Source organism: Mustelus asterias, chromosome 21 (assembly GCF_964213995.1).
Source record: "Mustelus asterias chromosome 21, sMusAst1.hap1.1, whole genome shotgun sequence".
In the NCBI taxonomy this organism is placed as follows: domain Eukaryota; kingdom Metazoa; phylum Chordata; class Chondrichthyes; order Carcharhiniformes; family Triakidae; genus Mustelus; species Mustelus asterias.
In genome coordinates this window covers 20410235-20554413 of record NC_135821.1, presented here as the reverse complement: position 1 = coordinate 20554413, position 144179 = coordinate 20410235, and the positions used below count along the sequence as shown (strand labels likewise).

The following is a 144179-nucleotide window of genomic DNA, read 5'->3' as shown; positions in this document are numbered from 1 at the left end:
CACTCCTCGGGGAACCTCCTGTAAATACTGACACACTCCCCGGGGAACCCCCTGTAAATACTGACACACTCCTCGGGGAACCCCCTGTAAATACTGACACACTCCCTGGGGATTCCCTGGAAATACTGACACACTCCCCTGGAAATACTGACACACTCCCCTGGAAATACTGACACACTTCCCGGGGACCCCCTGTAAATACTGACACACTCCCCGGGGACCCCCTGTAAATACTGACACACTCCCCGGAGACCCCCTGTAAATACTGACACACTCCCTGGGGATCCCCTGGAAATACTGACACACTCCCCTGGAAATACTGACACACTCCCCGGGGATCCCCTGTAAATACTGACACACTCCCCTGGAAATACTGACACACTCCCCGGGGACCCCCCGGTAAATACTGACACACTCCCCGAGATCCCCTGTAAATACTGACACACTCCCCGGGGACCCCCCTGTAAATACTGACACGCTCCCCGGGGAACCCCCTGTAAATACTGACACACTCCCCGAGATCCCCTGTAAATACTGACACACTCCCCGGGGACCCCCCTGTAAATACTGACACGCTCCCCGGGGACCCCCCTGTAAATACTGACACACTTCCCGGGGACCCCCTGTAAATACTGACACACTCCCCGGGGACCCCCCTGTAAATACTGACACACTCCCCGGGGACCTCCCCTGTCAATGGGATTAGCTTAATGGTAAAAACTGGGCAGCATGGGGGCACGGTAGCACAATGGTTAGCACTGCTGCTTCACAGCTCCAGGGACCTGGGTTCGATTCCCGGCTCGGGTCACTGTCTGTGTGGAGTTTGCACATTCTCCTCGTGTCTCTCCTTTTTTTGGCCTTTACTTTTGCAGTTGTATTTTAAGTTTAAAGTGAAAACTGGAAGTGGGCTGCTAAGGAGTCTGGGAAGGGTTTTTTAAGCGCGGGAAGTATAAAAGGTAGGCTGCAGTATACAGCGGGCAGCGTCGGGAGCAGGCAGGGGAGTGTGTGGGAAGCAGAGTGTGAGCTATAAGGCTTTGGCTCACAGGGTTCAGGCAGAAAGGGCGAGCAGGGGTGAGTTTAAATTCATTTTTGCTGTTTCTACCTGGTACTGGCAAGGTATCGAGAGGGGATGGGTGTGCAGGCAGTGCTATGTTCCTCTTGCACTATGTTTGAGGTGAGGGACGACGACAGTGTCCCTGCTGATTACACCTGTGGGAAGTGCACCCATCTGCAGCTCCTCCAAAACCGTGTTAGGGAACTGGAGCTGGAGTTGGATGAACGTAGGATCATTAGGGATGCAGAGGTGGCCATAGACAGAAGCTTTAGGGATACAGTTACTCCGAGGAATGAAAACAGATGGGTGACGGTGAGAGGGGCTGGCAGGAAGCAGTCCGTGCAGGGATCCCCGGTGGTCGTTCCCCTTAGCAACAAGTATTCCGCTTTGGATACGGTTGAGGGGGATGACATACCAGTGGTGAGCCGCAGTGAGAGGATCTCCAGCACTGTGTCCGTCTCTGTGGCTCGGGAGGGTAAGGGGCAGAGCGGGAGGGCAATAGTAATTGGGGACTCGTTAGTTAGAGGGATAGATAGGAGGTTCTGTGGCAGCAAAAGAGACTCACGGATGGTATGTTGCCTACCGGATGCCAAGGTCCGTGACGTCTCAGACCGTGTTTTCCGGATTCTGAAGGGGGAGGGGAAACAGTCACAAGTCGTGGTACACATTGGTACCAATGACATAGGTAAGAGAAGGGACGGGGATTTAAAGCAGGAATTTCTGGAGCTGGGCTGGAAGCTGAGAGCCAAGACAAAAAATGTGGTCATCTCTGGTACGTTGCCGGTGCCACGTGATAGCGAGTTGAGGAACAGGGAGAGAGTGCAGTTAAACATGTGGTTGCAGGGATGGTGTAGGAGGGAGGGTTTCAGATACGTGGATAATTGGAACACATTCTGGGGAAGGTGGGACCTGTACAAACAGGACGGGGTGCACCTGAACCAGAGGGGCACCAATATCCTAGGAGGGAAATTTGTTACGGCTCTTCAGGGGGGTTTAAACTAATTTGTCAGGGGAGTGGGAAAAGGAGTTGTATTCCAGAAGTCAGTGAGGGTGGTGAGGTATTGGGGAAGGTATCAGGGTCAAGGGTGGGTACCGGTAGACAGGAAGGTGGGTTGAAGTGTGTCTACTTCAATGCAAGGAGCATCCGGAACAAGGTAGATGAACTTGGGGTGTGGATTGGTACTTGGGACTACGATGTTGTGGCCATTACGGAGACGTGGGTAGAACAAGGACAGGAATGGTTGTTGGACGTTCCGGGGTATAGATGTTTCACTAAGTGTAGGGAAGCTGGTAAAAGAGGTGGAGGAGTGGCATTGTTAATCAAGGATAGTTTAACGGCTGCGGAAAGGCACTTCGAGGGGGATCTGCACACTGAGGTAATATGGGCTGAGGTTAGAAATAGGAAAGGAGCGGTCACGTTGTTAGGAGTTTACTATAGGCCCCCAAATCGTAATAGAGATGTGGAGGAAGAAATTGCTAAGCAGATTATGGATATGTGTAGGGGTCACAGGGTAGTTGTCATGGGGGACTTTAACTTTCCAAATATTGATTGGAACCTTTGTAGGTCAAATAGTTCGGATGGGGCAGTTTTTGTGCAGTGTGTACAGGAGGGTTTCCTGACACAATATGTGGATAGGCCGACAAGAGGTGAGGCCACATTGGATTTGGTACTGGGAAATGAACCGGGCCAAGTGTTAGATTTGGTTGTGGGAGAGCACTTTGGAGATAGTGACCACAATTTGGTGTCTTTTGTTATTGCAATGGAGAGAGATAGGGCCGTACGGCATGGCAAGGTTTACAATTGGGGGAGAGGTAATTATGATGCGATTAGGCAAGAATTAGGGGGCATAAGTTGGGAACAGAAACTGTCAGGGAAAGGAACTAATGAAAAGTGGAACTTTTTCAAGGAACAAATACTGGATGTTCTTGATAGGTATGTCCCTGTCAGGCAGGGAGGAAATGGCCGAGTGAGGGAACCATGGTTCACGAAAGAGGTGGAATGTCTTGTGAAAAGGAAGAGGGAAGCTTATGTAGGGATGAGGAAACAAGGTTCAGATGGCTCGATTGAGGGTTACAAGTTAGCAAGGAATGAGCTGAAAAAGGGGCTTAGGAGAGCTAGGAGGGGACACGAGAAGTCCTTGGCGTGTCGGATCAAGGAAAACCCCAAGGCTTTTTACTCTTATGTGAGGAATAAAAGAATGACCAGGGTGAGGTTAGGGCCGGTCAAGGACAGTAGTGGGAATTTGTGTATGGATTCAGTAGAGATAGGCGAGGTGATGAATGAATACGTTTCGTCAGTGTTCACCAAGGAGAGGGGCCATGTTTTTGAGGAAGAGAAGGTGTTACAGGCTAATAGGCTGGAGGAAATAGATGTTCGGAGGGAGGATGTCCTGGCAGTTTTGAATAAACTGAAGGTCGATAAGTCCCCTGGGCCTGATGAAATGTATCCTAGGATTCTTTGGGAGGCAAGGGATGAGATTGCAGAGCCTTTGGCTTTGATCTTTGGGTCCTCGATCTCCACGGGGATGGTGCCAGAGGACTGGAGAATGGCGAATGTTGTTCCTCTGTTTAAGAAAGGGAATAGAAATGACCCTGGTAATTATAGACCGGTTAGTCTTACTTCGGTGGTTGGTAAATTGATGGAAAAGGTCCTTAGAGATGGGATTTACGACCATTTAGAAAGATGCGGATTGATCCGGGATAGTCAGCATGGATTCGTGAAGGGCAAGTCGTGCCTCACAAATTTGATAGAATTTTTTGAGGAGGTAACTAAGTGTGTTGATGAAGGTAGGGCAGTTGATGTCATATACATGGATTTTAGTAAGGCGTTTGATAAGGTCCCCCATGGTCGGCTTATGATGAAAGTGAGGAGGTGTGGGATAGAGGGAAAGTTGGCCGATTGGATAGGTAACTGGCTGTCTGATCGAAGACAGAGGGTGGTGGTCGATGGAAAATTTTCGGATTGGAGGCAGGTTGCTAGCGGAGTGCCGCAGGGATCAGTGCTTGGTCCTCTGCTCTTTGTGATTTTTATTAATGACTTAGAGGAGGGGGCTGAAGGGTGGATCAGTAAATTTGCTGATGACACCAAGATTGGTGGAGTAGTGAATGAGGTGGAGGGCTGTTGTAGGCTGCAAAGAGACATAGATAGGATGCAAAGCTGGGCTGAAAAATGGCAAATGGAGTTTAATCCTGATAAATGTGAGGTGATCCATTTTGGTAGGACTAATTTAAATGTGGATTACAGGGTCAAAGGTAGGGTTCTGAAGACTGTGGAGGAACAGAGAGATCTTGGGGTTCATATCCACAGATCTCTAAAGGTTGCCACTCAAGTGGATAGAGCTGTGAAGAAGGCCTATAGTGTGTTAGCTTTTATTAACAGGGGGTTGGAGTTTAAGAGCTGTGGGGTTATGCTGCAACTGTACAGGACCTTGGTGAGACCACATTTGGAGTATTGTGTGCAGTTCTGGTCACCTCACTATAGGAAGGATGTGGAAGCGCTGGAAAGAGTGCAGAGGAGATTTACCAGGATGCTGCCTGGTTTGGAGGGTAGGTCTTATGAGGAAAGGTTGCGGGAGCTAGGGCTGTTCTCTCTGGAGCGGAGGAGGCTGAGGGGAGACTTAATAGAGGTTTATAAAATGATGAAGGGGATAGATAGAGTGAACGTTCAAAGACTATTTCCTCGGATGGATGGAGCTATTACAAGGGGGCATAACTATAGGGTTCGTGGTGGGAGATACAGGAAGGATATCAGAGGTAGGTTCTTTACGCAGAGAGTGGTTGTGGTGTGGAATGGACTGCCTGCAGTGATAGTGGAGTCAGACACTTTAGGAACATTTAAGCGGTTATTGGATAGGCACATGGAGCACACCAGGATGATAGGGAGTGGGATAGCCTGATCTTGGTTTCAGATAAAGCTCGGCACAACATCGTGGGCCGAAGGGCCTGTTCTGTGCTGTACTGTTCTATGTTCTATGTTCTATGTCTGCGTGGGTTTCCTCCGGGTGCTCCGGTTTCCTCCCACAGTCCAAAGATGTGTGGGTTCGGTTGATTGGCCATGATAAATTGCCCCTTAGAGTCCTGGGATGCGTAGGTTAGAGGGATTAGCGGGTAAATATGTAGGGATATGGGGGTAGGGCCTGGGTGGGATTGTGGTCGGTGCAGACTGGATGGGCCGAATGGCCTCTTTCTGTACTGTAGGGTTTCTATGATTCTATGAATATGATAGAATTTACCCTGTAGTTTGAGAGGGAGAAGCTGGAATCAGATGTAACGGTATTACAATTAAATATAGGTAACTAATAGTGGGAGGAGTTGGCCAGAGTTGATTGGAAAGGGAGTCTCGCAGGGAAGACAGTGGAACAACAATGGCAGGAGTTTTTGAGTTATTCGGGAGGCACAACAGAAATTCATCCCAAGGAGGAGGAAACATGCTGAGGGGAGGATGAGGCATCCATGGCTGACGAGGGAAGTCAAGGACAGCTTAAAAGCAAAAGAAAAAGCAAAGTGGCGAGGATTAGTGGGAAGCCCGAGGATTGGGAAGCCTTTAAAAGCGAGCAGAGGACAACTAAAAAAGCAATAAGGGGGGCAGAAGATGAAATATGAGTGTAAGATAGCTCGTAATATAAATGAAGAGTTTTTTCAAGATATAAAAGGTAAGAGAGAGGCAAAAATAGCCACTGGACCACTGGAAAATGAGGCTGGAGAAGTAATAATAGGAAACAAAGCATTGGCAGAGGAATTGAATAGTTACTTTGCATCAGTCTTCACAGTGGAAGATACCAGTGGGATGCCAGAGCTCCAGGAGAGTCGGGGGCACAGGTGAGTGTAGTGGCCATCACTAAGGAGAAGGTTCTGGGGAAACTGGAAGGTCTGAAAGTGGATAAATCGCCTGGGCCGGATGGACTACACCCCAGGGTTCTTAAAGAGATAGCTGTGGAAATTGTGCAGGCATTGGTGGTGATCTTTCAGGAATCACTGGAGGCAGGGAGGGTCATGATGTGGAGATGCCGGCATTGGACTGGGGTAAACACAGTAAGAAGTTTAACAACACCAGGTTAAAGTCCAACAGGTTTATTTGGTAGCAAAAGCCACACAAGCCTTCGGAGCTCCAAGCCCCTTCTTCAGGTGAGTGGGAATTCTGTTCACAAACAGGGCATATAAAGACACAAACTCAATTTACATGAATAATAGTTGGAATGCGAATACTTACAGCTAATCAAGTCTTTAAGAAACAAAACAACGTGAGTGGAGAGAGCATCAAGACAGGCTAAAAAGATGCGTATTGTCTCCAGACAAGACAGCCAGTGAAACTCTGCAGGTCCAGGCAACTGTGGGGGTTACAGATAGTGTGACATGAACCCAATATCCCGATTGAGGCCGTCCTCGTGTGTGCGGAACTTGGCTATCAGTTTCTGCTCATATCATATGATACGCTGCAGGAAAGGATGTCCCGAGGCATGGTACATTGGGGAAACTATGCAGACGCTGCGACAACGGATGAATGAACACCGCTCGACAATCACCAGGCAAGACTGTTCTCTTCCTGTTGGGGAGCACTTCAGCGGTCACGGGCATTCGGCCTCTGATATTCGGGTAAGCGTTCTCCAAGGCGGCCTTCACGACACACGACGGCGCAGAATCGCTGAGCAGAAACTGATAGCCAAGTTCCGCACACACGAGGACGGCCTCAACCGGGATATTGGGTTCATGTCACACTATCTGTAACCCCCACAGTTGCCTGGACCTGCAGAGTTTCACTGGCTGTCTTGTCTGGAGACAATACACATCTTTTTAGCCTGTCTTGATGCTCTCTCCACTCCCGTTGTGGAAAATGTGGAAAAGTGTGAGGTTATGCACTTTGGAAGGAGGAATGGAGGCATAGACTATTTTCTAAATGGGAAAATGCTTAGGAAATGGGAAACACAAAGGCACTTGGGAGTCCTTGTTCAAGATTCTCTTAAGGTTAACGTGCAGGTTCAGTTGGCAGTTAGGGAGGCAAATGCAATGTTAGCATTCATGTCGAGAGGGCTAGAATACAAGAACAGGGATGTACTTCTGAGGCTGTGTAAGGCTCTGGTCAGACCCCATTTGGAGTATTGTGAGCAGTTTTGGGCCCCGTATCTAAGGAAGGATGTGCTGGCCTTGGAAAGGGTCCAGAGGAGGTTCACAAGAATGATCCCTGGAATGAAGAACTTGTCGTATGAGGAACGGTTGAGGACTCTGGGTCTGTACTTGTTGGAGTTTAGAAGGACGAGGGGGGATCTTATTGAAACTTACAGGATACTGCAAGGCCTGGATAGGGTGGACATGGAGAGGATGTTTCCACTAGTGGGAAAAACTAGTACCAGAGGGCACAACCTCAGGCTGAAGGGACGATCCTTTAAAACAGAGATGAGGAGGAATTTCTTCAGCCAGAGAGTGGTGAATCTGAGGAACTCTTTGCCGCAGAAGGCTGTGGAGACCAGGTCATTGAGTGTCTTTAAGACAGAGATAGATAGGTTCTTGATTAATAAGGGGATCAGGGGTTATGGGGAAAAGACAGAAGAATGGGGATGAGAAAAATATCAGCCACGATTGAATGGCAGAGCAGACTCGATGGGTCGAGTGGCCTCATTCTGCTCCTATGTCTTATGGGCTGAAGAGGGTCGGTTTCCATGCTGTAAATCTCTATGACTCTATGCTGTTAGAGAGGGAGTTCCAGGATTCTGACCCAGCGACAGTGACCGATATATTTCCAAGTCAGGATGGTGAGTGACTTGGAGGGGAACTTCCAGCTGGTGGTGTTCCCAGGTATCTGCTGCCCTTGTCCTTCTAGATAGTAGTGTGGTGAACCATCGTTGGTTCCCACGAGATAGTACTGAGCCAGGGTCTGGCCAGTACTACAAGTATGTATATATGTTGCTGTTGGGGTTAGGGATGGGTTGTTCTACTTGTTGCTGTTGGGGTTAGGGTTGGGCTGTTACACCTTGTATTATAGTTATTGTGGTACATCCCAGTCGGGCTCCGCCTCCTGGGAGAGGTATAAAGGTCACTGCTCTGTCTGGGACCCCTCAGTCTGGGATCGTGTATATAATTAGTAGCTTCGTTGTAACAGCAAATAAAAGCCTTTATTTCCTGAGCATCTCAAGCCTCGTGTGTGATAACGCGCATCAAGTAGTGGTCGTGGGTTTGGAAGGTGCTGTTAAAGGAGTCTTGGTGAGTTGCTGCAGTGCATCTTGTTAATGGTACACACTGCTGCGACTGAGCAACGGTGGTGGAGGGAGTGAATGTTTGTAGATGTGGTGCCAATCAAGCTTGTCCTGGATGGTGTTGAGCTTCTTGAGTGTTGTTGGAGCTGCAGCCATCCCGGCAAGTGGGGAGCATTCTATCACACTCCTGACTTGTTCCTTGTAGATGGTGGACAGGCTTTGGGGAGTCAGGACGTGAGTTACAGGATTCCAAGTCTCAGACCTGCTCTTGTAGCCACAGTATTTATTTGGCTGGGTCCAGTTCAGTTTCTGGTCAACGGTGACTTCAGGATGACTTGGTTTGTAGTCCCTCGAATATCGAAGATTAGTGAGTGATGAAACTGGAATGTGTAAGCTGAGTATAGGATTTGATGGGTTAGATTGAAGCTAGTTCCTGTTGTGTAGTCCGGAACATTGGGGTGGAAATATATAATTAACCAGGTGGTTGAAGGGGTGAGGTCAGGAAGCATTTTTTCACACCAAGGTGGAGGTGGAAATCTGGAAAACTCTTTCCCCAAAAGGTTGTTGTGGTTGGAGCGAGGGGTGAAGGGGGGGGGAGGGGACAAAAGGGGGAGGTGGTAAGGGGGGTTGACAAAGTGCCAACGCTGAATTTGAAAGACGCCGGTTCGGGAAGGACACTGAGGGTTACAGAACCACAGCAGGCAGATGGAATGAAAGGGTCAGTTCCAGAATTCAGTTAGATCGAGGGGCTGAATGGCCTCTTCCCATGATTCCCTTGGACAGAGTGCAGAGCCGATTTTCTGGAATGTTGTCGGAGATTGAGGATCAAGTGGAGAATCTCGGATTGTTCTCCTCGGAACGGGGGAGTTGAAGAGAAGATAGTGGTTGTGAGGGGATTTCACAGAGCGAGAATTGGCGGCGGGGGGGGCGGGGGGGGGGGGGGGGGGGGCGGCAGGGTGGTGGTTACCACCGTCAGGAAGGTCAGAGGAGACAGATTAAAAATGTTTGACAAAAGAGCCAGTGGGAAGTTTTACTCAAACTCTGCTTCATGGGCAGCTAATGGAGGCAGCAAGGGGAAGCAATGGTCTAGTGGTATTATCACGAGTCTATTAATCCAGAAACTCAGCTAATGTTCTGGGAACCCGGGTTCGAATCCCGTCACGGCAGATGGTGGAATTTGAATTCAATACAAAAAATATCTGGAATTAAGAATCTACTGATGACCATGAAACCATTGTCGATTGTCGGAAAACCCACCTGGTTCACTAATGTCCCTTTAGGGAAGGAAATCTGCCATCCTTACCCGGTCTGGCCTACATGTGACTCCAGAGCCACAGCATTGTTGTTGACCCTAACTGCCCTCGGGCAACTAGGAATGGGCAATAAATGCTGGCCCAGCCAGCGACGCCCATGTCTCACGAATGAATAAAAACCTACCTACCAGAGATAAAACCCATCATGAGGTCCTTGCTGTTGGTGGAGGCGTGACCTTTGACCCAGATTCCCTTCAAGGCGTTGAAGGTGTAGAAGTAGACAAAGTTGGAGCAGCAGAGGCTGGAGATGACAGAAAGCCAGCTACGATACACCGCCAATCTGGAACCAAATGTGATTTGATTTATTATTGCCACATGTATTCACGTACAGTGAAAAGTATTGTTTCTTGCGCGCTATACAGACAAAGCATACCGTTCATAGAGAAGGAAAGGAGAGGGTGCAGAATGTAGTGTTACAGTCAGAGCTAGGGGTGTAGAGAAAGATCAACGTAATGCGAGGTAGGTCCATTCAAAAAGTCTGATGGCAGGAGGGAAGAAGCTGTTCTTGAGCCGGTTGGTACGTGACCTCAGACTTTTGTATTTTTTTCCCCGATGGAAGAAGGTGGAAGAGAGAATGTCCGGGGTGCGTGGGGTCCTTAATTATGCTGGCTGCTTTACCGAGGCAGCAGGAAGTGTAGACAGAGTTAATGGATGGGAGGCTGGTTTGCGTGATGGATTGGGCTACATTCACCTTTTGTAGTTCCTTGCAGTCTCGGGCAGAGCAGGAGCCCATACCAAGCTGTGATACAACCAGAAAGGATGCTTTCTATGGTGCATCTGTAAACGTTGGTGAGAGTCGTAGCTGACATGCCAAATTTCCTTAGTCTTCTGAGAAAGTAGAGGCGTTGGTGCGGCTTTCTTAACTATAGTGTCAGCGTGGGGGAGACCAGGACAGGTTGTTGGTGATCTGGACACCTAAAAACGCGACCCTTTCTACTTCGACTCTTTCTACTTCGTCCCTATTGATGTAGACAGGGGCATGTTCTCCTTTACGCTTCCTGAAGTCAATGACAATCTCCTTCATGAGATTGTCAAGGAGAGAAGGTCATGGAGCCAGTGTTGATATTTACGTAGACAGCGCCAGGAAGTGGTCACTGGAATACAAGGGTGGGGGGGTACAAGATATTCTATTAGAGAGTTGGTGCAGACTCGATGGGCCAAATGGCCCCTTCTGCACTGTCGGGGTTCTTTCCAAGCCGTGCATTATCCAACCCAGCCACTAGAGGAGCTACTGAGCTTCCACTCGGCTCTTGGGGCAACATCGTTCGGGAAATATATGCAAATGTATGCAAACGATAGCCCTGTTTACACTCACACTCCCTTCTCACGGATGATCTTTGCCAGGACGAAGGGGGCTGATTCCGACTTCATCTTCTCATCGACTGCAACAAGAGGGGGGGGGCGGGGGGGACACAGACAGACAGAGAGAGAGATGGGGCACAAAGAGGGACAGAGAGAGAGAGTGAGATAGATGGGGGGACAGAGAGGGAGAGAGAGAGGGGGGGACAGGGACAGAGAGAGAGGGGGGGACAGGGACAGAGAGAGAGAGAGAGGGGGGGGGAACAGGGACAAAGAGAGGGGTGGACAGAGAGGGGGGGAAACCAGAGGAGGGGGGGGAAACCAGAGGAGGGAGGGAAAACCAGAGGAGGGGGGGGGAACCAGAGGAGGGGGGGGGAACCAGAGGAGGGGGGGGCGATACCAGAGGATGGGGGAAAATCAGAGGAGGTGGGGGGGGGAAACCAGAGGAGGGGGGGGAAACCAGAGGAGGCGGGGGGGAAACCAGGGGAGGGGGGAAACCAGAGGAGGGGGGGAACCAGAGGAGGGGGGGGGAACCAGAGGAGGGGGGGGCGAAACCAGAGGAGGGGGGGGAAACCAGAGGAGGGGGGGGGGACCAGAGGGGGGGAAACCAGAGGAGGCGGGGGGGAAACCAGAGGAGGGGTGGGGAAACCAGAGGAGGGGTGGGAAAACCAGAGGAGGGGGCGGGAACCAGAGGAGGGGGGGGAAACCAGAGGAGGGGGGGAAACCAGAGGAGGGGGGGAAACCAGAGGATGGGGGGGGGAAACCAGAGGAGGGGGGGAACCAGAGGAGGGGGGAACCAGAGGAGGGGGGAAACCAGAGGAGGGGGGGGAACCAGAGGAGGGGGGGAACCAGAAGAGGTGGGGGGGAAACCAGAGATGGGGGGGAAAGCAGAGGAGGCGGGGGGGAAACCAGAGGAGGGGGGGAAACCAGAGGAGGGGAAGGAAACCAGAGGAGGGGGGGGGGAACCAGAGGAGGGGGGGGCGAAACCAGAGGAGGGGGGGGAACCAGAGGAGGGGGGGAAACCAGAGGAGGCGGGGGGAAACCAGAGGAGGGGGGGAAACCAGAGGAGGGGGGGAAACCAGAGGAGGGGGGGGAAACCAGAGGAGGGGGGGCGAAACCAGAGGAGGGGGGGAAACCAGAGGAGGGGGGGGAACCAGAGGAGGGGGGGGAAACCAGAGGAGGCGGGGGGAAACCAGAGGAGGCGGGGGGAAACCAGAGGAGGGGGGGAAACCAGAGGAGGGGGGGAACCAGAGGAGGGGGGGGGAAACCAGAGGAGGGGGGGGAAACCAGAGGAGGGGGGGGAAACCAGAGGATGGGGGGGGAAACCAGAGGAGGGGGGGGGAAACCAGAGGAGGGGGGGGGAAACCAGAGGAGGGGGGGGAACCAGAGGAGGGGGGAAAACCAGAGGAGGGGGCGGAACCAGAGGAGGGGGGGGGGAACCAGAGGAGGAGGGGGGAAACCAGAGGAGGGGGGGGAACCAGTGGAGGGGGGGTAAAACCAGTGTAGGGGGGGAAACCAGAGGAAGGGGGGCGGGAACCAGAGGAGGGGGGGAGAACCAGAGGAGGGGGGGAGAACCAGAGGAGGGGGGGGAACCAGTGGAGGGAGGGGGAACCAGTGGAGGGGGGGGAACCAGAGGAGGGGGGGGGAACCAGAGGAGGGGGGGGAACCAGAGAGGGGGGGAAACCAGAGGAGGCGGGGAAACAGGGAGGGGGGAAACAGAAAGTATCAGAAACAGAGAATTCAGCACTATCAATTTTCTTGTCTGAAAACACCGACTCTTGGTGCAGGGAGTGGGGGATACAGAGCGTGTTCTGCCCCACCCCCCGCCTCAGTCACATGGCCATTCCTCGATCTTCCAGCCTGAGGCAGGCCATTCAGTCCATCCGGTTCCTGCCAGTGTTTATGTCCCACACCAGCCCCCTCTTCAGTACATTCCTCTGCCCCCTCCTCCCCTGCACCTGCCCCTGCCCCCCTTCTGCCCACGCCTGCCCCCTTCTCCCCACGCTTGCCCCCTTCTCCCCTGCGCCTGCCCCCTTCTCCCCGCGCCGGCCCCCTTCTCCCCGCGCCTGCCCCCCTTCTCCCCGCGCCTGCCCCCCTTCTCCCCGCACCTGCCCCCCTTCTCCCCGCGCCTGCCCCCTTCTCCCCGCGCCTGCCCCCTTCTCCCCGCGCCTGCCCCCTTTTCCCCGCGCCTGCCCCCTTCTCCCCGCGCCTGCCCCCCTTCTCCCCACGCCTGCCCCCCTTCTCCCCGCGCCTGCCCCCCTTCTCCCCGCGCCTGCCCCCCTTCTCCCCGCGCCTGCCCCCTTTCTCCCCGTGCCTGCCCCCCTTCTCCCCGCTCCTGTTTTCATAGTTAGTACTGCGGCCGAGTTAAAACTGTCTTTTGTTCTATGATATAAAGCAGATTGTTCTCCTGACCACACGCTCAACAATCCTTTTATTGTTTCAAATTACCACAAAGGGTGAGCTGGACAGGCGTGGGGAGAAGGGGGGCAGGCGCGGGGAGAAGATGGCAGGCGCAGGGGAGAAGGGGACAGGCGCGGGCAGAAGGGGGCAGGCGCGGGGAGAAGGGGGCAGGCGCAGGGGAGAAGGGGGCAGGCGCGGGCAGAAGGGGGCAGGCGCAGGGGAGAAGGGGGGCAGGCGCGGGGAGAAGGGGGGCAGGCGCGGGAGAAGGGGGCAGGCGCGGGGAGAAGGGGGCAGGCGCAGGGGAGAAGGGGGCAGGCGCGGGCAGAAGGGGGCAGGCGCGGGGAGAAGGGGGCAGGCGCGGGGAGAAGGGGGCAGGCGCGGGGAGAAGGGGGCAGGCGCGGGGAGAAGGGGGCAGGCGCGGGGAGAAGGGGGCAGGCGCGGGGAGAAGGGGGCAGGCGCGGGGAGAAGGGGGGCAGGCGCGGGGAGAAGGGGGGCAGGCGCGGGGAGAAGGGGGCAGGCGCGGGGAGAAGGGGGGCAGGCGCGGGGAGAAGGGGGGCAGGCGCGGGGAGAAAGGGGGCAGGCGCGGGGAGAAGGGGGGCAGGCGCGGGGAGAAGGGGGGCAGGCGTGGGGAGAAGGGGGGCAGGCGCGGGGAGAAGGGGGCAGGCGCGGGGAAAAGGGGGCAGGCGCGGGGAGAAGGGGGCAGGCGCGGGGAGAAGGGGGCAGGCGCGGGGAGAAGGGGGGCAGGTGCGGGGAGAAGGGGGGCAGGCGCGGGGAGAAGGGGGGCAGGCGCGGGGAGAAGGGGGCAGGCGCGGGGAGAAGGGGGGCAGGCGCGGGGAGAAGGGGGGCAGGCACGGGGAGAAGGGGGGCAGGCACGGGGAGAAAGGGGGCAGGCGCGGGGAGAAGGGGGGCAGGCGCGGGGAAAAGGGGGCAGGCGCGGGGAGAAGGGGGGCAGGCGCGGGGAGAAGGGGGGCAGGCGCGGGGAAAAGGGGGCAGGCGCGGGGAGAGCACTCTGGCAGACTGTAAAGCCCATCAAAACCCGCACATGCTCAGAACCCTTAACAGACACCATTAAAACAACCACATCGGAGAAAAGGCTGTAGTGCGGGACTTTCCCGCCACACTCGACCTCAAACCGGAAAATCCTGCCGGAGGTCAACGGACCTCGGCATGGTCCGACCCCCCTCCCGTTCACTACGATTCCCGTGGCGGGCAGGACAGGAAAATTCCCCCATAGAGTCGTACAGCGCAGGAAAGGCCCTTCAGCCCATTGAAGAACATTCTATACTCAAAATGCCACTCTGTGACACCCTTAAATGTATCTGTGTTATTTTACCCCAATGACTCGCTCTGGTAGCAAGTTCCACATTCTAAACGCTTCTGAATTTATTAGCAAGCATCTGATAATCATGAGCCCTGATGTTGGGCTGCTACAGAACTGGAAGCATCTTCTCTCTGTAAACCCCCTTTATAATTTTAATTATCTCGATCAGTTCATTCTGCTGTCTTTTCCATTCCAAAGATGTGCAGGTCAGGTGGATTGGCCATGCTACATTAGTGGGTGGCACAGTGGTTAGCACTGCTGCCTCACAGCACCAGGGACCCAAGTTCAATTCCCAGCTTGGGTCACTGTCTGTGCGGAGTCTGCGCGTTCTCCCCGTGTCTGCGTGGGTTTCCTCCGGGTGCTCCGGTTTCCTCCCACAGTCCAAAAGACGTGTGGGTTAGGTGGATTGGCCAGGCTAATTTGCCCCCTTAGTGTCAGGGGGATTAGCAGGGTAAATACATGGGGTTATGGGGATGGGGCTTGGGTTCAGGCTTGATGGGCTGAATGGCCTCCTTCTGCACTGTAGGGATTCTATGATTCTAATTGTCCCTTGGTGTCCAAAGATGTGTAGGTTAGATGCATTAGTCATGGGAAATGTGGGGGTTATGGTGATAGGGCGGGGAAGATGGCCTGGGTAAGATACTCTCTGTCAGAGTTGATGCAGACTTGATGGGCCAAATGGCCTCTTCCGCGCCGTCTCCCCTTGAAATCTCGTGAGGGCTGACAGCCGAAACAGATTCTTACCTTGAAGCCTGAGGCGGGCCGTGTCTAGTGGATAGAATACGGTCATTGCTGTCACACCTCCCTGGAGAATAAACAAACACCAGATAGGAGTGAAGGTACAGACTCTAAACACTGGGATCCTGTCATGGTGAGTGTGGGGAGGTTAGCACTCACCAGTGGACACTCCCAGTGTGATACTGAGAGAATGCTGCACTGCCAGAGGTGCCATACTCGGAGGGAGGGGGGGGGGGGGGGGGGGGGGGTGGGGGGCGGGAGACGTCTGCTGTCTCAGGTGGATGTGAAAGATCCCAGGGCAGTAATCTGAACAGGGGCCGGGGCTTCAGAGCATCAGATCTCCCCAGGCTCCTGCCCCATCACTCAGTCCTGGTATCGTTGCTGTAAATCCTTCCTGCACCTTCTCTTGAACCTTCACCCAGAACCGTGTGCAGTGCTCCCGGCGTGATTTGAACAACCAAGAGCTAGAAATAACGGGTATTTGGTTATTCCAGCAGTGGGATCTTGCTGTGCGCAAATTTGGTGCCACTTTTCGGACATTACAATGGTGACAACAATTCTGAAAGTATTTCTTTAGCTGCAATGGGACACAAGGAAACAGCTCACAGCAACATTCCCTTATAAACGCTCAACTATAAAATTCCAGTCACATTATCCAAGACAAAACTGCCGTCACTATAAGGAGGCACACCTCATCACCTCACAAACTCGCCCCCACTCTGCTGTGGAAATCCAATTGGATATCTGATTCAAGTTCCACACACTCCCAGCCCACAGCTGTTTTCATCAGCTGGTCTCACTCACACAGCCAGCTATAAATCTTCTCCTGAAATATTTGTTTTACAAAGAAACATAGAAGATAGGAGCAGGAGGAGGCCATTCGGCCCTTCGAGGCTGCTGCACCATTCATCACGGTCATGGCTGATCGTCCAACTCAATAACCTAATCCTGCTTTCTCCCCATAACCTTTAATCCCATTCACCCCAAGTGCTGTATCCAGCCGCCTCTTGAATGCATTCAATGTTTTGGCATCAACTACTTCCTGTGGGAATGAATTCCACAGGCTCACCACTCTTTGGGTGAAGAAATGTCTCCTCATCTCCATCCTAAATGGTCTACCCTGAATCCTCAGACTGTGACCCCTGGTTCTGGACTCCCCCATCATCAGGAACATCCTCCCTGCATCTACCCTGTCGAGTCCTGTTAGAATTTTATAAGTCTCTATGGGATTCCCCCCTCATTCGTCTGAACTCCAGCGAAAACAAAGAACAAAGAACAAAGAACAGTACAGCACAGGAAACAGGCCTTTCGGCCCTCCAAGCCTGTGCCGCTCCTTGGTCCAACTAGACCAATCGTTTGTATCCCTCCATTCCCAGGCTGCTCATGTGACTATCCAGGTAAGTCTTAAACGATGTCAGCGTGTCTGCCTCCACCACCCTACTTGGCAGCGCATTCCAGGCCCCCACCCCCCTCTGTGTAAAAAACGTCCCTCTGATGTCTGAGTTATACTTCACCCCTCTCACCTTGAGCCCGTGATCCCTCGTGATCGTCACCTCCGACCTGGGAAAAAGCTTCCCACTGTTCACCCTATCTATACCCTTCATAATCTTGTATACCTCTATTAGATCTCCCCTCATTCTCCGTCTCTCCAAGGAGAACAACCCCAGTCTACCCAATCTCTCCTCATAGCTAAGACCCTCCATACCAGGCAACATCCTGGTAAACCTTCTCTGCACTCTCTCCAATGCCTCCACGTCCTTCTGGTAGTGCGGCGACCAGAACTGGACGCAGTACTCCAAATGTGGCCTAACCAGCGTTCTATACAGCTGCATCATCAGACTCCAGCTTTTATACTCTATACCCCGTCCTATAAAGGCAAGCATACCATATGCCTTCTTCACCACCTTCTCCACCTGTGTTGCCACCTTCAAGGATTTGTGGACTTGCACACCTAGGTCCCTCTGTGTTTCTATACTCCTGATGACTCTGCCATTTATTGTATAACTCCTCCCTACATTATTTCTTCCAAAATGCATCACTTCGCATTTATCCGGATTAAATTCCATCTGCCACCTCTCCGCCCAATTTTCCAGCCTATCTATATCCTGCTGTATTGCCCGACAATGCTCTTCGCTATCCGCAATTCCAGCCATCTTCGTGTCATCCGCAAACTTGCTGATTACACCAGTTACACCTTCTTCCAAGTCATTTATATATATCACAAATAGCAGAGGTCCTAGTACAGAGCCCTGCGGAACACCACTGGTCACAGACCTCCAGCCGGAAAAAGACCCTTCGACCACTACCCTCTGTCTCCTATGGCCAAGCCAGTTCTCCACCCATCTAGCCACTTCTCCTTGTATCCCATGAGCCTTAACCTTCTTAACCAACCTGCCATGTGGGACTTTGTCAAATGCCTTACTGAAATCCATATAGACGACATCCACGGCCCTTCCTTCATCAACCGTTTTTGTCACTTCCTCAAAAAACTCCACCAAATTTGTAAGGCACGACCTCCCTCTTACAAAACCATGCTGTCTGTCACTAATGAGATTGTTCCGTTCTAAATGCAAATACATCCTGTCTCTAAGAATCCTCTCCAACAACTTCCCTACCACGGACGTCAAGCTCACCGGCCTATAATTTCCTGGGTTATCCCTGCTACCCTTCTTAAACAACGGGACCACATTCGCTATCCTCCAATCCTCAGGGACCTCACCCGTGTCCAAAGAAGCGACAAAGATTTCCGTCAGAGGCACAGCAATTTCACCTCTCGTCTCCCTGAGCAGTCGAGGATAGATGCCATCAGGCCCTGGGGCTTTGTCAGTTTTAATGTTCCCTAAAAAACCTAACACTTCCTCTCTTGTAATGGAGATTTTCTCTAACGGGTCAACACCTCCCTCCGAGACACTCCCGGTTAACACGCCCCTCTCCTTCGTGAATACCGATGCAAAGTATTCATTTAGGATCTCCCCTATTCCCTTGGGTTCTAAGCATAATTCCCCTCCTTTGTCCCTGAGAGGTCCGATTTTCTCCCTGACAACTCTTTTGTTCCGAACGTATGAATAGAATGCCTTAGGATTCTCCTTAATCCTGCCTGCCAAGAACATCTCGTGACCTCTTTTTGCCCTTCTAACTCCCCGTTTGAGATCTTTCCTACTCTCTCTGTATTCCTCCAGAGCTCCATCTGTTTTCAGTTGCCTGGACTTAACGTACGCCTCCCTTTTCATTTTAATCAGATCCTCAATTTCCCTGGTTATCCACGGCTCTCGAATCCTACCTTTCCTATCTTTCCTTTTTACAGGCACATGCCTATCCTGCAGCCTTATCAATAGTTCCTTAAATGACTCCCACATGCCAGACGCGGACTTACCCTCGAACATCCTCTCCCAATCAACATCCACCAATTCTTGCCTAATCCGGCTATAGTCAGCCTTCCCCCAATTTAGCACCCTGCCCGTAGGACAGCACTCATCCTTGTCCATTACTATCCTAAAGTTAACAGAGTTGTGGTCACTATTTGCCACATGTTCCCCTACCGAAACTTTGACGACCTGACCGGGCTCATTTCCTAGAACTAGGTCCAGTATAGCCCCCTCTCTAGTCGGGCTATCTACATACTGTTCCAAAGAACCTTCCAGTACGCATTTTACAAATTCCTCCCCGTCCGGTCCCCCAGCTCTAAGCACTTTCCAGTCTGTGCCAGGGAAATTAAAGTCCCCCACGACAACAACCCCATGTTTTCTGCACCTATCCAGAATCTCCTGACATATCCTTTCCTCCACTTCCCGTGGGCTGTTGGGTGGTCTGTAGTACACCCCCAGCATAGTGACTGCACCCTTCCTGTTTCTGAGTTCCACCCACAGCGACTCAGTACATGACCCCTCTAAGTTGTCTACCCTCTGCACCGCGGTAATATGCTCCTTAACTAATATCACTACTCCCCCACCTTTTTTAGCCCCTCCTCTGTCTCGCCTAAAACACTTATACCCCGGAATATTCAGCTGCCAGTCCTGTCCTTCTTTTAACCAAGTTTCCGTCACCGCAACCACATCCAAATTCCGCACAAGCATTAAGGCCCTAAGTTCGTCTGTTTTACCCGTTACACTCCTCGCATTGAAGCAGATGCACTCCAGACCTCCAGGCCCAGTCAGGTCCTCCTCCTCCAGAGTGCTCCTCTTCTTAGCTAGCCTTGCCCTGGCCCCCAGCTCGACCCCAGCCTCAGTATTTACTGACCTCCTGTTTTGTTCCCCACCCCCCTGCCACACTAGTTTAAATCCTGCCGAAACACTCTAGCAAAACTCCCAGCCAGGATATTTGCTCCCTTCCAGTTAAGGTGTAACCCATCCTTTCTGTACAGTTGCCATCCTGACTTGAAGACTTGAACAATCCTAACCTAGTCAATCTCTCCTCATACATCAGTCCCGCCATCCCCGGAATCAGCCAGGTAAACCTTCGCTGCACTCCCTCGAGAGCAAGAACATCCTTCCTCAGAAAAGGAGACCAAAACTGCACACAATACTCTAGGTGTGGCCTCACCAAGACCCTGTATAATTGCAACAACACATCCCTGCTCCTGTGCTCGAAACCTCTCGCAATGAAGACCAACATACCATTTGCCTTCTTTACCGCCTGCTACACCTGCATGCTTACCTTCAGCGACTGGTGCACAAGGACACCCAGATCCCTCTGCACACTCCTCTCTCCCATTCAGGTAGGTAGACATAAAACTCCATTGTCCTCAGAACTGTTCTGAACTCAACCTTTCCAAAATATTTAAAAAACTTTCATGTGGGTGGCACTGCTGCTTCACAGCTCCAAGGACCTGGGTTCAAATCCTGACTTGGGTCACTGTCTGTGTGAAGTTTGCACATTCTCCCCATGTCTGCGTGGGTTTCCTCCGGGTGCTCCGGTTTCCTCCCACAGTCCAAAGATGTGCGGGTTAGGTGCATTGACCATGCTAAATTGCCCCTTAGTGTCTTAACATGTGTAGGTTAGGGGGATTAGCTGTGGAAAATGCGCAGGGTTACGGGGATAGGACAGAGGGGTGGCCCTGGAGAAGATCCTCTTTCAGTGAGACAGTGCGGACTTGATGGGCTGAATAGCCTCCTTCTGCACTGCAGAGATTTGATGGTGGGGGCTTTCCTCGGTGTGCAGGGTGTTGCGGTCAGGGCCACAGGATTTCAGGTGGGTGGGTCAGTGCTCTTTGAGGCTCTGTCATTGGAGCTCAGTGAGCGTTACGGGAGGATTTACACAGCGGACATGAGCAGGTTGCCACACAGAGAAAACCAGTGACCCAGAAATAATCCCCGTGACTAGCCGGAGCGGAATATCTCGGGTGTGTGACAGCTGTTGATCCAGGAAGAACAGTATTGGCTCTGGTTGGGTAAACTCGGGCCAGTGGAGTAGAGAGAGGGAGGCAGCAACTCTCACCTAAAGAAAAGCTTCCAACCTGACAACTAATGCTGTCAGGACAGAGAGGGCGAGTCAGCCACAGGGCTCCCAGCACACGCAGTAACACCCACTCAGGCTCAGGTTAAATGACTTGAAATTCACCTTTACTATTTTCCAACATAGATTACCCGCCCCACCTCCCCCCCCCCCTCCACCAAGCTTTAGAAACACCACAGACTGTAGGTGGAGGTTATATTCCAGGGACAGAGTCTGGCCTTATAATCCAGAGACAGGGTGTGGGTTTATAATCCAGAGACAGGGTGTGGGTTTATAATCCAGAGACAGGGTGTGGGTTTATAATTTAGGGGCGGGGTCCGGGTTTATAATTTAGAGACAGGGTCTGGGTTTATAATCCAGGGACAGGGTGCAGCTGGAGTTGCCCCAGCCTGGCCCTGGGAGCAAGGGCAGGGTCTGGATTTATTGTCCAGGGATAGGATCTGGGTTTATAATGCAGGATCTGTATTTATGTTCCAGGTTTATTTGGTCGCAAAAGCCACACAAGCTTTTGGAGCCCCGAGCCACTTCTTCAGGTGAATGGGCTCGGGGCTCCAAAAGCTTGTGTAGCTTTTGCTACAAAATAATCCTGTTGAACTTTAACCTGGTGTTGTTAAACTTCTTACTGTGTTTACCCCAGTCCAACGCCAGCATCTCCACATCATTATTTTCCAGGGACAGGGTTCCGGTTGGTGTGGGTGCAGCTGGAGTTGCTCCAGCCTGGCTCTGGGAGCAGGGACAGGGTCTTAAAGATATCTTTAAGACCTGATTAGCTGTAAAGATTCGCATTCTGATCAGTATTCTGTAACTTGATTTTGTGTCTCTGTGCCCTGTTTGATGTGGAGATGCCGGCGTTGGACTGGGGTGAACACAGTAAGAGTTTTAACAACACCAGGTTCAAGTCCAACAGGTTTAGTTGGTAGCAAATACCATTAGCTTTTGGAGCGCTGCTCCTTGAGAGCAGATTTCCACTCCATCTGACGAAGGAGCAGCGCTCCGAAAGCTAATGGCATTTGCTACCAACTAAACCTGTTGGACTTTAACCTGGTGTTGTTAAAACTCTTTCTGGGAGCAGGGACAGGGTCTGGGTTTATATTCCAGGGACTGGGTGCAAGTTGGTGTGGGTGTAACTGGAGTTGCCCCAGCCTAGATCAGGGACAGGGTCTGGGTTTATAACCCAGGGACTGGATGCAGGTTGGTGTGGGTGCAGCTCTGGGGGCAGGGACAGGGTGTGGGTGTAACTGGAGTTGCCCCAGCCCGGATCAGGGACAGGGTCTGGGTGCAGGTTGGTGTGGGGGCAGCTCTGGGGACAGGGTCAGGGTCTGGGTTTATAATCCAGGGACTGGGAGCCCGGCTCCGGGAGCAGCACTTACCGCAGCCCCGGCCACAGCGTGGACCAGACTCTGATAGGAAAGGACCGGGGACCCCAGCTGCCCCCTCACCCTCTCCCCGCCTCTCAGCGCCTTTTCCCGGGTCCGGCAATCAGCTGGAGCCGCTCGGCCCGCACGATGGATACTCTCCCCTCCGCCGCCTGCTGATTGGCTGCTGCCTCGGATTGCTACAGTCCCCGCTCGCCGCTCATTGGACCAGAGCGGAGCCACGCCCCCGGAAGCAGTTGATTGGTTTGATGCTGCTTCCGGGTGCGCGTGATTGGCTGGTTCCCCTGTCAATAGCTCTGGGGAAAGGAACCTGATTGGCTTTGGGTTTCTGGTCCCGAGGACCACCAACCCCCAGGGTCCCGAACACCACCGACCCCGGGGTCCCGAACACCACCGACCCCCAGGGTCCCGAGGACCACCGACCCCCAGGGTCCCGAACACCACCGACCCCCAGGATCCCGAGCACCACCGACCCCGGGGTCCCGAACACCACCGACCCCCAGGGTCCCGAGGACCACCAACCCCCAGGGTACCGAACACCACCGGCCCCGGGGTCCCGAACACCACCGACCCTCGGGGTCCAGAACACCAGCGACCCCGGGGTCCAAAACAGCACCGACCCCGGGGTCCCGAACACCACCGACCCCAGGTCCCGAGGACCACTGACCCTGGGGTCCCGAACACCACTGATCCCGGGGTCCCGAACACCACCGACCCCAGGTCCCGAGGACCACTGACCCTGCGGTCCCGAACACCACTGATCCCGGGGTCCCGAACACCACTGACCCCGGGGTCCCGAGGACCACCGACCCTCGGGGTCCCGAACACCACCGACCACGGGGTCCCGAACACCACCGACCCCGGGGTCCCGAACACCACCGACCCCGGGGTCCCGAACACCACCGACCCCGGGGTCCCGAACACCACCGACCCCGGGGTCCCGAACACCACCGACCCCGGGGTCCCGAACACCACCGACCCCGGGGTCCCGAACACCACCGACCCCGGGGTCCCGAACACCACCGACCCCGGGGTCCCGAGCACCACCGACCCCGGGGTCCCGAGCACCACCGACCCCGAGGTCCCGAACACCACCGACCCCGGGGTCCCGAACACCACCGACCCCGGGGTCCCGAGGACCACTGACCCCGGGGTCCCGAACACCACCGACCCTGGGGTCCCAAGGACCACTGACCTTGGGGTCCTGAGCATCACCGACCCAGGGGTCCTGAGGACCACCAACCCCGGGGTCCCAAACACCACCGACCCCGGGTCCCGAGCATCACCGACCCCGGGGTCCCGAGGACCACCGACCCCGGGTCCCGAGGACCACCGACCCCGGGGTCCCGAACACAGCTGACCCCGGGGTCCCGAGGACCACTGAACCCGAGGTCCTGAGGACCACTGACCCCGAGGTCCTGAGGACCACTGACCACAGGGTTCCGAACACCACTGACCCCGGGGTCCCGAGCATCACCGACCCCGGGGTCCCAAGGACCGCCGACGTCGGGGTCCCGGGCACCGCCGACCCCGGGGTCCCAAGGGCCGCTGACCTGGGGGTCCCGAGCACCACTGACCCTGGGGTCCCACGGACCACCGACCCCGGGGTTCCGAGCATCACTGACCCCGGGGACCCGAGGACCACTGACCCCGGGGGACCGAGGACCACAGACCCCACGGCCCCGAGGACCACTGACCCCGGGGTCCCGAGCATCACCGACCCCAGGGCCCGAGGACCACCAACCCCGGGGTCCCGAGGAGCACCGACCCCGGTGTCCCGAGCATCACTGACCCCTTGGTCCTGAGTTCCATACCCTGATATCTTCCTTTGCTGTGTTTGTGACGGTGTTGCTGCCACTTGCTGGAGCTGTCAGCAATATTGTTTCAAACTCGCATTAACACATCTTCACATTTAATGTGAGGTAATGCTTTTTGGAAGGTCTAATACAGATGGGAAATACACAGTAAATGGCAGAACCCTTTGGAGTATTGATAGGCAGAGGGATTGGGTGTACAGGTACACAGTCACTGAAAGTGGCAACGCAGGTGGAGAAGGCAGTCAAGAAGGCATACGGCATGCTTGCCTTCATTGGCCAGGGCATTGAGTTTAAAAATTGGCAAGTCATGTTGCAGCTTTATAGAACCTTAGTTAGGCCGCACTTGGAATATAGTGTTCAACTCTGGTCGCCACACTACCAGAAGAATGTGGAGGCTTTGGAGAGGGTACAGAAAAGATTTACCAGGATGTTGCCTGGTATGGAGGGCATTAGAACATAGCACAGTACAGGCCCTTCGACCCTCGATGTTGTGCCGAGCTTTGTCCGAAACCAAGATCAAGCTATCCCACTCCCTATCATTCTGGTTTGCTCCATGTGCCTATCCAATAACCACTTGAAAGTTCCGAAAGTGTCCGACTCCACTATCACAGCAGGCAGTCCATTCCACACCCCAACCACTCTCTGAGTAAAGAACCTACCTCGGACATCCCTCCTATATCTCCCACCATGAACCTTATAGTTATGCCCCCTAGTAACAGCTACATTCACCCGAGGAAATAGACTCTGAACGTCCACTCTATCTATCCCCCTTATCATCTTATAAACCTCTATTAAGTCGCCTCTCATCCTCCTTCGCCCGAGCTCCCTCAACCTTTCCTCATAAGACCTACCCTCCAAACCAGGCAGCATCCTGGTAAATCTCCTCTGCACTCTCTTCCACATCCTTCTTATAGTGAGGTGACCAGAACTGCACACACTATTCCAAATGTGGTCTCACCAAGGTCCTGTACAGTTGCAGCATAACCCCACGGCTCTTAAACTCAAACCCCCTGTTAATAAACGCAAACACTCTATAGGCCTTCTTCACGGCTCTATCCACTTGAGTGGCAACCTTCAGAGATCTGTGGATATGAACCCCAAGATCTCTCTGTTCCTCCATATTCCTCAGAACCCTGCCGTTGACCCTGTAATCAGCATTCAAATTTGTCCTACCAAAATGAATCACCTCACACTTATCAGGGTTAAAATCCATCTGCCATTTTTCATTAATTTTTCATTAGCTATGAGGAGAGGTTGGAGAAACTTGGTTTGTTCTCACTGGAACGATGGAGGTTGAGGGGAGACCTGATAGAAGTCTACAAGATTATGAGAGGCATGGACAGAGTGGATAGTCAGAAGCTTTTTCCCAGGGTGGAAGAGTCAATTACTAGGGAGCATAGGTTTAAGGTGCGAGGGGCAAGGTTTAAAGGAGATGTACGAGGCAAGTGTTTACACTGAGGGTGTTGGTGCCTGGAACTCGCTGCCGGGATAGGTAGGTGGAAGCGGATACGATAGTGATTTTTGGGGGGCGTCTTGACAAATACATGACTAAGATGGGAATAGAGGGATATGGTCCCCGGAAGGGTAGGGGGTTTTAGTTCAGTTGGGCAGCATGGTCAGTGCAGGCTTGGAGGGCCAAAGGGCCTGTTCCTGTGCTGTAATTTTCTTTGTTCTTTGTAATCCTTCTCTGACTCTCCTGGCTTACCTCTGGTGAGAGGCTGGTGATATCTGTTAACAACCTGAGGACTCTCACAACGAACTGGATTCGATTTATTCCCACCTGGTTCCTTCCAAAGACTCGGTTGGCCGTTGGCCGGTTTCTCTCTCCCCGTTCTATGTCGTGTTTCGGAAATGTGCTTCCCTCAGTTGGGGTTTCACAGCCTGGATGGTCACCACCTCAGCCGAGTGGGACATCTATCTGCTGCTTTGTCCTCATTCCTGCCGGGGATCTTTTCTCCTCTTTCTGACCCCACCCCCTTCAGCCTCCAGCCCTCACATTAGCCAATGGTTTCCCATGCCCCCCCCCCCCCCCGCTCCCCGCCCCCACCGCCCTCCACACCATTCTCGATGCAAAGGAACAGAATCTGTCCAAAGAAGGAAGAAGTTACATTTATATAGCACCTTTCACAGCATCAGGACGTCCCAAAGCACTTGGAGGTAATTTTGAAGTGTAGTCGCTACGGTTGCTGCAGGAAACGCAGCGGCCAATCTGTGCAGAGCAAATTCTCACAAACCTCAGTGTGATAAATGAACAGAGTTGGTTGGGGGGGCGGGTGGGGGACGGGGGGGGAGAGGGGGGGGGGCGGTAAATGCTGCCCTTCAGGAAGCAGCCATGGCATTTTCCATCCATTTGGTATGGCCGAATGGGGCTTGGTCTAACATCTCATCCAGAAGATGGCATCTGTGACAGCGCAGCACTCCCTCAGCACTGCATCTTTGTGTTCGGGGTAACACGGTGGCACAGTGGTTAGCACTGCTGCCTCACAGCGCCAGGGACCTGGGTTTGATTCCCGGCTTGGGTCACTGTCTGTGTGGAGTTTGCACATTCTCCCCGTGTCTGCATGGGTTTCCTCCGGGTGTTCCAGTTTCCTCCCACAGTCCGAAGGACATGCTGGTTAGGTGCATTGGCCGTGCTAAATTCTTCCTCAGTGTACCCGAACAGGTGCCGGAGTGTGGTGACTCAGGGATTTCTACAGTAACTTCATTGCAGTGTTAATGTAAGCCTGACTTGTGACACTGATGAATAAACTTTAACTTTAACTGTGGACAGGGATTTGAACTTAGCTGGCCAAAGTCCAGAGTGCAGCCATTAACCTTTACCTGAATGAAACATGGAAACATAGAAACATGGAAAAACTACAGCACAAAACAGGCCCTTCAGCCCCACAAGTTGTACCGAACATATCCCTACCTTCTAGGCCTACCTATAACCCTCCATCCTATTCAGTCCCATGTACTCATCCAGGAGTCTCTTAAAAGACCCGATTGAGTTTGCCTCCACCACCACTGACGGCAACCGATTCCACTCGCCCACCACCCTCTGTGTGAAAAACTTCCCCCTTACATTTCCCCTGTACCTACCCCCCAGCACCTTAAACCTGTGTCCTCTCGTAGCAGCCATTTCCACCCTGGGAACAAGCCTCTGAGAGTCCACCTGATCTATGCCTCTCAACATCTTATATACCTCTATTAGGTCTCCTCTCATCCTACGTCTCTCCAAGGAGAAAAGACCGAGCTCCCTCAGCCTATCCTCATAAGGCATGCCACTCAATCCAGGCAACATCCTTGTAAATCTCCTCTGCACCTTTCAATCTTTTCCACATCCTTCCTGTAATGAGGTGACCAGAACTGAGCACAGTACTCCAAGTGGGGTCTGACGAGGGTCTTATATAGCTGCATCATTATCCCCGGACTCCTAAACTCAATCCCTCGATTGATAAAGGCCAGCACACCATACGCCTTCTTAACCACCTCCTCCACCTGCAGGACCGATTTTAGAGTCCTATGGACCCGGACCCCAAGGTCCTTCTGATCCTCTACAGTACTAAGAGTCTTTCCCTTTATATTGTACTCTTTCATCTCATTTGACCTGCCAAAATGGACCACTACGCATTTATCTGGGTTGAATAACTGCCACTTCTCCGCCCAGTCTTGCATCCTATCAATGTCTCTCTGTAACTTCTGACATCCCTCCAGACTATCCACAACCCCACCAACCTTCGTGTCGTCGGCAAATTTACCAACCCATCCTTCCAATTCCTCATCCAGGTCATTTATGAAAATGACAAACAGCAAGGGTCCCAGAGCAGATCCCTGGGGCACACCACTGGTGACCGACCTCCATTTAGAAAAAGACCCATCTATACACACTCTCTGCCTACTTTGGGCAATCACAGTAAGAGTTTTAACAACACCAGGTTAAAGTCCAACAGGTTTATTTGGTAGCAAATACCATTAGCTTTCGGAGCGCTGCTCCTTCATCAGATGGAGTGGAAATCTGCTCTCAAACAGGGCACAGAGACACAAAATCAAGTTACAGAATACTGATTAGAATGCAAATCTCTACAACCAACCAGGTCTTAAAGATACAGACAATGTGAGTGGAGGGAGCATTAAGCACAGGTTAAAGAGATGTGTATTGTCTCCAGACAGGACAGCCAGCAAGTCCAGGAGGCAAGCTGTGGGGGTTACTGATAGTGTGACATAAACCCAACATCCCGGTTTAGGCCGTCCTCATGTGTGCGGAACTTGGCTATCAGTTTCTGTTCAGCGACTCTGCGCTGTCGTGTGTCGTGAAGGCCGCCTTGGAGAACGCTTACCCAAAGATCAGAGGCTGAATGCCCGTGACCGCTGAAGTGCTCCCCCACAGGAAGAGAACAGTCTTGCCTGGTGATTGTCAAGCGGTGTTCATTCATCCGTTGCTGTAGCGTCTGCATGGTTTCCCCAATGTACGATGCCTTGGGACATCCTTTCCTGCAGCGTATCAGGTGGACAACGTTGGCCGAGTTGCAAGAGTAGGTACCGTGTACCTGGTAGATGGTGTTCTCACGTGAGATGATGGCATTTGTGTCGATGATCTGGCACATCTTGCAGAGGTGCACGACCTTTGGGCAAGCCAGTTCTGGATCCACAGGGCAGCAGCCCCTTGGATCCCATGCCCTCTCACTTTTTCTAGAAGCCTTGCATGGGGGACCTTATCGAACGCCTTGCTAAAATCCATATAAACCACATCTACCGCTTTCCCTTCGTCAATGTGTTTAATCACATTTTCGAAGAATGCTTCATGAATGCTTCATAATATGAATGCTTCATATTAATCTCACAGTGAGAACACTGCATTTCCATAGCTACCTGAGACTTGGCTCCCAGGGTTGGGCTTGGCCCACGGCAGCCCAGATTGGACAATCAGGAGCAGGCTAGCAGCACAGCTCATTCACAGCATTCGCCCACACTCTCTAACTGAGAACCAGTAACAGGAGAGACAGGCGCATTGAACTCTCGAACCCTGGCTCTCATCAAATCCAACAGTGTGACAAGAGAAAAGACAGAGTTTCTGGAGCGGGACTTGAACCCACAAACCTCTGACTCCAAGGAGGGATGGCCACTGCTCAGTGAACACACATCTGGAGGGCAAGGGTCACTGATAGAATGGTGACAGCACAGAGTGAGGTTATTCACCCTATCACCCTGGCTCTCTGAAGGAGCAATTTACAGAGTGCCACTCCCCACCCCCACCCCCATGTCCCTGTAGCTCTGTGAAATGTTTCATTTTAGACCATGATCGAATTCACTTCCGAAAGCTTCGGCTGCTCCTGTCTCCACCACACTCTCGGGCAGTGAGTTCCAGATCCTACTCACTAACTGCATGAGGAAGATTCCTGTCACACCACCATCGCTAACGGAGGAGAGATTCCCAAATTCCCATTCCTGAACTCCTGCACATTCCGAAAGATGTGCTGGTTAGGAGTGTGGCAACTAGGGGGAGTTTCACAGTAACTTCATTGCAGTGTTAATGTAAGCCTTACTTGTGACTAATAAACGAACTTTACTTTTACTTTACCCTACTCCAGCTGCAGTGATTCCTGCTTTCGACAAACCTTCCCACAACAATTCACAAAACTGTACTCCTGAAAAGAAATATCCTTTCCTTTAAGGTCAAGAAGGCGTACAGCCATCGGCCAGGGCATCAAGTATAAAAGTTGGCAAGTTATGTTACAGCTCTTAAAACTCTAGTTAGACCGTATTTGGAATATTGTGTGCAGTTCTGGTCGCCACACTACCAGAAGGACGTGGATGCTTTGGAGAGGGTGCACAGAAGGTTCACCAGGATGTTGCCTGGTCTCGAGGGTTTTAGGTATGAGGAAAGGTTGGATCAACTCGGATTATTTTCTCTGGAAAGACGGAGGCTGAGGGGTGACCCAATAGAGTTCTACAAAATTATGAGAGGCACAGATAGGGTGGATAGTCAGAGGCTTGTTCCCAGGGTAGAAGGGTCGACTACAAGGGGGCACAGGTTCAAGGTGAGAGGGGGAAAGTTTAAGGGAGATGTGTGGAGGAAGTTTTTCACGCAGAGAGTAGTGGGTGCCTGGAACTCGCTGCCTGTGGAGGTGATGGAAGCAGGCACATTAGCAACGTTCAAGGTGTATCTTGATAGACACATGACCGGAGGGCAAACAGGGGAATAGAAACCGCATATCGGCGCAGGCTTAGTGGGCCGAAGGGCCTGTTCCTGTGCTGTAATGTTATTTGTTCTCACATTTATATCAAAATAGAAAATTGTTGGGGTCTCGTCTCGTTTCAGAATATACCTTGGGGTTCTGACCCGGGACCCGAACAATAGTCAATTTGTAGTTTAGTGAAAAACACCCAATTTGCGCACAGCAAGCTCCCAGCAATATGATAATGACCAGATTTTGCGGTGCCGACTGTAGTATAGATATACTGGAGAGAGCTCTCTCACTGCTCTTCACAATAATGCCATGGGATATTTCACATCCAGCCCAGCAGACAGATGGGGCCTCAGGTTAACATTTTGAACCAAAGCTTGTGCAGCACCTCTGACAGCATCTCCGCGGTGTCCCGCTGTGTGATCCTGCACTTTGTGCACAGATCCCCAAGTGGGATTTGAACCCTCATCCTCCTGACTCAGAGGTGAGAGTGCTACCCACTGAGCCACAGATGACACAGTGCGTGACCTGCCAATGATACTCATTAAATCAGAATATGTGAGCTGCATAATATTGTGCTGACTTCTCACTGAATTCATAGAATCACCATGGAATCATAGAATCCCTACAGTGCAGATGGAGGCCTCTCGGCCCATTGAGTCTGCACCGACCACAATCTCACCCACACCTTATTCCCATAACCCCACATATTTACCCTGCTAATCCCCCTGACGTGAGGGTCAATTTACCAAGGCCAATCAACCAAACTCACACATCTTTGGACTGTGGGAGGAAACCGGAGCGCCCGGAGGAAACCCACGCAGACATGGGGAGAACGTGCGGACTCCACACAGACAGTGACCCAAGCCAGGAATCGAACCCGGGTCCCTGGCGCTGTGAGGCAGGAGTGGCTAACTACTGTGCTACCGTGCCGCCCCAATTCCTTCATCTCTTCATGTCTCCTCCCTCTCTTTTATACCCTGAGGAACACTCAAAGGACATTAATGATCCTGTCACCTTTATAACATCCTTTTCAGTCATCTCTTTGACCTGTCAGCACAGGATTGGTGTGTCGAAGGGCCTATTCCTGTGCTGCACTACTCGGTTACACACTTGCAGCCACCAGATTATTATTACTTATTTGTCACAAGTAGGCTTACATTAACACTGCAATGAAGTTACTGTGAAAATCCCTGAGTCGCCATACTCCAGCACCTGTTCAGGTACACTGAGGGAGAATTTAGCATGGCCAATGCACCTAACCAGCACGTCTTTCGGACTGTGGGAGGAAACCCACGCAGACACGGGGAGAACGTGCAGACTACGCACAGACAGTGACCCAAGCTGGGAATCGAACCCGGGTCCCTGGCGCTGTGAGGCAGCAGTGCTGACCGCTGTACTGCCCCATCAGGGTAATCTGGACAGAGACGGACCTGCACATGATGAGACACTGGGCATTATTGCTCAGGGACTATGGCAGGGGGCAAGGGTAGCATAGTTGCCAGTTTGCTGGAGGACATCAGATCTGCTGCTGAGGACTCAGGTGAGGTCTTCACTGGGCCAGGCTTCAGAAGAAGGCTGGTGGGTGTAAACATCCAAATGCTTGGAACAGGGGAATGTCTGCTAAAGAGCATGGAGGAGTCTGGCACCAACGTGGCACATGGTTTTGTGCAGAGCGTGACGGCAACACAAAATACATAGCTACCTTCAGCAACCGTGATGTCGCATCTGACTGCGGACATCTCAGCTGCTACTGCAATACATGTTGCATCTACCCAATGTCTGAATGCTGAAGGAGACATTCAGTGGGAAGCCTGCTCTGCATGGTCTCTGCTCAGTCTCCCAGTCGCGTTTAATGCCATGAGTCTTACAGTGGCATGGGGGGTGGGGGGGAGAGGCATGAAGAGGACCCTGGAAATTCACTTTTTCAAAGGTCCCTCATACACACTGGGATTTGTGACTCCTCTCAGACACTTTGAGCCACAGCTCGTTAAACCCTGGCCTGACTCTGTGAAAATTGCAGAGGACATGACTATCCCTGCAATGGAGTTGGCCAGGCCGGACACCGGCTTTCGACAGGACTGTAAAGGCACTCCCGGGAATCAAACAGGCCCAGGAACGGTCAGGAATCCTGGAATCGGGACCTGCCCACCATTTTTAAAGGGCTTCCGAGTCATCACGACTCAGTTGGAATTCAGCCTGTAGAATTGCAGCAACAATAGAAACATAGAAACATAGAAGATAGGAGCAGGAGGAGGCCATTCGGCCCTTCGAGCCTGCTCCGCCATTCATCACGATCATGGCTGATTGTCCAACTCAATAGCCTAATCCTGCTTTCCCCCCATAACCTTTAATCCCATTCACCCCAAGTGCTCTATCCAGCCGCCTCTTGAATACATTCAGTAGAGAAGGAATAATCCAGAGACTGAACAAGAAGCAGTTTTTCAGCTGTGGGAGGTAGCGGGTGGGGCGGCTGGAGGTCCAGAATGGCAACTCTGCCATTAAATCAACACTAAGAAAGTGATTAACATCACAACCTGCCAGTGAAAGCTGAAAGCTGCCAGTGGTCATTAGATTTTTAAAAAATTATTAGTGTCACAAGTAGGCTTACATTAACACTGCAATGAAGTTACTGTGAAATTCCCCTCTTTGCCACACTCCGGCGCCTGTTCGGGTACACTGAGGGAGAATTTAGCACAGCCAATGCACCCTAACCAGTACATCTTTTGGACTGTGGGAGGAAACCAGAGCACCCGGAGGAAACCCACACAGTCATGGGGAGAACATGCAGAGTCCACACAGATAGAGACCCAAGCTGGGAATTGGACCCAGGTCCCTGGCACTGTGAGGTGGCAGGGCTAACCACTGTGCCACCTCGCTGCCCCTAGATACTAATACCTTTACAAATATGGTGCCCTGCATTCTTCCCATTGCAAGTGTACACATGTCACTGACACCATCTTGGGAGTTTAAGAGGCCTCGTAAAGGCTGAATAATGGGCAGCACAGAGATCAGTTTTAACCACCCTCCCCAGAGCCACCCCACTCGTGTTTATAGTTTAACAACACAACACGTGGTACATTCAGCAACTGCACCAGGAGCAGAACCCAATTGGTCATTTCAAAATGTATCAAAGTGCAGTTTTGGGAAGAGAAATGATTACCGTAAGTTTCCGCCGACAGCCTCGATAGCACGACTCAGCTTGAAGGCACTGACTCCTGTAAAAGGATTTAATTCTTCAGTCAATCATACAGCCTAATGTTTAGCAGGAGCAGTAACTGAACCATGGTGAGGTGTGTATCCGCAGTTGTCAGGGTCAAGTTCATGGATTTGGAGTGCGCCATCCGGGGCACGGAATTACGACAGCGCTCACACAGAACGCTGGCCACACCTCATGGAGTTCAGTTCCAGGCACCCTCCCACAGACAGAACACCAGGTTATGGCGTTAGTCCAGGGCAATTCCCCAGGATGATACAGACCATGAGGGGATTGACGTTTGAAATTTGGCTTATTTTTGGGGGTGGCACAGTGGTTAGCACTGCTACCTCACAGCACCCGGGACCCGGGTTCGATTCCCGGCTTGGGCCACTGTCTGTGTGGCGTTTGCACATACTCCCCGTGTCTGTGTGGGTTTCCTCTGGGTGCTCCGGTTTCCTCCCACAGACCGAAAGACATGCTGGTTAGGGTGCATTGGCTGTGCTAAGTTCTCCCTCAGTGTACCCGAACAGGCACCGGAGTGTGGCGACTAGGGGATTTTCACAGTAACTCCATTGCAGTGTTAATGTAAGCCTACTTGTGACAATAATAAAGGATTGGAGGGAGCCCTTTTCAACCCTGACACTGGGGCTTATCTGGGGCCTTTGTACCAACACATCACAACAAAATAAATCACACAAGGTTGTGCTTTTTCTTTTACTTTGTGGGACCCGGGCGTCACTGGCTGCCAGCATTTATTGCCCGTCCCCAGCTGCCCTTTGGAGGGCAGTTGAGAGCCAACCACATTGCTGCGGCTCTGGAGTCACATGTAGGCCAGACCGGGTAAGGGCGACAGATTTCCTTCCCTAAAGGGACATTAGTGAACCAGATGGGTTTTTCCAACAATTGACGAGTTACAAGGAGAGGCTGGATAGACTGGGACTTTTTTCTCTGGAGCGTAGGTGACTTAGGGGTGATCTTATCGAGGTCTATAAAATAATGAGGGGCACAGATCAGCTAGATAGCCAATATCTTTTCCCAAAGGTAGGGGGGTCTAAAACTATAGGGCATAGATTTAAGGCAGTGGTTCCCAAAGGGTGCGGCGCGCCACACTGGTGCGGCGAGAGAGGATGGCAAGAGTGGTGGGAAAATTCAAGGACAATCAAAGAAACAGTTAAACATGGTTTAAACAAGCATTGTTTTATACTTTCTGGATGTCCCATGGTCATATTATAAAGTAGTTGTGTTCTATGTTATGAATCAAGCACTGCTAGGAGTTGTTATTTTTTTGAATGTATTTCTTATCAATAAAAAATTCGGTGTGGCGCGAGCAAATTTTTATTCCGAAAGTGCGGCCCAGTGAAAAAAGTTTGGGAACCACTGGTTTAAGGTGAGAGGGGAGAGATACAAAAGTGTCCAGAGGGGCAATTCTTTCACAGAGGGTGGTGAGTGTCTGGAACAAGCTGCCAGAGGTAGTAGTAGAGGCGGGTACAATTTTGTCTTTTAAAAAGCATTTAGACAGTTACATGGGTAAGATGGGTCGAGAGGGATATGGGCCAAATGCAAGCAATTGGGACGAGAGTCATAGAGGTTTACAGCATGGAAACAGGCCCTTCGGCCCAATTTGTCCATGCTGCCCTTTTTTTTAAAAAACCCCTAAGCTAATCCCAATTGCCTGCATTTGGCCCATATCCCTCTATACCCATCGTACCTATGTAACTGTCTAATGCTTTTTAAAAGATAAAATTGTACCTGCCTCTACTACTACCTCTGGCAGCTTGTTCCAGACACTCCACCCTCTGTGTGAAAAAATTGCTCCTCTGGACCCTTTTGTATCTCTCCCCTCTCACCTTAAACCCATGCCCTCTAGTTTTAGACTCCCCTACCTTTGGGAAAAGATATTGACTAACTAGCTGATCTGTGCCCCTCATTATTTTATAGACCTCTAATAAGATCACCTCTCAGCCTCCTTCGCCCCAGAGAAAAAAGTCCCAGTCTATCCAGCCTCTCCTTATAACTCAATCCATCAAGTCCCGGTAGCATCCTAGTCAATCTTTTCTGCACTCTTTCTAGTTTAATAATATCCTTTCTTTAATAGGGTGACCAGAATTGCACACAGTATTCCAAGTGTGGCCCGGCATGGACAAGTTGGGCCGAAGGGCCTGTTTCCATGCTGTAAACCTCTATGACTCTAGTTTCATGGTCATCAGTAGATTCTTAATTCCAGATTTTTTTTATTGAACTTATCTTGATAGACACATTAACAAACGGGGAATAGAGGGATATAAGCGGTTGGTTAGATCGGTAAAAGTGATTGGCGAAGGCTTGGAGGGCTGAAGGGCCTGTTCCTTTGCTGTACTGTTCTTTGTTGTTCAGTCCGATAACACCATGGAGGGGTCACGAGAGGGGGTGATGAGGTAGACTTGGATGTCATCAGCATATTGTGGAGCCTGGCATCATGTCTTCAGATGGTGTCACTGAGGGGCACCAAGTAATGGACAAGACTGGAAAAGGGACATGGAGGCAAATCTAACAGTAACACTTGCATCACCAGCACCAGTGACCATTCCCAATGAGAGAGAATCTCAGCTGCTTCCCTTGACATTTAAATATTACCATTGCTGAATGCTCCATTATTATCACGAGGGGGTCACTAATGACTAGAAACCTAACTGGACCAGCCACGTTCTGCATCTACAAAAGCAGGTCAGTCGCTGTGGCGATGAACTCAGCTCCCGATTCCTCAAAGCCTGTCACCATTCAGGACTCAAAGCAAGCCGCTTGACTGACACTCCATTGACTGGATCCACTACAGTTTGCCTATCGCTGCAACAGGTCCACAGCAGACGCCATCTCCCTGGCCCTGCACTCAACCCTGAAACACCGAGATAACAAGGACACCTATGTCAGACTCCTATTTATCGACTACAGCTCAGCCTCCGACACCATTATTCCTGCAAAACTCATCTCCAAACTTCGTGGCCTGGGCCTCGGCTCCTCCCTCTGTGACTGGATCCTGAACTTCCTACAACCCACAATCAGTAAGGATAGGCAATAACACCTCATCCACGATCATCCTCAACACCGGTGCCCCACAAGACTGTGTTCTCAGCCCCCTACTATACTCCTTATGCACCTATGACTGTGCGGACAAATTGTCCTCCAACTCGATTTTCAAATTTGCTGATGAAACCACCATAGTGGGTCGGATCTCAAACAATGACGAGACAGAGTACAGGAATGAGATAGAGAATCTGGTGAACTGGTGCGGCAACAATAATCTCTCCCTCAAAGTCAACAAAACGAAGGAGATTGTCATCGACTTCAGGAAGCATAAAGGAGAACATGCCCCTGTCTACATCAATGCGGATGAAGTAGAAAGAGTTGAGAGCTTCAAGTTTTTAGGTGTCCAGATCACCAACAACCTGTCCTGGTCCCCCCATGCCGACACTATAGTTAAGAAAGCCCCACCAACACCTCCACTTTCTCAGAAAACTAAGGAAATTTGGCATGTCAGCTACGACTCTCAGCAACTTTTACAGATGCACCACAGAAAGCATTCTTCCTGGTTGTATCACAGCTTGGTATGGCTTCTGCTCTGTCCAAGACCGCAAGAAACTACAAAGGGTTGTGAATGTAGCCCAGTCCATCATGCAAACCAGCCTCCCATCCATTGACTCCATCTACATTTCCCGCTGCCTTGGAAAAGCAGCCAGCATAATTAAGGACTCCACACGCCCCAGACATTCTCTCTTCCACCTTTATCCTTCGGGAAAATGATACAAAAGTCTGAGGTCACGTTCCAACCGACTCAAGAACAGCTTCTTCCCTGCTGCCATCAGACCTTTGAATGGACCTACCTTGCATTAAGTTGATCTTTCTCTACACCCTAGCTATGACTGTAACACTACATTCTGCACTTTCTCCTTTCCTTCTCTATGAACAGTATGCTTTGTCTGTATAGCGTGCAAAAAACAATACTTTTCACTGTATGCTAATAATGTGACAATAATAAGTTAAATCAAAATCAGCTCGGATAACAGCAGATACCCGGGAACATCACCACCTGCAAGTTCCCCTTCAAACCACACACCATCCAAACTTGCACTCTATCACCATTCCTTAACTGTCATTGGGTCAAACCCTGAAACTCCCTCCCGAACAGCACTTTAGGTGTACCTACATTACAGGGACTGCAGCGATTCAAGGAGGCAGCTCACCACCACCTTCTCAAGGGCAACTAGGGATGGGCAATAAATGCTAGTCTAGCCAGCGACACCCACATCCCATCAATAAATAAAAATGAATATGGTCGTTATTTTGTGCACAGATGTATCAGTGACCAATCGGTTTTATTTTGGAGTTGGCAGAGGGCGGACTGTTGGGTAGGACACTGAGAATATCACGCCTGACAATTAATTATGCGTTGTCAGAGAGCACGTCTGTATAAGTTTAAACACTGTGGTCCAAGCTCGGGGGCGGGGGCGGAATGGCCTCCCTCAGCACTGTAGGGATTCTACGACTCCAAGAAAAGCAGTCCAGGTTTTTGTGTGTGCTGTTGTCCAAAGCTAAAACAGGGGCACATAAACCTGTGTCAATTACTGCCCATCTTATTTAACATCCTTGATGCTTAATAAATCTCCATTTTTCTACAATTTGTCCCCTGCTGTTAACATCTTTGTCGCACTCAAAGTTCCTTACAGCAGTGGGTATGAATCATAGAAACCCTACAATGCAGAAGGAGGCCATTTGGCCCATTGAGTCAACCACAATCCCATCCAGGCCCTATCCCCGTAACCCCATGTATTTACCCTAGCCAATCCCCCTGAACTAAGGGACAATTTAGCATGGCCAATCCACCTAACCCACAGACCTTTGGACTGTAGGAGGAAACCCACGCAGACATGATGAGAATGTGCAAACTCCACACAGTAACCCTGGCCGGGAATTGAACCCGGGTCCCTGGTGCTGTGGGGCAGCAGTGCCAACCAGTGTACCACCGGGTGACTGTGTGTGAATCATAGATCTCGATGCTGCCCTGAAACCAGACAATGGTCAGAATTGATGTTCCATTGGGGGAATGACACCATTGACAATGCAGCATCCCCCTGGTATCGCCCTGCAGTGCCAGCCTAATGTGCCCAAACCCTGGAGCAGGGTTCTGTCAGCAGACTCCAGTCCCAAAGTGAGAGTGCGATAAATTAATACTGGCTGAGCCTGGAGAGAATCACCCCCTCCCTCAGATATGCCAGATAAATGCCACGATGGCACAGCGGTTAGCACTGCTGCCTCACAGTGCCAGGGACCCGAGTTCGATTCCCGGCTTGGGTCACTGTCTGTGTGGAGTTTGCACATTCTCCCCGTGTCTGCGTGGGTTTCCTTCGGGTGCTCCGGTTTCCTCCCACACTCCAAAGATGTATGGGGTAGGTGGATTGGCCGTGCTAAATTGCTCCTTAGTGTCAGGGGGACTAGCAGGGTAAATATGTGGGGTTATGGGGATAGGACCTGGGTGGGATTGTGGTCGGTGCAGACTCGATGGGCCGAATGGCCTCCTTCTGCACTGTAGGGGTTCTATGATTCTCATGATAATGGAGCTTCAGAATCACACTGGGCGGAGTTTGCCCCTCACTGTTGTGACACTGAATCCAGCTGCCGCTGGGTAAATCCCAATTTCCCAACAATAGCCGTATCAGAAAAACAGAAACAGATTCTCAAATATTTTACTTCAACAAAACAGTGAATTATTTTAACTTCTCGATATTATGAAGTCCTGACCCGTACACAACCGCTTCTTTAAACAGTTATCTTAGAAACATATAAATGGAAGATTTCCTCCTGGGAGCCAGACTCGTTGCTCGGGTATAATCACCAGCGGCTGCATGTCTTGTCCTCAATATAGGAGGTGAACATCATTCCTATGGAACGACAAGGAGGAAGCTGCAGAGGTGCTGCGAGGGAGCTGCAGGTGGTGCCGCGAGGGAGCTGCAGTGGTGCTGCGAGGGAGCTGCAGTGGTGCTGTGAGGGAGCTGCAGTGGTGCTGCGAGGGAGCTGCAGTGGTGCTGTGAGGGAGCTGCAGTGGTGCTGCGAGGGAGGTGCAGTGGTGCTGCGAGGGAGCTGTAGTGGTGCTGCGAGGGAGCTGCAGGCAGTGCCGTGAGGGAGCTGCAGAGGTGCTGCGAGGGAGCTGCAGTGGTGCTGAGAGGGAGCTGCAGTGGTGCTGTGAGGGAGCTGCAGTGGTGCTGCGAGGGAGCTGCAGTGGTGCTGTGAGGGAGCTGCAGTGGTGCTGCGAGGGAGCTGCAGTGGTGCTGCGAGGGAGCTGCAGTGGTGCTGCGAGGGAGCTGTAGGGGTGCTGTGAAGAAGCTGCGATGGGGCTCTGAGAGTGATGCTGTGGAACTCAAGGCAACTATGATGGAGCTCTGAGGAAGCTACAAAAAAATGTTTAGAGTATGGTTCAATTAAACACTGAGTGAGCAATGGTGGTGGTCTGGAGATGGTGATGTGGAATCTCAGGACTCTGAGGTCCGAGAGAGGAAGCAAATAAGAAAGGGCGGGATTTTACAGACTCACTCGTCCTGAAACCGTAAAATCCCACCCGAGGTCAACGGACCTATTCGCGTTCCGCCCCTCGCCCGCTCCGATTCCCGTGCCGGGCGGAACGGGAAAATTCCGGCCATAGAGTTTCGAGAAGAAAAACACACAGGAGCGGCAACAAAACAGGCAGGAAGTACCCAAAAAAAATCATCCCCAGTAAACTCTTTAATCTTGTCACTTATATAAAAATACAGACAGCCAAAATCAGGATTGAAGGTTGGTTAGCGTGCGAGGGAAATGCGAGAAGAGATGGTTTGTATTTGATTTGAACTTTTCACCTCAGAGCAACCCTAACTGCCTTCACCCAGAACAGGCTCGAGGGGCTGAATGGCCTGCCTCTGTTTCCAGCGAGAGATTACTGATCTGATACGGGAACTGTTCCCATCAAAGCGAGGTCCCAAAACCTCCTTATTACTTTGTACCGTTGTTAAAAAAAAATCATAGAATCCCTTCAGGGCAGAAAGAGGCCATTCGGCCCATCGAGTCTGCACTGACTACAATCCCACCCAAGCCCTATCCCCGTTACCCCACATATTTACCCTGCTAATCCCCCTGACACTAAGGCGCTATTTAGTGTGGCCAATCCACCCAGCCCGCACATGGATCTTGCATGTTTAGGTTAACCTTTGCAGCTCCGTGCTGCCTATTTCTCTCTCCACTCACTAGAACTACAAGTGTAAAGAGTGCAGCCAAGGGTCAGTATACTACCCTTGGGCGGTGCCAGCTGGTTGTTAACAGGTACCTTTCTGCCATAAGCAAGTCCGGGGCTTCCTCACCAACCCCCCGGTAAAAATAACAGGGAGGAAAATAATATTCAGACGTGGCAGTGACTTTCCCAGGACTGGGTTTTGTTGGATGTGAGTAGGTTACAGGTGGCCTGTAAAACACAAAGTATAAAATAAACTTGTGACAAATTCAACAGGTACAAAAATATCCCGGGGGCAGATTTCTGAGTTCCTTGTCAGCGAGGTGGCCTGTATATCCTGGAGGCCTCGGAAGGAGAGTCTGGGCTCTCCTCATTACGCAGATGGTCGGAATCACGGAGTCAGAGCAAGTCCTGGTTCTGTTATATTAGGATCAGAGCTGATTCGGATACTGGCTGCTCGCTGCGGTGGGGGGGGTTGGGGGTGGGGGGGCGGTGGGTTTGGGGACGGTGGGGTCACAGTTTGAAGGTTCCTGTGATGTTTTGATTCAGTTGGGAAGGCCAGTTGGGTCTTTTCCCCAGCTAAACCCGACACCCTCGTACACGACCCACAGCCCCCCCCCGCCCCGCCCCCAGGCCATGGCCTGAATTCCACCGCGGTCAGTTCTCAGCGAAGTGACCGGTGATGGCGTCGATCAGCTCCTGCTTCTTGCTGCCCCTCAGCCCGTACTGTTTACAGACCTCCTTGAGCACCGGCACGGTCAGCTTGCCCAGCGTCCCGCTCCGCAGGTATTGCCTGACCTCCTCCTTCCCCAGCGACACCTCCACGTTTGGCTTCTTCTCGGCTCCCCCGGCTGCGTCGCCTGATCACAGAGAACAGCAGTTCATTCTTCAGACAGTCACCGTGACAAATCTCCGAAGTACCGAAGACAAACAATGGCCCCACTCTTGAATATTCGGCTAATAAGAAACAGCACCGTGCAATTCCACTTCAGTTAATTATGGCTCGGGTCACTGTCTGTGCGGAGTCTGCACATTCTCCCCGTGTCTGCGTGGGTTTCCTCCGGGTGCTCCGGTTTCCTCCCACAGTCCGAAAGACATGCTGGTTAGATGCATTGGCCGTGCTAAATTCTCCCTCAGTGTACCTGAACAGGCGCCGGAGTGTGGCGACTAGGGGATTTTCACAGTAACTTCATTGCAGTGTTAATGTAAGTCTTACTTGCGACACTAATAAATAAACTTTACTTTTAAATTTACTTTACACCTGTTCATTGTTTATAAGGGACAGTAAAACAATCGTCATTCTGGAGGAGCGGGCATCGCTGGCATTTAGTTGCCATGAATAGGGCAGTTTTGTGTGGGACTTGCCAAGTTAATTCAGAGAACGTTCATCTGTCAGCCTCATTGGGACTGGAATCATCAGGAGGACAGGCTGGTAAAGACAGCAAGTTTAAAGTTTATTTATTAGTCACAAGTAAGGATTACATTAACACTGCAATGAAGTTACTGTGAAAATCCCCTAGTCGCCACACTCCAGCGCCTGTTCGGGTAACACTGAGGGAGAATTTAGCACGGCCAATGCACTCTAACCAGCACGTCTTTCGGACTGTGGGAGGAAACCGGAGTACCCGGAGGAAACCCACGCAGACACGGGGAGAACGTGCAGACTCTGCACAGAGAGTGACCCAAGTCAGGAATCGAACCCGGGTCCCTGGCGCTGTGAGGCAGCAGTGCTAACCACTGTGCCGCCGTGCCACCCCCTTCCATAATAGACATGAGCTCGGTCGTTGGATTTTTCTGACAATCTGACAGGCTTTGGGGTCACTTTTACCAGGAGCTACTTTATATTGATCAAGTTTTAAAAAAACAAACACGAGCTTAGAATTCTCAGACAGTCATGGTGGGCATTTGAACCCACATTTTCCCTCTGGATTTGAATACCGCTGCAAAAACAGGCGTGCTGTCGAAGCTTTTCATCTTGCACTCATCAGGACAGACACAAGAATGCCAAATTTCAAAGGGAGTAACAATTTATACTCCACGAAAAAAAGGGTGCTGATTGGTCAGCATATCGATTTTGATTGGTTGAGGTATTGCCATGGTGGGTGCGCCAGGGAACTATTGACCCCCCCTTCCCATGCTTCCATTTAATTAAAAAAGGCAGTGCCTGGACATGTTCCTTTTGCCTGTAGAGGACAGGTCCCTCCATATGAATACACGTAATTTCTAGCAGGCGTAAATGGGCCACATTACGAGCCCGACTGATAATAAAGGTTGGAAGGTTGCTTTGCCAAAAAGCAATGGGCAGGATCCCCATAAAATCTTTCCTCAGGAAATAACTAACAGGGAGGAACGATAAAGTGAATTCTGGAGGGCTGTGGCATACCTCACGGGCTGGTTTCTACAGAAGTGAATGCACCTTCAATATTCTAGCCACGTATCGGAATTCTTGGGCAGGGAGCACAAAGTTGAACTGAGTTCACAGGCATGAGGAATGATAAACTGCAGTGTTGAGTTAATAGTGCTTTGCTTAAGTCTAAAATACAATAAAGTATGTTTTTATTTGAAAAAGTTGAAATCTAGTTCTGTCAGGTAATTATGGTCAGTTAATTCTCTATAAATGTTCCTAACAGGGTTGTAATAAATTACAGCGGCCACTACACTTCACTGACTGTAGTGTTTTACAATGTCCTGAGGAAAGGCGCTAAAGAAATGCAATTCTTTGTTTCTTTTGGCGACCAGCTGGTTCAGTTCTGAGAGAATTGAGCAGAGATTTCCGTGTCCGTGTGGCTCACTTGTATCTCACGCGAAGCATTTACTGACACAATGTTTAATTTGCTCCCCTTGCCGCAGTACTCACTGAGCTTCCTCTTCTGTTGGCTCTTTGCACCTGGGTTATAGCCCGGGGGATAAACCAGCTCCAGGAACTCCTCTGCCAGCTGTCCGATTCTCCTGTCCATAACATCATTCTTTGGCACTGTGTGGGGAAAAGACGATTTCCCCTATTACGCTCCTCTATCAAAGTCATTTATTTGCACCTCTCCAGCTTCCTCTCCGCCCCCCCCCCCAGCCCCCCCCCCCCCCCCAGCATCCCCCCCTCTCCCCCCAGTTCCCCTCCCGCGGCTCTCCCTCTCCAGCCCCCCTTCTCCACCTCTCTACCTTTCCTCCTCCCCCACAGCACCCCATCGGCTCCCCATCTCCCCCCGGTTCCCTCTCTCTCCCCCAGCTCCCCCTCTCTCTCCCCCAGCTCCCCCTCTCTGCCCCCCAGCTCCCCCTCTCTGCCCCCCAGCTCCCCCTCTCTGCCCCCCAGCTCCCCCTCTCTGCCCCCCAGCTCCCCCTCTCTGCCCCCCAGCTCCCCCTCTCTGCCCCCCAGCTCCCCCTCTCTGCCCCCCAGCTCCCCCTCTCTGCCCCCCAGCTCCCCCACTGCCCCCCAGCTCCCCCTCTCTGCCCCCCAGCTCCCCCTCTCTGCCCCCCAGCTCCCCCTCTCTGCCCCCCAGCTCCCCCTCTCTGCCCCCCAGCTCCCCCTCTCTGCCCCCCAGCTCCCCCTCTCTGCCCCCAGCTCAGAATCACAGAATCCTCCAGTGCAGAAGAGGCCCTTCGGCCCATCAAATCTGCACTGATGCATGAAATGCCCTGACCTGCCCACCTAATCCCATTTACCAGCACTTGGCCCATAGCCTTGAATGTTATGACGTGCCAAGTGCTCATCCAGGTACTTTTTAAAGGATGTGAGGCATCCCGCCTCCACCACCCCCCCAGGCAGCGCATTCCAGACCCTCACCACCCTCTGGGGAAAAAACTTTTCCCTCAAATCCCCCCAAAACCTCCCACCCCTCACTTTTAACTTTTGTCCCCTCGTAACTGACCCTTCAACTAAGGGGAACAGCTGCTCCCCATCCACCCTGTCCATGTCCCTCATAATCTTGAACACCTCAATCAGGTCACCCCTCAGTCTTCTCCGCTCCAGAGAAAACAACCCCAAGCCAATCCAAACTCTCTTCATAACTTAAATGTTCCGTCCCAGGCAGCATCCTGGTGAATCTCCTCTCCACCCCCTCCAGTGTGTTCACGTCCTTCCTATAATGTGGCGACCAGAACTGCACACAGTGCTCCAACTGTGGCCTCACCAAAGTTCTATACAACTCCATCATGACCTCTCTGCTTTGTGATCTATACCCCGATTGATAAAGGCGAGTGTGCCATATGCCTTTTTCACCACCCTATTAACCTGCCTTTCCACCTTCAGAGATCTATGGACAAACACGCCAAGGTCCCCTTGTTCTTCGGAACTTCCCAGTGTCAGACCTTTCACAGTATACTTCCACCCTCTCCCCACCCCCACTCCCCATCTCCACCCTCAACTCCCCCCCTCTCCACCCCAATTCTCCATCCCCCCAAGCTCCCCCCTCCCAGCTCCCCCTCTCCAACCCTAGCTCCCCCTCTCTCCCTCCCCCTCCCCGCAGCTTCCCCTCTCCTCCTCCAGCTCCCTCTCCCCCCACAGCTCCCCCCTCTCTCCCCCCCCACAGCTCCCCCTCTCTCCCTCCCCCAGCACCCCCTCTCTCCCTCCCTCAGCCCCCCCTCTCTCCCTTCCCCAGCACCCCCTCTCTCCCTCCCCCAGCACCCCCTCTCCCTCCACCAGCACCCCCTCTCCCTCCACCAGCACCCCCTCTCCCTCCCCCAGCACCCCCTCTCTCTTCCCCAGCGCACCCCCTCTCCTCCCCCAGCACCCCCTCTCCCTCCCCCAGCACCCCCTCTCTCTACCCCAGCACCCCCTCTCTCTTCCCCAGCACCCCATCTCTCTTCCCCAGCAACCCCTCTCTCTTCCCCAGCAACCCCTCTCTCTTCCCCAGCAACCCCTCTCTCTTCCCCAGCACCCCCTCTCTCTTCCCCAGCACCCCCTCTCTCTTCCCCAGCACCCCCTCTCTCTTCCCCAGCACCCCCTCTCTCTTCCCCAGCACCCCCTCTCTCTTCCCCAGCACCCCCTCTCTCCCTCCCCCAGCCCCCCTCTCTCCCTTCCCCAGCAACCCCTCTCCCTCCCCCAGCACCCCCTCTCTCTCTTCCCCAGCACCCCCTCTCTCTTCCCCAGCACCCCCTCTCTCTTCCCCAGCACCCCCTCTCTCTTCCCCAGCACCCCCTCTCTCTTCCCCAGCACCCCCTCTCTCTTCCCCAGCACCCCCTCTCTCTTCCCCAGCACCCCCTCTCTCTTCCCCAGCACCCCCTCTCTCTTCCCCAGCACCCCCTCTCTCTTCCCCAGCGCCCCCTCTCTCTTCCCCAGCGCCCCCTCTCTCTTCCCCAGCGCCCCCTCTCTCTTCCCCAGCGCCCCCTCTCTCTTCCCCAGCGCCCCCTCTCTCTTCCCCAGCACCCCCTCTCTCTTCCCCAGCACCCCCTCTCTCTTCCCCAGCACCCCCTCTCTCTTCCCCAGCAACCCCTCTCTCTCCCCCAGCAACCCCTCTCTCTTCCCCAGCACCCCCTCTCTCTTCCCCAGCACCCCCTCTCTCTCGCCCCCAGCATCCCCTCTCTCTTCCCCAGCACCCCCTCTCTCTGTCCCCCACTCCCCTCAGCTGCCCTTCTCCAACACGGTAAGAAGTTTAACAACACCAGGTTAAAGTCCAACAAGTTTATTTGGTAGCAAATGCCACTAGCTTTCGGAGCGCTGCTCCTTCGTCAGCTGGAGCTCAACACCCCCAGCTCCCCCTCCCCGCCAGCTCTCCCTTTCCCTGCCAGCTCCCCCTCTCCCCCCAGCTCCCCCTCTCTCCCCACTATCTGCTCCTCCCCCCAGCTCTGCCCCCCCCTCCCCTGAGCTCTGCACCCCCCCACCCCCCGAGCTCCCTCTTATTAACAGTGGAGGAATAATACAGCAGCTGGTGTTTTTCCTTCAGCAAGTTTATTCTACATACAGCTCAGTACAGATACAAGCTCCTCTGATTCCCCCACAGTATCTGTTCCTGCTGTGTCCATTTATACTCTTTCAGAGGTTGAGTCAATAACCATCGCCTGTCTTCAATAAGGCAATTACTGTAATTGCCACAGTATGCATTTGCTGATACACTGACTCTCCTCTCCGCATCCCCCAGCTCCCCCACCCTAACCCCCCCCACTTTGCCATATTTCTCCCCTCTTCATGCCCCCAGCAACCCCTCTCTGCCCCCCAGGGAGCATTACAACTGGATTCAACAATTACCCAATATTCATACCCGCCCCGGGGCCCTGAATCCAATGGGAAATATTCCCGATATACTGCTCTGTTACAGACTACGTGTGAAAGCTGGGCTTTTTTAGTCTTTACAATCACTATCTTATCATAATCACTACATTCCTTATCATCATCAAGGACCCCACGCACCTCGGACATTCTCTCTTCCACCTTCTTCTGTCGGGAAAAAGTCTGAGGTCACGTACCAACCGACACAAGAACAGCTTCTTCCCTGCTGCTGTCAGACTTTTGAATGGACCGACCTCGCATTAAGTTGATCTTTCTCTACACCCTAGCTGTGACTGTAACACTACATTCTGCACTCTCTCCTTTCCTTCTCTATGAATGGTATGAACATAGAACATAGAAAGCCACAGCACAAACAGGCCCTTCGGCCCACAAGTTGCGCCGATCACATCCCCACCTCTAGGCCTATCTATAGCCCTCAATCCCATTAAATCCCATGTATGCTTTGTCTGTATAGTGCGCAAGAAACAATACTTTTCACTGTGTATTAATACATGTGACAATAATAAATCAAATCAAATTAATTCCTTTTGCTGCTGGGCAGTGGGTACGAGCTGTACAGCAGGATACTCACGTGTCAAATCTTCAACTTCTTCCGGTTCCTTCAAATCGAGGGCCAGTGCCTCCAGATTACGGAAATGCCGCTGAATAACCGGATTCTCAAAGCTCTCAGGCCTAATCCAGAGGGATGGAAATGGTCACCATTTTATTTTAAGGAGAATTTGCAGAAATTTCCTGTTCATCTGCACAGGGGAAATCATAGAAATCCTACAGTGCAGGAAGAGGCCATTCAGCCCATCGAGTCTGCACCAACAACAATCCCACCCCAGGTCCTATCCCCGTAACCCAATGTATTTACCCCGCTAGTCCCTCTAATCTACACATCTGGGTCACTGAGGGGCAATTTAGCACGGCCAATCCCGCACACCTTTCAGACTGTGGGAGGAACCCGGAAGAAACCCATGCCGACACGGGGAGAACGTGCAGACTCTCCGCACAGACAGTGATCCTCTAATGGCGCAGAAAGTATCGCTGGAACCTCTGACTGACCTGTATTTAAACCGGAGCTTCTGCACCACTGATTTCATCTTCTCGATCTGATCCTCGCTGGCCACTCGCTTCTCCGTAAAGCCGATCTTCCTGACATCGTCGGCGTAAGGCAAAAAAATCAGGTGGAATCCTGATGGGAAAACGACGGAAAGGTTTTGTTTGTACCAGGAATCGGTGAGCATTTCACACGCCCACTCTGCCCGACTCAGGAGTTGCGTTTGATGGGATGACCTGGGATGAACATTCGCGTTTTTGCAGAAATCAGGTCAAAGCTACGACTAGTAAAGTTTTAAAGTTTAAAATTTCAAAGTTTATTTTATCAGTGTCACAAGTAGGTTTACATTAACACTGCAATGAAGTTACTGTGAAAATCCCCGAGTCGCCACAAAACTGTTCGGGTACACTGAGGGAGAATTTAGCACGGCCAATCCACTCTAACCTGCACGTCTTTCAGACTATGGGAGGAAACCGGAGCACCCGGAGGAAACCCACGCAGACACGGGGAGAACGTGCAGACTCCGCACAGACAGTGACCCAAGCTGGAAATTGACCCAGGTCCCTGGGTGCGTGCGTGAGTGGTGATTGCAGCTCTGTGGGGTGTTTGGATTCTTTGTGTACTTTAATGCTTTTCAGACGTGACAGAAAACTGCGGTCCCCACATCCCTCGGAGGTGGATGTTAACGACCCTGTTTTGAAGAGCAGCAGGGGAGTTTTCCTTGGTGTCTCGGCCAGTATTCATCCCTCAATCAACATCGCTTAAAAAACTCTGCCTATCGTCAGGTTACTGTTCCCAGGGAGGAAACCACAAGTGAAGACCCACGTCTAAAATCACTGCACTGCCAATGTAATGCAGGACTACAGCGATGGTAAATGATTCATTGAATGACACTGCATAGAAGCCATTCAGCCCATCATGGCTATACTGGCTCTTTGAAAGAGCTTATCCAATGCGTCTCAAGAGCCTTCTCTTTCCCCCAGGCCTGCAATCTTTTCCCCTTTATATATTGGATCAATTTCCTCTCAGCAGTTATGATGTAATCTTCAATTTTCATCCACCCACTGTAACATGTATCCGCTATAACTCTGAACTATAGAAATCTGAAGTTAGTTCATCTGAGTCCAAGCCCAGGCTGTGGTGCTATCTTTCTCTTACGTTGATCTTTCCCTACACCCTCGCTGTGACTGTAACACTACGTTCTGCACACTCTCCTTTCCTTCTCTATGAACGGTATGTTTTGTCTGCATAGCGCGCAAGAAACAATACTTTTTACTGTATACTAATAAACGTGACAATAATAAATCAAATCAAATATCTGGTTTCAGTTCCTCTCTGCATTGGAGCTGCACACAATCAGCCAGGCTCCACTGTGTGCATATATGTGTGTGTACGTGCGGTGCGCGCATACGTGCGGTGCATGCGTGTACGTGCGGTGCGCACGTGTACGTGTGGTGCGTGCGTGCGTGTGGTGCGTGCGTACGTGTGTACGTGTGGTGCGTGTGTACGTGTGGTGCGTGTGTGTACGTGTGGTGCGTGTGTGTACGTGAGATGCGTGTAAATGTGTGCTATGTGTGTACGTGTGGTGTGTGTATGTGTGGTGTGTGTGTGCACATGTGGTGTGTGTATACACGTGGTATGTGGTGTGTGTGTGTGGGGAAGGTGAGTGGGGGTAGGTTAGGCAACAGCTACGATGCCCTCCATAGACAAATAGTGTGTGAATAATTATCATATGTGGTCAGGCAGAAAAGGTGCCGGAGATTCTGTGGCACTGGTGTGACCATAACTCAGTCAGAAAGGAGAGACAAATCAAGTGTACTCACCCAGTCAGTGAGCGATCCGAGAGAGACAGTGTCACTGACCTGGAGGGATGGTCTGCACTTTCTGATCATCCAGCGCCTCCTCCTGTGGGACCAACGCCACAAATCGGGGTGGGGTGTTCCTCCGGGGAGTGTAGCGGCAAACAGCATACACGTCCTTCTCCAGGCACTTGGTGAGCAGTGCGCTGAATAAAGTGGTGCTTCCTGTTGGGAATGTGAAACATAAACACAGCTCAGAACAATAAGCACCTGGCATCAGGGCTGGCCCAAAGGCTGCTGGAAAGGACCAGGGGGGCTGACCTCTCTGAGCTGCTTAGCAAGTGGCGACGATAAAGTCAAATTGTTACTTCATCCCCTATAACACGATAGAATTCTTCATCAAGGTGGACAGTCAGGTAGTTGATTTTGAGACTAGGGTCCTGAATCTTAATAAAGGAAACTACGATGAATATGAGGCACAAGTTGGCTTTGATAGATTGGGAAATGTTATTTAAGGGGACGATGGTGGATCGGCAACGGCAAACATTCAAAGAGCGATTATTTAATCCAGTCTGGCACAAAAATAAAACTGGAAAGGTGGCTAAACCAAGGCTTACAAGGGAAATTAGAGATAGTTAAAGGTCCAAGGGAGAGGCATACAAATGATCCAGAAAAACTGTAGACCTGAGGATTGGGACAGTTTATAATTCAGCAAAGGGACTAATTAATAAGGGGAAAATAGAGTACGAGAGTAAGCTCGCGGGGAACATAAACATTGACCGTAAAAGTTTCTATTAGGTGTGTGAGATGAAAAAGGATTGTTAACGACAAACTAGGTCCTTTACAGTCAGAAACAGGGGAATTTATAATGGGGAACAAAGAAATGGCTGACCAGCTAAATACATACTCTGGTTCTGTCTTCACAAAGGAGGACACAAATAACGTACCAGAAAAGTTGGGGAACACAGGGTCTAGGGAGAGGGAGGAACGGAAGGAAATTAATATTAGTAGAGAAATGGTGTTGGGGAAATTGAGATTGAAGGCTGATAAATCCCCAGGGCCCGATAATCTACACCCCGGAGTACTTAAGGAAATGGTCTGAGAAATAGTGGGTATATTGGTATTCATCTTCCAAGGTTCTATAGCCTTTGGGACAGTTCCTATGGATTGGAGGGTAGCTAATGTAATCCCACTATTTAAAAAGGGAGGCAGAGAGAGAACAGGGAATTATAGACCAGTCAGCCTGACGTCGGTAGTGGGGGAGGATTTAGTAGCAGAGCACTTGGTAAACAGCGGCTGGACAGGACAGAGTCAGATGAATTTACACGAGGGGAATCATGCTTGACAAATCTACTGGAATTCTTCAAGGATGTAACTAGTAGAGTTGATGAGGGGCAGCCAGTGGATGTGGTTTATTTGGACTTTCAGATAAGTCCCACATAAGAGATCAGTGTGTAAAATTAAAGTGCATGGGATTGGGTAGTGTATTGAGATGGATAGAAAACTGGTTGGCAGGCAGGAAACAAAGAGTAGGAAATAAACAGGTCTTTTTCCAAATGGCAGGCAGTGATTAGTGGGGTACCGCTGGGATCAGTGCTGGGGCCCCAGCTATTCACTACATATAAATTAATGATTTAGACGAGGGAACTAAATGTAATATCTCCAAATCTGCAGATGACACAAAGCTGGGTGAGCTGTGAGGAAGATGGAGAGATGCTTCAGTGTGATGTGGACAAGTTGAGTGAGTGGACAAATGAACAGCAGATGCAGTATAATTTGGAGAAATGTGAGGTTATCCACTTTGGGAGCAAAAACGGAAGGCAGATTACTCTCTGAAAGGCCATAAATTAGGAGAAAGGAATGTGAAATGAGACCTGGGTGTCCTCATGCACCAGTCGCTGAAGTTAAGCATTCAGGTGCAGCAGGCGGTGAAAAAGGCAAATGGAATGTTGGCCTTCATAGCGAGAGGATTTGAGTACGGGGCAGGGGTGTCTGGTTGCATATATATGGGGCCTTGGTGGGACCACACCTGGAATATTGTGTGCAGCTTTTGTCTCCTTATCTGAGGAAGGACGTTCTTGCTGTGGAGCGGAGGTTTACCAGGCTGATTCCTTGGATGGTGGGACTGACTCCCAAGGTTAGATTGAGTCAGTTATGATTATATTCACCAGAGTTTAGAAGAATGAGGGCGGGGGGGAATCTCATAGAAACCCGTGTCTGCGTGGGTTTCCTCCGGGGACTTCGGTTTCCTCCCATAATCCGAAAGACGTGCATTGGCCATGCTAAATTCTCCCTCGGTGTACCTAAACAGGCGCCAGAGTGTGGCAACTCAGGGATTTTCACAGTAACTTCATTGCAGTGTTCATGTAATTGTGACACAAATAAATAAACTTGAAATTCTAACAAGGCGAGACAATGTAGATGCAGGAAGGATGTTCCCCAATGGCGGGGGGTTGGGGCGGCGCACAGAACCAGGGATCACAATTTAAGAATACAGGCTAAACCATTTAGGACAGAGATGAGGAAAAATTTGCTACCACAGAAAGTAATTGAGGCCAAAATATTGAATGTTTTCAAGAAGCAGTTAGATATAGCACTTGGTTGGGGCGAAGAGGATCAAAAGATATGGGGGGGAAGATGGGAACAGAATATCGAGTTGGATGATCAGCCATGATCATAATGAATGATGGAGCAGATTCAAAGGGCTGAATGGCCTCCTCCTGCTCCTATTTTCTATGTTTCTAACCAGGGTAATAGGATTCATAGAATAGAATGGAATAGAATAGAAACCCTACAGTACAGAAAGAGGCCATTCGGCCCATCGAGTCTGCACCGACCACAATCCCACCCAGGCCCTACCCCCATATCCCTACATATTTACCCGCTAATCCCTCTAACCTACACATCTCAGGACACTAAGGGAAATTTTAGCATGGCCAATCAACCTAACCCGCACATCTTTGGACTGTGGGAGGAAACCGGAGCACCCGGAGGAAACCCACGCAGACACGAGGAGAATGTGCAAACTCCACACAGACAGTGACCCAAGCCGGGAATCGAACCCAGGTCCCTGGAGCTGTGAAGCAGCAGTGCTAACCACTGTGCTACCGTGCTGCCCACGATTCAGCATCTGACTCCTCGATTCAAAGTGTGAGAAATCTTTGGCGTGATCTATGATCCAGAGCAGTGGAGAGAACACATTAACGCCATTCAGTATGTAACCGCATGCTGTAATGAGAGGAAGTGGACCAGGTACAATGAGCTCAAATTCATCTTCTCATCTCTTAAGATATAAGAATGCTCAGGTAGCATCAAACAATCAGTGATACAGCTCCCAAGGATAGGGGATACTCTTCAGGGTATTCTAGGATAGTTATATTCTATACAGGGTATTTTGGGGTCGTGGTATTCTATTCAGGGTATTCTAGGGTAGAGGTATTCTATACATGGTATTCTAGGGTAGAGGTATTCTATACGCGGTATTCTAGGGTAGAGAGATTCTATACAGGGTAATCTAGGGTAGAAGTATTCTATACGGGGTATTTTAGGATAGAGGTATTTTAGATGGTGTATTCTAGGGTAGAGGTATTCCATATGGGATATTCTAGGGTAGAGGTATTCTATACGGGGTATTCTAGGGTAGAGGTATTCTATAAGGGGTATTCTCGGGTAGAGGGATTCTATTCAGGGTATTTTGGGATAGATGTATTCTATACATGGTATTCTAGGATAGAGGTATTCTATTCAGGGTATTTTAGGATGGACGTATTCTATACGGGGTATTCTAGGGTAGAGGTATTCTATATTGGGTATTCTGGGATAGAGGGATTCTATACGGGGTATTCTAGGGTAGAGGTATTCTATACGGGGTATTCTAGAGTAGAGGTATTCCATACAGGGTATTCTAGGGTAGAGGTATTCTATACGGGGCATTTTAGGATAGAGGTATTTTATATGGGGTATTCTAGGATAGATGTATTCTATACGGGGTATTCTAGGGTAGAGGTATTCTATACGGGGTATTCTAGGGTAGAGGTATTCTATACGGGGTATTCTAAGGTAGAGGGATTCTATTCAGGGTATTTTAGGATAGTGGTATCCTATACATGGTATTCTAGGATAGAGGTATTCTATTCAGGGTATTTTAGGATAGAAGGATTCTATACGGGGTATTCTAGGATAGAGGTATTCTATACGAGGTATTCTAGGGTAGAGGTATTCTATATGGGGTATTCTAGGATAGAGATATTCTAGACAGGGTATTTTAGGGTAGAGATATTCTATATGGCGTATCCTAGGATAGAGGTATTCTATACGGGGTATTTTAGGATAGAGGTATTCTAGACAGGGTATTCTAGGATAGAGGTATTCTATTCAGGGTATTTTAGGATAGTGGGATTCTAGACAGGGTATTCTAGGATAGAGGTATTCTATTCAGGGTATTTTAGGATAGAGGGATTCTAGACAGGGTATTCTCAGATAGAGGTATTCTATTCAGGGTATTCTAGGGTAGAGGGATTCTAGAGTAGGGGTATTCTAAACAGGGTATTTTAGGATAGTGGTATTCTATACAGGGTATTCTAGGGTAGGAGGATTCTAGAGGAGGGGTATTCTAAACAGGGTATTTTAGGATAGTGGTATTCTACACAGGGTATTCTAGGGTAGAGGGATTCTAGAGGAGGGGTATTCTATCCGATAACATATTTGCATCTGCTCTGTATTACGGCTGCATTGTAAATATATAAAATGTCACTCTCTCTCTCTCCAGTAGGATTCCTTCATGCTGGAACATTAGCTCCTAACGTTTTAACACTTCTCGCTGCCACTGCAGGGTTTCCCATCATTATCTGCATGAATCTGTCTTGTGAACCATCAGCTAACTGAGGAGAAGGGGGATGAAGTTTGGACCCTGTGCTCTATAAATACCCTGGGTAGAGCCATGCCCACTTGGCCAAAGGGCAGCAGTGACAGCGGCTGAGGGTTACCTGTTATCAGCATCTCATCTGGGTAAATGAACTGTGGGGGTCTGATGTGGTGGTGCTTCTTTAAGAGTGACAATGGCTTGAAACCAATGAGAACCAAGCCTGGGCCATCAAATCTCTTCAATTCCTCGGTTTCCTCTTTCTCCAGAACAATCTGCCTCTGTCCATAAACCTGGGAACCAAAAAGAACAAGAACAGGCTTAAATTATATGAAAGAGCAACATCTTTCGAGGTACTCGCCCGCTGACCCTCCCAAAGCCTGTCCACCATCTACAAGGCACAAGTCAGGAGTGATGGAGTACTCTCCACTTGTAGCTCCAGCAACACTCATGAAGCTTGACACCATCCAGGACAAAACAGCCCGCTTGACTGGCACTCCTTCTACAAGCATTCACTTCCTCCACCACGGACACATTGGCAGCCGTGTGTACCATCGATAAGATGCACTGCAGGAACTGACCAAGGTTCCTTCAATAGCTCCTTCCAAACCCACAACTACTTCCATCTAGAAGGGCCAGGGCAGCAGATACCTGGGAACACCATCACCTACAAGTTTCCCTCCAAGCCACTCACTATCCTGACTTGGAAATATATTGGCTGTTCCTTCACTGTCGCTTGGTCAAAATCCCTGAACTCCCTCCCTAACAGCACAGTGGGTGTACCTACACCACATGCACTGTAGCGTTTCAAGAAGGAAGCTCACAACCACCTTCTCAAGGGCAACTAGGGATCGGCAATCATAGAATCCCTGCAGTGCAGAAGGAGGCCATTCAGCCCATTGAGTTTGTACCGACCACAATCCCACCCAGCTCCTATCCCTGTAGTCCCATGTATCTATCCTGATAGTGCCCCTGACAATAAGGAGCAATTATTCATGGCCAATCAACCTAACCCGCACATCTTTGGAGTGTGGGAGGAAACCGGAGCACCCGGAGGAAACCCACGCAGACACGGGGAGAACGTGCAGACTCCATACAGACAGTGACCCAAGCCGGGAATCGAACCCGGGTCCCTGGCGCTGTGAGGCACCAGTGCTAACCGCTGTGCCGCCCTAACGGTCCTCTTCTGGATTAGGTCACACTGTGTGATATGAGTGATCACCGTCATGAGTAACACAGCCTCTGTGTTATTTTGTTAAATAACACAGAGGCTCAAGCACGCTCTGTTCATTCGGCTGGACATATTTTGTGGAATAATCCATCAATATAGATGGTCATGTAACCACATCAAGCAGATAAACTCAATGAAGTGAAAGCAAAATACTATGGACGCTGGAAATCTGAAATAAAAACAGAGAATGCTGGAAAAGCTCAGCAGGTGCACGGAGAGAGAAGCAGAGTTAACATTTCGGGTCCGTATGCCTCTTCTTCAAAGAGCTAATCCAGTGAAGGTCTGACTGAAAAATGGAAAGTTAATCTCGGTATAAAAAGAGCAAAGGGATGGAAGCCTCTTCCCACTGGCTGTCTGGATTACGATGGTACAAAATATTCAGGACATTGGAAGAAGGGTGATGTGTATCCCAGAAACGGGGCGGCACGGTGACACAGTGGTTAGCACTGCTGCTTCACAGCGCCAGGGACGCGAGTTCGATTCCCGGCTTGGGTCACTGTCTGTGTGGAGTCAGCACGTTCTCCCTCGTGTCTGCGTGGGTTTCCTCCGGGTGCTCCGGTTTCCTCCCACAGTCCGAAAGACGTGCTGGTTAGGGTGCATTGGCCATGCTAAATTCTCCCTCAGTGTTACCCGAACAGGCGCCGGAGTGTGGCGACTAGGGGATTTTCACAGTAACTTCACTGCAGTGTTAATGTAAGCCTCACTTGTGACACTAATAAATAAACTTTTAACTTTAAACAGGTAACCAGTTAAAGACAGAGCAGAAAATAAATGATACCTCATACCGATCCTTATTTTAAAATAAAAAAGCAAGTTACAGGGAGGGAATCAGTTTGTGGAAGAAAGGGATGGAGAGAGTCAAATGTAAGTAGAAAGATTCCTACATTACAGCAGTGGCTAAACTTCGAAACCAATGCTGAACAAGGAGACAGGTTGTCGAAGTTTTTTGTCTTGCACTCACCAGGACAAACCCCAGAAGGTCAAATTTCAAACAATTGTGACAATTTATACCACAGGAGAAAAGGGTGTTGATTGGTTGACAAGTCGACTCTGATTGGCCGAGGTCTTGCCATGGAGAAAGCAATGGGGAGCTATAGGCTCCTCAAGCTGCCAGATAATTCAAAACAGGTGCAAGGCTTGGGCATATTCCTTTTGTCTGCAGAAAAGTTCAGAAGTACTTCATTGGCTGTGAAGTGCTTTGGGCCATCTTGAAGTTGTGGAAGGTGCTATTTTAATTAATACAAGTTATTTTTCTCTTTATTTACTCATCTCATTACCATTCTATCTTTGCCTTGCACCATTGTCTCTTCTGTTATTTAATCTCTGCTGCCTCCCCTTTCACTCTTTCCAGCCCTCCGTGCATACCTTCCTTCTGTACCTGTTTGAACCCTGTGGCCTGTCTAACGCGGGCTAGTTGTAAAGAAAAGTCATCGACCTAAAACATTAACTCTTGTTTCTCTCTGTACAGTACGCACAAGGGATACAGTAACAGGGGAGTTCTGTTACTGGATGAGTAATTCAGAGGTTTTGACTAATGATAGAATCAGAGAATCCCTACATTGCAGAAGGAGGCCGTTCAGCCCATCAAGTCTGCACCGACCACAATCCCACCCAGGCCCTATCCCCATAACCCTATGCATTTACTCTAGCTAGTCCCCCTGATACTAAAGGGGCAATTTAGCATGGCCAATCCACCTAACCCGCACATCTTTGGACTGTGGGAGGAAACCAGAGCACCCGGAGGAAACCCACGCAGACACGGGGAGAACGTGCAAACTCCAGATAGACAGTGACCCAAACCAGGAATCGAACCCGGGTCCCTGGTGCTGTGAGTCAGCAGTGCTAACCTACTGTGCCACCATGCCGTCGATCTAGAGGCACGAGTTCAAACCACACCACAGCAACTGGGGGAGAAAAAGAGAAGATGCTGGAAAATCTCAGCAGGTTTGGCAGCATCTGTGAATAGAGAAAAGAGCCAACGTTTCGAGTCTGGATGACCCTTCGCCAGAGCTGTATAATAAAGGAGAAATTAGTCTGTGATCATGAAATTACCCGATTGTTGTAAAAACCCATCTGGTTCATTAATGCTCTTTAGAGAAGGAAATCTGCCGTCCTTACCCGGTCTGGCCCGTCTGAGGATCCAGAACCGCATGGCTGACTCTCAACTACCCTCTGATTGACTTAGAAAGCCACTCAGTTGTGTCAAAAGTCATGATGAAACTGCACTGTGGATGTGCCTTCACACCGCAGAGTGCAGCAGGTTTAGAAAACGCCCCATCATCGCCTTCTCGAGGGCAATTAGGGATGCACAATAACTCACATCTCGTTCATGAATTAAGAAAGAGCATTTTCTGTTTGTATTTCAGATTACCAGCATCCGCAGTGTTTTGCCTTTGGTCAGGCAGGAGTTGACGTTTTAATTCAGCACAGTATAGGTTCACCGTCCTTTACCTGGGCCTTCTTGGTGTCGCTGGGCAGGAGCAGACTGCCCGTCTCCCCGTTAAACCAGCGGGTTTTGGTTTTGACGGGCTCGTTGCTTTCTCGGTACAGGCGGATGGCACTGGGTTTCCTGGCACTCCGCACGAGATTGTAAACTCCGACTGAAAGTTCCACGCCTTCTCCCAGCTTCAGGTTCAGCCTGGCCAAAACAAAACAAAAAAAAAACAGGACATCAAATACAAGCGGCACCGGAACAGAGAGTTTAACAGGGGCTGAAACTCAAAGACATTCTGATGCACATTAAGCGGTTAAAGAAGGCGGCAGTTTAGGGATGGGGGGCGGTGGGGTTTAAGCCAAGGTCCTGACGACTTGGTCAGTTGGATGTAAAAGATCCCACAGCACCACATGGAGGATGGCACGGTGGCACAGTGGTTAGCACTGCTGCTTCACAGCGCCAGGGACCCGGGTTCGATTCCCGGCTCGGGTCACTGTCTGTGTAGAGTTTACACATTCTCCCCGTGTCTGCGTGGGTTTCCTCCGGGTGCTCTGGTTTCCTCCCACATTCTGAAAGATGTGCTGGTTAGGGTGCATTGACCCGAACAGGTGCCGGACTGTGGCAACTAGGGGAATTTCACAGTAACTTCATTGCAGTGTGAATGTAAGCCTTACTTGTGACAAATAAATAAACTTTACTTTGGAGAGCAGGGAAGCTCTGTCCTGTCAAATTAACCTCCAAAAAACAGATCTGGTCATTCAACTCACCGTTCAAGTGTGTGTGGAAAATAGTTGCTATGTTTACCAATGTTTGCGAGGAGAATTGTCAGAGGATGCAGCAGGATATAGTCTGGATAGACTTGGGCAGAGAAATGGCAGATGGAATTTAATAAGAGTTTTAACAACACCAGGTTAAAGTCCAACAGGTTTATTTGGTAGCAAACATCATTAGCTTTCGGAGCGCTGCTCCTTCATCAGATGGAGTGGAAATGTGCTCTCAAACAGGGCACAGAGACACAAAAATCAAGTTACAGAATGCTGATTAGAATGCGAATCCCTACAGCCAGCCAGATCTTAAAGATACAGACAATGTGGGTGGAGGGAGAATTAAGCACCGGTTAAAGAGATGTGTATTGTCTCCAGACAGTCTCCAGGTACACGATACCTACTCTTGCAACTCGGCCAACGTTGTCGCTGGTACGCTGCAGGAAAGGATGTCCCGAGACATGGTACATTGGGGAAGCCTTGCAGACGCTACGACAACGGATGAATGAACACCGCTCGACAATCACCAGGCAAGATTGTTCTCTTCCTGTGGGGGAGCACTTCAGCAGTCACGGGCATTCAGTCTCTGATCTTCAGGTAAGCGTTCCCCAAGGCGGCCTTCATGACACACGACAGCGCAAAGTCGCTAAGCAGAAACTGATAGCCAAGTTCCGCACACATGAGGACAGCCTAAACCAGGATGTTGGATTTATGTCACATTATCAGTAACCCCCACAGCTTGCCTTCTGGACTTGCAGAATCTCACTGGCTGTCCTGTCTGGAGACAATACACATCTCTTTAACCTGTGCTTAATGCTCCCTCCACTCACATTGTCTGTATCTTTAAGATCTGGTTGGCTGTAGAGATTCGCATTCTAATCAGTATTCTGTAACTTGATTTTGTGTCTCTGTGCCCTGTTTGAGAGCAGATTTCCACTCCATCTGACGAAGGAGCAGCGCTCCGAAAGCTAATGGTGTTTGCTGCCAAATAAACCTGTTGGACTTTAACCTGGTGTTGTTAAAACTCTTACTGTGTTCACCCCAGTCCAACACCGACATCTCCACATCATGACTAAGATGGAATTTAATCCAGACGAATGCGCCTCTGTTTTCTCAGAAGACTAAGGAAATTTGCTGTGTCCACTACGACTCTCACCAACTTTTACAGATACACCATAGAAAGCATTCTTTCTGGTTGTATCACAGCTTGGTATGGATCCTGCTCTGCCCAAGACCGCAAGAAACTACAAAAGGTTGTGAATGTCGCCCAATCCATCACGCAAACCAGCCTCCCATCCATTGACTCTGTCTACACTTCCCACTGCCTCGGCAAAGCAGTCAGCATAATCAAGGACCCCACACACCCCGGACATTCTCTCTTCCACCAAAAGATACGGTCATGTACCAACTGACTCAAGAACAGCTTCTTCCCTGCTGCCATCAGACTTTCGAATGGACCTACCTTGCATTAAGTCGATATTTCTCTACACCATTGCTATGACTGTAACATTCTTCACTCTCTCCTTTCCTTCTCTATGAATGGTATGCTTTGTCGGTATAGTGCGCAAGAAACAATACTTTTCACTGTATACCAATACATGTGACAATAATAAATCAAATCAAATCAAAGATGATGCATTTTAAAAGGTCCAATGCAGTAGGGAAATACACAGTAAATGGCAGGACCCTTAGAAGCATTAACATACAGAGGGATCTGGGCGTACAGGTCCACAGTTCCCTGAAAGTGGCAACACAAGTGGATAAGGTGGTCAAGATGGCATATGGCATGCTTGCCTTCATCGGTTGGGCCATAGGGTGCAAAAATTGGCAGGTCAAGTTGCAGCTGTATAGAGCTTTAGTTCGGGCATGTTTGGAATATTGCATACAGTTCTGGTCGCCACATTAAAAGTTTACCAGGATGTTGCCTGGTTTGGAGGGTATCAGCTATGAAGAGAGATTGGACAAACTTGATTTGTTTTCATTTGAACGTCAGAGGCTGAGGGGCGACCTGATAGAAGTCTACAAGATTATGAGAGGCGTGGATAGAATGGATAGTCAGAGTCTTTTTCCCAGGGTAGAAATGCCAATTACTAGGGGACAGAGGTTTAAGGCAAAAAGGGGGAAAGTTTAAAGGAGATGTGAGAGGCAAGTTTTTTTACACAGAGGGTGGTAAGTGCCTGGGACACGCTGCCAGAGGAGGTGGTAGAAGCAGATACAATAGCAACGTTTAACAGATACATGAATAGGCCGGGAATGGAGGGATACGGACCGCGGAGAGACAAAAAGTCTTTAGTTTAGAAAAGCATCCTGTGTCCAGGCGCAGACTTGGAGGGCTGAAGGGCCTGTTCCTGTGCTGTACTATATTCTTTGTATGGCCGATTCCTGTCAAAGTAACATGATGCACTTTATGATGTTTCAAAATAAGAGATGCAGCAGAGAAACAGGCCATTCAGCCCAACAGCTGCATGCCAGTATTTCCGCTTCCCATGAACTTTCTCCCTCCCCTCTCCCTTCTAGCGTTATCAGCGTAACCAGCCAATGATTTTCTCTCTCATGCTCATCCAGCTTCTCCGTAAACGCAGCTACACCATTCATTACAACCCTGTGGTAGCCAAGTTCCACATTCCCATCACTCTCTGGGTAAAGAAATTTCTCCTGCATTCCTGGCCTGGTCACTACCTGGTGTTGACGGCTTCTGGTTTCGCTCTTCCCCGCGAGTGGAAACATGCCCTGAGTGCCTAATCTATGAAGATCGTCCGTACATTTGAGCAGATTGTGTGCATGAACACGGACGTTCTGTCTGCCAAGGTCCGCAGGGAGTACATTAGAAACTCTCCGAGGACCCAGGAGACGCGGTGCTACTCTGAGTGACTGCTGACCTGGTGATGGTCTTCTTCTTGTAGTCCTTGGCCCACACTTTCCGAAGCAGATCGTCCAACCTGGCTGACCCCTCGCCTTGCACAGCTGCATCCCCATCCTCTGATACACTGACAATGTCGCAGTAAAAGAGAGACATGTCAAACCCACCAGGCTTCTTCAGATGCATCAGGTCAAGGATGATACCTGTACACAGATAAGGGCAGAGACAAAGACACGTCATTCACAGCATAGCAGCAAAAGGCAAAGCTTCTGTTATCATTGATCCACTGGAGCAAGCTGAGAGGGGTGATTGAAAGCAGCAGTGCTGGTGAGAGATTAATTGAATTGTTTATTTATTTAATTAGTCAGCTAGTGTGTGTATTTTTTTGGCCTTTACTTTAACAGCAGTTTTTCAAGTTTAAAGTGAAAACTAGAAGTGGGCAGCAAAGGAGTCTGGGAAGGGTTTTTATTTTAACTTTAAAAGTCAGTTACCTGGGAGGTTCCCCCTCATTGATCCACTGGAGCAAGCTGAGAGGGGTGATTGAAAGCAGCAGTGCTGGTGAGAGATTAATTGAATTGTTTATTTATTTAATTAGTCAGCTAGTGTGTGTATTTTTTTGGCCTTTACTTTAACAGCAGTTTTTCAAGTTTAAAGTGAAAACTAGAAGTGGGCAGCAAAGGAGTCTGGGAAGGGTATTTTAAGCGCGTGAAGTATAAAAGGTAGGCTGCAGTATACAGCGGGCAGCGTCGGGAGCGGGCAGGGGAGTGTGTGGGAAGCAGAGTGTGAGCTATAAGACTTTGGCTCACAGGGCTCAGGCAGAAAGGGCGAGTAGGGGTGAGTTGAATTCATTTTTGCACTTTCTACCTGGTACTGGCAAGGTATCTAGAGGGGATGGGTGTGCAGGCAGTGCTATGTTCCTCTTGCACTATGTTTGAGGTGAGGGACGACGACAGTGTCCCTACTGATTACACCTGTGGGAAGTGCACCCATCTGCAGCTCCTCCAAAACCGTGTTAGGGAACTGGAGCTGGAGTTGGATGAACTTAGGATCATCAGGGACGCAGAGATGGCCATAGACACAAGCTTTAGGAATACAGTTACTCCGAGGATTGAAAACAGATGGGTGACGGTGAGAGGGGCTGGGAGGAAGCAGTCCATGCAGGGATCCCCGGTGGTCGTTCCCCTTAGCAACAAGTATTCCGCTTTGGATACGGTTGAGGGGGATGACATACCAGTGGGGAGCCGCAGTGAGAGGATCTCCAGCACTGTGTCCGTCTCTGTGGCTCGGGAGGGAAAGGGGGAGAGCGGGAGGGCGATAGTTATTGGGGACTCGTTAGTTAGAGGGATAGATAGGAGGTTCTGTGGCAGCAAAAGAGACTCACGGATGGTATGTTGCCTACCGGATGCCAAGGTCCGTGATGTCTCAGACCGTGTTTTCCAGATTCTGAAGGGGGAGGGGAAACAGTCACAAGTCGTGGTGCACATTGGTACCAATGACATAGGTAAGAGAAGGGACGGGGATTTAAAGCAGGAATTTCTGGAGCTGGGCTGGAAGCTGAGAGCCAAGACGAAACATGTGGTCATCTCTGGTACGTTGCCGGTACCACATGATAGCGAGTTGAGGAACAGGGAGAGAGTGCAGTTAAACATGTGGTTGCAGGGATGGTGTAGGAGGGAGGGTTTCAGATACGTGGATAATTGGAACACATTCTGGGGAAGGTGGGACCTGTACAAACAGGACGGGGTGCACCTGAACCAGAGGGGCACCAATATCCTCGGAGGGAAATTTGTTACGGCTCTTCAGGGGGGTTTAAACTAATTTGTCAGGGGAGTGGGAAAGGGAGTTGTAGTCCAGAAGTCAGTGAGGGTGGTGAGGTATTGGGGAAGGTATCAGGGTCAAGGGTGGGTACTGGTAGACAGGAAGGTGGGTTGAAGTGTGTCTACTTCAATGCAAGGAGCATCCGGAACAAGGTAGATGAACTTGGGGCGTGGATTGGTATTTGGGACTACGATGTTGTGGCCATTACGGAGACGTGGGTAGAACAAGGACAGGAATGGTTGTTGGACGTTCCGGGGTATAGATGTTTCACTAAGTGTAGGGAAGCTGGTAAAAGAGGTGGAGGAGTGGCATTGTTAATCAAGGATAGTTTAACGGCTGCGGAAAGGCACTTCGTGGGGGATCTGCACACTGAGGTAATATGGGCTGAAGTTAGAAATAGGAAAGGAGCGGTCACGTTGCTAGGAGTTTACTATAGGCCCCCAAATAGTAATAGAGATGTGGAGGAAGAAATTGCTAAGCAGATTATGGATATGTGTGGGGGTCACAGGGTAATTGTCATGGGGGACTTTAACTTTCCAAATATTGATTGGAACCTTTGTAGGTCAAATAGTTTGGATGGGGCAGTTTTTGTGCAGTGTGTGCGGGAGGGTTTCCTGACACAATATGTGGATGGGCCGACTAGAGGTGAGGCCACATTGGATTTGGTACTGGGAAATGAACCAGGCCAAGTGTTAGATTTGGTTGTGGGAGAGCAATTTGGAGATAGCGACCACAATTCGGTGTCTTTTGTTATTGCAATGGAGAGGGATAGGGCCGTACGGCAGGGCAAGGTTTACAATTGGGGGAGGGGTAATTATGATGCGATTAGGCAAGAATTAGGGGGCATAAGTTGGGAACAGAAACTGTCAGAGAAAGGAACTAATGAAAAGTGGAACTTTTTCAAGGAACAAATACTGGATGTCCTTGATAGGTATGTTCCTGTCAGGCAGGGAGGAAATGGCCGAGTGAGGGAACCATGGTTCGCAAAAGAGGTGGAATGTCTTGTGAAAAGGAAGAGGGAAGCTTATGTAGGGATGAGGAAACAAGGTTCAGATGGCTCGATTGAGGGTTACAAGTTAGCAAGGAATGAGCTGGAAAAGGGGGCTTAGGAGAGCTAGGAGGGGACATGAGAAGTTCTTGGCGGGTCGGATCAAGGAAAACCCCAAGGCTTTTTACTCTTATGTGAGGAATAAAAGAATGACCAGGGTGAGGTTAGGGCCGGTCAAGGACAGTAGTGGGAACTTGTGTATGGAGTCAGTAGAGATAGGCGAGGTGATGAATGAATACTTTTCTTCAGTGTTCACCATGGAGAGGGGCCATGTTTTTGAGGAAGAGAAGGTGTTACAGGCTAATAGGCTGGAGGAAATAGATGTTCGGAGGGAGGATGTCTTGGCAGTTTTGAATAAACTGAAGGTTGATAAGTCCCCTGGGCCTGATGAAATGTATCCTAGGATTCTGTGGGAGGCAAGGGATGAGATTGCAGAGCCTTTGGCGTTGATCTTTGGGTCCTCGCTGTCCACGGGGATGGTGCCAGAGGACTGGAGAATGGCGAATGTTGTTCCTCTGTTTAAGAAAGGGAATAGAAATGACCCTGGTAATTATAGACCGGTTAGTCTTACTTCGGTGGTTGGTAAATTGATGGAAAGGGTCCTTAGGGATGGGATTTACGACCATTTAGAAAGATGCGGATTAATCCGAGATAGTCAGCACGGATTCGTGAAGGGCAAGTCGTGCCTCACAAATTTGATAGAATTTTTTGAGGAGGTAACTAAGTGTGTTGATGAAGGTAGGGCAGTTGATGTCATATACATGGATTTTAGTAAGGCGTTTGATAAGGTCCCCCATGGTCGGCTTATGATGAAAGTGAGGAGGTGTGGGATAGAGGGAAAGTTGGCCGATTGGATAGGTAACTGGCTGTCTGACCGAAGACAGAGGGTGGTGGTCGATGGAAAATTTTCGGATTGGAGGCAGGTTGCTAGCGGTGTGCCGCAGGGATCAGTGCTTGGTCCTCTGCTCTTTGTGATTTTTATTAATGACTTAGAGGAGGGGGCTGAAGGGTCGATCAGTAAATTTGCTGATGACACCAAGATTGGTGGAGTAGTGGATGAGGTGGAGGGCTGTTGTAGGCTGCAAAGAGACATAGATAGGATGCAAAGCTGGGCTGAAAAATGGTAAATTGAGTTTAACCCTGATAAATGTGAGGTGATTCATTTTGGTAGGACAAATTTAAATGTCGATTACAGGGTCAAAGGTAGGGTTCTGAAGACTGTGGAGGAACAGAGAGATCTTGGGGTCCATATCCACAGATCTCTAAAGGTTGCCACTCAAGTGGATAGAGCTGTGAAGAAGGCCTATAGTGTGTTAGCTTTTATTAACAGGGGGTTGGAGTTGAAGAGCCGTGGGGTTATGCTGCAACTGTACAGGACCTTGGTGAGACCACATTTGGAATATTGTGTGCAGTTCTGGTCTCCTCACTATAAGAAGGATGTGGAAGCGCTGGAAAGAGTGCAGAGGAGATTTACCAGGATGCTGCCTGGTTTGGAGGGTAGGTCATATGAGGAAAGGTTGAGGGAGCTAGGGCTGTTCTCTCTGGAGCGGAGGAGGCTGAGGGGAGACTTAATAGAGGTGTATAAAATGATGAAGGGGATAGATAGAGTGAACGTTCAAAGACTATTTCCTCGGGTGGATGGAGCTATTACAAGGGGGCATAACTATAGGGTTCGTGGTGGGAGATACAGGACGGATATCAGAGGTAGGTTCTTTACGCAGAGAGTGGTTGGGGTGTGGAATGGACTGCCTGCAGTGATAGTGGAGTCAGACACTTTAGAAACATTCAAGCGGTTATTGGATAGGCACATGGAGCACACCAGGATGATAGGGAGTGGGATAGCTTGATCTTGGTTTCAGATAAAGCTCGGCACAACATCGTGGGCCGAAGGGCCTGTTCTGTGCTGTACTGTTCTATGTTCTATCTATGTTCTATATTGCTCGCGAGATGATGGGCGGGATTTTCCAGCCACGCTCACCCCCCAGGGTCCATGTCCCACTCGCTACGATTCCCGTGGTGGGCGGGACGGGAAAATTCCGCCCAGTCTTTTGACAAAATGATCGGCAATTTTCCCTGCAACATTTCTCAGATTCTTTAAGTTGGAGCTGGACCCAGTTCTTGACGAGGGTAAAGATTGTGAAGTACAGAAAATCAGATTTGATCTGTGATCTCCTAGACTGGTTTTGGTTGCCTGACGGGTTTGACTTTGGGCCTGTTTATTTGCCTTGATTAGCAGACTATGTCGGTGACTGTGGGGGAAACGGGGAGTGGAGGGATAGAATGAGGAAAGAGAGGAAGAAGTGTTTAGTTCTGGTCTTTGTACCATCACGTCACAGGGCAGGCTGGCGTGGACTGCAGGTCTTACCCTTCCCTTTAGTTACCCTTTCCCTTTAGATGCTGGCTGGCAGGACACCACCCCATGTTGGGAAACAGCCTTCTGGCCATCCCTACAGAACCACGCTTCAGGTGACAATCAGGACAGTGGAAGCAGTGAAGGGGTTGTTCGATGAAGCTCCAATGCACAGCACAACACTGGTCTGGCCACTACACTGTCTAACCCTGCTTCAACACGACTGACTAGTTTGAAAGGGAGAAGAGTGGGTCTAAGGCTAGTATTTTAAACTTAAATAAAGGCAACTATGTGGGCATGAAAGTTGTGCTAGCTAAGTGAACTGGGAGATTAGGCTAGGGGACAGATCACTAGACAAGCAGTGGCAGACATTTAAGGGGCTATTTCTGAATATTCTGAATAAGTAAATTTCTCCTATTAAAAAGATTTGGAGGGGGAGGACCCACTTCCGTGGTTCACTAAAGAAGTTAAGGAAACTATCAAACTGAAGGAAAAAGAAGCATATAACTGCAGGCCAGATGATTGGTTAGAATGTGAAGAACAGCAGAGAATGACCAAAGGTTCATCAGGAGAAAGAAATTAGACAATGAGAGGAAGATGGCGAGAAATGTGAAAACTTACAGCAGGTGTTTCTACAGCTGTTTAAACAGGAAAATAGCAAGTTAAGTGAGTCCTCGAGAGAGAGTGAGAATGAACCATAGAATCCCTACAGTGCAGAAGGAGACCATTCAGCCCATTGAGTCTTCACCGACTCTCCGAAAAAACATCTTACTCAGGTCCACCCAATCGATTTATCCCTGTAACCCCATGCATTGACCATGGCTAATCCACCTAACCTACAGTATCAGGGGAATTAGCTGGGTAAATACTTAAGGTTATGGGGATAGGGCCTGGGTGGGATTGTCAGTGAAGACTCAATGGGCCGAATGGTCTCCTCCTGCACTATAGGGATTCTATGATTCTACACATTTTTGGACACTAAGGGGCAATTTAACATGGCCAATCCATCTAACCTGCACATCTTTGGACTGTGGGAGGAAACCGGAGCACCCGGAGGAAACCCACGCAGACACGAGGAGAACGTGCAGACTCCACACAGGCTGTCACCCGAGCCGGGAATCAAACCGGGTCTCTGGTGCTGTGAGGCAGCAGTGCTAACCACTGTGCCACCACGTCGCCCAATGGGTAGACAATCGTAGATAATAGGAAGATGGCCAACAAAATGAACACATATTTGGATTTTGTCTTCACTGGAGAGGATACATAAACATTCCAGAAATATCGGTAAATCTGGAGGTGGAAAGGGGAGAGGAACTTGGTGAAATTACAATCATTAGAGAAGTGGTTTGAGCAAACTGATGGAGCTAAGGCTGGCAAGTCTCCGGGTCCTGATAGACTTCATCCTAGGGTCTTGAACAAATGAGGTGGTAGATACATTGGTGTTAATTTTGCAAAATTCTCTAGATTCTGGAAAGTTTCCATCAAATTGGAAAGTGGCAAATATAACCCCTCTATTCAAGAAGGGAGGGAGGCCAAAAACAGGAAATTATAGGCCAGTTAGCTTGACATCTGCCGTGGGAAAATTGTTAGAATTGATTGTTAAGTCCAAAGATGCGCGGGTTCGGTTGATTGGCCATGCTAAAATTGCCCTTAGTGTCCTGGGATGCGTAGGTTAGAGGGATTAGTGGGTAAATATGTAGGGATGTGGGGGTAGGGCCTGGGTGGGATTGTGGTCGGTGCAGACTCGATGGGCCGAATGGCTTCTTTTTGTGCTGTAGGGTTTCTATGATTCTATGAAGGAGGCTATAGCTGGACACTTATAAAATCCCAAGGTAATTGGGAAAAGTCAGCACGATTTTGTGAAAGGGAAATTATGTTTAACCAACTTAATGGCGTTCTTTGAAGGAGTACCATATACTGTGGATAAAGGGGAACCTGTAGATGTGCTGTACTTCAATTTCCAGAAAGCAAAGCAAGAAGAACAAAGAAAGGTACAGCACAGGAACAGGCTCTTTGGCCCTCCAAGCTTGCGCCGATCATGATGCCTGTCTAAACTAAAACCATATGCACTTACAGAGCCCATATCCTTCCATTCCCATCCTATTCATGTATTCGTCTAGTTGCCCCTTAAATGCCGCAATCGTACCCGCTCCCACCACCTCCCCGGGCAGCGCGTTCCAGACATTCATCACCTTCTGTGTAAAAAAAATTGCCTCGCACATCTCCTCTAAACTTTTCCCCCATGCACCTTAAACCTATGTCTCCTAGTACCTGACTTTCCTACCCGAGAAAAGAGCATCTGACTATCCACTCCGTCCATGCCTCTCATAAGCATTTGATAAGCATCAAAGATTATTGTGAAAAATAAAAGCTCACGATGTAGGGGGTAACATTTGAGCCTAGATAGAAGACTGGCTGGCTGGCAGAAAACAGAGAGTATGTATAAATGGGTCTTTGTCTGATTGGCAGGGCAGGAGGTCATGAGCAGAGTCTTGTAGAGGTCTGTGCTGGGGCCTCAACCTTTTACATCAATGGCTTAGATGAGGGAAACAAAGGCATGGGAGATACATTTGCAGACAGTACAATGATAGATAGGAAAGTATGAGGTGAAGGGGACGTGAGTTTGGAGATGAATACAGATAGGTTGAGTGGGCAAAAATCTGGCAGATGGAGTATAATGTGGGAAAATGTGAAGTTCACTTGAGCAGGAAGAATAAAAAAATCAGCATTACTTAAATGGAGAATAATTGCAGAATGCCGAGGTGCAGAGGGATCTAGGTGTTCCTGTGCTTGAATCACGAAAAGTTAGTATGCAGGTACAGCATGTAAATGAGAAGGCTAATAGAATGTTATTCCTTATTACAAAAGGAATTGAATAAAAAAGTAAGGATGGTATGCTTCAGTTACACAGGGCATTGGTGAGACCGCATCTCAAATACTGTGTGCAGTTTTTGTCTTATTGAAGGTATGGTGGCACAGCGGTTAGCACTGCTACCTCACAGCGCCACGAACCCCCGGGTTCAATTCCAGCTTTGGGTCACTGTCTGTGGAGTTTGCACATTCTCCCCGTGTCTGCGTGGGTTTCCTCCGGGTGCTCCGGTTTCCTCCCACACTCCAAAGAAGTGCAGGTTAGGTTGATTGGCTATGCTAAATTGTCCCTAATGTCAGGAGCATTAGCAGGGTAAATATGTGGGGTTACAGGAATAGGGCCCGTGTGGGATTGTGTTTGGTGCAGGCTTGATGGGCCAAATGGCCTCCTTCTGCACTGTAGGGATTCCATGGGATTCTAAGGAAGTGTGTAAATGAGTTGGAGACGTTTCAGAGGGGGTTTGCTGGATCGATAGCTGGAACGAGCGGGTTATCTTATGGGGAAAGGTTGGGCAGACTGGGCTTGTTTCCACTGGAGTTTAGAAGGGTGAGGGATGACTTGATTGAAGTAAATAAGATCCTGAACGGTCTGGACAAGGTGGGCATGGAAAGGATGTTTCTTCTTGTGGGAGAGTCCAGACCGAGCAGGCTCTGTTTTGAAATTAGTGGTCGCCCTTTTAGGACAGAGATGGAGAGAATTGTTTTCTTTCAGAGGGTTGCATGACTTTGGAACTCTCTGGCCGGAATTTACTGGCACGTCCGCTCGAGGTTCGTACGATCCCGCCCGAGGCTAACGGAGAATGCCGTTCTCCGAGCCTCACCCACCCCTGGAATCAGGGCAGGCGTGCCGTTAAAATTCCGTCCTCTGGCTCAGAAGGCAATGGGGGGGTCACTGAATATCTTTAAGGCAGAGGTAGAGAGATTCTTGTTAGGCGAGGGAATCAAAGATTATTGTGGGTAGATAGGAATGTGGAATTTGAAACACAAACGTACAAGGCATGATCTCATTGAACGGCACAGCAGGCGGGAGGGGCCGAATGGCCTACTTACGCTCCAATTTTGTGCGAAGCACTATTTTCAATCTTGTCAAATCCATCCATTGCCTCAACCCTCCCCGTCTCTGCGACCTGCACCCCAGTCCGATAACCCTCTGAAATCTCTGCTCTCAGGTGACAAGCTGAGGAAGAGGGTCTGCAGTGACCCAGAGGGTCAAGGATCGGGGGGGTGCGGCAGCCATAAGCCAGAGGGCTGGTAGCAAGAGGAAAGGTGAGGGAGTGGAAGAGGCGGGGAGCTGGAGGGGCAACGACAGGGAGGGTCAGCGAGTGGAATGCGTGGCACGTGGGAGATTCGGCAAGCATGATGGGCAGAAAACCGGAGCGAAGTATATTTATATCTTTAAATTGATTTCATTTCAAAAGTTATTTCATCGACCGCTATAGTAATTCAGCAACATTAAATATTTTCACTCACAGGTTATCATGTTGAGAAATGTCCTACAGACTCTAAAGACAGCTTTCACATTGGTTTCAATGGGAAAACCTGATTTGTTTAAAGTTGTTTCACATAAAGTTGCACTTCACGGCAATGCAACTGCAATCTTAAGTGAGGACTTTGTGATTCAACATCTTTGAACCAGTCGCTGACAAATCATAGAAATCATAGAAACCCTACAGTACAGAAAGAGGCCATTCGGCCCATCGAGTCTGCACCGACCACAATCCCACCCAGACCCTACCCCCATATTCCTACATATTTTACCCGCTAATCCCTCTAATCTACGCATCCCAGGACACTAAGGGGCAATTTTAGCATGGCCAATCAACCTAACCCGCACAACTTTGGACTGTGGGAGGAAACTGGAGCACCCGGAGGAAACCCACGCAGACACGAGGAGAATGTGCAAACTCCACACAGACAGTGACCCAAGCCGGGAATCGAACCCAGGTCGCTGGAGCTGTGAAGCAGCAGTGCTAACCACTGTGCTACCGTGTCGCCCCGGTATCAAGCATCAAATGCTTGATGGTAACAGTGGTTTGCCTACCTGTCTCTCGCAGGTCATTGGCCTTTGTTCTGGTCAGTCGTGCTTTGGAGCTGTCTTTAGCATGTGGGTTGTCATTGTTGGTGAACAGCATGATGCGCTTGTGGCTCAGTTTCAGCGTGACGTCACTGAAGAGATTGGAGCAGACCCAGAGAGCATCGCTCAACGAGTCATCGGTACTGTGGCCTATGTTCTTCTTGAAGGACTTGTTCCCCTTCTCCCCCTCATACTGGTCCAACTCCAGTACTCGCTTAGCACCTGAGCCCAGACAGAGAGAGTCAGATTAGAACATCAATCTATTAAACACACCAGGGGAGGCGATGGTCCAGTGGTATTATCGCTAGACTATTAACCCAGAAACTGAGCTAATGTTCCGGGGACCCGGGTTCGAATGGCGCCACGGCAGGCGGTGGAATTTGAATTCAATTTTTTAAAAATCTGGAATTAAGAATCCACTGATGACCATGAACCACGGTCGATTGTCAGAAAAACCCATCTGGGCCACTAATGTCCTTTAGGGAAGGAAATCTGCCTTCCTTACCTGGTCTGGCCTACATGTGACTCCAGAGCCACAGCAATGTGGTTGACTCTCAACTGCCCTCCAAGGGCAACTCGGGATGGGCAATAAATGCTGGCCAGCCAGCGACGCCCGTGTCCCACAAATGAATAAAAAACAGGAAATGGCCCATGTTCTTTTTACATTGAAAGAAGTTTAACAACACCAGGTTAAAGTCCAACAGGTTTATTTGGTAGCAAAAGCCACACAAGCTTTCGAGGCTCTGAGCCCCTTCTTCAGGTGAGTGGGAATTCTGTTCACAAACAGAACTTATAAGACACAGACTCAATTTACATGAATAATGGTTGGAATGCGAATACTTACAACTAATCCAGTCTTTAAGAAACAAAACAATGGGAGTGGGGAGAGCATCAAGACAGGCTAAAAAGATGTGTATTGTCTCCAGACAAGACAGCCAGTGAAACTCTGCAGGTCCACGCAACTGTGGGAGTTACAAATAGTGTGACATAAATTCTGATTCTAGGATCGCATGATAAAGACTCAGGAGGAAAAATCCACATCACTTTTTACATTGATACAGGATGATGACCTATTAGGGACAGAGGCCTCAGAAACCTGCTCTTACACTTTCAAACTTAAGGATCCTGGGGCTAGAACTCTCCTCCTCCTCTTGGCTTTTTAATTTTTCTTTTATAGGATGTGGGTGTTGCTGGCTAGACCATCTCTTATTGCCCTCGAGAAAGTAGGTGGTGAGCCGCCATCTTGAACCGCTGCAGTCCCTGTGGTGTAGGTACATGTGATGTGGAGGTGCCGGCGTTGGACTGGGGTAAACACAGTAAGAAGTTTAACAACACCAGGATAAAGTCCAACAGGTTTATTTGGTAGCAAAAGCCACACAAGCTTTCGGAGCTCTAAGCCCCTTCTTCAGGTGAGTGGGAATTCTGTTCACAAACAGAGCATATAAAGATACAAACTCAATTTACATGAATAATGGTTGGAATGCGAATACTTACAACTAATCAAGTCTTTAAGAAACAAAACAATGTGAGTGGAGAGAGCATCAAGACAGGCTAAAAAGATGTGTATTGTCTCCAGACAAGACAGCCAGTGAAACTCTGCAGGTCTAGGCAACTGTGGGGGTTACAAATAGTGTGACATGAACCCAATATCCCGGTTGAGGCCATCCTCGTGTGTGCGGAACTTGGCTATCAGTTTCTGCTCAGCGACTCTGCGCTGTCGTGTGTCGCGAAGGCCGCCTTGGAGAACGCTTACCCGAATATCAGAGGCCGAATGCCCGTGACCGCTGAAGTGCTCCCCAACAGGGAGAGAACAGTCTTGCCTGGTGATTGTCGAGCGGTGTTCATTCATCCGTTGTCGCAGCGTCTGCATAGTTTCCCCAATGTACCATGCCTCGGGACATCCTTTCTTGCAGCGTATCAGGTAGACAACGTTGGCCGAATTGCAAGAGTATGTACCGTGTACCTGGTGGATGGTGTTCTCACGTGAGATGATGGCATCTGTGTCGATGATCCGGCACGTCTTGCAGAGGTTGCTGTGGCAGGGTTGTGTGGTGTCATGGTCACTGTTCTCCTGAAGGCTGGGTAGTTTGCTGCGGACAATGGTCTGTTTGAGGTTGTCACAGGCATTCGGCCTCTGATATTCGGGTAAGCGTTCTCCAAGGCGGCCTTCGTGACACACGACAGCGCAAAGTCGCTGAGCAGAAACTGATAGCCAAGTTCCGCACACACGAGGATGGCCTCAACCGGGATATTGGGTTCATGTCACACTATTTGTAACCCCCACAGTTGCCTAGACCTGCAGAGTTTCACTGGCTGTCTTGTCTGGAGACAATACACATCTTTTTAGCCTGTCTTGATGCTCTTTCCACTCCCATTGTTTTGTTTCTTAAAGACTTGATTAGTTTAAGTATTCGCATTCCAACCATTATTCATGTAAATTGAGTTTGTGTCTTTATATGCTCTGTTTGTGAACAGAATTCCCACTCACCTGAAGAAGGGGCTTAGAGCTCCGAAAGCTTGTGTGGCTTTTGCTACCAAATAAACCTGTTGGACTTTAACCTGGTGTTGTTAAACTTCTTACTGTGTAGGTACACCCACAGTGCTGTTAGGGAGGGACTTCCAGGATTTTGACCCAGCGACAGTGAAGGAACAGCCGATATATTTCCAAGTCAGGATGGTGAGTGGCTTGGAGGGGAACTTGCAGGTGGCGGAGTTCCAAGATATGTGCTGCCTTTTTCCTTCTAGATGGTAGAAGTCATGGGTTTGGAAGGTGCTGTTCATAAGTTGATAAAATATAGGAGCAGAATTAGGCCATTTGGCCCATCGGGTCTGCTCCGCCATTCAATCATGGCTGATATGCTCCTCATCCCCATTTTCCTGCCTTCTCCCCATAACCTTTCAACCCATTACCAATTAAAAATCTGTCTAACTCCTCCTTAAATTTACTCACTGTCCCAGCATCTGCCGCACTTTGGGGTAGCGAATTCCAGAGTTTCACAAGCCTTTGGGAGAAGTAGCTTCTCCTCAACTCTGTTTTAAATTTGCTGCCCCTTATCCTAAGACTATGACCTCTCGTCCTAGAATGCCCCACCAGCAGAAGCATCCGCTCCACGTCTACTTTATCCTGTTGAAGGAGCCTTAGGTGAGTTGCTGCAGAGCATCTTACAGATGGTACACACGGCTGCCACTCGGTGGAGGAGAGTGAGAGTGTTGAAGGTGGTAGATGTGATGCCAATCAAGTGGACCGCTTTGTCCTGGATGGTGTCGAGTTTCTTGCGTCAAGTTGGAGCCAGACTCATCCGGGCAAGTGGGGAGTATTCCATTACACTCCTGACCTGTGCCCTGCAGATGGTGGACAGATATTGGGGGAGTCAGAAGGTGAGTTACTCCCCGCAGAGTTCCCAGCATCTGACCTGCATTTGTAACCACAATATTTCTATTCCACCAGGACCTCAAAACAATGCATCCAAGAACTTGTGCGTTTTGAACCTCAGTCTGAGCTGTCCTGCAAAATGGTGCCTCATGCCAGCCAGAGTTCCCCACACCTCCAGTGGAAGTGGGCTCGAGGAGGCACATGTTCTGCTCCATGGAAACAGAATCTCATCTGGACTTGAGCTGTCCGCTTCGCGGCTCTGGACGGGCTGAGATTGCGGTAATTAGCAATTGGGTCCAAGAATGGACATTAAATCTGGAGTTTCAAATAGACTATTCTTATTAGCAGAATATTCATTCCGTTCCTGTGGTCCAGACAAGTCCTGGAGAATTGTGAGTTGTAAACATGTGAAATTTATTTTCAGGGTTTTGTGGCTGAGGCAGAAAGGACGTTAACCCAACTGGACAGAGGGACGAAGGAAATGGGATCAAGGAAATATAGAATTTTACATACATGGTGGCACGGGTGGCACAGTGGTTAGCACTGCCGTCTCACTGCGCCAGGGGCCCGGGTTCGATTCCCGACTTCGGTCACTGTCTGCGTGGAGTCTGCACATTCTCCCCGTGGGTTTCCTTTGGAGGCTCCGGTTTCCTCCCACAGTCTGAAAGACGTACAGTTAGGTGGAATGGCCATGCTAAATTAACCCTTAGTGTCAGGGGATTAGCAGGGTAAAGACATGGGGTTGCGAGGATAGGGCCTGGGATTGTTGTCAGTGTTGACTCGAATGGCCTCTTTCCACAATATAGAATTCTATGATGAGGAGGCCATTCAGTCCATCCTGTTGCCTGCTCTTCATATCAGTGATCCAATGAGAAGACGGTGGATAAATGTGAAAAGTGCAACCAAAAAGCACCAATTGCATTGATATAGCGCCTTTCCCAATCCCAGATGTCCCAAAATGCTTTACAGTCAATACTTCTGAAGTGTATTCCCAGTATTCCGGCCAATAGTTACTTCTCAATCAACATCACTGAATCAGATTGCCTGGTTATTGTCACTTTACTGCTCCCAGCTGCGTACCTACACCACAACTTGCACAGAGCAGAGTCCCAAGGGAGGGACATACTCCACACCGAGTTTACATAGAAACATAGAAAAACTACAGCACAAACAGGCCCTTCGGCCCACAAGTTGTGCCGAACACATCCCTACCTTCTAGACCTACTTATAACCCTCCATCCTATTAAGCTCCATGTACTCATCCAGGAGTCTCTTAAAAGACCCCATTGAGTTCGCCTCCACCACCACTGACGGCAGCCGATTCCACTCGCCCACCACCCTCTGTGTGAAAAACTTACCCCTAACATCTCCCTGTACCTACACCCCAGCACCCTAAACCTGTGTCCTCTCGTAGCAGACATTTCCACCCTGGGAACAAGCCTCTGAGAGTCCACCCGATCTATGCCTCTCAACATCTTATACACCTCTATTAGGTCTCCTCTCATCCTTCGTCTCTCCAAGGAGAAAAGACCGAGCTCCCTCAGCCTATCCTCATAAGGCATGCCACTCAATCCAGGCAACATCCTTGTAAATCTCCTCTGCACCCTTTCAATCTTTTCCACATCCTTCCTATAGTGAGGTGACCAGAACTGAGCACAGTACTCCAAGTGGGGTCTGACGAGGGTCTTGTATAGCTGCATCATTATCCCCGGACTCCTAAACTCAATCCCTTGAGTGATAAAGGCCAGCACACCATACGCCTTCTTAACCACCTCCTCCACCTGCGGGGCCGATTTTAGAGTCCTATGGACCCGGACCCCAAGGTCCTTCTGATCCTCTACAGTACTAAGAGTCTTTCCCTTTATATTGTACTCCTTCATCCCATTTGACCTACCAAAATGGACCACGACGCATTTATCTGGGTTGAAGTCCATCTGCCACTTGTCCGCCCAGTCTTGCATCCTATCTATGTCTCTCTGTAACTTCTGACATCCCTCCAGACTATCCACAACCCCACCAACCTTCGTGTCGTCGGCAAACTTACCAACCCATCCCTCCGCTTCCTCATCCAGGTCATTTATGAAAATGACAAACAGCAAGGGTCCCAGAACAGATCCCTGGGGCACACCACTGGTGACCGACCTCCATTTAGAAAAAGACCCATCTATACACACTCTCTGCCTCCTTTAAACGGACTTGCTCCAGATCTGGGGGATAAACTTGCCTGGTGTGTCCAAGTCATGGAGGACATAAACATGCTTGAAGTCAACAGAGTTCTTGTGCTTCTGAGTCCCGAAGAACACGACAGCCAGAAGGTCACGGTCGCTGCTAATAATCTTACTGGTGTAAACCCTGTGGACACACTGCAAGTAGAGAGAGTCTAATCAGTCAGCAGCACTATCAACCGAACTTTGCGGAAGGATGTATTGGCCTTGGAGGGAGTACAGAGAAGGTTGACCAGGTTGATACCGGAGATGAGGGGGTTAGCTTATGAGGAGAGATTGAGTAGATTGGGCCTGTACTCGTTGGAGTTTAGAAGGCTGAGGGGAGATCTTATAGAGACATATAAGATAATGAATGGGCTCGACAGAGAGATTCTTTCCACTTAGAAAGGAAACAAGAACTGGAGGACACAGCCTCAAAATAAGGAGGAGTCAGTTTAGGACAGAGTTGAGGAGGAACTTCTTCTCTCAGAGGGGAGGGAATCTCTGTCCATTGAAGCAGTGGAGGCTACCTTGTTAAATATGTTTAAGTCACAGGTAGATAGATTTCTGATCAATAAGGGAATTAAGGGTTATGGGGAGCGGGCGGGTAAGTGGAACTAAACCACTATCAGATGGGCCATGATCTTATTGAATGGCGGGGCAGGCTTGAGGGGCTAGATGGCCTACTCCTGCTCCTACTTCTTATGTTCTTAAAACACTCAGCACACGCAGACACGGGGAGAACTCCACACAGACAGTGACCCAATCCAGGAATCAAACCTGGGTCCCTGGCGCTGTGAAGCAGCAGTGCTAACCACTGTGCCACCGTGCTGTCCCCTTTGTACGGTAGATTTTCTTCGCAGTATTTTTGAAAAACATCAGGACAAATTTCAAAAACCTTTTTTGAGGTAAAAATGTGTCTTGAATGTTTTTAAGAAGAGGGACTGTGTGTGTGTGTCTCTCAGAGATGTGAGGGAGAGACAGACATCTGGTTTTATAGGACCATTAGAGTATCAGGCATAGGAACAAACGGAGGCCATTCAGCCCATCGAGTCTGTTCCACCATTCAATGAGATCATGACTGATCTGATGTGATAATCCTCAACTCCACTTTCCCGCCTTATCCCCAAGACCCTCGATTCCCTGACTGATTGAAAATCTGTCTACCTCAGCCCTGAACATACAGAACGACTGTCACCTACAGCACTGTCACTGGTCTCCTCTTACCTGAATAGTCATGTCGAATGCTGAAGTGGCCTCACCATTCATTTCAAACATGGCCTCCGAGGCATCGATGAGGAAGACTAAGCTGTCCCTGCCTGCGTATCGAACGTCCTCTGAAACATAAATCAACACGTCACAACCTTAACTGATGGAAAAGTGCGGCAGGTGACAAAACCGAGTAATCACAGCTTGTGATCATTCTCCAACCACTACACGCTTCTTTGTATTAGGAGGGATTTATGGTGTTTGTAACATCTGGACATCTCTGTGAGTGGATGTAATACATTCTCTTTTGTAAAAAAAAATCGATAGCTGTGGCTCAACGACCTTCTAGAACCGCAGTGACATCATTCAGAGAAGGCCCCGGAAAGACTGCAGGGGTGGAGGGTGAGGGGGTGTCACCCTGGTTTGATTTGATTTGTCACATGGATTAGTATACAGCGAAAAGTATTGTTTCTTGCGCACATACCATTTATAGAGAAGGAAATGAGAGAGTGCAGAATGTAGTGTTACAATCATAGCTAGGGTGTAGAGAAAGATCAACTTAATGCGAGGTAGGTCCATTCAAAAGTCTGATGGTAGTAGGGGTGCACGGTGGCACAGTGGTTAGCACTACTGCCTCACAGCGCCAGGGACCTGGGTTCAATTCCAGCCTCCGGTCACTGTCTGTGTGGAGTTTGCCTGTTCTCCTCGTGGGTTTCCTCCGGGTGCTCCGGTTTCCTCCCACACTCCAATGATGTGCAGGTTAGGTTGATTGGCTATGCTAAATTGTCCCTTAGTGTCAGGGGGATTAGCAAGGTAAATATGTGGGGTTATGGGGATAGGGCCTGGGTGGGATAGTTGGCGGTGCGGGATCGATGGGCCAAATGGCCTCCTCCTGCACTGTAGGATTCTATGATTCTAAGAAACTGTTTTTGAGTCGGTTGGTACCATGATCTCAGACTTTTGCATCTTTTCCCGACGGAAGAAGGTGGAAGAGAGAATGACTGGGGTACGTGGGGTCCTTAATTATGCTGGCTGCTTTGCCAAGGCAGCAGGAAGTGTAGACAGAGTCAATGGATGGGAGGCTGGTTTGCGTGATGGATTGGGCTACCTTCACGACCTTTTGTCGTTCCTTGCGGTCTTGGGCAGAGCAGGAGCCATACCAAGCTGTGATACAACCAGAAAGGATGCTTTCTATCTTGCATCTGTAAAAGTTGGTGAGAGTCGTGGCGGACATACGACTCTCACCAACTTCTACAGATCCATCATCGAAAGCATTCTTCCAGTTGTATTTCCTTAGTCTCCTCAGAAAATAGAGGCGTTGGTGGATTTCTTAATGATAGCGTTTTACTCATCTAATAAAATCAAATAACTGGGGATGCTGGAAATCTGAAATAAAAATGGAAAATGCTGGAAAAATTCAGCAGGTCTGGCAGTGTCTGTGGAGAGAGAAAGGATTCAGATCTTTCTGAAGTTGTGGCTGAGTCACATGGGAGGAATACCTTCACTGTGCCACCTGTCATGAAGCTGGAAATGTGTTTGCAAAAATTGAATTAAGAAAGACTTGGAAGTACTGTGAACTGTCAGGGAGATAGTGTTCAACTTGAAGAGGACAAAGACGGGGCTGATGGAATGGACAAGTATCAGATTAAATGTAATGCTGAGAAACGCAAAATGATTTGGCACGCTAGCACAGTGGTTAGCACTGCTGCTTCACACCTCCAGGGACCTGGGTTCGATTCCCGGCTTGGGTCACTGTCTGTGTGGAGTTTGCACATTCTCCTCGTGTCTGCGTGGGTTTCCTCCGGGTGCTCCGGTTTCCTCCCACAGTCCAAAGATGTGCGGGTTAGGTTGATTGGCCAGGTTAAAAATTGCCCTGAGTGTCCTGAGATGCGTAGGTTAGAGGGATTAGCGGGTAAATATGTAGGGATATGGGGGTAGGGCCTGGGCGGGATTGTGGTTGGTGCAGACTCGATGGGTCGAATAGCCTCTTTCTGATTCATTTTGGTAGGAAGAATGCATAGGACACAATATAAAATAAAACAAACAATTCTAAAGTGGGTGCTGGAGCAGAGAGACCTGGGTGTATATGTGCATAAATCGCTGAAGGTGGCAGGACAAGTTGAGAAAGTGGATAAAAGGGAACATGGGACCCTACCTTTGACCCTGTAATCCACATTTAAATTTGTCCTACCAAAATGAATCACCTCACATTTATCAGGGTTAAACTCCATCTGCCATTTTTCAGTCCAGCTTTGCATCGTATCTATGTCTCTTTGCAGTCTACAACAGCCCTCCACCTCATCCACTACTCCACCAATCTTGGTGTCATCAGCAAATTTACTGATCCACCCTTCAGCCCCCTCCTCTAAGTCATTAATAAAAATCACAAATAGCAGAGGACCAAAAGCACTGATCCCTGTGGCACTCCGCTAGCAACCTGCCTCCAGTCCGAAAATTTTCCATCCACCACCACCCTCTGTCTTCGATCAGATAGCCAGTTACCTATCCAATCAGCCAACTTTCCCTCTATCCCACACCTCCTCACTTTATCATAAGCCGACCATGGGGGACCTTATCAAACGCCTTACTAAAATCCATGTATATGACATCAACTGCCCTATCTTCATCAACACCCTTAGTTACCTCCTCAAAAAATTCAATCAAATTTCTGAGGCACGACTTGCCCTTCACGAATCCGTGCTGACTATCCCGGATTAATCTGCATCTTTCTAAATGGTCGTAAATCCCATCCCTAAGGACCTTTTCCATCAACTTACCAACCACCGAAGTAAGACTAACCGGCCTATAATTACCAGGGTCATTTCTATTCCCTTTCTTAAATAGAGGAACAACATTTGCCACTTTCCAGTCCTCTGGCACCATCCCCGTGGACAGTGAGGACCCAAAGATCAAAGCCAAAGGCTCTGCAATCTCATCCCGTGCCTCCCAAAGAATCCTAGGATATATTTCATCAGGCCCAGGGGACTTATCGACCTTCAGTTTATTCAAAACTGCGAGTACATCCTCCCTCCGAACATTTACTTCCTCCAGCCTATTAGCCTGTAACACCTTCCCTTCCTCAAAAACATGGCCCCTCTCCTTGGTGAACACTGAAGAAAAGTATTCATTCATCACCTCTCCTATCTCTACTGACTCCATCCACAAGTTCCCACTACTGTCCTTGATTGGCCCTAACCTCACCCTGGTCATTCTTTTATTCCTCACATAAGAGTAAAAAGCCTTGGGGTTTTCCTTGATCCGACCCGCCAAGGACTTCTCATGCCTCCTCCCAGCTCTCCTAAGCCCCTTTTTCAGCTCATTCCTTGCTCATTCCTTACTGAGGGTTACAACCCTCAATAAGATCACGGCTGATTTGATTGTGGCCTTAACTCCACTTCCCTGCCTGTTTCCCCATAACATTTGATTCCATCTCCTACAAAAACCCGTCTCATCAGCCTCAAATGTTCTTATTATCTAGAGGTGTACAGCATGTTAGAATCGTAGAATCCTGCAGTGCAGAAGGAGGCCATTTGGCCCATCAGGTCTGCACTGACCGCAATCCCACCAGGCCCTATCCCCATTCATTTACCCTAGCTAGCCCCCCTGACACTAAGGTGCAATTTAGCATGGACAATACATCTAACTTGCACATCTTTGGACTGTGGGAGGAAACCGGAGCACCCGGAGGAAACCCACGCAGACACGGGGGGAATGTGCAAACTCTACACAGACAGTGACCCAAGCTGGGAATTGAACCCGGGGTCCCTGGCGCTGTGAGGCAGCAGTGCTAACCACTGTGCCACCGTGCCGTTGTAAACCTAGGGTTCACATTTGACCTACCTTCGTTTTCCTCTGCCTCCTCTGGATCCTCCTCATCTTCATTCCTAAAGTGTGACTGCCAATCCGCCATATCGGCTGTGGAGGAAGTGCCAACTCCCCTGTCAGGTAGAAGTACAAGGGACAACATTAACCAAAGGAGACATTCCTGGATCATGGGATTAGCCCAGAGAAGTGACAGAGACAAGGTGGCAGAATAATTCAGTCACTTTGGACTCAAACAGATTTAAAAAAACAATGCCTTGATTGGTTTCACTTCTTCAAGGGCATACAGCTCTCTCAATCGGAGCTAGTGTTGACCATTCGGCCCCTCGAGCCTGCCCTGCCATTCAATAAGATCATGACTAATCATCTACCCCATCTCCTTTGGCACCCAAAATCCTATTGATTTCTGCCTGGACTATGCTCATCGAGTGAGCATCCACAGTCCACAGTGGGGTGGAGCGTTCCAAAGGGAGATGTACGGCTCCCAGCCTCATCCAGTGCTGGCCTCACCGTGGTTGATTAATTTTCTCCAGGCAAAGGGTATTAACAGATTCAAGGTAGGTGACCCAGATCAGTCATGAATTAGCTGAATGATGGAACAGACTCGAGGGACCGAATGGCCTCCTCCTAGGTGGAAAGTGAGACTTGGTGTTGGGAAATGTGCCCAATATAAGTCTCTTTTAAATTACACATCTGGATTTTAAATGTTTGGAATGATATACAACAGAGAAGAGCAATGGGAGAAGAAATATAAGTTAGTATTAAAGCAGCAGTTATTGAAATGTATTCCCCTGGAGGGAGCTGTCCCTTTAAGAAGAGAATATGGCACTTTAAGAAGTGCAGTAAGAAGTCTCACAACACCAGGTTAAAGTCCAACAGGTTTATTTGGTAGCACAAGCCACTAGCTTTCGGAGCGCTGCTCCTTCATCAGTTGAGTGGGATTTCAGTTCACAAACAGAGCATATAAAGACACAAACTCAATTTACAAAATAATGGTTGGAATGTGAGTCTTTACAGGTAATCAAGTCTTAAAAGGTACAATGTGAGTGGAGAGAGGGTTAAGCACAGGTTAAAGAGATTTGTATTGTCTCCAGCCAGTACAGTTAGTGAGATTTTGCAAGCCCAGGCAAGTCGTGGGGGTTACAGATAGTGTGACATGAACCCAAGATCCCGGTTGAGGCCGTCCTCATGTGTGCGGAACTTGGCTATCAGCCTCTGCTCAGAGACTCTGTGCTGTCGCTGTCGTGAAGACTACCTTGGAGAACGCTTACCCGAAGATCAGAGGCCGAATGCCCGTGACTGCTGAAGTATTCCCCAACAGGAAGAGAACACTCTTGCCTGGTGATTGTCGAGCGGTGTTCATTCATCTGTGGTCGTAGCATCTGCATGGTCTCCCCAATGTACCATGCCTCGGGACATCCTTTCCTGCAGCGTATCAGGTAGGCAACGTTGGCCGAGTTGCAAGTGTATGTACCGTGTACCTGGTGGATGGTGCTCTCACGTGAGATGATGGCATCCATGTCGATGATCCGGCACGTCTTGCAGAGGTTGCTGTGGCAGGGTTGTGTGGTGTCGTGGTCACTGTTCTCCTGAAGGCTGGGTAGTTTGCTGCGGACAATGGTCTGTTTGTGGTTGTGCGGTTGTTTGAAGGCAAGAAGTAGGAGTGTGGGGATGGCCTTGGTGAGATGTTCGTCTTCATCAATGACATGTTGAAGGTTCCGGAGAAGATGTCGTAGCTTCTCTGCTCCAGGGAAGTACTGGACGATGAAGGGTACTCTGTCTGCTGTGTCCCGTGTTTGTCTTCTGAGGAGGTCGGTGCGGTTTTTCGCTGTGGCCCGTCGGAACTATTGATCGATGAGTCGAGCGCCATATCCTGTTCTTATGAAGGCATCTATCAGCGTCTGGAGGTGTCTGTTGCGATCCTCCTCATCTGAGCAGATCCTGTGTATACGGAGAGCCTGTCCGTAGGGGATGGCTTCTTTAACGTGTTTAGGGTGGAAGCTGGAGAAGTGGAGCATTGTGAGGTTATCTGGGGGCTTGCGGTACAGTGAAGTGCTGAGGTGACCGTCCTTGATGGAGATGCGTGTGTCCAAGAAAGCAACAGATTCCGGAGAGTAGTCCATGGTGAGCCTGATGTGGGATGGAACTTGTTGATGTCATCATATAGTTGTTTCAGTGATTGTTCACCATGAGTCTAAAGGAAGAAAATGTCATCGATGTATCTAGTGTATAGCATCAGTTGAAGGTCCTGTGCGGTGAAGAGGTCCACTTCACCAGGCAAGAGTGTTCTCTTCCTGTTGGGGAACACTTCAGCGGTCACGGGCATTCGGCCTCTGATCTTCGGGTAAGCGTTCTCCAAGGTGGCGTTCACGACAACGCAGAGTCGCTGAGCAGAGAGTGATAGCCACGTTCCACACACAAGGACGGCCTCAACCAGGATCTTGGGTTCATGTCACACTACCTGTAACCCCCATGACTTGCAAAATCTCACTAACTGTCCTGTCTGGAGACAATACACATCTCTTTAACCTGTGCTTAACGCTCTCTCCACTCACAATGTCTGTACCTTTAAGATTACCTGTAAAGACTCACATTCCAACCATTATTCTGTAAATTGAGTTTGAGTCTTTATGTGCCCCGTTTGTGAACACAATTCCCACTCACCTGATGAAGGAGCAGCGCTCCAAAAGCTAGTGGCTTGTGCTACCAAATAAACTTGTTGGACTTTAACCTGGTGTTGTGAGACTTCTTACTGTGTTTACCCCAGTCCAACACCAGCACCTCCACAACATGTCTTTAGGAAGCCCAGGGGCAATGACTCACTGGGTTTGATTGACAGCCGAACAGGAGCTATGAACCAATCGGAACCCGGAGAGAGCAAAGGCAAGAGGCCAATCAACAGAAACGTGGGCGGTTCCCAGAGTCACAATGATTGATCGCCGATTAAGCCAGTCAGATACGGTGTAGAGGAGAGCTAAGGAGCCAATCAGCAGCAAGGTGGGCGGGCGCAAAGGGACAGATTGATTGACTACCGGATTACCCAATCGGAGGCAGGAGACAAGGCAACAAAGCCAATCACAAGCGAGAAAGGCGGACCTTGGGGGGCCTATGAATCACACGTGTCATAGCCAATCAGAAGCAGGAGCGAAGGGAACAGGCCAATCAGCCACAAGATGGGTGGGCTCTAAGGGACAGATTGATTGACAGGCATGACAACCAATCGAAACCCTTGCTGCCTCTGATTGACAGCCGCGTTAACCAATCAGAAACGAAACGAGTGAAGCCTCGAGGAGGCGGACGGCCGGTTCGGACGCGAATGTGTTGCTGGCCCCGCGGGTAAAAGTTTGAGTCTGGCCAGGGAGAAGGTGATTCAGCGGTAAAACCCAGTTAGAATTCCTGACGGGAGCGGAAAATAATAATAATTAAAAACTCCGGCCTCACGTGCGCCGGGGGGTTAATCGCCAGAACGTGAAGAGAGATTGAGAAACGGTTGCCGGCTGCTCGCGCCTGCTCACTTCCGGTCTCGCGAGGGGTCGGGGCCGCGGCCGCGCAGGCGCAGTGCCACTTCCTGTGGGGACAATGGGTTATGGCACCAATAGAGACCAATGGGTAAGGTTTGGTGGGGATTCCAGAGACCTGGTTGAGGAGGAGCAGGACTGGGAGTTGAATGTCCAAGGGTGCTTACTCAGTATTGTGGAACGATGGACAGGATAGAGCAGGAGATGGAGTTGCTTTCTGGGTTAACGATGACACCAAGGCTGTATTAAAGTTTATTAGTCACAAGTAAGGCTTACATTAACATAATGTGACGTCCAGTTGGCAATCAGTTTGTCCCTGCAATGATGTTACTGTCAAATTCCCCTAGTCGCCACACTCCGGCGCCTCTTCGGGTACTCCGAGGGAGAATTTAGCACGGCCAATGCACCCTAACCAGCACGTCTTTCAGACTGTGGGAGGAAACCGGAGTACTCGGAGGAAACCCACGTAGACACGGGGAGAACGTGTAGACTCCACACAGACAGCGAGCCAAGCCGGGAGTCGAACCTCAGTCCCTGGCGCTGTGAGGCAGCAGTGTTAACCACCGTGTCGCCACATCAGAAGCAGGAAAGAAGTGAACAGGCATTATTATTTCCCTGGCCCTGCACTCAACCCTGGAACACCGAGATAACAAAGACACCGATGTCAGACTCCTATTCATTGACTACAGCTCAGCCTCCAACACCATTATTCTAACGGACCGCAAGAAACTACAAAGGGTCGTGAATGTAGCCCAGTCCCATCACGCAATCAGTCCCATCCATTGATTCTATCTGCACTTCCTGTTGCGTCGGAAAAGCGGCCGGCAAAATTAAGGACCCCATGCACCCGGACATTCTCTCTTCCACCTTCTTCCATTGGGGAAAAAGATAGAAAAGTTGAGGTCATGTACCAACGGACTCGAGAACAGTTTTTTCCCTGCTGCCATCAAACATTTGAATGGACCAACCTTGCATTAAAGTTGATCTTTCTCTACACTCTAGCTATGACTGTAACACTACATTCTGCACTCCTTCTCTATGAACGGTATGCTTCGTCTGTATAGTGTGCAAGAACCTATACATTTCACCGTACAAAGAACAAAGAAAATTACAGTACAGGAACAGGCCCTTTGGCCCTCCGAGCCTGCGCCGACTATGCTGCCCGACTGATCGTCTAACTCAATAACTTAATCCTGCTTTTTCCCCATAACCTTTAACCCATTCATGGCACGGTAGCACAGTGGTTAGCACTGCTGCTTCACAGCTCCAGGGTCCCGGGTTCAATTCCCGGCTCAGGTCACTGTCTGTGTGGAGTTTGCACATTCTCCTCGTGTCTGGTATCTTGGGTTTCCTCCGGGTGCTCCGGTTTCCTCCCACAGTCCAAAGATGTGCGGGTTAGGTTGATTGGCCAGGTTAAAAATTGCCCCTTAGTGTCCTGAGATGTGTAGGTTAGAGGGATTAGCGGGTAAATATGTGGGGGTAGGGCCTGGGTGGGATTGTGGTCGGTGCAGACTCGATGGGCCGAATGGCCTCCTTCTGCACTGTAGGGTTTCTATGATTCATCCCAAGTGCTATATCCAGCCACCTCTTGAATACATTCAATGTTTTGGTATCAACTACTTCCTGTGGTAACGAATTCCACAGGCTCACCATTCTTCGAGTGAAGAAATGTCTCCTCACCTCCGTCCTAAATGGTCTACCCTGAATCTTCAGAGTGTGACCCCTGGTTCTGGACTCCCCCACCATCGGGAATATCCTCTCTGCATCTACCCTGTCTAGTCCTGTTAGAAGTTTCTAAGTCTCTATGAGATCCCCTCTCATTCATCTGAACTCCAGCAAAAACAATCTTAACCGAGTCAATCTTTCCTCATACATCAGTCCCGCCATTCCCGGAATCAGCCTGGTAAGATTTCGCTGCACTCCCTTGACAGCAAGAACATCCTTCCTCAGAAAAGGAGACCAAAACTGCACACAATACTCGAGGTGAGGCCTCACCAAGGCCCTGTATAATTGCAACAACACATCCCTGCTCCTGTACTCGAAACCTCTCGCAATGAAGGCCAACATACCATTTGCCTTCTTTACCGCCTGCTGCACCTGCATGCTTACCTTCAGTGACTGGTGCACAAGGACACCCAGGTCCTGCTACACACTCCCCTCTCCCAATTTACAGCCATTCAGGTAGTAATCTGCTGCCTTGTTTTTACTTCCAAAGTGAATAACCTCACATTTATCCAAATTATACTGCATCTGTCATTGATTTGCCCACTCACCCAACCTGTCCAGATCATTCTGTAGGATCTCTGCATCCTCGTCACAGTTCACACTCCCATCCAACTTGGTATCATCTGCAAACTTTGAGATGTTACATTTTGTTCCCTCATCCAAATTATTAATATATATTGTGAATATCTGGGGTCCCAGGACCAATCCCTGTGGCACCCCACTAGTTAGTGCCTGCCAATTTGAAAAGCAACCATTAATTTCTACTCTTTGTTTCCTCTCTGCCAACCAGTTTTCTATCCATCTCAATACACTTCCCCCAAGCACATGCGCTTTCATCTTGCACGATATTCTCTTATGTGAGACTTTGTCAAACGCTTTCTGAAAGTCCAAATATACCACATTGATTGGCTCCCCCTTGTCAACTCTACGAGTTACATCTTCAAAGAATTCCAACAGATTTGTCAAGCATGATTTCCCCTTCATAAATCCATGCTGACTCTGTCTGATCCTGCCACTGCTTTCTAAATACTCTGCTATAAGGTCCTTGATGATGGATTTGAGAATTTTCCCCACTTCCGATGTTAAGCTTACTGATCTATAATTCCCTGTTTTCTCTCTACCTCCCTTTTTGAATATTGGAGTGACATTCGTTCCCCTCCAACCTGCAGGGACTGTTCCAGAATCTACAGAATCCTGGAAGATGACCACCAAGACATCCACTATTTCTAGAGCCACTTTCTTAAGTACTCTGGGATATAGATTATCAGGCCCTGGGAAATTATCCGCCTTCAATCCCATCAATGTTTCCAGCACCATTTCTCTACTAATATTGATCTCCCTCAGCTCTTCTTCCCTCTCACTAAATCTTGCATTCTCCAACATTTCTGGCATCTGATTTGTGTCCTCTTTTATGAAGACAGAACCAAAGTATATTCAGTTGCTTGGCCATTTCTTTGTCCCCTATTATACATTCCCCCATTTCTGTCTGTAGGGGACCTACATTTGTCTTCACCAACCTCTTTCTCTTCACGTATCTATAGAAACCCTTAGTGTCAGTCTTTATGTTCCCTGCAAGCTTACTTTCACACTGTATTAATCAATCACTTGGTCCTTCTTTGTTGAATTCTAAACTGCTCCCAAATTTCAGACCTATTATTTTTCTTGGCCAATCTATATGCTTCTTCCTTAGATCGGATACTCTCTCTAATTTCCTTTGTAAGCCATGGATTGGCCCTCTTACCCATTTTGCTTTTGTGCCAGACAGGAATAAAGAGTTGCTGCAGTTCCCCCATTTGTTCCTTGAATGTTTGCCATTGCCTATCCACTGTCATCCCTTTAAGTAATTCTCCCCAATCTATCAAGGCCAACTCACACCTTATATCCTCATAGTTTCCTTTATTAAGATTAAGCACCCTAGTCTCCGAATCAACTATTTCACTCTCCACCTTGATAAAAAAATTCCTGATGTTATGGTCGCTCATCCCCAAGGGGTTTCATACAGCTCGACTGGGAATGATTGGGGCGGCACGGTAGCACAGTGGTTAGCACTGCTGCTTCACAGCTCCAGAGACCTGGGTTCGATTCCCAGCTTGGGTCACTGTCTGTGTGGAGTTTGCAAATTCTCCTCGTGTCTGCGTGGGTTTCCTCCGGGTGCTCCGGTTTCCTCCCACAGTCCAAAGATGTGTGGGTTAGGTGGATTGGCCATGCTAAAATTGCCCCTTAGTGTCCTGAGATGCGTAGGTTAGAGGGATTAGCGGGTAAATATGTAGGGATTTGGGGGTAGGGCCTGGGTGGGATTGTGGTCGGTGCAGACTCGATGGGCCAGGTGGCCTCTTTCTGCACTATAGGGTTTCTATGATTCCCTTCTCATTACACAGTACCCAGTCTAAGATGGCCAGCTCTCTAGTTGGTTCCTCCACATATTGGTCAAGAAAACCATCCCATACGCACTCCAGGAATTCTTTCTCTACGGCATTGTGGCTAATTTGATTTGCCCAATCTATGTGCAGATTAAAATCACCCATGATCACCGATATTCCCTTACCACATGCATCTCTAATTTCGTGTTTAATGCCGTTCCCAACATCACCACTGCAGTTTGGGGGGTCTACATATGACATCCACGAATGTTTTTTGCCCCTTGGTATTTCTCAACTCTACCCATACAGACTTCATGTTGTCAGAGCTAATATCCTTTCTCACTATTGTGTTAATTTCCTCTTTAACCAGCAGTGCCACTCCACCACCTTTCCCTTTATGGCTGTCCTTCTTAAATATTGAATACCCTGGGACATTCAATTCCCACCCCTGGTCATCCTGCAGCCATGTCTCTGTAATCCCAATTATATCATACCCGTTTACATCTATGTTGAATCAATATGGTGGGAATAAAAAAAAGAGGATGTGTTGGTGCAGACTCGATGGGCCGAAGGGACTGTTCTGCGCTGCATGGTTCTATGAAAAAACATCTTGGTCGAAGCAATTTACAGGCCCCCAAGCAATACTTCCAAAGTGGGGCACAGTATAAACCAATATAAACTAATGTGGGCTTATGAGAAGGGCATAAGGTAATCGTGGGTCATTTTAACATGGATATAGACGGGATCAATCAAATTGGCAAAGGTAGCCTCGAGGGAGATTTCATAGAGTATGTGAGGGATAGTTTCTTCGAGCAATATGTTATGGAACCAACCAGGGAACAGGCTATTTTAGATTTAGTAACGAAGAAGTGTTGATAAATAGTCTTGTTGTTAAAGATCCTCTTGGATCTGCTAGAATTTCGGATTCCGATTGAGTGAGAGAAGCCAGAGTGCCATACTAGAGTTTTAGCTTTGGGCAGAGGTAATTATACAGGTCTGAGGAAAGAGTTGGCCCAAGTAAATTGGACGCAAATACTTGAGAGCAGGACCGTTAAGGAACAATGGCGGATGTTGACGGAGATATTGAATATCTCTCGATTAAAGTATATTCCTGAGAGGAAGAGGAATTATTAAAGTAAGAAAAACGTTCCATGGCTAGACAAGGAAGTCAAAGAGGACATAGAATCTACGGCATGGAGACAGGCCCTTCGGCCCAAACTGGTCCATGCTGACCAAAATGCCCATCTAAGCTAACCCCATTTGCCTGCTTTTAGCCCATATCCCTCAAAACCTTTCCTATCCATGTATCTGTCCAAATGCCTTTTAAATGTTGTCAATGTCCCTGCCTCAACCACTTCCTCTGACAACTCATTCCACACACGTACCACCCTCTGTGTAAAAAGAAAAGGTTGCTCCTCAGGTTCCCATTAATTAATTCTTTCCCCTCTTAACTTAAACCAATGCCCTCTAGTTCTCGATTCCCCAACCCTGGGAAAAAGACTGAGTGCATTCACCCTATCATATTCACCCTACATAGAGGCAAAAACTAGGGAAACTACTGCAAAGCTAGTGGCAAGCTGGAGGATTGGGAGAACTTTAAGGTTCAGTTAAAGACTGTTAAAAATAGAATCAAAGGAGCTAAGGTGAACTACGACAGGAAGCTAGCAGAAAACATAAACACAGAAACCAAAAGCTTCTACAAGTATATAACGAGGAAGAGAACAGCTAAACTAAATGTTGGCCCTTTAGAGGACGATACTGGTGAGGTATTATTGGGGAACACAGAGATGGCGGAGGCACTAAACCAATATTCTGCCTCTCTCTTCATGGTGGAGAAAAATGAAGATTTTTCAAAAACTGTCTTTAATGCAGAGCAGTTTGGTGCAATAAATATCACTAAGCAGAAGGTATCGAATAAACTAATGGGATTAAAGGCAGATAAGTTCCTGGGGCCTGATGGTCTGCACTCGAGGGTATTAAAGGAGGTGGCCGTAGAGATAGTGGATGCATTGGTTGTGATATTTCAAAATTCTCTGGATTCCGGTGAGGTCCCGATGGATTGGAAACACGCTAATGTGACGCCCTTATTCAAAAAGGGACAGAGGCAAAAAGTAGGAAATTATAGGCCAGTTAGCTTGACCTCTGTGCTGGGGAAGTTGCTGGAATCAATCATTAAGGAGGAGATGGCTGAGCATTTGGAAGGACAAAGCTCATTGTCAGTATGGTTTTACGAAGGGTGAGTTGTGCTTGACAAACTTGCTTGAGTTCTTTGATCTGCAAGAAGGGGACAGAGTGTAACACAGCAAAATTTGCGGATGAGACTAAAATAATGGGGAAGCAGGCAGTGAAGAGGATATAAAGACTCTACAGGTGAATATAGGTAGGCTAAGAGAATGGGCCAAAATTTGGCAGATGGAGCTTAATGTGGATAAGTGTGAGGTTGTCCATTTTGGCAGAAAAAATAGAAAGGCAAATTATTACCTAAATGGGAAGCAGATTCAAAATGTGTCCGGGCAGAGGGATCTGGGTGTCTTTGTTCATGAATCGTGGAAAGTTGGTATGCAGGTGCAGCAGGTAATAAAAAAGGCAAATAGAATGTTGCCATTTATTGCAAAGGGACTGGAGTATAAAAGTAGAGGAGTGTTGCTGCAATTGTATAGGGTGTTGGTGAGACCACGGCTGGAGTCATGTCCAGGTTTGGTCTCCTTATTTGAGCAAGGACGTGGTGGCATTGGAGGCAGTTCAGAGGAGGTTCACCAGATTGATTCCGGGAATGAAGGGGTTGATGTATGAGGAGAGATTAAATAGTTTGGGCTTGTCCTCACTGGAGTTGACAAGGGTGAGGGGGGATCTGATCGAGGTATATAAAATTTTAACCAAATGTTTCTTCTTATGGGGCAATCTCGAACGAGAGGTCACAGAGTATAGGTTGAGAGGCGGTAGATTTAAAACTGAGATGAGGAGGAACTACTTCTTGCAGAGGGTGGTGAATTTGTGGAACTCGCTGCCCCATTGCGTGGTGGAGTCTGAATCATTGAATGATTTCAAGAAGGGGATAGATATATTTCCAATAAAAAAAAGGGAAAGAGGGAGATGGGGAGCAGGTGAGGAGGTGGATTTGAGACCAGATCTGATTGAATGGCGGAGCAGGCTCGAAGGGCTGAATTTGCTTACTTCTGCTCCTAATTCCTATGTTCCTATGACAACTCCCATCCCTGGGTAAGTGCGTCCCTCTCCCAATTAAGACAACTTGTATCCCTGGGTCAGCGCATCCAACTCCCAATAGGGACTCCTCCCATCCCTGGGTCAGTGTGTCCTACTCCCAATGGGGACCCCTCCCATCCCTGCGTCAGTGTGTCCCACTCCCAGTGGGGACCCCTCCCATTCCTCCATCAGTGTGTCCACTCCCAGTGGAGACCATTCCCATCCTTGGGTTAGTGTGTCCCACTCCCAATGGGGACCACTCACATCCCATTGTCAGTGTGTCCCACTCCCAATGGAGACTGTTCCCATCCCTGGGTCAGTGTGTCTCACTCTCAGTGGGGACCCCTCTCATCCCTCCGTCAGTGTGTCTCACTCCCAGTGGGGACCCCTCTCATCCCTCCGTCAATGTGTCCCACTCCCAATGGGGACCATTCCCATCCCTCCGTCAGTATGTCCCACTCCCAATGGGGACCATTCCCATCCCTGTGTTAGTGTGTCCCACTCCCAATGGGGACCCATCCCAATGGAGACCACTCCCATCCCTGTGTCAGTGTATCCACTCCCAGTGGGGAGTACCCCCAATGGAGACTACCCCTAAAGGAGATCACTCCCATTTGAGAACTCCCCCAATGGAGACCATCCCCAATGGAGACCACCCCCACTGGGGACCACTTCCAATGGAGACCACTCCCATCCCTGCGTCACTGTGTCCCACTTCCAATGAAGACAACTCCCATCTCTGGGTCAGAGTGTCCCACATCCAATAGGGACCTTTCCAAGTTGGGACCCAATGGAGACCACTCCCATCCGTGCGTTAGTTTCTTCCAGTCCCAATGGTGACCACCCCCTAGGGGGGGCCAGGTGGAGACCACTCCCAATGGAGATCACTCTCATCCCTGGCTCAGTGTGTCCCACTCCCAGTGGAGACCACCGCCAATGGGGACCCAATGAAGACCACTCCCATCCCTGGGTCAGTGTGTCCCACTCCTAATATGGACCCCTCCCAATGGGGACTACCCCCATGGGGACCACTTCTAATGGAGACCACTCCTAATGGAGACTACTTCCATCCCAGGGTCAATGTGTCCCACCCCTAACGGGGACCACCCCCAATGGGGACCACCCCCAACGGGGACCATTCCCAATGGGGACCACCCCCAACGGGGACTGCTCCCATCCCTGGGTCACTATGCCCTGACTTCAAGCTCCATTTCAGAAATTATAAGCACAAAATCCAAAATTGGTGCAGTACAGTGAGAGTGCTGCACTGCCATAGGTACTGTCTTTTGGGTGGGATGTTAAACCTTCTTGGGTGGGCATGGTCGATAGAGGTGAGGAAAATTTGTTTCTATCAGAGGGTTGTGTGATTTTGGAACTCTCTGCCTCAGAAGGTGGTGGAGGCTGGGTCACTGAATATTTTTATGGCAGAGGTGGATAGATTCTTGTTAGGTGAGGAAATCAGAGGGTTTCGTGGGTAGGCGGGAATGTTGAACTCGAAACAGAAATAGATTAGCCTGATCTTGTTGAATGGTGGAGCAGGCCCGAGGGGCAGAATGGCCTGCTGCTACTCCTATTTTGTATGTTTGTTTGATCGCGTTGCGCTCTTTGGAACAAGAGCAGGGGGTGTATTTTTCCTGGTGTTCCGGCCAATATTTATCCCACAATCCACGTCGGATCACAAAAACTGACTATCGGGTAATAATCACATTGTGGGAGCTTGCTTTCCCCAATTGCCTACATTACAACAATGATTACACCTCAAAAGTGCTTGATCAACTGGACAATATTTGGCAACATGAGGCAACATTTTTTAATGACACAGTGTATTGTCCAGAGGGCGGCGAAAGCAGATTCAGTATGTAGCAACTTTCAAAAGCAAATAAGAACATTATCTGAAGGGAAATTATTACAGAGCAATGGGGAGAGAGCAGCTGAACAAGAGCACAATGAGATTGCTCCGAAAAGCCGATGTAGACACGATGGAGTGTACAAGAAAGAACAAGGAAAAGTACAGCACAGGAACAGGCCCTTTGACCCTCCAAACCTGTGCCGATCATGATGCCCTAAATTAACTAAAAAAAACCTGCCCTTACTCAGCTAATGAAAACAAGCATGCCATATGCCTTCTTAATAACCTTGGCCACCCGCGTTGCCACTTTTAGGGAACTATGGACCTGTATGCCCAGATCCCTCTGTATGTTAATGTTGCTCAGAGTTCTGTCACATCATATTATTCACACCTAAATTTGATCGTATAAAATGCATCACCTCGCATTTGTCTGGATTAAACTCCATCTGCCATTTCTGTGCCCAAGCCTCTGATCTATCTATATCCTGTTGTATTCTCTGACAATCCCCCGCATTATCAGCAACTCCACCAATCTTCGTGTCATCCGCAAATTTACTAATCAGGCCACCCACATTTTCCTCCAGATTATTTCTTTTGCTACCCTCTTGCTCCTAATATATGAATAAAAAAGCCTTGGGATTCTCCTTGACCTGTTTGCTAAAGACATTTCATGGCCCCTTTTAGCCCTCCTAATTCTACGTTTAAGTTCCTTCCTACTTTCACTAAGCTCACAATTTCACTCGTCACCTATTGTTCCCAAATCCTGCCATTTCTATCCTTCATTTTTGCGGAGACATGCCTGTCCTGCACATCAATCAACTGGCCTTTAAAAGCCCCCCACATGCCAGACATGGATTTGCCCTCAAATAGCCGCTCCCAATCCACATTCCCCAGTTCCTGTCTAATTTGCATGTATTTAGCCCTTGCCCAATTAAACACCCTCACTTGAGGACCACCCTTGTCCTTATCCAAGACTATGGAGTTACGGTCGCTAAGCCCAAAGTGCTCCCCTATTGAAACATCGATCACCTGGCCTGGCTCATTCCCCAATATCAAGTCTAGTATGGCCCCCTTCCTGGTTGGATTGTCAACACACTGTATCAAAAAACCCTCCTAGACACAACTAACAAATTGCTCTTCATCCGAGCCCCTGTCTGTAAGGGAGCCCCAGTCAATGTGGGGGAAAGTTAAAGTCACCCACCACAACGACCCTGCTTTTTTTCACACCTTTCTAGTATCTGACTCCACAACTGCTCCTCTGTCTCCTACGGGCTGTTGGGAGGTCTACAGTACATTCCCAACATTGTGATTTCACCCTTCCTATTTCTGAGCTCCACCCATAATGCCTCACTAGAAGATCCCTCCAATGTGTCCTCCCTCAACACAGCTGTGATGTGCTCCCTGATCAGCAATGCGACTCCCCCGTGCCCCCTCCCCCCCCACAACGCTCCTTTTGTTTCCCCCTCTGTCCCATCTAAAACAGTGATATCCCGGAATGTTAAGCTGCCAGTCCTGTCCCTCCTTTAACCAGGTCCCCGTAATTGCAATAACATCATAATTCCGTGCAGTAATCCAGGCTCTCAGTTCATCTGTCTTACCTGTTATACTTCTTGCATTGAAGCAAATGCACTCCAAACCTCCAGTCCCGCTGAGCCCCTCTGCCTGCTCTTACTCTGCGATGCGTTTATCTCAGTCTCAGTTTTTTTCCCTAGTCCCTACACTTACTGGCTTGCTGTTCCGGTTCCCACCCCTCTGCCGCACCAGTTTAAATCCTCCCGAACAGCACCAGCAAACCTCCCACCCAGGATATTGGTGCTCCTCCAGTTCAGGTGGAACCCGTCCTTCTTGTATAGGTCCCACCTTCCCCAGAAGACATTCCAGTGATCCATGTATCTAAAGCCCTCCCTCCTACACCAGCTCTTTAACCATGTGTTCAACTGTACTGTCTCTCTGTTCCAAGCCTCACTAGCACGTAGCGTGAACCCTTTATTGTATATATGTACCTGGTTCTTGTAGTTAATCAATGCATACAGTTAACCTACTTAAGATGATGAAGGTTTCATTAAGACCTACCGAGCAGTATCCAACACCCGACAGAAGAGGGATCAATAACCAGGAGGCATAGCTTTAATGTAAGGGGTGGGAGATTTATAGGGGATTTGAGGAAAACCCTTTTCACTCAGATGGTGGTGGGAAACTGGAACTCACTGCCTGAAAGGGTGGTAGAGGTGGGAACTCTCACAATATTTAAGAAGCATTTAGATCGGCACTTGAAATGCCATAGCACACATGGTTACGGACCAAGTGCTGGAAAATGTGATGAGACCATAAGACGTGGGAGCAGTAGTAGGCCATTCAGCCCATCAAATATGCTTCCCCATTCAATGAGATCATGGCTGCTCAGATATAATACTCAATTCCACTTTCCCGCCTTGTCCCAAGAACAAAGAAAAGTACAGCACAGGCCCTCCAAGCTGTGCCAATCATGATGCCCTAACTAAACTAAAAAAAAACCCTCGGCCAGTACTCGGTCCGTATCCCTCTATTCCCTCCCTATTCATATTCCCATCCAGATGCCTCTTAAATGTTGTCAATGTGCCTGCTTCCACCACCTCCTCTGGCAGCGCGTTCCAGGCACCCACCACTCTCTGCGTGAAAAACTTCCCTCCTTGCATCTCCCTTAAACTTTCCCCCTCTCACCTTGAACATGTGCCTTCTTGTAATTGACACTTCTACGCTTGGAAAAAGCCTCTGACTATCCAGCCTGCCATGCCTCTCATAATTTTGTAGACTTCGATCAGCCTCCGTCTTTCCAGTGAGAACAATCCTAATTTATTTAATCTCTCCTCATAGCCAACACCTCGAGACCAGGCAACATCCTGGTGAACCTTCACATTCTCTCCAAAGATTCCATGTCTTTCTGGTAGTGTGGCAACCAGAACTGCACGTGATCCACCATAACCCTTGATTCCCTTATTGATTAAAAATCTGTCGATCTCAGCCTTGGCTAGGTGCTGGATGGCCAATGCAGACATGATGGGCTGAAGGGCATCTTTCTGTGCTGTAAAACTCTATGATTCTTCAATAACAAGATTCTGTAGTAGTTTCTCCACATCTACTCTATCACTGATCTGATCTCCTCTCACTGTCCTGTTTTCCAGGGAAGAGCTTGCTAAATCGTTCCTGAGAGTTGGATCCCCACTAGCATTCTTGTTAATCTTTTCTGTAAATTTTCTTTTTATGAGAAAGGGACCAGAAATGTACACACAACTGCCAAGCATAATTGAACAAGAGTTCCGTGGTAAGTTCAACATTATCTCCTTGCTTTGGTATTGAGGTGGTCAGCCTTGGCTCAGTGTGGTCCTCTCATCCCTGAGACAGAGGGTTGTGAGTTCCAGTCCTACTGCAGGGATCTGAGGTATTACATAACCCGAACTTACCTTAATGTTAAGCTTGGAGGTCTGGAACGTCAACTCCTGACAGACCTTGGAATTTCGGTACGTGAGCAGACCTGGGAGTGGGCTTCCCGCACTCAGTTCAGCATAAGTTGTCCCGGCCCACGACAGGCCCAAACTGACTACACATAAAGAGAAAGAATATAAATGGCATGAGAATCCAGGTGCGGATTGCCAGAACCAAACAGTGTCCCAGACAGGGGGGAGAGCACAGAGAGAGGCCCCACAAGGAAGTCCCAAGTAAGAGACCTCAGACAGGGGCAGTTAAGTTCAGTTAAAAGAGAAACAGGTTCCAAGTTATAGAAAGGGCTGTGAGGAGCAGGCTTTAGGTCTGCAGGGCTCAGAAGAAGCCTTGGGCCATTGGGGCAAAGCTGTTCTGCTTGGTGTGGCCGAAGGTCTGAAATTCTGCCTGTAGTTTGGTGTTTGAGAGTATACTCGGGGAATCCAGGGGAACGGGATCTTGGAAGGCGAGACTGAAACCCAATAAGATGGGCTACCATTGATGCCGCCTGAATCTGGTAACTGGAGAGGGTTCAAGAGAAGCCCTGAAGATCCAAGAAGACAGCCAAATGTTGGTGACTGTGCTGTGGGCCGTTGGGACAAAGGTACCACTTTTGAATAGTTATGTTCTGCTCAGCATGGCCGAAGAACTGAAATCATGCTGTTGAGTAGCTGTTTGAGTGTACTTGGGAATCCAGGGGCACGTGATCTCAGGAGACGAGATTAAAATCCTGCGAGGTGGGGCGTCATTGAAGCCGTCTGAGTTGGAGCGAGTTTTTGAGATAATTCCAAGGTAAGATCTTCTAAGATGAAAATTAGAAACTTTTGTGAGTGAGAGAGTTACAGTGAGATTGGTTGACTCACAGTGTTACTGATGTCTGGGTGTGATGTTGAGAAATCGTGGACTCTGTTTTGGTCACGCCTGTCATTATGCAATACTCCATAACCCTTGATTCCCTTACTGGTTAAAAATCTGTCTATCTCAGCCTTGGCTCGGTGCTGGATGGCCATTGCAGATATGATGGGCTGGAGGGCCTCTTTCTGTGCTGAAAAACTCTATGATTCTACAGTAACAGCAAGATTGTGTCGTTGGCATGTCTGACCACAATTTGCCTGTTAATTTAAATATACCTCTTGAAACCTGAATGCTAACGTTTAGGATACATGTTGTAAATAGTTTTATCTTTCTGATCTTGCATAGTAAAGTTAATTTCTCTTTGTTCAAACTCTGTGGAATTTTGTGACTTTATTCAGTGAACAAGTGTCTCAAATCTCAAGCTTTGTCTATGTTAAATAAAATGTCATTGGTCACTAACCGGATCTCGCCAACACTTGGAGCTCTGGCCAATGATCATAACAAAGTCGATGATTCAAACTGATGTTGCCAGTGCAGTACTGAGGGAGTGCTGCAGTACTGTCCTTTGGGATGAGATGTTTTCCCTCTCAGGTGGATGTAAGAGATCCCATGGCACTGTTTTGAAGAAGGTGTACAAGATTATGAGGGGTGTGGACAGGGTGGATCGGAAGCAGCTGTTACCCTTAGTTGAAGGGTCAGTAATGAGAGGGCATAATTTTAAGGTGGTTTAGAGGGGATTTGAGGAAAAGACTTTTCACCCAGAGGGTGGTGGGAGTCTGGAATGCGCTATCTGGGAGGGTAGTAGAGGCGGGAAACCTCACAACCTTTAAAAAGTATGTGGATGAGCACTTGAAATGTCAGAACATTCAAGGCCATGGGCCAAGTGCTGGAAAGTGGGATTAGTATAGATTTAGTGTAGTTTTGTTGGTACAGGCTCAATGGGCTGAAGGACCTCTTCTGTACTGTATGACTCGATGACTCTAAGAATCAGGAGGGTTCCCCTGGACAATATTTATCTCCTAACTGTTGCGAAGTTGGGTTGAGTAATTGTAGATTGGGAAGTAGGAAGTTAGAATTTTGGTGTTTGGAAAACCGTAAAATGCTATGGGGGTGGGGGGGTGGGGGGGGCGGTGGGGGAAGCATTGCATAGTCCCGGTAAAAGGTGGTGCTTTCTCCGTGCTTAGAGATTAAAAGTGCAAGTACACAGAGAGCCCAAACTGAAACATTTGTATTGAAAGGCCAAGCAGCAGTTTTTCCAAAACAACAGGCTTTTGAATTTAGCCAATTTGAATCAAGCACTTAGATACCAAGAACCTATTAAATTTAAGTCTGATGGTTTTGACAATCTAGGACCAATCCTATTGTGGAAAATACTGATATGCCATCAGGTGTATGAAAGAAGGGGCAGTGGAACAAAGAGAGAGAGAGAGCAACTGCCACCTTCTAGAGTTAACAGCTCTTAGTTCAGCTCTCCATTCTAGAGAGAGAGAGAGCGAATTGCTGGCTCTCATAGCTTCACCTATGTCTTAAGAGAAAGCACTATCGAAATAGCAAAGATACTAAAGAAGAAAGAAGTTCCAGACAGAAGATTCAACAGAGAAGGCCCAGAATATTCCAGAAGATGCCAAACATGATTGTAATTTTGAGAGTGACTAAATTCTATTTTGTTAAGGAGTGGAAATTGTATTTATCTGAACAGCATTCCATTAGAATCGTGTTTTATCCGGTTCGTTACTAGTTTAGTTAATTTGTTCACTGTTAGTTAGATAAATTAATTGTTACGTGTTGATTTTAGAGTCAGGGATTAATTTCGTATTTAACCACTAGGAGTTGCCGAAGAGCAGGTCGCACCCCTTCACACACACTTTTTACAGATTATAAGGTGAGGTATTCCTCTTTGAGTGGTTAGGTGTTAGTTCTCAGAGGGGGGCATCAACCTCTGCTTTATAACAGATTGGGGGCTCGGGTCCGGGCTATGACTAGTCCTCGATCTTTAAATAAACCTTCAGTGAGAAGTGGAAAATCTGTTTAAGTTTGGTGGCTTGTTGTCGCTTAAATCAAAAGTGGGGAAATGGTTCTTAAAATTGCTGAAGAGGTTCTGTGGGTCGAAGATGCTTCCCAAATTTGCCAAGGAAGCTTAGAAAGACAGAAAAAGACGACACTTGTAGAATTAGCAAACAGGCTAAAAGTGGGTTTAACCAGGGATAATAAGAAAGCTGAAATTGTAACGGAGTTATCCAATCATTTAGGCATATCAGAGAAACAGTCAAGTGCAGTGGAGTTAGAAAAAAAATAAATTGCAAATGAGACAATTGGAGCTAGAAAGTGAACTGAAAAGGCTGGAGTCAGAGAAAGAAGAAAGAGAAAGATTGTTCGAGTTGGAAAAGATGAAGTTGGAACTTGAAGCAAAAAGACTTCAAATGACTGAAGTAAAAGTGCAAGATAGAAGTGATGATGGGCAAACTCATCGTGGCCAACCGCCTGGTAGGGATAGATACAAATATGTACAAACATTAGCAAAATTTGATGAAAAAGATGCAGAAGCCTTTTTCATTTCCTTTGAGAAATTGGCTACACAGATGAAATGGCCAGAAGAGGTGTGGGTAATGATAATTCAGACCAAAGTTGGTAGGCAGGGCTACTGAGGTATTTGCAGCGCTGTCAGAGGAGGTGTCAGGAAAATATGAAGACGTAAAAAAGGTTGTTTTGAATGCCTATGAATTAGCATCGAGACAACGGTTCAGAAATGTAAGAAAGGAACCAGGTCAGACTTATATCGAGTTTAAAATAATTAAACAGCGCAACTTCAATAGATGGGTGGGAGCATTAAAGATAGAAAAGATATATGAGGTTATTAGAGATATTATTCTGCTGGAGGGGTTTAAAAACTCATTTCCAGAAGTGATAAGAACTCATGTTGAGGAACAGAAAGTTAAAACAGCGAGAAGAGCTGCAGAGATGGCAGATGAATACACATTACTGCATAAATTGACATCTAGCTTTCAACAGCAATTTCATTCCATGAGGGATAGAAATTGGGAAAGAGTGAGATCCTTCAATGAAAAACAACAATGTAGATCACACTGGGAACAGTTTACCACCTGTGAGAAAAGAAACCCAAGAAGGTGGAAAAGAGGTGAAAGACCTCGGGTGTTTTCACTGTAATAAGGTCGGACACACTAAGTCACAGTGCTGATGGCTTAAGAAAGGCACTGGGAAAAAGGATGTGGTAAAAGAGGCTGAACCAGTGGGATTAGTTAAGGCAGTGAAGGGAATTCCAGAGAGGTCGAGGAGCTGAAGGAGAGTGCACAGCCTCGGCACAGGCTGGATAGTAAGATAGCGTCTGATCTTTTCAAAGACTTTACCTGTGTGGGTAAGATTTACTCAGGTAGAACAGGAGGAGTAGGTAAAGAAGTTAAAATATTGAGAGATATGGGAGCTAGTCTGTCTCCAATAGTAAGAGATGAAAATATTTGCACTCCTGAAATATTGCCCGAGAGAGTGGTAATCTGTGGAATAAATGGAGAGAGGAGTATGTCCCCTGCGCTGTAGAAGTCTGTGGGTGGGGCTTAATGCGCCTGAAACCCTGCAACTCCGATCAGTGCTTCCAACTGCGCATGCGCAGTAAAAGAAAACTGATAGAATGCCCCTCCCCACCACATCCCTCCCGGGCCGGGTAATGCCTCCCCTGGTGGTCCTAATCGTGGCCATTTTCGGGCCTTGGTAAAGGGGGAACTGGCACAAAGGCAGGCGTGGTTTGCGCTACTCGCCTCACGCCTGACTTTACCAAGTTTTCGCACCCGAAAACGGGCGCAACGCGGTGGTAGAATCGGGCCCAGCATGTATTGACAGGCAATTTGACTGTGAGAGGTATCGCAGTCTGGCCCTGTGCATACCCAACACACACTCTCGCTGTTAGTTAGAGACTGCTGGCTGATTTTATTTACTGCTCCCTGAGCCAGAGGTTCCTGAGTGTAGTTGTGTGTAACTGAGCGAGTCAGAATCGTCACGACACAGAAAGGGACCATTGAGTTAGTGCCAGCTCTCTGTCGAACAATCCAGTCAGTCCCACTCCCCCGCTCTATCCCCGTCTCCCCACAAGTTTATCTTCCCCCAAGAGCCCATCCAATTTCCTTTTGAAATCTTTCATTCTTTCTGATTTCACCCCCTTCCTCACTTTCCCCCCTGCACATCTTGCCCGAAACCTCATCTCTGTCTCCTTCAGTCCTTGTACCCTCAGCTAACGGCAATAGCTTTTCTTTGTCCACCTGATCTAAACCTTGTACACCCTTGGCAAATCTCCTCTCAATCTCCTTCACTCCAACGAGAACAACCCCAACTTCTCCAACCTAACCCTGTAGCTAAAATCCTCCCCATCCCTGGCACCATTCTGATAAATCTCCCTCTTCACTGTCACAAGGACCCTCACACCCTTCCTAAAGCGACCAGAACTCAGTGCAGTCTTCTAATTGATGCTTAACCCAAGCTTTATACAGGTTCAGCATAACTTCCCTACTTTTGTCCTCAGTGCCTCTAATAATGAAGCCCAAGATGCTTTGCGAACCGCTCTCAATATGTCCAGCCACCTTGAAAGATGCACATGAACCCACAAGTGTCTCTGTCCCTGCTCACTCTCCGGATTTCTGCCATTAAGGAATATCCAAAAAATCTCTTCTTTCCAATACAACTTCTATTTGTTCCTTCCACCTTCCTCCCTGGTTCTGTACGTGCTTAAAAACAGTTCATCATCAACAACTTCTTGTTCTATTATATAGAATTACATCAAATGTACGAGATCCTGTGGCACAGTGGGTTGGTGTCCCTGCCTCTGATCCAGAAACTCCGGGTTCGAGTCCCACCCCAGGACTTGATGCCCAAGGAAGGTGCGTTCATAACACGGCCAAACAGGTTGAGAATCAGCCTGTAAAATCCTTCCAAACAGATGCCAATGTCAGGCGGTGAGAGTGGGAGAGATTCCTGGTCAGACATGTGATGGAAAGAATGTTGGAGCCTCAACCGTCACTGACCATAGCTCCAGACTACAACACGCATGGAAAAGTGCAGGTTACCAAGGCAACTCGGACTCTCTGAGTGAACTGTAACATGAAGTCTACAGCCATTCAGCCAAACGAGGTTGTGCTAGTTTGTAAGTTCCACACAAGTTACTGCCCACTCTGCTTCCTCTCCGCTTCTCAACGTACCCTTTCTCTCTCAGGTGGTTTATCCAGCTTCCCTGTTTTAAATTAATTTATGGAAGGCTCCTGATCTGGAACATTGGGCCGGAAATTCATTGTGCAGGTGAGAATTGGGAGTTGAGTATTTTCCCTCCATTCCTGTAGTGCCCCTCCGCGGGATATCCATCTGCCTGAGACAGAAATGGAGGTAGTGGATGCTAAGGTGGCATTCACAGAGACATTAGCCCAGTTCTGAAGACCATTGTAAAGCCCCCACCCCCCCGCTCATCCTCACCCCTCTCACCACCCTGCACCACCTTGAGTGCCCTCACCCACACACTCAGTGTTCACTTTACATACATACAGTCATAGAGACATAGAGTTTTACAGCACAGGAAGAGCCCCTTTGGCTCATTGTTTCCACGCTGGCCATCAAACACTTATCTATTCTAATCCTATTTTCCAGCACTTGATTTGTAGCCTTGCATTCTATGGTGTTTCGTGTGCTCATCTAAATGCTTCTTCTGAGGGTTCCTGCCTTTACCACCCTTTCAGGCAGTCAGCTCTAAATTCCCACCAGCCTCTGGGTGAAAAAGCTTTTCCTCACATCTCTTTTAAACAACCTGCCCCTTAACTTAAATCTATGCCCTGGTTATTGATGATGTGGAGATGCCGGCGTTGGACTGGGGTAAACACAGTAAGGAGTCTAACAACACCAGGTTAAAGTCCAACAGGTTTATTTGGTAGCAAACGCCACTAGCTTTCGGAGCGCTGCTCCATCGTCAGGTGAGTGGGAGATCTCCTCACAAATAGGGCATATAAAGACTCAAACTCAATTTACAGAATAATGGTTGGAATGTGAGTCTTTACAGGTAATCTTAAAGGTACAGACATTGTGAGTGGAGAGAGCGTTAAGCACAGGTTAAAGAGATGTGTATTGTCTCCAGACAGGACAGTTAGTGAGATTTTGCAAGTCATGGGGGTTACAGGTAGTGTGACATGAACCCAAGATCCCGGTTGAGGCCGTCCGCATGTGTGTGGAACGTGGCGATCACTCTCTGCTCAGCGACTCTGCGTTGTCATGAAGGCCATCTTGGAGAGCGCTTACCCGAAGATCAGAGGCTGAATGCCCGTGACCGCTGAAGTGTTCCCCAACAGGAAGAGAACACTCTTGCCTGGTGAAGTGGACCTCTTCACCGCACAGGACCTTCAACTGATGCTATACACTAGATACATCGATGACATTTTCTTCCTTTAGATTCATGGTGAACAATCACTGAAACAACTATATGATGACATCAACAAGTTCAATCCCACCATCAGACTCACCATGGACTACTCTCCAGAATCGGTTGCATTCTTGGACATACGCATCTCCATCAAGGACGGTCACCTCAGCACTTCACTGTACCGCAAGCCCACAGATAACCTCACGATGCTCCACTTCTCCAGCTTCCACCCTAAACACGTTAACGAAGCCATCTCCTATGGACAAGCCCTCCGTATACACAGGATCTGCTCAGATGAGGAGGATCGCAACAGACACCTCCAGACGCTGAAAGATGCCCTCATAAGAACAGGATATGGCGCTCGACTCATCGATCGATAGTTCCAACGTGCCACAGCGAAAAATCGCACCAACCTCCTCAGAAGACAAACACGGGACACGGCAGACAAAGTACCCTTCATCATCCAGTACTTCGCCGGAGCGGAGAAGCTATGACATCTTCTCCAGAGCCTTCAACATGTCATTGATGAAGACAAACATCTGACCAAGGCCATCCCCACACCCCTACTTCTTGCCTTCAAACAACCGCACAACCACAAACAGACCATTGTCCGCAGCAAACTACCCAGCCTTCAGGAGAACAGTGACCACGACACCACACAACCCTGCCACAGCAACCTCTGCAAGACGTGCCGGATCATCGACATGGATGCCATCATCTCACGTGAGAGCACCATCCACCAGGTACACGGTACATACACTTGCAACTCGACCAACGTTGTCTACCTCCATACACTGCAGGAAAGGATGCCCCGAGACATGGTACATTGGGGAGACCATGCAGACGCGACGACAACAGATGAATGAACACCGCTCGACAATCACCAGGCAAGAGTGTTCTCTTCCTGTTGGGGAATACTTCAGCAGTCACGGGCATTCGGCCTCTGATCTTCGAGTAAGCGTTCTCCAAGGCAGCCTTCACGACATGCGACAGCGCAGAGTCTCTGAGCAGAGACTGATAGCCAAGTTCCGCACACATGAGGACGGCCTCAACCAGGATCTTGGGTTCATGTCACACTATCTGTAATCCACGACTTGCCTGGGCTTGCAAAATCTCACTAACTGTCCTGTCTGGAGACAATACACATCTCTTTAACCTGTGCTTAACCCTCCCTCCACTCACATTGTCTGTATCTTTGAGACTTGATTACCTGTAAAGACTCGCATTCCAACCATTATTTTGTAAATTGAGTTTGTGTCTTTATATACCCTGTTTGTGAACAGAAATCCCACTCACCTGATGAAGGAGCAGCGCTCCGAAAGCTAGTGGCTTTTGTGACGAAATAAACCTGTTGGACTTTAACCTGGTGTTGTGAGACTTCTTACTGCGCTCTTAAAGCGCCATATTCTCCTCTTAAAGGGACAGCTCCCTCCAGGGGAACACATTTCAATAACTGCTGCTTTAATACTAACTTATATTTCTTCTCCCATTGCTCTTCTCTGTTGTATATCATTCCAAACATTTAAAATCCAGATGTGTAATTTAAAAGAGACTTATATTGGGCACATTTCCCAACACCAAGTCTCACTTTCCACCAAGGAGGAGGCCATTCGGTCCCTCGAGTCCGTTCCATTATTCAGCTAATTCATGACTGATCTGGGTCACCTACCTTGAATCTGTTAATACCCTTTGCCTGGAGAAAATTAATCAGCCGCAGTGAGGCCAGCACTGGATGAGGCTGGGAGCCGTACATCTCCCTTTGGAACGCTCCACCCCACTGTGGACTGTGGATGCTCACTCGATGAGCATAGTCCAGGCAGAAATCAATAGGACTTTGGGTGCCAAAGGAGATGGGGTTAATGCAGGGAGGTGGAGTTGAGGTAGATGATTAGTCATGATCTTATTGAATGGCAGGACAGGCTTGAGGGGCGGCACGGTAGCACAGTGGTTAGCACTGCTGCTTCACAGCTCCAGGGTCCAGGGTTCGATTCCCGGCTCGGGTCACTGTCTGTGTGGAGTTTGCACATTCTCCTCGTGTCTGCGTGGGTTTCCTCCGGGTGCTCCGGTTTCCTCCCACAGTCCAAAGATATGCGGGTTAGGTTGATTGGCCAGGTTAAAAATTGCCCCTTAGTGTCCTGAGATGTGTAGGTTAGAGGGATTAGCAGGTAAATATGTGGGGGTAGGGCCGGGGTGGGATTGTGGGTCGGTGCAGACTCGATGGGCCGAATAGCCTCCTTCTGCACTATAGGGTTTCTATGATTCTATGGTCTACACTAGCTCCGATTGAGAGAGCTGTATGCCCTTGAAGAAGTGAAACCAATCAAGGCACTGTTTTGTTTTTAAATCTTTTTGAGTCCAAAGTGACTGAATTATTCTGCCACCTTGTCTCTGTCACTTCCCTGGGCTAATCCCATGATCCAGGAATGTCTCCTTTGGTTAATGTTGTCCCTTGTACTTCTACCTGACAGGGGAGTTGGCACTTCCTCCACAGCCGATATGGCGGATTGGCAGTCACACTTTAGGAATGAAGATGAGGAGGATCCAGAGGAGGCAGAGGAAAATGAAGGTAGGTCAAATGTGAACCCTAGGTTTACAACGGCACGGTGGCACAGTGGTTAGCACTGCTGCCTCACAGCGCCAGGGACCCGGGTTCAATTCCCGGCTTTGGTCACTGTCTGTGTAGAGTTTGCACATCCCCCCCGTGTCTGTGTGGATTTCCTCTGGGTCCACTGGTTTCCTCCCACAGTCCAAAGATGTGCGAGTTAGATGTATTGTCCATGCTAAATTGCACCTCAGTGTCAGGGGGGCTAGCTAGGGTAAATGCATGGGGATAGGGCCTGGTGGGATTGTGGTCAGAGCAGACTTGATAGAACATAGAACAGTACAGCACAGAACAGGCCCTTTGGCCCACGATGTTGTGCCGAGCTTTGTCTGAAACCAAGATCAAGCTATCCCACTCCCTATCATCCTGGTGTGCTCCATGTGCCTATCCAATAACCGCTTAAATGTTCCTAAAGTGTCTGACTCCACTATCACTGCAGGCAGTCCATTCCACACCCCAACCACTCTCTGAGTAAAGAACCTACCTCGGACATCCTTCCTATATCTTCCACCATGAACCCTATAGCTATGCCCCCTTGTAATAGCTCCATCCACCCGAGGAAATAGTCTTTGAACGTTCACTCTATCTATCCCCTTCATCATTTTATAAACCTCTATTAAGTCTCCCCTCAACCTCCTCCGCTCCAGAGAGAAAAACCCGAGCTCCCTCAACCTTTCCTCATAAGACCTACCCCCCAAACCAGGCAGCATCCTAAGTGTTCCCTTAAAGTAAGGGAACACTTAGGAAGCAGTGATCATAATATGGTAGAATTCAGTCTGCAATTTGAAAGAAGGAAGGCAGAATCAGATGTGAAGGTTCTACAGTTAAATAAAGGTAATTACAGGCGCATGAGGGAGGAACTGACAAAAATCGACTGGAAGCAGAGCCTAGTGGGAAAGACAGTAGAACAGCAATGGCAGGAGTTTCTGGGAGTAATTGAGGACACAGTGCAGAGGTTCATCCCAAACAAAAGAAAGGTTATCAGAGGGGGGATTAGGCAGCCATGGCTGACAAAGGAAGTCAGGGAATGCATCAAGGCAAAAGAGAGAGCCTATAATGTGGCAAAGAGTAGTGGGAAGTCAGAAGATTGGGAAGGCTATAAAAACAAACAGAGGATAACAAAGAGAGAAATAAGGAAGGAGAGGATCAAATATGAAGGTAGGCTAGCCAGTAACATTAGGAATGATAGTAAAAGTTTCTTTAAATACATTAAAAACAAACGGGAGGCAAAAGTAGACATTGGGCCGCTCCAAAATGACGCTGGTAATCTAGTGATGGGAGACAAGGAAATAGCTGAGGAACTTAATAAGTACTTTGCGTCAGTCTTCACAGTAGAAGACATGAGTAATATCCCAACAATTCAGGAAAGTCAGGGGGCAGAGTTGAATATGGTTGCCATCACAAAGGAGAAAGTGCTAGAGAAACTAAAAGGTCTGAAAATTGATAAATCTCCGGGCCCAGATGGGCTACATCCTAGAGTTCTAAAGGAGATAGCTGAAGAAATAGTGGAGGCGTTAGTTATGATCTTTCAAAAGTCACTGGAGTCAGGGAAAGTCCCAGAGGATTGGAAAATCGCTGTTGTAACCCCACTGTTCAAGAAGGGAACAAGAAAAAAGATGGAAAATTATAGGCCAATTAGCCTAACCTCAGTTGTTGGCAAAATTCTAGAATCCATCGTTAAGGATGAGATTTCTAAATTCTTGGAAGTGCAGGGTCGGATTAAGACAAGTCAGCATGGATTTAGTAAGGGGAGGTCGTGCCTGACAAACCTGTTAGAGTTCTTTGAAGAGATAACAAATAGGTTAGACCAAGGAGAGCCAATGGATGTTATCTATCTTGACTTCCAAAAGGCCTTTGACAAGGTGCCTCACGGGAGACTGCTGAGTAAAATAAGGGCCCATGGTATTCGAGGCAAGGTACTAACATGGATTGACGATTGGCTGTCAGACAGAAGGCAGAGAGTTGGGATAAAAGGTTCTTTCTCAGAATGGCAACCGGTGACAAGTGGTGTCCCGCAGGGTTCAGTGTTGGGGCCACAGCTGTTCTCTTTATATATTAACGATCTAGATGACGGGACTGGGAGCATTCTGGCCAAGTTTGCCGATGATACAAAGATAGGTGGAGGGGCAGGTAGTATTGAGGAGGTGGGGAGGCTGCAGAAAGATTTAGACAGTTTAGGAGAGTGGTCCAAGAAGTGGCTGATGAAATTCAACGTGGGCAAGTGCGAGGTCGTACACTTTGGAAAAAAGAATAGAGGCATGGACTATTTTCTAAACGGTGACAAAATTCATAATGCTAAAGTGCAAAGGGACTTGGGAGTCCTAGTCCAGGATTCTCTAAAGGTAAACTTGCAGGTTGAGTCCGTAATTAAGAAAGCAAATGTAATGTTGTCATTTATCTCAAGAGGCTTGGAATACAAAAGCAGGGATGTACTTCTGAGGCTTTATAAAGCACTGGTTAGGCCCCATTTGGAGTACTGTGAGCAATTTTGGGCCCCACACCTCAGGAAGGACATACTGGCACTGGAGCGGGTCCAGCGGAGATTCACACGGATGATCCCAGGAATGGTAGGCCTGACATACGATGAACGTCTGAGGATCGTGGGATTATATTCATTGGAGTTTAGGAGGTTGAGGGGAGATCTGATAGAAACTTACAAGATAATGAACGGCTTAGATAGGATGGACGTAGGGAAGTTGTTTCCATTAACAGGGGAGACTAGGACGCGGGGGCACAGCCTTAGAATAAAAGGGAGTCACTTTAGAACAGAGATGAGGAGAAATTTCTTCAGCCAGAGAGTGGTGGGTCTGTGGAATTCATTGCCACAGAGGGCTGTGGAGGCCGAGACGTTGAGCGTCTTCAAGACAGAAATTGATAAATTCTTGATTTCTCGAGGAATTAAGGGCTATGGGGAGAGAGCGGGTAAATGGAGTTGAAATCAACCATGATTGAATGGTGGAGTGGACTCGATGGGCCGAATGGCCTTACTTCCGCTCCTATGTCTTATGGTCTTATGGTCTTAAATCTCCTTTGCACTCTTTCCAGCGCTTCCACATCCTTCTTATAGTGAGGTGACCAGAACTGCACACAATATTCCAAATGTGGTCTCACCAAGGTCTTGTACAGTTGCAGCATAACCCCTGATGGGCCAAATGGCCTCCTTCTGCACTGTAGGATTCTACGATTCTAACATGCTGTACACCTCTAGATAATAAGAACATTCGAGGCTGATGAGACGGGTTTTTGATAGGAGAGGGAAACAGGCAGGGAAGTGGAGTTAAGGCCACAATCAAATCAGCCGTGATCTTATTGAATGGTGGAGCATTCCTGTTCCTATTTATTATGTTTAAGTACAACACACTGCGCACGTTTTGATAATTCTAATCCTGACCTGAAACCATGGCCTCAATGAGTGACAGAACAGTACTCAGTAGTGCTTCACCCAGATGTTATATAGGGTGGCACAGTGATTAGCACTACTGCCTCACAGCGCCAGGGATCCATGTTTGACTCTCGGCTTGGGTGACTGTGCGGAGTCTGCACATTCTCCCCGTGTCTGTGTGGGTTTCCTCCAGGTGCTCAGTTTCCTCCGGAAAGATGTGCTGGTTAGGTGCATTGGTCCTCTGGTTCTTGATCCTGCCACCAATGGGAACAGTTTCTCCCTCTTGACTCTGTCCAGATCCCTCGTGATTTTGAACTTTTCCAAGGAAAACAGTTCCAACTTCTCCAATCTATCCACATAACTGAAGTCCCTCATCCCTGGAACCACCTGGACCTTTTCTGAAGCCGTCATATCTTTCCTAAATTGCAATCTCCAGAATTGGACGCAATACTCCAGTTGATGCTGGACCAGTGTTTTGTAAAAATTCATTTTCACTCCCTTGCTGTTGTACTCTGTGCTGTTATTTATAAAGACCAAGGTCCCATGTGCCTTTTTATCCACTTTCTCAACTTGTCCTGCCACCTTCAGTGATTTATGCACATATACACCCAGGTCTCTCTGCTCCAGCACCCACTTTAGAATTGTTTGTTTTATTTTATATTGTGTCCTATGCATTCTTCCGACCAAAATGAATCAGAAAGAGGCTATTCGGCCCATCGAGTCTGCACTGACCACAATCCCACCCAGGCCCTACCGCCATATCCCTACATATTTACCCACTACTCCCTCTAACCTACGCATCTCAGGACACTGAGGGCAATTTTTAGCATGGCCAATCAACATAACCCGCACATCTTTGGACTGTGGGAGGAAACCGGAGCACCCGGAGGAAACCCACGCAGACACGAGGAGAATGTGCAAACTCCACACAGACAGTGACCCAAGCCGGGAATCGAACCCAGGTCTCTGGAGCTGTGAAGCAGCAGTGCTAACCACTGTGCTAGCGTGCCGAATCATTTTGCGTTTCTCAGCATTACATTTAATCTGATACTTGTCCATTCCATCAGCCCCGTCTTTGTCCTCTTCAAGTTGAACACTATCTCCCTGACAGTTCACAGTACTTCCAAGTCTTTCTTAATTCAATTTTTGCAAACACATTTCCAGCTTCATGACAGGTGGCACAGTGAAGGTATTCCTCCCATGTGACTCAGCCACAACTTCAGAAAGATCTGAATCCTTTCTCTCTCCACAGACACTGCCAGACCTGCTGAATTTTTCCAGCATTTTCTATTTTTATTTCAGATTTCCAGCATCCCCAGTTATTTGATTTTATTAGATGAGTAAAACGCTATCATTAAGAAACCCACCAACGCCTCTATTTTCTGAGGAGACTAAGGAAATACAACTGGAAGAATGCTTTCGATGATGCATCTGTAGGTGTTGGTGAGAGTCGTATGTCCGCCACGACTCTCACCAACTTTTACAGATGCAAGATAGAAAGCATCCTTTCTGGTTGTATCACAGCTTGGTATGGCTCCTGCTCTGCCCAAGACCGCAAGGAACTACAAAAGGTCGTGAAGGTAGCCCAATCCATCACACAAACCAGCCTCCCATCCATTGACACTGTCTACACTTCCCACTGCCTTGGCAAAGCAGCCAGCATAATTAAGGACCCCACGTACCCCAGTCATTCTCTCTTCCACCTTCTTCCGTCGGGAAAAAGATGCAAAAATCTGAGATCATGGTACCAACCGACTCAAAAACAGTTTCTTCGAATCATAGAATCCTACAGTGCAGGAGGAGGCCATTTGGCCCATCGAGCCCGCACCGCCAACTATCCCACCCAGGCCCTATCCCCGTAACCCCACATATTTACCTTGCTAATCCCCCTGACACTAAGGGACAATTTAGCATAGTCAATCAACCTAATCTGCACATCATTGGAGTGTGGGAGGAAACCGGAGCACCCGGAGGAAACCCACGGGGAGAACGGGCAAACTCCACACAGACAGTGACCGGAGGCTGGAATTGAACCCGGGTCCCTGGCGCTGTGAGGCAGCAGTGCTAACCACTGTGCCACCGTGCACCCCTGCTACCATCGGACTTTTGAATGGACCTACCTCGCATTAAGTTGATCTTTCTCTACATCCTGGCTATGACTATAACACTACGTTCTACACTCTCTCCTTTCCTTCTCTATGAATGGTATGTTTTGTCTGTATAGCGTACAAGAAACAATACTTTTCACTGTATACTAATCCATGTGACAAAACAAATCAAACCAGGGTGACACCCCCCCACCCCCCACCCCTGCAGTCTTTCCGGGGCCTTCTCTGAGTGATGACCCTGCGGTTCTAGCAGGTCGTTTAGAAAGGCGTTGGGCCACAGCTATCGATTTTTTTTAACAAAAGAGAATGTATTACATCCACTCACAGAGATGTCCAGCTGTTACAAACACCATAAATCCCTCCTAATACAAAGAAGCGTGTAGTGGTTGGAGAATGATCACAAGCTGCGATTACTCAGTTTTATCACCTGCCGCTCTTTTCCATCAGTTAAGGTTGTGACGTGTTGATTTATGTTTCAGAGGACGTTCGATACGCAGGCAGGGACAGCTTAGTCTTCCTCATCGATGCCTCGGAGGCCATGTTTGAAATGAATGGTGAGGCCACTTCAGCATTCGACATGACTATTCAGGTAAGAGGAGACCAGTGACAGTGCTGTAGGTGACAGTCGTTCTGTATGTTCAGGGCTGAGGTAGACAGATTTTTAATCAGTCAGGGAATCGAGGGTCTTGGGGATAAGGCGGGAAAGTGGAGTTGAGGATTATCACATCAGATCAGTCATGATCTCATTGAATGGTGGAATAGACTCGATGGGTTGAAAGGCCTCCTTCTGTTCCTATGCCTGATACTCTAATGGTCCTATAAAACCAGATGTCTGTCTCTCCCTCACATCTCTGAGAGACACACACACACAGTCCCTCTTCTTAAAAACATTCAAGGCACATTTTTACCTCAAAAAAGGTTTTTGAAATTTGTCCTGATGTTTTTCAAAAATACTGTGAAGAAAATCTACCGTACAAAGGGGACAGCACGGTGGCACAGTGGTTAGCACTGCTGCTTCACAGCGCCAGGGACCCAGGTTCGATTCCCGGCTTGGGTCACTGTCTGTGTGGAGTTTGCATGTTCTCCCTGTGTCTGCGTGTGCTGAGTGTTTTAAGAATATAAGAACATAAGAAGTAGGAGCAGGAGTAGGCCTTCTAGCCCCTCAAGCCTGCCCCGCCATTCAATAAGATCATGGCTGATCTGATAGTGGTTTAGTTCCACTTACCCGCCCGCTCCCCATAACCCTTAATTCCCTTATTGATCAGAAATCTATCTACCTGTGACTTGAAAACATATTTAACGAGGTAGCCTCCACTGTTTCAATGGGCAGAGAATTCCAGAGATTCACTACCCTCTGAGAGAAGAAGTTCCTCCTCAACTCTGTTCTAAACTGACTCCCCCTTATTTTGAGGCTGTGTCCTCTAGTTCTTGTTTCCTTTCTAAGTGGAAAGAATCTCTCTGCCTCTACCCTGTTGAGCCCCTTCATTATCTTATATATCTCCATAAGATCTCCCCTCAGCCTTCTAAACTCCAACGAGTACAGGCCCAATCTACTCAATCTCTCCTCATAAACTCACCCCCTCATCTCCGGTATCAACCTGGTGAACCTTCTCTGTACTCCCTCCAAGGCCAATATATCCTTCCGCAAAGGTCAGTTGATAGTGCTGCTGACTGATTAGACTCTCTCTACTTGCAGTGTGTCCACAGGGTTTACACCAGTAAGATTATTAGCAGTGACCGTGACCTTCTGGCTGTCATGTTCTTCGGGACTCAAAAGCACAAGAACTCTGTTGACTTCAAGCATGTTTATGTCCTCCATGACTTGGACACACCAGGCAAGTTTATCCCCCAGATCTGGAGCAAGTCCGTTTAAAGGAGGCAGAGAGTGTGTATAGATGGGTCTTTTTCTAAATGGAGGTCGGTCACCAGTGGTATGCCCCAGGGATCTGTTCTGGGACCCTTGCTGTTTGTCATTTTCATAAATGACCTGGATGAGGAAGCGGAGGGATGGGTTGGTAAGTTTGCCGACGACACGAAGGTTGGTGGGGTTGTGGATAGTCTGGAGGGATGTCAGAAGTTACAGAGGGACATAGATAGGATGCAAGACTGGGCGGACAAGTGGCAGATGGACTTCAACCCAGATAAATGCGTCGTGGTCCATTTTGGTAGGTCAAATGGGATGAAGGAGTACAATATAAAGGGAAGACTCTTAGTACTGTAGAGGATCAGAAGGACCTTGGGGTCCGGGTCCATAGGACTCTAAAATCGGCCCCGCAGGTGGAGGAGGTGGTTAAGAAGGCGTATGGTGTGCTGGCCTTTATCAATCGAGGGATTGAGTTTAGGAGTCCGGGGATAATGATGCAGCTATACAAGACCCTCGTCAGACCCCACTTGGAGTACTGTGCTCAGTTCTGGTCGCCTCACTATTGGAAGGATGTGGAAAAGATTGAAAGGGTGCAGAGGAGATTTACAAGGATGTTGCCTGGATTGAGTGGCATGCCTTATGAGGATAGGCTGAGGGAGCTCGGTCTTTTCTCCTTGGAGAGACGAAGGATGAGAGGAGACCTAATAGAGGTGTATAAGATGTTGAGAGGCATAGATCGGGTGGACTCTCAGAGGCTTTTTCCCAGGGTGGAAATGTCTGCTACGAGAGGACACAGGTTTAGGGTGCTGGGGTGTAGGTACAGGGAGATGTTAGGGGTAAGTTTTTCACACAGAGGGTGGTGGGCGAGTGGAATCGGCTGCCGTCAGTGGTGGTGGAGGCGAACTCAATAAGGTGTTTTAAGAGACTCCTGGATGAGTACATGGAGCTTAATAGGATGGAGGGTTATAGGTAGGTCTAGAAGGTAGGGATGTGTTCGGCACAACTTGTGGGCCGAAGGGCCTGTTTGTGCTGTAGTTTTTCCATGTTTCTATGTAAACTCGGTGTGGGGTATGTCCCTCCCTTGGGACTCTGCTCTGTGCAAGTTGTGGCGTAGGTACGCAGCTGGTAGCAGTAAAGTGACAATAACCAGGCAATCTCATTCAGTGATGTTGATTGAGAAGTAACTATTGGCCGGAATACTGGGAATACACTTCAGAAGTATTGACTGTAAAGCATTTTGGGACATCTGGGATTGGGAAAGGCGCTATATCAATGCAATTGGTGCTTTTTGGTTGCATTTTTCACATTTACCCACCGTCTTCTCATTGGATCACTGATATGAAGATCAGGCAACAGGATGGACTGAATGGCCTCCTCACCATAGAATCCTACAGTGCAGAAAGAGGCCATTCGAGTCAACACTGACAACAATCCCAGGCCCTATCCCCGCAACCCCATGTCTTTACCCTGCTAATCCCCTGACACTAAGGGTTAATTTAGCATGGCCATTCCACCTAACTGTACGTCTTTCAGACTGTGGGAGGAAACCGGAGCCTCCAAAGGAAACCCACGGGGAGAATGTGCAGACTCCACGCAGACAGTGACCGAAGTCGGGAATCGAACCCGGGCCCCTGGCGCAGTGAGACGGCAGTGCTAACCACTGTGCCACCCGTGCCACCATGTATGTAAAATTCTATATTTCCTTGATCCCATTTCCTTCGTCCCTCTGTCCAGTTGGGTTAACATCCTTTCTGCCTCAGCCACAAAACCCTGAAAATAAATTTCACATGTTTACAACTCACAATTCTCTAGGACTTGTCTGGACCACAGGAATGGAATGAACATTCTGCTAATAAGAATAGTCTATTTGAAACTCCAGATTTAATGTCCATTCTTGGACCTAATTGCTAATTACCGCAATCTCAGCCCGTCCAGAGCCGCTAAGCGGACAGCTCAAGTCCAGATGAGATTCTGTTTCCATGGAGCAGAACATGTGCCTCCTCGAGCCCACTTCCACTGGAGGTGTGGGGAACTCTGGCTGGCATGAGGCACCATTTTGCAGAACGGCTCAGACTGAGGTTCAAAACGCACAAGTTCTTGGATGCATTGTTTTGAGGTCCTGGTGGAATAGAAATATTGTGGTTACAAATGCAGGTCAGATGCTGGGAACTCTGCGGGGAGTAACTCACCTTCTGACTCCCCCAATATCTGTCCACCATCTACAGGGCACAAGTCAGGAGTGTAATGGAATACTCCCCACTTGCCCGGATGAGTCCGGCTCCAACTTCACGCAAGAAACTCGACACCATCCAGGACAAAGCGGTCCACTTGATTGGCATCACATCTACCACCTTCAACACTCTCACTCTCCTCCACCGAGTGGCAGCCGTGTGTACCATCTGTAAGATGCTCTGCAGCAACTCACCTAAGGCTCCTTCAACAGGATAAAGTAGACGTGGAGCGGATGCTTCTGCCGGTGGGGCATTCTAGGACGAGAGGTCATAGTCTTAGGATAAGGGGCAGCAAATTTAAAACAGAGTTGAGGAGAAGCTACTTCTCCCAAAGGCTTGTAAAATAGTCTAGCGATAATACCACTGGGCCATCGCCTCCCCTGGTGTGTTTAATAGATTGATGTTCTAATCTGACTCTCTCTGTCTGGGCTCAGGTGCTAAGCGAGTACTGGAGTTGGACCAGTATGAGGGGGAGAAGGGGAACAAGTCCTTCAAGAAGAACATAGGCCACAGTACCGATGACTCGTTGAGCGATGCTCTCTGGGTCTGCTCCAATCTCTTCAGTGACGTCACGCTGAAACTGAGCCACAAGCGCATCATGCTGTTCACCAACAATGACAACCCACATGCTAAAGACAGCTCCAAAGCACGACTGACTAGAACAAAGGCCAATGACCTGCGAGAGACAGGTAGGCAAACCACTGTTCCCATCAAGCATTTGATGCTTGATACCGGGGCGACACGGTAGCACAGTGGTTAGCACTGCTGCTTCACAGCTCCAGCGACCTGGGTTCGATTCCCGGCTTGGGTCACTGTCTGTGTGGAGTTTGCACATTCTCCTCGTGTCTGCGTGGGTTTCCTCCGGGTGCTCCAGTTTCCTCCCACAGTCCAAAGATGTGCGGGTTAGGTTGATTGGCCATGCTAAAATTGCCCCTTAGTGTCCTGGGATGCGTAGGTTAGAGGGATTAGTGGGTAAAATATGTAGGAATATGGGGGTAGGGTCTGGGTGGGATTGTGGTAGGTGCAGACTCGATGGACCGAATGGCCTCTTTCTGTACTGTAGGGTTTCTATGATTTCTATGATTTGTCAGCGACTGGTTCAAAGATGTTGAATCATAAAGTCCTCACTTAAGATTGCAGTTGCATTGCCGTGAAGTGCAACTTTATGTGAAACAACTTTAAACAAATCAGGTTTTCCCATTAAAACCAATGTGAAAGCTGTCTTTAGAGTCTGTAGGACATTTCTCAACATGATAACCTGTGAGTGAAAATATTTAATGTTGCTGAATTACTATAGCGGTCGATGAAATAACTTTTGAAATGAAATCAATTTAAAGATATAAATATACTTCGCTCCGGTTTTCTGCCCATCACGCTTGCCGAATCTCCCACGTGCCACACATTCCACTCGCTGACCCTCCCTGTCGTTGCCCCTCCAGCTCCCCGCCTCTTCCACTCCCTCACCTTTCCTCTTGCTACCAGCCCTCTGGCTTATGGCTGCCGCCCCCCCCCCCCCGATCCTTGACCCTCTGGGTCACTGCAGACCCTCTTCCTCAGCTTGTCACCTGAGAGCAGAGATTTCAGAGGGTTATCGGACTGGGGTGCAGGTCGCAGAGACGGGGAGGGCTGAGGCAATGGATGGATTTGACAAGATTGAAAATAGTGCTTCGCACAAAATTGGAGCGTAAGTAGGCCATTCGGCCCCTCCCGCCTGCTGTGCCGTTCAATGAGATCATGCCTTGTACGTTTGTGTTTCAAATTCCACATTCCCATCTACCCACAATAATCTTTGATTCCCTCGCCTAACAAGAATCTCTCTACCTCTGCCTTAAAGATATTCAGTGACCCCCCATTGCCTTCTGAGACAGAGGCCGGAATTTTACCGGCACGCCTGCCCTGATTCCGGGGGTGGGTGAGGCTCGGAGAACGGCATTCTCCGTTAGCCTCGGGCGGGATCGTACGAACCTCGAGCGGACGTGCCAGTAAATTCCGGCCAGAGAGTTCCAAAGTCATGCAACCCTCTGAAAGAAAACAATTCTCTCCATCTCTGTCCTAAAAGGGCGACCACTAATTTCAAAACAGAGCCCGCTCGGTCTGGACTCTCCCACAAGAAGAAACATCCTTTCCATGCCCACCTTGTCCAGACCGTTCAGGATCTTAGTTACTTCAATCAAGTCACCCCTCACCCTTCTAAACTCCAGTGGAAACAAGCCCAGTCTGCCCAACCTTTCCCCATAAGATAAACCGCTCGTTCCAGCTATCGATCCAGCAAACCCCCTCTGAAACGTCTCCAACTCATTTACACACTTCCTTAAAATCCCATGGAATCCCTACAGTGCAGAAGGAGGCCATCGAGTCTGCACCAACCACAATCCCACACAGGACCTATTCCTGTAACCCCACATATTTACCCTGCTAATCTGCCTGACACTTACAATCACTTCACTGACAATCCCACCCAGGCCCTATCCCCAAAACCTTATGTATTTACCCAGCTAATTCCCCTGATACTGTAGGTTAGGTGGATTAGCCATGGTAAATGCATGGGGTTACAGGGATAAATCGATTGGGTGGACCTGAGTGAGATGTTTTTTCGGAGAGTCGGTGCAGACTCAATGGGCTGAATGGTCTCCTTCTGCACTGTAGGGATTCTATGGTTCATTCTCACTCTCTCGAAGACTCACTTAACTTGCTATTTTCCTGTTTAAACACCTGTAGAAACACATGCTATAAGTTTTCACATTTCTAGCCATCTTCCTTTCATGGTCTAATTTCTTTCTCCTGATTAACCTTTGGTCATTCTCTGCTGTTCTTCACATTCTAACCAATCATCTGACCTGCAGTTATATGCTTTTTCCTTAAGTTTGACAGTTTCCTTAACTTCTTTAGTTAACCACAGAAGTGGGTCCTCCCCCTCCAAATATTTTTAATAGTAGAAATTTACTTATTCAGAATATTCTGAAATAGCCCCTTAAATGTCTGCCACTGGTTGTCTTTTGATCTTTCCCCTAGCCTAATCTTCCAGTCCATTTAGCTAGCACAGCTTTCATGCCCACATAGTTGCCTTTATTTAAGTTTAAAATACTAGCCTTAGACCCACTCTTCTCCCTTTCAAACTATTCAGTCGTGTTGAAGCAGGGTTAGACAGTGTAGTGGCCAGACCAGTGTTGTATTTGTGCATTGGAGCTTCATCGAACAATCCCTTCACTGCTTCCACTGTCCTGATTGTCACCTGAAGCGTGGTTCTGTAGGGATGGCCAGTAGGCTGTTTCCCAACCTGGGTTGGTGTCCTGCCAGCCAGCACCGAAAGGGAAAGGGTAACTAAAGGGAAGGGTAAGACCTGCAGTCCACGCCAGCCTGCCCTGTGACGTGATGGTACGAAGACCGGAACTAAACACTTCTTCCTCTCTTTCCTCATTCTATCCCTCCACTCCCCGCTTCCCCCACAGTCACCGACATAGTCTGCTAATCAAGGCAAATAAACAGGCCTAAAGTCAAACCCGTCAGGCAACCAAAACCAGTCTAGGAGATCACAGATCAAATCTGATTTTCTGTACTTCACAATCTTTACCCTCATCAAGAACTGGGTCCAGCTCCAACTTAAAGAATCTGAGAAACGTTGCAGGGAAAATTGCCGATCATTTTTGTCAAAAGTTTGGGTGGAATTTTCCCGTCCCGCCCACCACGGGAATCGTAGCGAGCGGGACATGGACCCTTGGGGGTGAGCATGGCTGGAAAATCCCGCCCATCATCTCGCAGGCAATAATAACAGAAGCTTTGCCGTTTGCTGCTATGCTGTGAATGGCGTGTCTTTGTCTCTGCCCTTGTCTGTGTACAGGTATCATCCTTGACCTGATGCATCTGAAGAAGCCTGGTGGGTTTGACATGTCTCTCTTTTACTGCGACATTGTCAGTGTATCAGAGGATGGGGATGCAGCTGTGCAAGGCGAGGGGTCAGCCAGGTTGGACGATCTGCTTCGGAAAGTGTGGGCCAAGGACTACAAGAAGAGGACCGTCACCAGGTCAGCAGTCACTCAGAGTAGCACCGCGTCTCCTGGGTCCTCGGAGAGTTTCTAATGTACTCCCTGCGAACCTTGGCAGACAGAACGTCCGTGTTCATGCACACAATCTGCTCAAATGTACAGACGATCTTCATAGATTAGGCACTCAGGGCATGTTTCCACTCGCAGGGAAGAGCGAAACCAGAAGCCGTCAACACCAGGTAGTGACCAGGCCAGGAATGCAGGAGAAATTTCTTTACCCAGAGAGTGAGGGGAATGTGGAACTTGGCTACCACAGGGTTGTAATGAATGGTGTAGCTGCGTTTAGGGAGAAGCTGAATGAGCATGAGAGAGAAAATCATCGGCCGGTTACGCTGATAACGCTAGAAGGGAGAGGGGAGGGAGAAAGTTCATGGGAAGCGGAAATACTGGCATGCAGCTGTTGGGCTGAATGGCCTGTTTCTCTGCTGCATCTCTGATGTTGAAACATCATAAAGTGCATCATGTTACTTTGACAGGAATCGGCCATACAAAGAATTGAGTACAGCACAGGAACAGGCCCTTCAGCCCTCCAAGCCTGCGTCGACACAGGACGCCTTTCTAAACTAAAGACCTTTCGTCTCTACGCGGTCCGTATCCCTCCATTCCCGGCCTATTCATGTATCTGTTAAGATGCCTCTTAGACGTTGCTATTGTTTCTGCTTCTACCACCTCCTCTGGCAGCGAGTTCCAGGCACTTACCACCCTCTGTGTAAAAAAACTTGACTCTCACATCTCCTTTAAACTTTCCCCCTTTTTGCCTTAAACCTCTGTCCCCTAGTAATTGACATTTCTACCCTGGGAAAAAGACTCTGACTATCCATTCTATCCACGCCTCATAATCTTGTAGACTTCTATCAGGTCGCCCCTCAGCCTCTGACGTTCAAATGAAAACAAATCAAGTTTGTCCAATCTCTCCTCATAGCTAATACCCTCCAAACCAGGTAACATCCTGGTAAACTTTTAATGTGGCGACCAGAACTGTTTGCAATATTCCAAACATGCCCTAACTAAAGCTCTATACAGCTGCAACTTGACCTGCCAATTTTTGCACCCTATGGCCCAACCGATGAAGGCAAGCATGCCATACGCCATCTTGACCACCTTATCCACTTGTGTTGCCACTTTCAGGGAACTGTGGACCTGTACGCCCAGATCCCTCTTTATGTTGATGCTTCTAAGGGTCCTGCCATTTACTGTGTATTTCTCTACTGCATTGGACCTTTCAAAATGCATCATCTTTGATTTGATTTGATTTATTATTGTCACATGTATTGGTATACAGTGAAAAGTATTATTTCTTGCCACTATACCGACAAAGCATACCATCCATAGAGAAGGAAAGGAGAGAGTGAACAATGTTTCAGCCATAGCTAGGATGTAGAGAAATATCAACTTAATGCAAGGTAGGTCCATTCAAAAGTCTGATGGCAGCAGGGAAGAAGCTGTTCTTGAGTCAGTTGGTACGTGACCGTATCTTTTGGTGGAAGAGAGAATGTCCGGGGTGTGTGGGGTCCTTAATTATGCTGGCTGCTTTGCTGAGGCAGCGGGAAGTGTAGACAGAGTCAATGGATGGGAGGCTGGTTTACGTGATGGATTGGGCTACATTCACAACCTTTTGTAGTTTCTTGCGGTCTTGGGCAGAGCAGGATCCATACCAAGCTGTGATACAACCAGAAAGAATGCTTTCTATGATGTATCTGTCGAGGTTGGTGAGAGTCATAGTGGACATGCCAAATTTCCTTAGTGTTCTGAGAAAACAGGCGCATTTGTCTGGATTAAATTCCATCTGCCATTTCTCCGCCCAAGTCTATCCAGACTATCTATATCCTGCTGCATCCTCTGACAATCCTCCTCACAAACATTGGTAAACATAGCAACTATTTTCCACACACACTTGAACAGTGAGATAATGACCAGATCTGTTTTTTGGAGGTTAATTTGACAGGACAGAGCTTCCCTGCTCTCCAAAGTAAAGTTTATTTATTAGTCACAAGTAAGGCTTACATTAACACTGCAATGAAGTTACTGTGAAATTCCCCTAGTTGCCACAGTCCGGCGCCTGTTCGGGTCAATGCACCCTAACCAGCACATCTTTCAGAATGTGGGAGGAAACTGGAGCACCCGGAGGAAACCCACACAGACACGGGGAGAATGTGTAAACGCCACACAGACAGTGACCCGAGCCAGGAATCGATCCCGGGTCCCTGGCGCTGTGAAGCAGCAGTGCTAACCACTGTGCCACCGTGCCATCCTCCATGTGGTGCTGTGGGATCTTTTACATCCAACTGACCAAGTCATCAGGACCTTGGCTTAAACCCCACCGCCCCCCATCTCTAAACTGCCGCCTTCTTCAACCGCTTAATGTGCATCAGAATGTCTTTGAGTTTCAGCCCCTGTTAAACTCTCTGTTCCGGTGCCGCTTGTATTTGATGTCCTGTTTTTTTTTTGTTTTGTTTTGGCCAGGCTGAACCTGAAGCTGGGAGAAGGCGTGGAACTTTCAGTCGGAGTTTACAATCTCGTGCGGAGTGCCAGGAAACCCAGTGCTGTCCGCCTGTACCGAGAAAGCAACAAGCCCGTCAAAACCAAAACCCGCTGGTTTAACGGGGAGACGGGCAGTCTGCTCCTGCCCAGCGACACCAAGAAGGCCCAGGTAAAGGACGGTGAACCTATACTGTGCTGAATTAAAACGTCAACTCCTGCCTGACCAAAGGCAAAACACTGCGGATGCTGGTAATCTGAAATACAAACAGAAAATGCTCTTTCTTAATTCATGAACGAGATGTGAGTTATTGTGCATCCCTAATTGCCCTCGAGAAGGCGATGATGAGGCGTTTTCTAAAACTGCTGCACTCTGCGGTGTGAAGGCACATCCACAGTGCAGTTTCATCATGACTTTTGTCACAACTGAGTGGCTTTCTAAGTCAATCAGAGGGTAGTTGAGAGTCAGCCATGCGGTTCTGGATCCTCAGACAGGCCAGACCGGGTAAGGACGGCAGATTTCCTTCTCTAAAGAGCATTAATGAACCAGATGGGTTTTTACAACAATCGGGTAATTTCATGATCACAGACTAATTTCCCCTTTATTATACAGCTCTGGTGAAGGGTCATCCAGACTCGAAACGTTGGCTCTTTTCTCTATTCACAGATGCTGCCAAACCTGCTGAGATTTTCCAGCATCTTCTCTTTTTCTCCCCCAGTTGCTGTGTGGTTTGAACTCGTGCCTCTAGATCGATGGCATGGTGGCACAGTAGGTTAGCACTGCTGACTCACAGCGCCAGGGACCCGGGTTCGATTCCTGGTTTGGGTCACTGTCTATCTGGAGTTTGCACGTTCTCCCCGTGTCTGCGTGGGTTTCCTCCGGGTGCTCTGGTTTCCTGCCACAGTCCAAAGATGTGCGGTTTAGGTGGATTGGCCGTGCTAAATTGCCCCTTTAGTATCAGGGGGACTAGCGAGGGTAGATGCATAGGTTTATGAGGACAGGGCCTGGGTGGGATTGTGGTCGGTGCAGACTTGATGGGCTGAATGGCCTCCTTCTGCACTGTAGGGATTCTATGATTCTATCATTAGTCAAAACCTCTGAATTACTCATCCAGTAACAGAACTCCCCTGTTATTGTATCCCTTGTGCGTACTGTACAGAGAGAAACAAGAGTTAATGTTTTAGGTCGATGACTTTTCTTTACAACTAGCCCACGTTAGACATGCCACAGGGTTCAAACAGGTACAGAAGGAAGGTATGCACGGAGGGCTGGAAAGAGTGAAAGGGGAGGCAGCAGAGATTAAATAACAGAAGAGACAATGGTGCAAGGCAAAGATAGAATGGTAATGAGATGAGTAAATAAAGAGAAAAAGAACTTGTATTAATTAAAATAGCGCCTTCCACAACTTCAAGATGGCCCAAAGCACTTCACAGCCAATGAAGTACTTCTGAACTTTCCTGTAGACGAAAGGAATATGCCCAAGCCTTGCACCTATTTTGAATTATCTGGCAGCTTGAGGAGCCTATAGCTCCCCATTGCTTTCTCCATGGCAAGACCTCGGCCAATCAGAGTCGACTTGTCAAGCAATCAACACCCTTTTCTCCTGTGGTATAAATTGTCACAATTGTTTGAAATTTAACCTTCTGGGGTTTGTCCTGATGAGTGCAAGACAAAAAACTTCGACAACCTGTCTCCTTGTTCAGCATTGATTTCGAAGTTTAGCCACTGCTGTAATGTAGGAATCTTTCTACTTACATTTGACTCTCTTCATCCCTTTCTTCCACAAACTGATTCCCTCCCTGTAACTTGCTTTTTTATTTTAAAATAAGGATCAGTACGAGGTATCATTTTTATTTTCTGCTCTGTCTTTAACTGGTTACCTGTTTAAAGTTAAAAGTTTATTTATTAGTGTCACAAGTAAGGCTTACATTAACACTGCAGTGAAGTTACTGTGAAAATCCCCTAGTTGCCACACTCCGGCGCCTGTTCGGGTAACGCTGAGGGAGAATTTAGCACGGCCAATGCACCCTAACCAGCACGTATTTCGGACTGTGGAAGGAAACTGGAGCACCCGGAGGAAACCCACGCAGACACGGGGGAGAACGTGCAGAGACTCCACACAGACAGTGACCCAAGCCGGGAATCGAACTCGCGTCCCTGGCGCTGTGAAGCAGCAGTGCTAACCACTGTGTCACCATGCCGCCCCGTTTCTGGGATACGCATCACCCTTCTTCCAAAGTCCTGAATATTTTGTACCATCGTAATCCAGACAGCCAGTGGGAAGAGGCTTCCATCCCTTTGCTCTTTTTATACCGAGATTAACTTTCCATTTTTCAGTCAGACCTTCACTGGATTAGCTCTTTGAAGAAGAGGCATACGGACCCGAAATGTTAACTCTGCTTCTCTCTCCGTGCACCTGCTGAGCTTTTCCAGCATTCTCTGTTTTTATTTCAGATTTCCAGCGTCCATAGTATTTTGCTTTCACTTCATTGAGTTTATCTGCTTGATGTGGTTACATGACCATCTATATTGATGGATTATTCCACAAAATATGTCCAGCCTAATGAACAGAGCGTGCTTGAGCCTCTGTGTTATTTAACAAAATAACACAGAGGCTGTGTTACTCATGACAGTGATCACTCATATCACACAGTGTGACCTAATCCAGAAGAGGACCGTTAGGGCGGCACGGTGGTTAGCACTGGTGCCTCACAGCGCCAGGGACCCGGGTTCGATTCCCGGCTTGGGTCACTGTCTGTGTGGAGTCTGCACGTTCTCCCCGTGTCTGCGTGGGTTTCCTTCGGGTGCTCCGGTTTCCTCCCACACTCCAAAGATGTGCGGGTTAGGTTGATTGGCCATGATAAATTGCTCCTTAGTGTCAGGGGCACTATCAGGATAGATACATGGGACTACAGGGATAGGGGCTGGGTGGGATTGTGGTCGGTACAAACTCAATGGGCTGAATGGCCTCCTTCTGCACTGCAGGAATTCTATGATTGCCCATCCCCAGTTGCCCTTGAGAAGGTGGTGGTGAGCTTCCTTCTTGAAACGCTACAGTGCATGTGGTGTAGGTACACCCACTGTGCTGTTAGGGAGGAAGTTCAGGGATTTTGACCCAGAGACAGTGAAGGAACAGCCAATATATTTCCAAGTCAGGATAGTGAGTGGCTTGGAGGGGAACTTGTAGGTGATGGTGTTCCCAGGTATCTGCTGCCCTGGCCCTTCTAGATGGAAGTAGTTGTGGGTTTGGAAGGAGCTATTGAAGGAACCTTGGTCAGTTCCTGCAGTGCATCTTATCGATGGTACACACGGCTGCCAATGTGTCCGTGGTGGAGGAAGTGAATGCTTGTAGAAGGAGTGCCAGTCAAGCGGGCTGTTTTGTCCTGGATGGTGTCAAGCTTCATGAGTGTTGCTGGAGCTGCAAGTGGAGAGTACTCCATCACTCCTGACTTGTGCCTTGTAGATGGTGGACAGGCTTTGGGAGGGTCAGCGGGCGAGTACCTCGAAAGATGTTGCTCTTTCATATAATTTAAGCCTGTTCTTGTTCTTTTTGGTTCCCAGGTTTATGGACAGAGGCAGATTGTTCTGGAGAAAGAGGAAACCGAGGAATTGAAGAGATTTGATGGCCCAGGCTTGGTTCTCATTGGTTCCAAGCCATTGTCACTCTTAAAGAAGCACCACCACATCAGACCCCCACAGTTCATTTACCCAGATGAGATGCTGATAACAGGTAACCCTCAGCCGCTGTGACTGCTGCCCTTTGGCCAAGTGGGCATGGCTCTACCCAGGGTATTTATAGAGCACAGGGTCCAAACTTCATCCCCCTTCTCCTCAGTTAGCTGATGGTTCACAAGACAGATTCATGCAGATAATGATGGGAAACCCTGCAGTGGCAGCGAGAAGTGTTAAAACGTTAGGAGCTAATGTTCCAGCATGAAGGAATCCTACTGGAGAGAGAGAGAGTGACATTTTATATATTTATAAGGCAGCCGTAATACAGAGCAGATGCAAATATGTTATCGGATAGAATACCCCTCCTCTAGAATCCCTCTACCCTAGAATACCCTGTATAGAATACCACTATCCTAAAATACCCTGTTTAGAATACCCCTACTCTAGAATCCCTCTACCCTAGAATACCCTGAATAGAATCCCTCTATCCTAGAATACCCTGTCTAGAATATCTCTATCCTAGAATACCCCATATAGAATCCCTCTATCCTAGAATACCCCGTATAGAATCCCTCTATCCTAGAATACCCCGTATAGAATACCTCTACCCTCGAATATCCCGTATAGAATACCTCTATCCTAAAATACCCTGAATAGAATACCTCTATCCTAGAATACCATGTATAGAATACTTCTATCCTAAAATACCCTGAATAGAATTCCTCTACCCCGGAATACCTCGTAGAGAATACCTCTACCCTAGAATACCCTGTATAGAATACCTCTACACTAGAATATCCCGTGTAGAATCCCTCTACCCTAGAATACCCCATACAAAATACCTCTATCCTAAAATACCCCATATAGAATACCTCTACCCTAGAATACCCTGTATAGAATACTGCTACTATAGAATACCTCTATCCTAAAATACCCCATTTAGAATACCTCTACCCTAGAATACCCTGTATAGAATAGTGCTACTATAGAATACCTCTATCCTAAAATACCCTGAATAGAATCCCGCTACCCTAGAATACCCCGTAGAGAATACCTCTACCCTAGAATACCCTGTATAGAATACCGCTACCCTAGAATACCCTGTATAGAATACCCCTGCCCTAGAATACCCTGAATAGAATACCTCTACCCTAGAATACCCTGTATAGAATATAACTACGCTAGAAAACCCTGTATAGAATATAACTATCCTAGAATACCCTGAAGAGTATCCCCTATCCTTGGGAGCTGTATCACTGATTGTTTGATGCTACCTGAGCATTATTATATCTTAAGAGATGAGAAGATGAATTTGAGCTCATTGTAACTGGTCCACTTCCTCTCATTACAGCATGCGGTTACATACTGAATGGCGTTAATGTGTTCTCTCCACTGCTCTGGATCATAGATCATGCCAAAGATTTCTCACACTTTGAATCGAGGAGTCAGGTGCTGAATCCTATTACCCTGATTAGAAACATAGAAAATAGGAGCAGGAGGAGGCCATTCAGCCCTTCGAGTCTGCTCCATCATTCATTATGATCATGGCTGATCATCCAACTCGATATTCTGTTCCCATCTTCCTCCCCATATCTTTTGATCCTCTTCGCCCCAACCAAGTGCTATATCTAACTGCTTCTTGAAAACATTCAATATTTTGGCCTCAATTACTTTCTGTGGTAGCAAATTCCACATATTCACCACCCTCTGGGTGAAGACATTTTTCCTCATCTCTGTCCTAAATGGTTTAGCCTGTATTCTTAAATTGTGATCCCTGGTTCTGTACGCCGCCCCAACCCCCCGCCATTGGGGAACATCCTTCCTGCATCTACATTGTCTCGCCTTGTTAGAATTTCAAGTTTATTTATTTGTGTCAGAATTACATTAACACTGCAATGAAGTTACTGTGAAAATCCCTGAGTTGCCACACTCTGGCGCCTGTTTGGGTACACCGAGGGAGAATTTAGCATGGCCAATGCAATTAACCAGCACGTCTTTCAGATTATGGGAGGAAACCGGAGCACCCGGAGGAAACCCACGCTGACACGGGTTTCTATAAGATTGCCCCCCCCCCGTCATTCTTTTGAACTCTGGTGAATATAATCCTAACCGACTCAATCTCACCTTGGGAGTCAGTCCCGCAATCCAAGGAATCAGCCTGGTAAACCTCCGCTCTACAGCAAGAACGTCCTTCCTCAGAAAAGGAGACAAAAGCTGCACGCAATATTCCAGGTGTGGTCCCACCAAGGCCCCATATATATGCAACCAGACACCCCTGCCCCGTACTCAAATCCTCTCGCTATGAAGGCCAACATTCCATTTGCCTTTTTCACCGCCTGCTGCACCTGAATGCTTCACTTCAGCGACTGGTGCATGAGGACACCCAGGTCTCATTTCACATTCCTTTCTCCTAATTTATGGCCTTTCAGAGAGTAATCTGCCTTCCGTTTTTGCTACCAAAGTGAATAATCTCACATTTCTCCAAATTATACTGCATCTGCTGTTCATTTGCCCACTCACTCAACTTGTCCACATCACACTGAAGCATCTCTCCATCTTCCTCACAGCTCACCCAGCTTTGTGTCATCTGCAGATTTGGAGATATTACATTTAGTTCTCTCGTCTAAATCATTAATTTATATGTAGTGAATAGCTGGGGCCCCAGCACTGATCCCAGCGGTACCCCACTAATCACTGCCTGCCATTTGGAAAAAGACCTGTTTATTTCCTACTCTTTGTTTCCTGCCTGCCAACCAGTTTTCTATCCATCTCAATACACTACCCAATCCCATGCACTTTAATTTTACACACTGATCTCTTATGTGGGACCTTATCTGAAAGTCCAAATAAACCACATCCACTGGCTGCCCCTCATCAACTCTACTAGTTACATCCTTGAAGAATTCCAGTAGATTTGTCAAGCATGATTCCCCTCGTGTAAATCCATCTGACTCTGTCCTGTCCAGCCGCTGTTTACCAAGTGCTCTGCTATTAAATCCTCCCCCACTACCGACGTCAGGCTGACTGGTCTATAATTCCCTGTTCTCTCTCTGCCTCCCTTTTTAAATAGTGGGGTTACATTAGCTACCCTCCAATCCATAGGAACTGTCCCAAAGGCTATAGAACCTTGGAAGATGAATACCAATATACCCACTATTTCTCAGACCATTTCCTTAAGTACTCCGGGGTGTAGATTATTGGGCCCTGGGGATTTATCAGCCTTCAATCTCAATTTCCCCAACACCATTTCTCTACTAATATTAATTTCCTTCAGTTCCTCCCTCTCCCTAGACCCTGTGTTCCCCAACTTTTCTGGTACGTTATTTGTGTCCTCCTTTGTGAAGACAGAACCAGAGTATGTATTTAGTTGGTCAGCCATTTCTTTGTTCCCCATTATAAATTCCCCTGTTTCTGACTGTAAAGGACCTAGTTTGTCGTTAACAATCTTTTTCACCTCACACACCGAATAGAAGTTGGATGGCACGGTAGCACAGTGGTTAGCACTGCTGCTTCACAGCTCCAGGGGCCTGGATTCGATTCCCGGCTTGGGTCACTGTCTGTGTGGAGTTTGCACATTCTCCTCGTGTCTGCGTGGGTTTCCTCCGGGTGCTCCGGTTTCCTCCCACAGTCCAAAGATGTGCGGGTTAGGTTGATTGGCCATACTAAAAATTGCCCCTTAGTGTCCTGAGATGTGTAGGTTAGAGGGATTAGTGGGTATATATGTAGGGATATGGGGGTAGGGCCTGGGTGGGATTGTGGTCGGTGCAGACTCGATGGGCCTAATGGCCTCTTTCTGTACTGTAGGATTCTATGTTTCTAAACTTTTACGGGTCAATGTTTATGTTCCCCGCGAGCTTACTCTCGTACTCTATTTTCCCCTTATTAATTCGTCCCTTTGCTGAATTATAAACTGTCCCAATCCTCAGGTCGACAGTTTTTCTGGATCATTTGTATGCCTCTCCCTTGGACCTTTAACTATCTCTAATTTCCCTTGTAAGCCTTGGTTTGGCCACCTTTCCAGTTTTATTTTTGTGCCAGACTGGATTAAATAATCGTTCTTTGAATGTTTGCCGTTGCCGATCCACCATCGTCCCCTTAAATAACATTTCCCAATCTATCAAAGCCAACTTGTGCCTCATATTCATCGTAGTTTCCTTTATTAAGATTCAGGACCCTAGTCTCAAAATCAACTACCTGACTGTCCACCTTGATGAAGAATTCTATCGTGTTATAGGGGATGAAGTAACAATTTGACTTTATCGTCACCACTTGCTAAGCAGCTCAGAGAGGTCAGCCCCCCTGGTCCTTTCCAGCAGCCTTTGGGCCAGCCCTGGTGCCAGGTGCTTATTGTTCTGAGCTGTGTTTATGTTTCACATTCCCAACAGGAAGCACCACTTTATTCAGCGCACTGCTCACCAAGTGCCTGGAGAAGGACGTGTATGCTGTTTGCCGCTCCACTCCCCGGAGGAACACCCCACCCCGATTTGTTGGCGTTGGTCCCACAGGAGGAGGCGCTGGATGATCAGAAAGTGCAGACCATCCCTCCAGGTCAGTGACACTGTCTCTCTCGGATCGCTCACTGACTGGGTGAGTACACTTGATTTGTCTCTCCTTTCTGACTGAGTTATGGTCACACCAGTGCCACAGAATCTCCGGCACCTTTTCTGCCTGGCCACATATGATAATTATTCACACACTATTTGTCTATGGAGGGCATCGTAGCTGTTGCCTATCCTACCCCCACTCACACACACACACACACACCAAATACCACACATATACACACCACACGTATACACACCACACGTATACACACCACACGTATACACACCACACGTACGCACATCACACGTACGCACATCACACGTACACACATCACATGTACACACACCACACGTACACACACCACACGTACACACACCACACGTACACAGATCACATGTACACACAGCACACGTACACACACCACACGTACACACATAGCACACATTTACACACATCTCAGATACACACACGCACCACATGTGCACAGACACACCACACGTACACGCACGCACCACACGTACACGCACGCACCACACGCACGCACGCACGCACGCACGCACCACAGGTACGCGCGCACACCACACGTACGCGCGCACACCACATGTACGTGCGCACGCCACACGTACGTGCGCACACCACATGTACAAGCACGCACCACACGTACAAGCGCGCACCACACGTACACACACACCACACGTACACACACACACCACACGTACACGCGCACCACACATACACGCACACACCACACGTACACACGCACCACACATATACGCACACACCACACGTATGCGCGCACCACACGTGTACACACGCACCACACGTACACGCACGCACCACACGTACACGCACGCACCACACGTGTACGCATGCACCACACGCACGCACCACACGTACACGCATGCACCACACGTACACGCACGCACCACACGTACGCGCACGCACCACACATATGCACGCACACCACACGTACGCGCGCACACCACACGTACAAGTGCGCACCACACGTACAAGCGCGCACCACACGTACAAGCGCACCACACGTACGCGCGCGCCACACGTACACACACATATATACACACAGTGGAGCCTGGCTGATTGTGTGCAGCTCCAATGCAGAGAGGAACTGAAACCAGATATTTGATTTGATTTATTATTGTCACATTTATTAGTATACAGTAAAAAGTATTGTTTCTTGCGTGCTATGCAGACAAAACATACCGTTCATAGAGAAGGAAAGGAGAGAGTGCAGAATGTAGTGTTACAGTCACAGCTCGGGGTGTAGAGAAAGATCAACGTAAGAGAAAGATAGCACCACAGCCTGGGCTTGGACTCAGATGAACTAACTTCAGATTTCTATAGTTCAGAGTTACAGCGGATACATGTTACAGTGGGTGGATGAAAATTGAAGATTACATAATAACTGCTGAGAGGAAATTGATCCAATCTATAAAGGGGAAAAGATTGCAGGGCTGGGGGAAAGAGAAGACTCTTGAGACGCATTGGATAAGCTCTTTCAAAGAGCCAGTATAGCCATGATGGGCTGAATGGCTTCTATGCAGTGTCATTCAATGAATCATTTACCATCGCTGTAGTCCTGCATTACATTGGCAGTGCAGTGATTTTAGACGTGGGTCTTCACTTGTGGTTTCCTCCCTGGGAACAGTAACCTGACGATAGGCAGAGTTTTTTAAGCGATGTTGATTGAGGGATGAATACTGGCCGAGACACCAAGGAAAACTCCCCTGCTGCTCTTCAAAACAGGGTCGTTAACATCCACCTCCGAGGGATGTGGGGACCGCAGTTTTCTGTCACGTCTGAAAAGCATTAAAGTACGCAAAGAATCCAAACACCCCACAGAGCTGCAATCCCCACTCACACACGCACCCAGGGACCTGGGTCAATTCCCAGCTTGGGTCACTGTCTGTACGGAGTCTGCACGTTCTCCCCGTGTCTGCGTGGGTCTCCTCTGGGTGCTCCGGTTTCCTCCCACAGTCTGAAAGACGTGCGGGTTAGGGTGGATTGGCCGTGCTAAATTCTCCCTCAGTGTACCCGAACAGGAGTGTGGCGACTGGGGGATTTTCACAGTAACTTCATTGCAGTGTTAATGTAAACCTACTTGTGACACTAATAAAATAAACTTTGAAACTTTAAACTTGAAAACTTTACTAGTCGTAGCTTTGACCTGATTTCTGCAAAAACGCGAATGTTCATCCCAGGTCATCCCATCAAACGCAACTCCTGAGTCGGGCAGAGTGGGCGTGTGAAATGCTCACCGATTCCTGGTACAAACAAAACCTTTCCGTCGTTTTCCCATCAGGATTCCACCTGATTTATTTGCCTTACGCCGACGATGTCAGGACGATCGGCTTTACGGAGAAGCGAGTGGCCAGCGAGGATCAGATCGAGAAGATGAAATCAGTGGTGCAGAAGCTCCGGTTTAAATACAGGTCAGTCGGAGGTTCCAGCGATACTTTCTGCGCCATTAGAGGATCACTGTCTGTGCGGAGAGTCTGCACGTTCTCCCCGTGTCGGCATGGGTTTCCTCCGGGTTCCTCCCACAGTCTGAAAGGTGTGCGGGATTGGCCGTGCTAAATTGCCCCTCAGTGACCCAGATGTGTAGATTAGAGGGACTAGCGGGGTAAATACATTGGGTTACGGGGATAGGACCTGGGGTGGGATTGTTGTCGGTGCAGACTCGATGGGCTGAATGGCCTCCTCCTGCACTGTAGGATTTCTATGATTTCCCCAGTGCAGATGAACAGGAAATTTCTGCAAATTCTCCTTAAAATAAAATGGTGACCATTTCTATCCCTCTGGATTAGGCCTGAGAGCTTTGAGAATCCGGTTATTCAGCGGCATTTCCGTAATCTGGAGGCACTGGCCCTCGATTTGAAGGAACCGGAAGAAGTTGAAGATTTGACACGTGAGTATCCTGCTGTACAGCTCGTACCCACTGCCCAGCAGCAAAAGGAATTAATTTGATTTGATTTATTATTGTCACATGTATTAACATACAGTGAAAAGTATTGTTTCTTGCGCACTATACAGACAAAGCATACCATTCATAGAGAAGGAAAGGAGAGAGTGCAGAATGTAGTGTTACAGTCACAGCTAGGGTGTAGAGAAAGATCAACTTAATGCGAGGTCGGTCCATTCAAAAGTCTGACAGCAGCAGGGAAGAAGCTGTTCTTGAGTCGGTTGGTACGTGACCTCAGACTTTTTCCCGACAGAAGAAGGTGGAAGAGAGAATGTCCGAGGTGCGTGGGGTCCTTGATTATGATAAGGAATGATAGTGATTATGATAAGATAGTGATTGTAAAGACTAAAAAAGCTCAGCTTTCACACGTAGTCTGTAACAGAGCAGTATATCGGGAATATTTCCCATTGGATTCAGGGCCCCGGGGCGGGTATGAATATTGGGTAATTGTTGAATCCAGTTGTAATGCTCCCTGGGGGGCAGAGAGGGGTTGCTGGGGGCATGAAGAGGGGAGAAATATGGCAAAGTGGGGGGGGTTAGGGTGGGGGAGCTGGGGGATGCGGAGAGGAGAGTCAGTGTATCAGCAAATGCATACTGTGGCAATTACAGTAATTGCCTTATTAAAGACAGGCGATGGTTATTGACTCAACCTCTGAAAGAGTATAAATGGACACAGGGGGAACAGATACTGTGGGGGAATCAGAGGAGCTTGTATCTGTACTGAGCTGTATGTAGAATAAACTTGCTGAAGGAAAAAGACCAGCTGCTGTATTATTCCTCCACTGTTAATAAGAGGGAGCTCGGGGGGGGTGGGGTGGGGGGGTGCAGAGCTCAGGGAAGGGGGGGGCAGAGCTGGGGGGAGGAGCAGATAGGGGGGAGAGAGGGAGAGCTGGCAGGGAAAGGGAGAACTGGCGGGGAGGGGGAGCTGGGGGTGTTGAGCTCCAGCTGACGAAGGGGCAGCGCTCCGAAAGCGAGTGGCATTTGCTACCAAATAAACTTGTTGGACTTTAACCTGGTGTTGTTAAACTTCTTACCGTTTTGGAGAAGGGCAGCTGAGGGGAGTGGGGGACAGAGAGAGGGGGTGCTGGGGGAGGGAGAGAGGGGGGAGCTGTGGGGGGAGAGGGGGAGCTGGGGGAGGAGGAGAGGGGAAGCTGCGGGGAGGGGGGGGAGAGAGGGGGAGCTAGGGTTGGAGAGGGGAAGGGGGGAGCTTGGGGGGAGGGAGAATTGGGGTGGAGAGGGGGGGTGGAGATGGGGAGTGGGGGTGGGGAGAGGGTGGAAGTATACTGTGAAAGGTCTGACACTGGGAAGTTGCGAAGAACAAAAGGACCTTGGCGTGTTTGTCCATAGATCTCTGAAGGTGGAAAGGCAGGTTAATAGGGTGGTGAAAAAGGCATATGGCACACTCGCCTTTATCAATCGGGGTATAGATCACAAAGCAGAGAGGTCATGATGGAGTTGTATAGAACTTTGGTGAGGCCACAGTTGGAGCACTGTGTGCAGTTCTGGTCGCCACATTATAGGAAGGATGTGATTGCACTGGAGGGGGTGCAGAGGAGATTCACCAGGATGCTGCCTGGGACGGAGCATTTAAGTTATGAAGAGAGATTGGATAGGCTTGGGTTGTTTTCTCTGGAGCGGAGAAGACTGAGGGGCGACCAGATTGAGGTGTTCAAGATTATGAGGGACATGGACAGGGTGGATAGGGAGCGGCTGTTCCCCTGAGTTGAAGGGTCAGTTACGAGGGGACAAAAGTTAAAAGTGAGGGGTGGGAGGTTTTGGGGGGATTTGAGGGAAAAGTTTTTTACCCAGAGGGTGGTGAGGGTCTGGAATGCGCTGCCTGGGAGGGTGGTGGAGGCGGGATGCCTCACATCCTTTAAAAAGTACCTGGATGAGCACTTGGCACGCCATAACATTCAGGGCTATGGGCCAAGTGCTGGCAAGTGGGATTAGGTGGGCAGGTCAGGGCCTTTCATGCATCAGTGCAGATTTGGTGGGCCGATGGGCCTCTTCTGCATTGTAGGATTCTGTGATTCTGAGCTGGGGGGCAGAGAGGGGGAGCTGGGGGCAGTGGGGGAGCTGGGGGGCAGAGAGGGGGAGCTGGGGGGCAGAGAAGGGGAGCTGGGGGAGAGAGGGGGAGCTGGGGGGCAGAGAGGGGGAGCTGGGGGGCAGAGAGGGGGAGCTGGGGGGCAGAGAGGGGGAGCTGGGGGGCAGAGAGGGGAGCTGGGGGGCAGAGAGGGGGAGCTGGGGGAGAGAGAGGGAACCGGGGGGAGAGGGGGAGCCGATGGGGTGCTGTGGGGGAGGAGGAAAGGTAGAGAGGTGGAGAAGGGGGCCTGGAGAGGGAGAGCCGCGGGAGGGGAACTGGGGGGAGAGGGGGGGATGTTGGGGGGGAGGGGCGGGGGGAGAGGAAGCTGGAGAGGTGCAAATAAATGACTTTGATAGAGGAGCGTAATAGGGGAAATCATCTTTTCCCCACACAGTGCCAAAGAATGATGTTATGGACAGGAGAATCGGACAGCTGGCAGAGGAGTTCCTGGAGCTGGTTTATCCCCCGGGCTATAACCCAGGTGCAAAGAGCCAACAGAAGAGGAAGCTCAGTGAGTACTGTAGCAAGGGGAGCAAATTAAACGTTGTGTCAGTAAATGCTCCGCGTGGGATACAAGTAAGCCACACGGACACGGAAATCTCTGCTCAATTCTCTCAGAACTGAACCAGCTGGTCGCCAAAAGAAACAAAGAATTGCATTTCTTTAGCGCCTTTCCTCAGGACATTGTAAAACACTACAGTCAGTGAAGTGTAGTGGCCGCTGTAATTTATTACAACCCTGTTAGGAACATTTATAGAGAATTAACTGACCATAATTAACTGACAGAACTACGTCACTAGATTTCACCTTTTTCAAATAAAAACATACTTTATTGTATTTTAGACTTAAACAAAGCACTATTAACTCAACACCGCAGTTTATCATTCCTCATGCCTGTGAACTCAGTTCAACTTTGTGCTCCCTGCCCAAGAATTCCCCTATACGTGGCAAGAATATTGAAGGTGCATTCACTTCTGTAGAAACCAGCCCGTGAGGTATGCCACAGCCCTCCAGAATTCACTTTATCGTTCCTCCCTGTTAGTTATTTCCTGAGGAAAGATTTTATGGGGATCCTGCCCATTGCTTTTTGGCAAAGCAACCTTCCAACCTTTATTTAACATCACACGACTGTGGAGGTTCAGCTCCTTGTTCTGGTGGCTGGCAGGTACCCAACTTGCTCCGCAGAGCTTCCAAGCAATTCTGTTGACTGCTTTCGGCCTCAGGGTTCTGGGGTGGACCACTGTAGATAATCCAGGGAACAAATAGCTGTTTTATTATACAGGACAGATGCAAGAATATCAAATTTCAAAGAGCAGCAATTAAAGATTATCAGTCGGGCTCGTAATGTGGCCCATTTACGCCTGCTAGAAATTACGTGTATTCATATGGAGGGACCTGTCCTCTACAGGCAAAAGGAACATGTCCAGGCACTGCCTTTTTTAATTAAATGGAAGCATGGGGAGGGGGGGGGTCAATAGTTCCCTGGCGCACCCACCATGGCAATACCTCAACCAATCAAAATCGATATGCTGACCAATCAGCACCCTTTTTTTCGTGGAGTATAAATTGTTACTCCCTTTGAAATTTGGCATTCTTGTGTCTGTCCTGATGAGTGCAAGATGAAAAGCTTCGACAGCACGCCTCTGTTTTTGCAGCGGTATTCAAATCCAGAGGGAAGATGTGGGTTCAAATGCCCACCATGACTGTCTGAGAATTCTAAGCTTGTGTTTTTTTTTTAAAAGCTTGATCAATATAAAGTAGCTCCCGGTAAAAGTGACCCCAAAGCCTGTCAGATTGTCAGAAAAATCCAACGACCGAGCTCATGTCTATTATGGAAGGGGGTGGCACAGCGGCACAGTGGTTAGCACCGCTGCCTCACAGCGCCAGGGACCCGGGTTCGATTCCCGACTTGGGTCACTCTCTGTGCAGAGTCTGCACGTTCTCCCCGTGTCTGCGTGGGTTTCCTCCGGGTGCTCTGGTTTCCTCCCACAGTCCCGAAAGACGTGCTGGTTAGGGTGCTTTGGCCGTGCTAAATTCCCCCTCAGTGTAACCCGAACAGGCGCCAGAGTGTGGCGACTAGGGGATTTTCACAGTAACTTCATTGCAGTGTTAATGTAAGCCTACTTGTGACTAATAAATAAACTTTAAACTTGCTGTCTTTACCAGCCTGTCCTCCTGGTGATTCCAGTCCCAATGTGGCTGACAGTTGAACATTCTCTGAATTAACTTGGCAAGTCCCACACAAAACTGCCCTATTCATGGCAACTAAATGCCAGCGATGCCCGCTCCTCCAGAATGATTATTGTTTTACTGTCCCTTATAAACAATGAACAGGTGTAAAGTAAATTTAAAAGTTAAGTTTATTTATTAGTGTCGCAAGTAAGACTCACATTAACACTGCAATGAAGTTACTGTGAAAATCCCCTAGTTGCCACACTCCGGCGCCTGTTCGGGTACACTGGGGGAGAATTTAGCACGGCCAATGCATCCTAACCAGCACGTCTTTCGGACTGTGGGAGGAAACCGGAGCACCCGGAGGAAACCCACGCAGACACGGGGAGAACGTGCAGACTCCACACAGACAGTGACCCGAGCCATAATTAACTGAAGTGGAATTGCACGGTGCTGTTTCTTATTAGCCGAATATTCAAGAGTGGGGCCATTGTTTGTCTTCGGTACTTCGGAGATTTGTCACGGTGACTGTCTGAAGAATGAACTGCTGTTCTCTGTGATCAGGCGACGCAGCCGGGGGAGCCGAGAAGAAGCCAAACGTCGAGGTGTCGCTGGGGAAGGAGGAGGTCAGGCAGTACCTGCGGAGCGGGACGCTGGGCAAGCTGACCGTGCCGGTGCTCAAGGAGGTCTGTAAACAGTACGGGCTGAGGGGCAGCAAGAAGCAGGAGCTGATCGACGCCATCACCGGTCACTTCGCTGAGAACTGACCGCGGTGGAATTCAGGCTATGGCCTGGGGGGGAGCGGGGGGAGGGCGGGGGGGGCTGCGGGTCGTGTACGAGCAGCGGAGACTGTCGGGTTTAGCTGGGGAAAAGACCCAATTGGCCTTCCCAACTGAATCAAAACATCACAGGAACCTTCAAACAGTGACCCCACCTCCCCGCAGCGAGCAGCCAGTATCCAAATCAGCTCTGATCCAAATATAACAGAACCAGGACTTGCTCTGACTCCGTGATTCCGACCATCTGCGTAATGAGGAGAGCCCAGACTCTCCTTCCGAGGCCTCCAGGATATACAGGCCACCTCGCTGACAAGGAACTCAGAAATCTGCCCCCGGGATATTTTTGTACCTGTTGAATTTGTCACAAGTTTATTTTATACTTTGTGTTTTAAAGGTAACCTACTCACATCCAACAAAACCCAGTCCTGGGAAAGTCACTGCCATGTCTGAATATTATTTTCCTCCCTGTTATTTTTACCGGGGGGTTGGTGAGGAAGCCCCGGACTTGGTTATGGCAGAAAGGTACCTGTTAACAACCAGCTGGCACCGCCCAAGGGTAGTATACTGACCCTTGGCTGCGCTCTTTACACTTGTAGTTCGAGTGAGTGGAGAGAGAAATAGGCAGCACGGAGCTGCAAAGGTTAACCTAAACATGCAAGATCCATGTGCGGGCTGGGTGGATTGGCCATACTAAATAGCGCCTTAGTGTCAGGGGGATTAGCAGGGTAAATATGTGGGGTAACGGGGATAGGGCTTGGGTGGGATTGTAGTCAGTGCAGACTTGATGGGCCGAATGGCCTCTTTCTGCCCTGAAGGGATTCTATGATTTTTTTTTAACAACGGTACAAAGTAATAAGGAGGTTTTGGGACCTCGCTTTGATGGGAACAGTTCCCGTATCAGATCAGTAATCTCTCGCTGGAAACAGAGGCAGGCCATTCAGCCCCTCGAGCCTGTTCTGGGTGAAGGCAGTCAGGGTTGCTCTGAGGTGAAAAGTTCAAATCAAATACAAACCATCTCTTCTCACATTTCCCTCGCACACTAACCAACCTTCAATCCTGATTTTGGCTGTCTGTATTTTTATATAAGTGACAAGATTAAAGGGCTTACTGGGGATGATTTTTTTTGGGTACTTCCTGCCTGTTTTGTTGCCGCTCCTGTGTGTTTTTCTTCTCGAAACTCTATGGCCGGAATTTTCCTGTTCCGCCCGGCACGGGAATCGGAGCGGGCGAGGGGCGGAACGCGAATAGGTCCGTTGACCTTGGGTGGGATTTTACGGTTTCAGGATGAGTGAGTCTGTAAAATCTCGCCCTTATTTGCTTCCTCTCTCGGACCTCAGAGTCCTGAGATTCCACATCACCATCTCCAGACCACCACCATTGCTCACTCAGTGTTTAATTGAACCATACTCTAAACAGATTTATCCATAGAATCCTACAGTGCAGAAGGAGGCCATTCGGCCCATCGAGTCTGCACCGACCACAATCCCACCCAGGTCCTATCCCCATAACCCCACATATTTACCCTGCTAGTCCCCCTGACACTAAGGGGCAATTTAGCACGGCCAATCCACCTACCCCATACATCTTTGGAGTGTGGGAGGAAACCGGAGCACCCGGAGGAAGCCCACACAGACACGGGGAGAATGTGCAAACTCCACACAGACAATGATCCAAGCCAGGAATCGAACTCAGGTCCCTGGCGTTGTGAGGAAGCAGTGCCAACTACTGTGCCATCGTGGCATTTATCTGGCATATCTGAGGGAGGGTGTGATTCTCTCCAGGCTCAGCCAGTATTAATTTATCACACTCTCACTTTGGGACTGGAGTCTGCTGACAGAACCCTGCTCCAGGGTTTGGGCACATTAGGCTGGCACTGCAGGGCGATACCAGGGGGATGCTGCATTGTCAATGGTGCCATTCCCCCAATGGAACATCAATTCTGACCATTGTCTGGTTTCAGGGCAGCATCGAGATCTATGATTCAAACACAGTCACCCAGTGGCACACTGGTTGGCACTGCTGCCCCACAGCACCAGGGACCCGGGTTCAATTCCCAGCCAGGGTTACTGTGTGGAGTTTGCACATTCTCACCATGTCTGCGTGGATTACCTCCCACAGTCCAAAGGTCTGCGGGTTAGGTGGATTGGCCATGCTAAATTGTCCCTTAGTTCAGGGGGATTGGCTAGGATAAATACATGGGGTTACGGGGATAGGGCCTGGATGGGATTGTGGTTGACTCAATGGGCCAAATAGCCTCCTTCTGCATTGTAGGGTTTCTATGATTCATACCCACTGCTGTAAGGAACTTTGAGTGCGACAAAGATGTTAACAGCAGGGGACAAATTGTAGAAAAATGGAGATTTATTAAGCATCAAGGATGTTAAATAAGATGGGCAGTAATTGACACAGGTTTATGTGCCCCTGTTTTAGCTTTGGACAACAGCACACACAAAAACCTGGACTGCTTTTCATGGAGTCGTAGAATCCCTACAGTGCTGAGGGAGGCCATTCCGCCCCCGCCCCCGAGCTTGGACCACAGTGTTTAAACTTATACAGACGTGCTCTCTGACAACGCATAATTAATTGTCAGGCGTGATATTCTCAGTGTCCTACCCAACAGTCCGCCCTCTGCCAACTCCAAAATAAAACCGATTGGTCACTGATCCATCTGTGCACAAAATAACGACCATATTCATTTTTATTTATTGATGGGATGTGGGTGTCGCTGGCTCGACTAGCATTTATTGCCCATCCCTAGTTGCCCTTGAGAAGGTGGTGGTTAGCTGCCTTCTTGAATCGCTGCAGTCCCTGTAATGTAGGTACACCTAAAGTGCTGTTCGGGAGGGAGTTTCAGGGTTTGACCCAATGACAGTTAAGGAATGGTGATAGAGTGCAAGTTTGGATGGTGTGTGGTTTGAAGGGGAACTTGCAGGTGGTGATGTTCCCGGGTATCTGCTGTTATCCTAGCTAATTTTGATTTAATTTATTGTTGTCACATTATTAGCATACAGTGAAAAGTATTGTTTTTTGCACGCTATACAGACAAAGCATACTGTTCACAGAGAAGGAAAGGAGAAAGTGCAGAATGTAGTGTTACAGTCATAGCTAGGGTGTAGAGAAAGATCAACTTAATGCAAGGTAGGTCCATTCAAAAGTCTGATGGCAGCAGGGAAGAAGCTGTTCTTGAGTCGGTTGGAACGTGACCTCAGACTTTTGTATCATTTTCCCGAAGGAAAAAGGTGGAAGAGAGAATGTCTGGGGCGTGTGGAGTCCTTAATTATGCTGGCTGCTTTTCCAAGGCAGCGGGAAATGAAGACGGAGTCAATGGATGGGAGGCTG

At 49.0% G+C, this 144179-nt stretch overlaps 1 protein-coding gene and 1 pseudogene across 2 annotated transcripts; one reads left to right on the top strand and one right to left on the bottom strand.

Moving 5' to 3' along the window:
* Positions 1-39023: 39023 nt before the first annotated feature.
* LOC144509189 (X-ray repair cross-complementing protein 5-like) lies at positions 39024-87298 on the bottom strand. The gene is made up of 13 exons (XM_078237635.1): positions 85972-87298; positions 82549-82646; positions 78727-78836; positions 77520-77658; positions 71890-72144; positions 61784-61967; positions 58158-58344; positions 54600-54768; positions 49678-49839; positions 47821-47950; positions 47345-47445; positions 43411-43527; positions 39024-41413 (listed from the first exon to the last, which is right to left on the bottom strand). The coding sequence occupies exons 2-13, from the start codon at positions 82616-82618 to the stop codon at positions 41211-41213; spliced, it is 1827 nt and encodes a 608-aa protein (XP_078093761.1). The 5' UTR covers positions 82619-82646; positions 85972-87298; the 3' UTR covers positions 39024-41210.
* A 21076-nt stretch (positions 87299-108374) lies between these two features.
* On the top strand, positions 108375-140838 carry LOC144509190 (X-ray repair cross-complementing protein 5-like; annotated as a pseudogene). The gene is made up of 12 exons (XR_013500413.1): positions 108375-108466; positions 114472-114581; positions 115689-115827; positions 118522-118776; positions 121926-122109; positions 124594-124780; positions 128171-128339; positions 132667-132829; positions 135147-135276; positions 135652-135752; positions 138284-138400; positions 140626-140838. The product of XR_013500413.1 is annotated as an X-ray repair cross-complementing protein 5-like (transcript).
* The last annotated feature ends 3341 nt before the right edge of the window (positions 140839-144179 follow it).

Bases quoted from the DNA above. Each gene is read 5' to 3' on its own strand.
- LOC144509189 (XM_078237635.1), bottom strand. From the start codon at position 82,618: ATGGCGGATTGGCAGTCACACTTTAGGAATGAAGATGAGGAGGATCCA. The intron at 61,968-71,889 runs GTAGGCAAACCA...ATCTGTGTACAG, and splicing joins CAATGACCTGCGAGAGACAG to GTATCATCCTTGACCTGATG. The intron at 47,951-49,677 runs GTCAGTGACACT...TTTTCCCATCAG, and splicing joins AGTGCAGACCATCCCTCCAG to GATTCCACCTGATTTTTTTG.